Raw genomic sequence first — 144,179 nt, forward strand, 5'->3', positions numbered from 1 at the left:
GCAGATAAGATAATGATCTATCATTATCACTTAAAGAGAGTCCATATTCAAATAAGGATTTGAATTAGGAAACTCCTAATGGGATTAGGAGTTGATTTCTTTAAGTCTATAAAAGGAGGAGGGGGCAAACCATTCGAAACATCTCAAAACCCCAGACATCAGATCTTAGATCACACAGAGAGAAGACAACAACATTGTGACTACGCTATCTTCTCCCTATGTTCTCCTCCAGTTGCCGCCAATTGCCAGTTCGATCTCCATTCTTGTAGGAGCTATCAAGAATAGTTCTTGATATCAGTCTTTGGAGAAAGGCTGATCTGAAGTCGTGCTCACAGCCTCCATTGAATTCTTGCTGAAGGGTTTGGTTCTTGGAAAGAACACTGTTGATTCTGCTCCACCCTACACTGTCATCTTGAGTGGGAGCAGTCTTTGGAGATTTCTTTGGGCGTGAACACCTTCATTGGGAGTTACTGCTACTCTGTATCAGGTATATCCCTCTCCTATCCTTTGGTTTCAGATATGCTCCGGTTCTTGGTTCAAGATTGATTCTTGAAAATGAAGATTTTCTAAAGTAGGGAATGTGATTCCCAGATGAGAGAGAGAGAAATTTTTTTTAAAATTTGCCCAACCTACCTGCAGGGTTCGGCCATCCATATAATGAATCTCTCATCCCTTCACCAAGTACATCAAGCCCATCCAATCAGTGGAAGTTGTATCAAAGGCTAAAGAAGACAAGGCTTTTGAACCGTCCTAACTCATCAAGCCGATTCAAATCATGGAGGTTGAGTCATTAGAAATCGAGTTGAACCAAATAGGAAGTGAGTCCTAACTCACCTCCAAACAGTAATCATCAACAAACAATCTATGAGGATAAGTTAACCCAAGCCCTAGAAGACAACAATCAAGTCAATCCTCAAGGCCCAACAAAGGAGCATCAAGCCCTACCAAGTCATCACGTCAGCACCTTATAGCTAGACCTGTTCATGGGCCGGGTGGCCCGACAGGCCTGCCCCGCCCGGCCCGACCCCCGGACGGGCTTGAACATGCTTATAGGCCCGCGGGCATAAATTCGGGCCAAAAAGCCCGACCCGCAATAAATTCAAGCCGGGCTCGAGTTTTGTCAAAATAGCCCGGCCCGACCTAATATTAAACTTAAGATTAGTTATGTTATTATATCGATTTGAATAAAATTTTTTATTTAAGAATGTAAAATTGTGTTTTAAAATATAAAAGAAAGGGAAAAATACCATCTTGTAGGTCCATTGTTCATTTAAATAGAAAAAAAATATTATCTGAATTTTTAATTCTAATTTGAATAGGGAAAATTGTTTTTTTTTTTTTTCAATTAGGTTGGGCTTCGGGCTCGAGCTCGGGCTCGGGCTCGGGCTCGGGCTCGGGCCTAGTATATTTTCATTAGTGGCAAGTGAAAGCTCGGCCCAAGCCCAACCCAGCCCGGCCCATGAACAGGTCTACTTATAGCAAAAGAGTCAACTATTTGATCCCACCAAGTACATTAGGCCTATCCAGTCTACGAAGGTGTTATCAATAGCCAAGGAAGATGAGGCTTTCGATCCGACAAAACTCATCAAGCCGATCCAAAGGTTAGGAGAAGAACCCCCCAAATTGGTAATGCACATTATCACTGTGATGCAACAGAAAACTGAAGAAGATCAACCGTTAGATCCAACTCAATTCATCAAGCCCATAAAGCAGATAAGCATCAACAAACCATATCAAAAAGAAGAACATAATGTGCAATCCGTCCAAATAGACTTAAAATAAGGTTTTATTGCTTCAATTCCAGTGATTACCACAAACCGGAGGCACGAAAATCTTAGTACAGGTCTAGACCAGGGGCAAAGTTCTACCCTAGAATCTCAGCAGGCCACCTATGAATTTGGTATAGGAGATCAACATGGTACGAAACAAGACATAGACATATGGCATGGTACATGAAAATTAGAGCAAGTTTCAAATTGGATTTATCAAGAACTCATCATTGAATCAGAAGGTCAACATGGTGCATGGAAAGAAAAGCTAGAATTAAAGCAAGCTGACCTAGAGCCCATCTCAAACACTGAGACAGAAGACTGGCATGACATAGGGCAAGTAAATCAAGAGAGTCAACAGAACAATCTAGAGCCTAGACTCATCATAGAAATAAAAGATTGGTAGGGAAAAAGGCAAGGAAAGAGAAGCCAAAACTAGGTTGACCAAGACCCCACCATTGACAAAGAACCAGAAGGCAGTAAACATCAAGAGTGGGTCAACCATGACTCTAATCCGCCTAACTTGGGGGTAACTGACAACTTGAGTCAAGAGATGCAACATGGAACCCATCATGCAGAATGGGCTAGCCATGACTTGGATCAGTCTGATCTTGAGCCCATTTATGACTCAAATGCAGAAAAAATGACTCTCGATCTCTGACAAAAAATTAAGCAAATCAAGATTCTCCTAGGCTAGACTAATTCAGATCTTGTCATTAACCTGGACATCAAGGTAGAACTCTTGAATCACTATTTATTTGAGTTTCACTATTTATTTAATAATTATATTTATATTTGAATTAAGAAATTGAATTATTTAGTAATAATACTATTATTAAGAAATAATAATAATAATAATAATAATAATAATAATAATAATAATAATAATATTATTATTATTATTATTATTATTATTATTAAGTAATTAATTTGTTATAATTAATGTTTTAGTTAATTAATGAAATAATAATTGCATTTATAATTAATTTATTTTATCAATATTGTATAATTGAAATTTTTATAATTTGACTTTGACTAAATCAAATAAATATTGGATAATAATAATATTATTAATTATAATTACTGATAATAATTAGTAGTAAATAATTATTAGTAATATATTAATAATACTTTATTAAATATAAAACCAATAATAATAATAGTAGCAATAATAATTATAATATTATTAATATTAAGTAATAATAATAGTATTATTATTATTATTATTAAGTAATAATATATTTTTATTACGTACATACTTAATAATATTTTAATAATTATTAACAGAGAACAATAATATTAATAATATAACATTACTGATATAATTATCATTAAATAATTATTCATTATTATAAATATTAAATAATAATTATTATTTAATTATCAATTAATTATTATTAATTAATATGGATATTAAATAATTATTATTAACATCGCTATTAATTATCAACATTTAATTAAATCAGGTTTGGTTTAAAAACAAACTTAATTAATGTCACTTATTATTAACATCATTATTAATTATGAGTAATTAAATATAAGTACTTGTTATTAATTATTAGCATTTAATCAAACCGGATTTGGTTTAAAAACAAACAGATATAATTAACATCTTTATTAAGTATCAGTAATTAATTATATATACACAACTAAACTGGATTTGGTGTAAAACCGAACCGATTTAATAAGTTATGATAAAAACAGTAAATCCGCAAATATTGGGCAGACCCGACCCGAAACAATATCTGTCACCTTTACCCGACGTGAATACGCGCATGCTGTGATCACAGCCAAAACATGACCAGTGGCAACTTCATAAGCAACAATGTATGAGCCTCTCGGTCACCGGCGGCCAAAGGTAAATGATCGCCTGTAGTCGGTGAACTCATCAGATATTAATGAAGAGCCGGTGGTCGCCTGTATTAAAAAAAAAGGTACATCCCCTGTTTGGCTGAAAGTCGACCACCGACGGTTTCATAAATATCACCATATGAGCCTCCCAGTCACCGGCGGCCGGTGATGTCATTAGATATTAATGAAGAGCCGGTGGTCGCTTGTTTTTTTAAAGAAACATCCCCTGGCTGAAACTCGACCACGGGCGGCTTCATCTACATGGAAGGTATGACGATCCCGGCCACCGGCAGCCACACATAAATGATCGCAAGTGGCCGGCGGAGAGTGCAGTAGATCCCTAATAAATTTTTATAATACCATTAATGCCCTTCGAATAAAAGAGTATAAGGTTTTGCCCATTGACACAATCTTCTCTGCAACCAGCGGCGGTTTCTCTCCTTTAGCGAACATTGAGGTAAGATTTCATTCATGGCGGAGTGTTCTCCTTCTATTCACTGCGATTTATACTCTTTTCCTTCATCTCCTCACTGTGATTTATCGTCTCCTTCATCTTCTCACTGAACCAATGGCGGGTGTCATTCCAGCGACGGCGATCTATTACCGGCGGTTGAAATCGCAATAGGTTGGTGTTTTAGATGGACTGCTATTGGTGTTTTTTGACTCCCAGATGTTTTGTTTGAGAACCAGTATATGTTTTCCCCTGTTTCATAGTTAAAATCAATTTCTTGTCTCCTTCATCTTCTCACTGAACCAGCGGTGGGAGTCATTCTAGCAGCGGCGATCTATTACCAGCGGTCGAAATCGCAGCAAGTTGGTGTTTTAGATCAACTGCTATTTTCGTTTTTTGACTCTCAGATGTTTTGTTTGAGAATCAGTAAATAGTTAAAGTCTGATTTCTTTCCCTAAAAAATAGTCAAAGGGACTAATAGCATGTCTTACTCTGATTTCCATCCATTCAATCAAGCACGCGATTGAACCTGTGAAGTGGTTGGGAAATCAATACAGGACGTATCAGAAGACATCGAAGAATGTTCCTAAGACGCCTCGGGTTTGGTTGGGCACTCGCGTAGTTCATCTTCGCAGAGTTCAAATTACCCCTTGTAAGGTTTACTTCTATGGTCCAGAACCCACTCTTTCCAATCTTGTTTTACACCATTATCCTTAAGAGATTGATAACTTTATCCGTGCTTCATTCGTTGATGAAGAGTTCGATAAAATCTCTCCAACGGACTTGTATTTGTCACGTAAATCTTCTACAAGTGATGATGACAGATACATGGGAATTTATAGAAGGATACTTTCTGTTTTGAAAAATGATGTAGTAATCGGTGACAAGAAGTTGAGTTTCTTGCCTTCTCATCAAGTCAGCTGGGAGAAAATTCTGTGTGGATGTTTGCTTCAACGAATGAGCTTTGTGCAGATAGCATCAGAGAATGGATGGGCGATTTTCGTAGCATAAGAAATGTGGTAAATTTTGCAGCAAGGCTGGGTCAGTCTTTCGGTTCATCCATTGGAACATTGATTGTGAATAGCGATGAAATTGAAGTTATTCCTGATGTGGGGATTGAAGGAGAGGATGGAACCAAATACGTTTTCTTTGACGGAATTGGCAAGATTTCTGTTGAGTTTGCACGCATAGTGGCAGCTAACTGTAATCTCAAGGATTACTCCTTCTGCCTTCCAAATTCGGTATGCAGGTTATAAGGGTGTTGTAGCCTTGGACCCAACATCTACAAGGAAGCTATCTTTGAGGCCAAGCATGGCCAAGTAATGCTGGGTTTCATCAAGGCAACCCAGCATGGCCAAGGTTCCACTTCACAGGTTCAATGGTAGGTATTCTTAGTTCGGTTATCTCTTATTCTGTTATAGATTGCATATTGCCATATTCTGCATTTTTTAGGAAAAGTTCCACTTCTCATGTCTGAAGACTAACAACCCCACTTCCCACATATTCTGCATTTTTTTAAGAAATTGCCACGTGTCCAGCTTGAAATCATTACTTTAATATATATATATGCAATTCACGGATGTGATGCAACTAATGAAAAACCCATTAAAAGAGAATAAAGATTTTTACAAGAAAATCTGAACGGTAATCATGTATTCAACTACAAAAAATGAACAAAAGAAATTCTAACAATATGCAAAGTCTTTGGTTGACTAAGGGGGACCAATCCTAATAGGCTACTTAAAGCAAAAAAACTCAAAAAAAAGAACAATGATTATAAGAAAGAAATGGAAAAGAAGATTGAGTAATTAAAATTAGATAAGAATAATGATTATAATAAACAAAAAAAAAGAAAAATAGCATTAAGAAATTATCAAGCTTACAATTAGAAGAGCATCCTGCCTTTTTGTTGGTCACAAGCGAAGGCCTCATCCGAGTCACTGATTAGACAAATTTAATAATTCAATCTCAGCTTAGAGGAGACTTGGAGAGAAGGGGAATCACTTTAACTAAACCATCCTCAACGCTTTCACCTTTAATCATTAAAAATTCCCCATGCAAATAATTTCATGGGGTTTGAATTCTCTGCATTTTTAACGGTCCAAAGTTGAATTAGGAAGATAGGAACTCTTGGGATGTGTTCCCAACGATGAGGTAAGCAGTTGGACCTTTGGTTAGTTGCAGTCCTATGTGAACATTAAGCTCCGGTACATAACACTTGAACTGGGCTAAAAGAGTTTCAAGCATAGGATTCTTGTAAGGGATGTTGGGATTATGGGGGGTGATTTGGATGTGAAGGGGGTGTTGTGTGTAGGTGTAGAGTTCTCTCCATGTTAGAATGTGTATCTTTGTGTGTGAGAGAATTGATATTTATACAGTTTTGGGAGGATTTTGTTTGGGTTATGGTTGAGCTGGATTGGAATTCCATGTGGCGACTTTCGCGGTCAGTCTCTCACCAGCCACATCAGCACCACACACAACAGATAATCATTACCAAGGAGTGTCCTGTACAGACCGAGAACTTAACTCTGCTGGGGAAGACAAGTTATCCTAAAGACCTCGGTGGAGGACCTCATCCTCACAACCTCGGAAGCTTCATTTGACTAAAACACAGACGTCCAATTATAAATAGGTAATCTCCACTCAAGGTAAAGGACTTTGGGACTTAATATTCTTTCACCCACCTCTTTTGACCGGACCAATACTGTTCTCACTTGCTTGGCCCGACCATCTGCCTTTCTATTAAACCAACTAGAGCATCGGAGTACCTACCCAGGGAACAACTCCTCGAGCCTCTAACTTTCCCTCTTGGTTGCAGATCCCAATGCGTGGCTTCGTCCTTCCACCTCGGCCTCATCCAATTGGTAAGATTATTTAATTGCTTCCTTGGTTTGAGGCACCTCGGAGCGGACAACATCAGATTCACACCATATGTGGGAAACACAAAAAAAGCCATTTCCAAAACCTCTTTCCGTGCACTCAAGACAACCATGACTAAACACACATCTAAGCACTCTGAAACCCACTCCCCATCTCAAGGTTCAAGCTCTCACCGTAGCTCTCCAACTTGAGAGCCCCAATAATAGACCACGGTCGATCAAATGCAATTCCAAGTGATACAATAGAAGGTCAACCACATTCTTGCAATGAAGGAGATGATGGGACAGCCAACTCAAGCCCCTCAGACCATTCACCCTACCACGTAGGCGCTTACTATGGCTAATCCTTGCACTGAGGACCCCAAAAAGCGCCACCCAAACAAGTAGATGGTCCGATCCAACCATGAAAGTCAGCAATCATCTAGAAGACCAGACTCTCTAGTCGGGTCCCGTACACATGATATGTTAGACAGTTGTATGCCCTTAACTCCAATCAGAATGATGTACATTATAAATTTATTGTAAATGAATAAAGTACATATTTGATTCAAGTTCCTGTGGTGTGTTTCTGTGTAATACCCTTAAACTGGACACTAATGAAACTAAAGCTAGTTTAGAATGTTCACGGCTGTTGGATAAGTCTGGGAGATTAATCCTGCCAAGGCTGACACTGATGTGCTGCCAAATGTTGCGGTGGCCTGTCTCAACCGCCGGGGTGAGACCCAAGGCACATGCAGTGAAAGATTAATTGAATCTTTGAACCAGACCAGATTTCCAGTATTGCCTTGGACCTTGAAGATTGATGGGCAAAACTGAAAAGTTACACCTGACCCCTAGACTCGATTATGATACTGCACTACGTGTCAGATTGGGCTGTCTTTGATGTGCCAATTAGTGAGATCCTTAGTGGGGGTCAAAACCTGGGTATGTTCGGACAATCTGAGAATTCATCTTAGTGGGTGATCATAGTGATAGGATCAGCCCCTTTGTCAGACAAAAGTAATGATCGGGGATCCACTCTCTCTGATGGAAACCAATACTGTCGATAGTCGATTTCAATCATTGATATTTGTTTTGCAAAATATATTTTATGCGATATAAAAGTATATAAATTATGGTTTCCAAACGTTTACAAAAGGTTTTATTTCTCGGGATCCATGCGAGTAGAGGGTGCAACACTGTTCCTTGCAGCCGAGGAAGAGGTCCACTCTTGTCGGGCAGTGATTGATCATTATGGGATGAGAGGTTAAGTGTAAGACCATTAAGGGTAATACCTGATGGGCTAATCGTGCATCTGCCCACAGTCCCTGGGTGTTACAAAGTGGCATGGCCCAGGGACCACTTAGGGTAAGTGTTGGGCCCATAGAGCCCATGTGATGGGTTTCAGGGGGTGCACTGTCCATAACAGTGTATTCGGCCAAGCCTTGTAACAAAGTCTGGGCTGAACCCATGTGGCTGATGTGTAGATCAATGTTTGGGTCCCGCGCCATACAAGGAAGCCCAACTGGGCAGCAGTTTGGAAGGCTAAGTGAACACATAACCTTATTGGGCCTAAAGCCCATTTCAAACTGGGCTGATTTGATCAGTTAAATAAGGGGCAAATTTCGGGATTGGATTAGCAAATAGGATTGGGTCTTAACCCTATCCACTCAGACAGTCCAGATCTAAATGTGATTCAGATCTAGAAACCTCTTAAAGAGATTAGGAGAAGGCTAATCTAATCTACAGATAAGATAAGGGTTTACCCTTATCACTTAAAGGGAATTCTGATCCAAATATGATTTGGATCAGCAACTCCTAATGGGATTAGGAGCTGATCCTTTTAACGTTATAAAAGGAGGAGGGGCGGCATCCTTTATACACATAAGTTCACCACTTGTCTTCTAAGCTGAAATCACAGAAGAGAAAATTCAGCACATCTGCGAAAATTCTCTCTTGCCGCCTCCTTCCTGCTGTCAGCTCACCTGCCAGTTCGATCTCTAGTTCAGTAGAAGAAATCAAGATTGGATCTTGATATCAGTTCCTTGTGAAGGGACTAATAGAAAGTTGTGCTCACGTGTCATCCTGTTAATTCTTGCGAAGGATTAGGTTCTTGGGAAGAACACTGTTGATTCTGCTCCATCCGGCACTGTGCCATCTTTAGTGGGAGCAGTCTTTGAATCCTTCCTTGGGCATGAACACCTTCGTTGGGAGATATTATTTCTCTGTATCATGTATAACCCTCTCCTACTGCTTTTGTTTAGATCTGGTTCGGTTTATGGTTCAAAATTGATCATTGAAAAATATGATTTTTCTAAAATAGGGAATAAAATTCCCAATAGGATGAAGAGAAATTTTTGAAATTCACCCATTCTATTTCACAAGATTCGGGCATCCATACGATGGATATTTCATCCCTTCATGATGGCATCGGAGCTAGGTTCAAGTCTTGAACCGAATTGGATCAAATCTGAACCTACACAAATGGGGAGAAGGCGTTCTACCCGATTTGCGCAGATATAAAGTTTTTCTGGAAAATTTGTTTTCAATTGATGGGCGATTAATCTAAAATTAAATTTTATAAGTCTGATTATTATTTAGAACTATTCTTTATAATTTTCTTGATTTTTGGGCTGTTCGTACTCATGGAGATCGAAATCTTGATGGGCACAGGAAACCTGCAATTTTGTATATTCTTGATTATTTTATTACATTTGGTCTGTAAAATAATTTTATTTTTATTTTTTAGACTGAATGTATAGGCATTCGATCTGATGTAATTATAATAGAAATTAGGTTTTCTATTTTTTATTTTTGAACCAAAGCGGTGCAAATAAGGAGATTTCGCAGATGGGAGAATCGCTATCTGCGATTGCAGTTTATGAAATTGCAAACTGTTATCTAACCTTTGTTTTGCATGATGGATTGTGCGAGCAGCCCTATCTGACTGATTCTTGAATTTTTTTTATTAGTATTTAATTTTAGATTAATTTCTTGAATTAAATCTTTAATTAAAAATCAAACCCTAGACCCATTCGAACCAAATTGGTCCAAACTGGTTAAACCGAATCTAGGGTTCGATCAAGGCTGAACGTCAACCGTAATTCTCCCTTTAATGGGCCTAAGGATTGATAATTAATTTAATATTTAATTCGGCCCAACCTGTAAAAGCCCAGTTTTAATTTGTTAAAACTGTTAAAAGCCTACTTCGCAGATAAAGCTATATGGACCAAATTGATCAACCCTAATTTTGGCCCATATACCTAGATAATATTAATGGTTAAGATTATGGACATTAAAATGGGCTTTACACATATTAATTGATTGGATCAATTCTTCCCTACATGTGATGTATGGATGTGTGATGTGCTTCATTCATGGGCCATAAGTGCTTGGCCCATGCTGATTCGATAGTGGCTCTTGCGCACACCATGGCTGAATGCACATCATTGCCATGGTGTCCCTACTGGTCATTGGATGACCTCCCTCAGTGGTGGGTCCCACACCTCCTGAAGATGATACGTGCAGAACCCTAGCCGATTTTGGCCGACCGAAATCTGATTTTATGAAAGTCAGTGGGAGCCACTTTGGTTTGACCTAAATCAAACTAGGGCGTAATCATTCGTTCCCTCCAACAAATATGAGTGGATGTGATAGGGAGGTTTATATAATGAACTCTCTAAAGGCCTTCCATCATTAGCATAAGGATGGGTCATTCAGTAATGAAGAAACACACAAAAAATGGGCTATCCATTTGCCGTTGGACTTGTCCGAGTGTTTCATAAGATGATAGGGGCGTCATAGATCGATGTGGGAGGGGCTTCACCAGAAAATGGGAACTCTCTCACTGTACTTTGGTGTTCACGAATATGATGGGTAAACAGTCACTGGATAGAAAGATTTACTAGAACACGGCTCTGAACCTTGTCTAACAGAGGCCAAAGGGAAAACTCATATGATGAGCGGATACGATCCTTCACAAAAAGGTGGGGGGGGTTTGCAGCTGAAACAGTTGGCTCCCTGCACCCTATGTGGTTTCTCACATTTCTAGAGACAAGTCACTGTCTCCATCACTGAGATGGGAGGAAAATCTCAGAGATGAACAAATGGGAATGTGACATAAATTAAAAACCATATCAATGTAATGACTCTGAATCAAATTAGGTTGTGGACTAATTTTTGTTGTTTACCAGAAAATGGCAAACGAAAAATTTGCCAAGCTTCTTGACGACAATAAGCTTAAGGGCCGAAACTATGCCGCTTGGTACTGTAACCTCATGTTGGTCTTAACATCTGAAAAATTGGATAAGGTAGTTAAAAATCCTACCCCGGAGCATCCAAGCGACATTGCCCTAAGTGAAGCTGCCTAATGAATGAAGGTGTTCATTCTAGAATTTGGAATTCAGCACATCACCCCTTCCACTATTGTGTGACAACACTGGATCTACGGGAGATTGATGTTTAAAGGTAGCATCATCGGAGAATGTAGTAGACCCATTAACTAAGCCACTGACACAGAAAGTGTTTGAGAAACACGTGGAAAGTATGGGATTCCGGCTTGTACCCGATTAGACCTGTGTAAGTGAGAGTTGTTAGATAGTTATGCCCTTAGCTCCAATCTGATTGATGTATCTTTTAACATTTACTATAAATGAATAAAGTACATAATTGATTCATGTCATTGTGGTGTGTTTCTATGTAATACCCTTAAACTAGACACTTATGAGACTCGTGTTAGTTTATAATATTTACAGTCGTTGGATAAATCTAGGGAGATTTATCCTACCAAGGCTGACACTGATGTGCCGCCAAATTGGTTGGGGTGGCTTGTCTCAGCTACCAAGGTGAGACCAGAAGCACATGAAGTGTGGGTTTCTTGAAACCTTGAATCGAACCAAAATTCCAGTATTGCCCTAGACCTTGGAGATAGAGGGGCAAAACTGTAATGTTACACCTGACCCCTATACTCGATTATGGTACTGCACTAGGTGTCAGATTGGACTGTCTTTGATATGCCAATCAATGAGATCCTTTGAGGGGGTGAAAACCAAAGTATGTTGGGACGGTCTGAGAATTCTTCTGAGTGGGTGATCATAGTGATAGAATCAAACCCTTTGTCGGACAAAAGTAATAATCGGGGATGCACTTTTTCTTATGAAAACCAAGACTGTCGGCAGTCGATTTCAATCAATGAAATTTGTTTTGCAAAATATATTTATATACGGATATATATATATATATATATATATATATATTACGGTTTCAAAATGTTTACAAAATGTTTTAATTCCCGGGATCCATGTGAGCAGAGAGTGCAACACTGTTCCTTGCAGCCGTGGAAGAGGTATTCTCTTGTCGAGCAATGTTTGATCATTATGGGCTAAGAGGTTAAGTGTAAGATCATTGAGATTAATACTCGATGGGCTAATCTTGCATTTGCCCACAGTCTTTGGGTTTTCATAAAGTGGTTGGACCCAAGGACCATTTAGTGTAATTGTTGGGCCCATTAAGAGCCCATGGTGACGGACTCAGGGGTTCATTATCTCCTACAGTGAATTCAGCCAAGCCTTGTAACAAAGGCTGGGCTAAACCCATGTGGCTGATGTGTAGAACAATGTGGGTCCCACACCATACAAATAGACCCAACTAGGCAACAGTTTACGAGGTTAAATGAGCACATAAGCTTAATGGGCCTAAATCCCAATTCGAATTGGGCTTAAGTTAGTTAATTAAAAGGAGGCAAGATAAGATTTATAATCTGATTAGGATTAGCTGAAAGATAAGAAAAGTCTTATCCATTCAAGAGTCTAGATCCAAATATTAGATTTGGATTAAGAAACTCTCTCCTAATTAGATTAGGAGGCTGATCCTAAGAAGGCTATAAATAAAGGGGAGAACTCCTCAGTTTCACAACATAGCAACCTGCATAAATCCTCCTATTCTTGCCATCCCTACCTAGTTCAACCTCCTCTTGAAAAATTGATCAAGGAAGGATCATGGTTCTTGCTGAAGGATCATGGATCACAAGAAGGCTATAAATAATATGAAATCATGCTCACAAGCCCCTATTCGATTCTTGCTGAAGGATCATGGTTCTTGCTTAAGAGTCATCCTGCTGATTCTGTTTCATTACACACTGTGTCATATTCGGTAAAAGCGGGTTTTGGTCTTCTGCTTGGGCGTGAAAACCTTCATTGGGAGTTACTGCTACTTCATATCAGGTATATCCCTCTCCTTCTTTTTTGGTTTTAGATCTGGTCTGATTTTGGATTCAATAACGATCCTTGAAAACGCAGTTTTCTAAAATAGGGAATGCGATTCTCAGATGGGAGAGAGATAAATTTTTGAAATTTCGCCCAACCTTCTTGCAAGGTTTGGCCATCCATATGATGGATCTCTCATCCCTTCAGTGGTATCAGAGCCATGTTTTGATATTTGAACCAAAATTGAGCCAAATTTGATTTGCGCAAATCGATAGAAACTGTTCTACCCGATTTGCGTTGTTAGCGATTTTTTGTAGGAAATCGGTTCCTAATTTTGGGCAAATGATCTAAAAATAATTCTTTATTATTCTATTATATATTTAGAATTGTTCTATTTATATTTCTTGAATTTTGGGCTGTTTGTATGGAGGAGATCGAAATCTTTTCTACAATGCAAGAAATCTGTGCATCTGCATTTTTTTTCCTAATCATTCTTGGCCTGTAATTAATTATTTTTTTAGACAGAATGCATAGGAATTCAAATCTAATGTAATGTTAATAGAAAATTTTGGTTATCTATTTTATTTTATTTGAAGACAAATCTTAAAGCGCGAAAGAGAAAATTTCATAGATTCGGGTTCAGCGATCTACGATTTGCAGTTTTGGAAACTACAAACTGCGAACTGATATTTGTTTTGCATGGTAGCGGCTTTACGAACAATCCTCTTGCTGATTCTTGATTGTTATGTATTAGTTTCTTTATTTTCAAATCATGTTTCTTGAATTGAATCTTGAATTAAACATCAAACCCAAGACCTATTCAAACCAGATTGGACCAAACTGGTTGGACCGAATCTGTGGTACGATGGGGTTGTTCTCAGCCCTAAAACTGCAATATGGACAAGGAGTTGATGGTTAATTGCAAGATGCAATTCGGCCCACATCTGAAAAACCCAATTTTGGATTGTTAAAATTGCTTTAGCCCAGTTCAGCATATGAGCCGAACTGCTCTTTGTAGTGCAGCCCATATACCTAGATAATATCATGGGCTTTAAATGGGCTGAAAAGGTTTTACATTTAATTATGGATTTTACAGTTATTTAATTGATTGAATCAATTATGGATTTCATGCATATGATATATGTAATGTGATGTGCTGCGTACATGGGCCATAAGTGCTTGGCCCATGTTAATTCGATAGTGGCTCTTTCGAACACCATGGCTGAATGCACATCATTGCCATGGTGCCGTTAATATAAATGGATAATCTCCCTTCTCAGTGGGCCTACTTCAGTTCCTCCCCAAGAGGAACACCCTGGAACCCTACCCGTTTTGAGCCCACTTTGAATTTGGCTTTATAAAAGTCAGTGGGAGGCACTTTGGTTTGACCTAAATCAAATTTATGGGGTTTTCATTCCCTCCATTAAATATAAGTGCATGAAATAGGGAATTTCATATGATAGACTCTCTAAAGGCCTTCCATCATTAGTATGAAGGTTGGTTGTATTAGTGGGTGGAGATGCACCATAAAATTGGGCTATCCATCTGTTAATGCAATTGACTGGATTGCTTCATGAGATTATAGAGGCATCATAGACCGATGTGGGAGGAGCCTATCCTAAAATGGAATACTCTCTCATGATACCTTGGCGTTCACGAACATGATGGGTGAGCACTTACTATACAGAAAGGTTTAACTTAAAATGACTATGGACCTTGTCTAACAAAGGCCAAAGTGAAAGCTCATAAGATGAGTGGATGAGATCCTTCACAAAAGGTGGTAGCGTTTTGTAGCTAAAAGAATTGGCTCAATGCACCCCATGTGATTTCCTATATTTCCAGAGACACAACTTTCTCCGTCATTGAGATCGGAGGGAAACTCAGAGATGCCCAAAATGGAAATATAACATAGATTAAAAGCCTTTTCTATGTTATGACATGAATCAATTAGATAGTGGACTAATAAATCTACTTTGCCTTTACCAGAAATTGCAAATGGAAACTCCACCAAGTTGTTGGATGATAACAAACTCAAGGGCCCTAATTATGCTGACTGGTTCCGAAACCTTATCCTAGTTCTGATGTCCGAGAAATTGGATAAAATTGCTAAAAAACCTGCTCTGAATCATCCAGGTGATAGGACTTCTGAGGCCCGAAGAAGAGAGTGTCAAGAATGGGAAGAGAAAAATTCTCTGGCCCGGGGTTATATTATAGCCTCTTTAGACAATCAGATACAACGACAATTTGATAAGATCGAAGTGTCCAATGATATATTAGATAGTCTGAAAACTATGTATGAAGAGCAAAACCGTTCTACTCGACAAAAGGTCTTAAATTTGTTTATAACCATATAAATGACCGAGAATCAAAATGTTCATGATCATTGTCTAAAGATGATGGGTTATATCAATGAACTAGAGGATCTCGGGTTAGGGCTACATCATGACACCAAAATTGATGTTGTCATCAATTCTTTGCCTCCATCCTTCAATCAGTTTATCATAAATTACAACATGAATAAGCTAAACATTTGCCTTCAAGAACTCAACAATATAATGTAGAAGGATGAAAAACTAATTAAGGATAAGTCAATAGCCATGCTTGTTGAAAGTGGCAAATCGGGCAAGAAAAAGTGGAAGGCTAAAAGGAAGGCTCAGGAGAAGGGTAGCAAAACTAAAAAGCAGAAGAAATATAAGGCATCAAATTCCAATGCCTATCACTTCTGCAAGCAGACCGGCCACTGGAAGAGAAATTGTCCTCAATACCTGGAGACTAAGAAACAAGGTACATCCGATTCTTTCATCATAGAGACCAATCTGTTGGTCACTTCTGCTTCTTGGTGTTCTGACTCTGAGGCTTCAACTCATGCATTTAACTCACAAAGGGGTTCAAGATAAGCAGAAAACTGAGTAATGGAGAAGTGGCACTTTACTTGGAGACTTCTATAACTGTTGCAGCTATAGCCATAGGAACTGTATAACTAATTTTCAAAAAAATGAACAATTGTATTGAAATATTGTATTTTCATACCTAATTTAAGAATAATTTGATTTCTGTCTCAAAATTTTGCATGGATGCTTATTCTATTTGGAATAATGTGATTACTATTAAATGGAATAATAAACTTGTAGCATATGAGAAACTTAAGAATGGTCTCTATCTTCTCCATCCCTCTAGAAACCAACAATACTGAAACTATGTTGGAAATAATCCCTAAAAAAAAGAATTCGTGATACAGTTAATCTAATGAGAATGAAAATTATCATATCTTTATCCCTTAATATTCATTCTTTTATACTTATTTAGTGCCTAATTGAATTCACTATTCTTATATTTCAATTTAGGCACGAAAAGAGACGTTAAGTGAAAAACAAGGCTAATCGAGTAATTTTGCATAGTTTTGGTGCTGTGTATTAATTTGGGCATAACTTTTTCATCCGTACTCCGATTAAGATGATTCAAGATGAATTGGAAAGCAAGGCAAAATTCTACAACTTTCATGTTTTGAGTTTTAATAAATTCGGAATGCATCAAGGTCAAAATCGGGCCCGACGTCTCTACAAATTCATAGAGAAGCCCAATTCGCAGAGAGCCCCAGATTGCAACAAAGCCCAATTCACAGAGAAGCCCCAGTTCACTGGAGAAAACCAACCCAATTCAGCATGCAATAGTAGGGTCCATTCATCATTCCTAATAGATTTCAGCTAAGACTCTTAGTTAAGAGTTTCTATTTAGAGATAATGATAAAATTAGATCTAAATTATGAAATAGGACTTTCTATTTTTTTGAGAAAAAGAACTCCTAAGAGGAGCTGAAAACTACTCCCTCCTAAGGTTATATAAATGGGGGCCTGACTAGCACCCAAGGATCATCAAATCTTGGAAACAAGAATTCAGCAAAAAAGGAGAAAATAAGTGGAATACGCCCTCCCCATCTGGAAGCTGCGATTTCCCCATGAAGTGTGTGTAACTTTTATTTTCTGGTTGAAGGTTAGGGAAACTTGATTCTATAAACATTGTGAAATCTAATTGATTTTCATTTTAGTTCATTGTTTATGAGTATTCATATGTTTTCTGCGATTTCCTGTGAGAATTATTTTTATTGATTAAGCAAGATGGATCCCTTGCTTATTCAATGAGAATAATCTATGGCCGATTGAACCTCCAATTTAGTATATGTTGGTAGGTTTAATCATGGTGATAACTAACATAAATTGATTATGGACAAGTTTTCATTTATGTAAACATAACATATGATTTGGTTTAAACGGTCCAAGCTTGTGAGACCGCTGACCAAAATTGGGTCTCTCCCCACTTAATGCTATTAGTACATTAAATCCTAAGAGATTGTTTAGGACTGTCTATTAATAAGAGAAGTAATCAAAGAGCTTGTTTTGGTTTCCGAGAAATACGAGTAGAGCCTGGCTGTTTAGAGCTAGTTAATGGCTATAACCAATTTATTCATATACATATTAATTTATCCTTGCATCGATGATCAATGATAAGAATCAAGGCTGAACTTATCCCTTCAACCAAAAACTATCTCCCATCGATTTAATCATTGCTTTATTTTATTTTCCTTGCTTTTATAACAATTCCTCTATTTTCTTTTCTCTTGGAAATAAATCCATCCAATCCCTGTGGAGACGACTTTGCTCATCACTGTCTACAAAAATGTTTAATTTGATCAGGACATTTATCTTTGGTTGGATTCGACACCCACCATAGTCCCACGTGCCTGTGGCATTACCGACTCGGCCACATTAACATAGATTATATCACAAGGTTAGTAATTGATGGATCTTTGAATTTTCTAACCGTAGAAGATCTTCTAACCTGTGAACATTGCCTTCAGGGTAAGATGACGAAGCGACCATTTAACGGTAAGACTGAAAGATCTACAAGCACCCACTTGACCTAATACATACTGATGTATTTGGTTCCCTAAATGTTAGGGCACGTAATTAACACGTTTATTTTGTAACATTTACCAATGATTATTCTTGATATGGTTACGTGTATCTAATAAGACATAAGCCCGAATCCTTTGAAAAGTCCAATGAGTTCAGACAAGAGGTCGAGAAACAATTATGGAGAGAAATTAAAGCCCTTTGATTAGATCGAGGTGGTGAGTATCTCTCTAACGAATTCAGGGACTACTTAAAAGACAATGGGATTGTATCACAATTAACCCCTCCCGCTACATCACAGTTAAACGGTGTGTCAAAGAGGAGGAACCGAACCCTATTGGATATGGTCCGATCACTTCTCATCCACTCAGAATTACCTACATCCTTTTGGGGATACGCATTGGAGACTACAATTTACATGCTGAACTGAGTTCCAACCAAATCCGTTCCAAAGACTTTGTATGAGCTTTGGACTAGTAAAAACCAAGTGTGAGATAATTGAAGATTTGGGGTTGTCTAACACATGTTAAAAGAACTAGTACTACCAAATTGGAATCTAAGACCAGTCGTTGCCTATTTGTATGTTACCCCAAAGGCTTTGTAGGTTACCTATTGTATGATCCAAAAGAACAAAATGTGTTTTGCAGTCGAAATGCCTGTTTCTTAGAAGAAGATTGCATCCTAGAGAATCTTCAACAAAATTTGTTCTTGATGAGGAGAGCACAAGAAGTGACAGATGTCCCACAAGCTCTAGATACTCAACCTACAGGTCTACTCAAGTATCTAGGCCTTCAGTTCGTTACAGTTGCAACCAAGAAAGTTACTTGGTGGAAGCCACGATAAGTAAAGAGGATCCCACGACTTATCTGAAAGCTATGTTGGACATAGATTCACTGAAGTTAATAGATGCCATGAAAGCCAAGATGGACTCCATGGAGACCAACAAGGTTAAACTCTTGTGGACCCACCCTCTAGGGTGAAAGCAATTGTTTGCAAGTGGATTTACAAGAGAAAGAAGGGCCCAGATGGTAACATTGAGACCTATAAAGCTCGTCTTGTGGCGAAAGGGTACACTCAGAAAGAGGGTTTCGGTATTCTCCTTGGGTGTGAATACCTTCATTAGGAGTTACTGCTATTTCGCATCTCTTCTTTTAGTGAAATCAATTGTTTGTAAGTGGATTTACAAATGAAAGAAGGACCCAGATGGTAACATTGAGACCTAAAAAGCTTGTTTTGTGGCAAAAGGGTACACTCAAAAAGAGGGTTTCGGTATTCTCCTTGGGTGTGAACACCTTCATTAGGAGTTACTGCTATTTTGTATCATGTATATCTCTCTCCTCTTCTTTTGGTTTCAGATCTGTTCTGGCTTTGGATTCAAGAACGATCATTGAAAATGCAATTTTCAAAAATAGGGAATGCGATTCTCAGATGGGACGGGAGATAGATAAATTTTTGATATTTCGCCCAACCTTCCTGCAGGGTTTGGCCATCCATATGATGGATCTCTCATCCCTTCAAGAACATCTGTCGCTTTTTCATCCCTCATATCCTCATTACTGACAATGACTCCTAGTTCATCAGCTGGAAGTTTGAGGTCTTTTGTGCATTTCTCAAAATAGATCACTAGACCACAACCATTCACTGACCACTAAGCAACGGACAGACCGAGGTGGCCAACCGAACTCTATTCTGTGGCTTGAATACTAGGCTTGATAGGGCCAAGGGCAGATGAGTCGAGGAACTGCCAAGCATCCTTTGGGCCTACAAAACCACACCACGGATAGCCATCAAAGAGACTTCTTTCAACCTAGCATGTGGAGTCGAGGCAATGATCCCCATGGAAATCGGTTCTTCTACTATCCAGGCTGAGCTCTATAATGGCAAGACGAACAATGAAGATCCCTGTGTAGAGCTCGACCTAGTGGAGGACTCCCGCGGCCAAGCACACCTCAGGATGGCAGCGTAGCAAAACAAGATGGCCAAGTACTATGGTTCTAAAGTTCGAAGGAGGGAGTTCAAGACAGAGGACGTCATCCTCTATAAAGTCATAGTACTCGCACCAGGAGAATGGAACACGAATAGCCCAGTCATAGTACTCGCACCAAGTGTACTCTGCACACTTAGCCAACAAATCGTTAGAGCAAAGCCAACCAAGGAACACGACTAGCCCAGTCAGAGCACAAGGCTCCCCCGAGACCATGCACTACCGAGCTCCCCAAAGATATTGAGAGCTTAGAAGCACCTCGGCCAATGCAATATCTAGGTCACAAAACTCACGACCTCGGCCAACACAAGACCAAGGTTCATAATCAATTGTTTCCAAAGAATAACAATAAAAAAAGAGAGACGTTGAAATTAATGCTCCACAAAAATCTAAGTCTTTCATTAATTAAAACGTTATTTCTATGAATCAAAGCTCAACATATCGAGTTGCATACATTATAAAAAAGAGAGAGAGAAGTGGGGCAGTTCAGTTGTCATATGGGGGCTCCTTGGCTCGATCCTAGACATCGGCAATGGCGTCTTCCACGTCGGCCTAGGGGGGTCAAATGAGTCTAGCCCCAGAACAACCTCGGCCACCTCCAGGAAGAAGTGCACGACCCTTATGGACAATGTTGTCTTTCTCCTTGATACCCGCTTCAACTCACCCAGCTCAGACTTTAGCTCAAGAGCCTCTTCCTTCAGTTGCTTGTACTCGACCACCCACAACTCATAGAGGTGTCGTTGTACACGAAGATGGTCAACAAGACCGATGATCGAGCAAACAAATTACACAACACCAAGTCATTAGTACGGGGAAACAAAGGCAATAAAACGACAACAAAAGAAGTAAAATTCATTGCAACGGCATGCTGCATGGTTGCTGATGGTGCGCAATCCGGCCGGTCCTAGCTGTCAACGACCTTGCCTTTGAACGGAGCTATAGAGAACCTAAAACAGAGAAGATGAGGAAACTCAGGGGGGAACCTGGTGTGATTGCTCCGAAGCTCAAGTTAGAATTCTCTCAAAGGCAAGATAAAACCAGATGGCACAAAGTTCACATACCTTGTTGTTGGGGGTAGGGGGCCTTTTATAACCACTTCACGCACTCACTCCGAGGCTTCTGTCAGGTCAGGTATGATTACTTCTGTGCTTCTGCAAGTTCGAGTGTCATCCCTTCTGTTGGGACAAAACCGCCCCTGCTCCTTGTCGGAGCCGTCTTTGTTACTGGAGATGGCGGTGGCAGGTGGCCATTTGAAATGCGGCTGTCAAGCGTCAGATCCCAAGTCAGTCAGGTGCGCCGCCCGTTGATACGAACTTCATCGGTGTCAGGCATGGTACGGTTGTTCAGTTCGGCATCCTGAAGGCGAAGTGCTGGAGTGGTGAACGAGGTGAAGTCTTGAGTTCGAATAGAGGTGTGTCCCGAACTGCCATGGGGTAGGCCAGTTTGGGTTATTGCCCTTTGTGTTTGGTTCAGGGCCTAAGGGAGACTTCAGGCTCCTTGTAAGGAGTTCGGACTGCTGGTAGGGAGTTCAGACTGCTGGTTCCTCCCTTTGGTGCTCGCACCTTGGGTGCACTGTTGTGCCGAGCTGTTGCCCGTGCCATGTGTTGCGTTATTACGAGGTCGGGCCAAATCTTCCTTCATCAGTTGCGATTTCCAAGAAGCCACTAGTATAATTGTCAACCTCCTACCTAATGTTGGAGAGCATCAGACACCGGGCAAGTTGTTCGGACACCCCTTTTCACTCAAGGGTGTCCTGCAGTCGAATAGACCACCGCGACACATATGCTTCGGTTGAACTCTCCGCATGGCATGTTCCGACGGCGAAGTACGATTAAACTAAGTCGCGACCTACTCAGTTCCATGGCACTCGCCATGTCTGTTCCTGCACAAGTCATTATACAGTTAGTACTAAGTAAAGAGTTCAAAAATGAAGGTAAGGAAGACCACATAACCTATCGATTGGGTTGGTAGTGATCAGTCGTGCCGCTCATCATCCTGGCACGGATCAACATCGAGAATGACATGTATTCTTGCACGCCAACCCTCTCTACTCTCATTATCGTTGTTAACTGCTCCCTAGAAAGCTCAGCCTTAGTTACTGCTTTCACCTTGGTCCTCGAAACAATTAGCTTGGCAAGGAAGGGCCAATCCCGCGAGAAGCACACGAAAAAGATGAAGGGATGAGAGATCCATCATATGGATGGCCGAACCCTGCAGGAAGGTTGGGCGAAATTTCAAAATTTTCTCTCTCCCATGTGGTAATCACTTTCCCTATTTTAGAAAATTGCATTTTTAAGGATCAATCTTGAAACCAAATCGAACCAGATCTAAAACCAAAAAGGAGTAGAGGGATATACCTGATACGGAGTAATAGTAACTTCCAATGAAGGTGTTCACGTCCAAAGAGTTTCCTGATCCAAACCATATATTTGGATCTGTACTCTCTTTAAGAGATAAGGATAATCCCTTATCTTATCTTCAGATAAACATCGGCCTTCCTAATCTAATTAAGAGTTTCCTAATCCAAATTTTTATATGGATCTGCACTTTTTGAGTGAATAAGGATAATCCCTTATCCTATCTGCAAATCCAAATCCTAGAACTGCCCCTCATTTAATTAATCTTATTAAGCCAGTTCAAATTGGGCTTTAGGCTCATTAAGTCTATGCGTTCACTAACCCCATTAATCTGCAGCCCAGTTGGCTATCCTTGTATGGTGTGGGACCCAAACATTGATCTACACATCAGCCACATGGGTTCATCCTAGCCTCTGTTACAAGGCCTGGCCGAATTCACTGTAGGAGACAGTAAACACCTGAGTCAATCACCAAGGGCTCTTAATGGGCCCAACATTTACACTAAATGGTCCTTGGGTCAAGCCACCTTATAAAAACCCAAGGACTGTGGGCAGATGCAAGATTAGCCCATCAAGCATTACTCTCAATGGTTTTGCACTTAACCTCTCAGCCCATAATTATCAAATACTGCCCGACAAGAGAGGACCTCTCCCTCAGCTGCAAGTAGACCTGTTCATGGGTCGGGCCGGGCAGGGCTCTAACTCTTTATTAACAAAAAACTGTTAGGCCCGAGCCCGGCCCTGATAAAAAGCCCGAAGCCTTAGCCTAAGCCCAAAGTCCGACCTAATAAAAGAAATTCAAAAATTTCCCTATTCAAATGGACATTTTTATTTTAATTTATATGCTTTCCCCCCTATTTAAATGAACAATGAGCCTACAAGTGAATCAATGACCTTCTCAAATCAAAAAAATTATTCAAATAGACATCACATAGGGTTTTTACTTATGTTTAACTATAGGTCGGGCCGGGCCGGGCTCGGGCCGCGCTATTTTGGCAAAGCCCGAGCCCGGCTTGAATTTATGCGAGCTGGGCTTTTTGGCCCGAAGTTAAGCTCGCGGGCCAAAAAGCCTGTTCAAGCCCGTCCGGGGGTCGGGCCGCGCATGGGCTGGCCCGTCGGGCCACTCAGCCCATGAACAGGTCTAGCTGCAAGGTACAATTCTGCACTCTCTACTCACATGGATCCTGGGAATTAAAACCTTTTGCAAATATTTTGAAACCATAATATATATATATATATATATATATATATATATATATATATATATATATATATATATATATATATATATAATTTTGCAAAACAAATTTCAATGGTTGAAATCGATTGCTGGCAATTTTGGTTTCCACTAGAGAGAGTGCATCCCCAATCATTCACTTTGTCTGACAAAGGGGTTGATCCTGTCACTATGATCACCCACTTAAATGAATTCTTGAACTGCCCCAACATACCCTGGTTTGACCCTTTCTGAGGATCTCACTGATTGGCATATCAAACACAGCCTAATCCGACACCTAGTGTAGTATCATAATCGAGTCTATGGATCAGGTGTAATATTCCAGTTTTGCCCATCTATCTTAAAGGTCCAGGACAATACTAGAATTTTTGTCTGGTTCAGAGTTTCAAGAAAACCCACACTGCATGTACCTCAGGTCTCACACTAGCAGTTGAGACAAGCCACCCCAACCAATTTGGCGGCACATCAGTGTCCGCCTTGGCAGGATAAATCTCCCCAGATCTATCCAATGACTGTGAAGATTCTGAACTAACACGAGTCTTATATGTGTCTAGTTTAAGGGTATTACATAGAAACACACCATAATAACAAGAATCAAATATGTAATTTATTCATTTACATTAAATGTCATAGTGTACATCATTCTGATTGGAGCTAAGGGCATACATTGTATAACAAAAGAATCTCTCCTTCTAGTGCTTCACCGAGGCGGGAGCCCCGATAAGCACTTTGTTATGCTGCCAAGTAGAGAAATAGTAATAACCCCGCTGGTGCTTCTTCCAGTGCAATAAATAAGTGAACATCGGCAAGGTAACGTCTATGTCGTAGACCGATCAATAAAAATGAAGGCCGACGAAGTACCTAAAAGAGTTGGGCATTAGTTGAACCGACTGGACGCGGTACTGCCTCAGCACCACAGTGATAGCCTTGCTCAAAGGAAATCGCAACCCGACTATTAGGTTGTGCTTATAGGCGTAGAGCTCACCAAGTTGAGCCGAGGTAGCACGCTCACTAGCGATCAGGCACCTCAGTTCGTACTCTATAGGAATACAATACAGGGCCTTGATTCGAGCCAAGTCCCCCGGAGTCAAATAGCAAGGAGTGGTTGCAAAGCAGTTGTTGAGCTGTGCAGGGGTGTTGGGCCCCTCGCATGACATAATCTCTACTTTGGCATCATCAACCTCAATCCCCCAGATCATAGCCTTCTCCATCGCTATAACCTTACCACCGAGCCCGTCGACCTCGACACCATGGCCAACGGTCTCATGGACCATGAGCGTGACAACCTCGACATGAGACCCCAACTCGGACTCACTACTCGACAAACTAGATGAAGAGGAGGAATTGTTAGAACAAGATGACAAAGAAGATGAAGACATCCTATCAGGAAGAATGAAGGGATTACACCGCAGAATTATCAAAGCACTAGCCAAGGACTATTTATCGCCGAACTCCAGAGAGTAGATTCTTTGCAAATGACAAAGTGAAATGGCTCTTCAGCCCCTTTTATAAGGCCAACCAATGGCCCAGATCAAGTTAAATCGATGGCGTCGATTCAACGCCGCACTCCACACATGTGTGACCTCGGTAAGGCGAAACGATGCATCTTTCGACCTGCCTTGGAAATGTTATAAGCATTAAACCAGCCGGTCCAACCAATGGATCAACCATGCTCTGAACCCCTCAACCCAAGGAGAAATTTTTAAATTTCTCATTCGAGAATTGCAAAGCTCTTCAACGCCTAACTGAGGCCGAGCACTACAGTCATTGACTTCAAAACTGGGGGAGTGTTGTTTGGGTTATGGTCGAGCTAGATCAAAATTCCATGTGGTGGCCTCTGTGGACATCGTCTATCTCTAGCCATGTCAGTGCCACACACAACAAATAATCATAACCAATAAGGAGTGTCCTACACAGATCGGGAACTTAACTCCGTTAGGGAAGAGTTATCCCAAAGACCTCGGTGGAGGATCTCATCCTGACAACCACGGAAGCCTCATTTGACTAAAACACGAACATCTAGCTATAAATAGGTAATTTCTGCTCAAGGTAAAGGACTTTGGGACTTAGTATTCTTGCATCCACCTCTTTTGCTCAGACTAGCACTATTCTCACTTTCTCACCCGACCATCTACCTTTCCATTCAACTATTTTGAGTGTTGGAGTGTGATGGAGCGCAATCCGGCCGGTCTTAGCTGTCAATGATTTCGCCTCTGACTGGAGTGAAGAAGATGAGGGAACTCCGGGGGGACCCGGCGAGATAGCTCCGAAGCTCAAGTTAGTATTCTCTCAAAGGCAAAGTAAAGACCAGATGGCGCAAAGTTCACATACCTTGTTGTTGGGGGTAGGGGGACTTTTATAGCCACTTCGTGCACTCACTCCGAAGCCCCTGTCAGGTCGTGTATGATTACCTTTGCTTCTGCCAGTCCAGGTGTCGTGTATGATTACCACTGCTCTTTGTTGGAGCCGTCTCTATAATTGGAGATGGCGGTGTCAGGAGGCGGTGGCAGGTGGCCGTTTGGAGTGCGGCCATCAAGCGTCAGATCCCAAGTCAGTCAGGTGCGCCACCCCTGGGTACGAACTTCCTCAGTGTCAGACATGGTGCGGTTTGTTCAGTTTTGGCATCTTGGAGGCGATGTGCTGGAGTGGTGAGCGAGGTGAAGTTTTGAGTTCGAAGGTATGTCCTGTATTGCTATAGGGCAGGCCAGTTCGGCGAGGTGTGTCTCGAACTGATATAAGGTAGGCCAATTCGGTGAGGTGTGTTCTGAACTGCTACAAGGCAAGCTAGTTTGGTGAGGTGTGTCCCGAACTGCTACATGCAGGTCAGTTCAGGTTACTGTCTGGCTTGGGGCCGAAGGGAGAGTTTGGGATCCTAGTAGGGAGTTCGGACTACTGGTAGGGGAGTTCGATCCGCTGGTTTATCCCCTTGGAGCTCGCACCTTAGGCGTGCTTTTGTGCCGAGTTGTTGCCTTTGCCACGTGTTGTGTAACTATGAGGTCGGGCCAAATCTTCCTTCATCAATTGCCTCCCACTCCTTGCGCCAAGGGTCTTGCCCTGGCGCGGGGAGTTTGCGAGGTGGTAGGTGGATATGTCCCGTTCTTCGAATCTTGACCATGCGAGGTGTTTTGCCAGGGTTCTTCGGTTTTCTGGAGTGTCCGAAAAGACGGGAGACATGCCTAAATGCTTATAAATGTTGACAAACGTGGCAGTGTGTGTCTATTTTAAATTTTGAAAAATCGCGCCGTTGGGGACGTGACAGCAGGTCTTTTAATTTTGAAAAAAGTGCGCCACTGCCACTTTGAAGAGACGTGCGCTGGCAGTTTTCAGTTGTAAAAAGACGTGTGCGGCGGGCGCGTTGTCAATTTCAGAAAGACATGTGTCGGCGCATCGCCGGTTTCAAAAGGACGTGCGCTAATGTTTCGTCCGTTTCGGAGAGACGTGCGCCAATCACATCTTGGTCTCAGGGGATGTGCGGTCAGCGCGAATGCGGGCCGTCAGGTTGGCTTTGATCTGCACTGTTGGTTCTTGGTAACTGTAGTTATAAATAGTAGGGGACCCCAGTCGATTTGTCACTTCTGCGGTTTGCTTTTTGAGCTCGCATCCAACTTTTAAGCTCGCGTCTAGGCCTTTTAGTTCGCATCTACGCTTGTCATTTCGCCTTTCAAAGTTTTTTGGCTTGTACCAGTTTCTGGAGCCTTCAAAACTTTCTTCCAGTGAGTACTTTCCTGAATCTACCTTTTCTCCTCGATGTCTAGCATTGATAGCTCAGACGATTTTTCAAGTAGGACTGATGTAGGTTCTATGAACCGAGTCGTATCCCTCGATTGCGTTAGTGATCCTGAGGTGGAACTTGAGGATGACCTCGAACCCGTAGGCCGAGTTGCTTCGGGTAGTTTGGCGTCTACCTCTCATCGAGATCGGATGCTAGACAGGTTTGGTCCTTCGACCATGACGCCCGAGGGGCTCCAATATCTACTTATCTCTTACAATCTGCCTAGGGGGTACACCTATTTCATTCCTTCAGGTAGCTTTCCTTGGGAACATGGTCCTGATGAGATCGTGATTTTTCGAGAGCAGCTCGCTGCGGGGCTGCGACTGCCTTTCCACCCTCTTCTTGTCGAGGTCATAAACCACTTCGGCATTACCGTTGGCCAGCTTCATCCGAACTCTATTCGGAACCTAGTGGGGACAGTCTCCCTTTTTTGCGAACATAACTTCCCTTTAGACTTGGAGATATTCTCCTCTATTTTAATGCTCAAGAAACAAGTGGGTTCTCTTCCCGGGGGAAGACATGCATATTACCTGTCTCCTTGCCCGGGTTTTAAGCTTCTACACGAACTTCCCAACAAGGTCCCGGTGTGGAAGCGGGATTACTTCGGGGTGCAAAGTGCACAAGGGTGGCCTTTTCAGACCGGATGGGGGGAGGTTGCTCCTGATTCTGGTGTCACTCTCGATAAAGAGACGGTGAAGTGCCTCCGGCAATGGGCACGACAAGGGTTAAAGTGCCACCAGTACTTAACGGAGGCCAAGCTTACTGCGGCCAGTCTAAGTTCGGGTAGGTTTCTTGCTCAAAGGATTCTTGTTCGCTTTGTTCCTTCGTTTTCTTTGATGCCGAACTCTTTTCTGCAAGTGTGATGGACTCGGAGAGGACTCGTAGGGGGTGCCTGTTCCAAGGCATGAAGAGGAGGAAGCGGGTCACCAAGCGAACTCATACCGAGCTGCCCCAGGATGAGGAGCCTCAAGTTCCAGGTCACACGCCGGAGGATCTTCCCAGGGAGCCCGAGGTGGCTCCGATGCATGAAGCGGCAGGAGCCCCTTATGCCGAGACCACTCACATGGGTGCTCCCGCCTACTCGAGTGCTCCTACTTACTCTGGGTCCGCTCATACGCGGGCTGGGCCCTCGGGTTCAGAAACTCAAGGGGAGTTCAGGAGCGTGTTGTCGTCGAACTACGCTATTCAGAAGAGTAGGGAGGCTACTTTTCCCGAGGAGATCGCGGCATGGAATGATCTTCCCTTGAATCAGTCGCCTGCCGTGCCGTAACTCATGCTATGGTGGTAAGTCAAATTTTGTCTGCCTTCATTTTCTATCCTTCTTGCTGTTGTCACTCACTTGTTTCTTTTGGTAGGTGAGCTCTTCTATTCACGCCTTAGCGGCCCAGGTGGAGAGGAGCTCGTGACGGGCGTGAGCTGTTGAGGCTGCCGCTCATGCTGCCAAAGAGGCTTTTCGTGCCGCCAAGGCGATTACCCGTGCTGCTGAGGCGGCCACTCATGCTGCCGAAGAGGCTGCTCGCGTTGCTATGGCCAGGCAGGCGATGTCTCAGCAGGATGCCGAGGCCATGGGGGTAGTCATGAAGCATATGGCGGACATGAGGTTGGACCTGTAGCATTAGGTCGAATATCTTTAGGAGGACATCAGGGAGAAAACACAAATCTTTTCCCAAGGTATTGAAGATGCCAAGAAGAAGGCCGTTGAGGACTACATTGCCTCACCACGTTTTGACGACCTGATGGTGGATTCTTACAGAAGGGGATTCAAACTGAGCCGGTGGATGATCCAGAATATGTATCCCGACCTCAATGTTACTGCCATATCCACTTTGCATATAACTCAGTAGATGGCCAATGCTGCTGATGGTGATCCGGATTCTGAGGGCGAGGCAGGGCCTTCAGGTGTCGTTGAAGTGCCTTCTGATGCGGAAGAAGTAGCTCCGGGCTTGTAAATTTTTTTTTGTACTCTTCCTTTTTTTGCGATGAAATAGACAATCTTTTTGGTTAAGTGTTGCTCTTTTTTTCGAACTAAAAATTTGTCGAACCGATAATATGCCCGATCTGTTCCTTGCCCGAGTTATTGCACTCGCGTGACCTGTTTCGATGTTTTAATACTTAGTCTCTGTTTCGTTTTAGTCTTTTGACTGATATTTTTCCGAACTGCTAATATGCCCGACCATGCCGAGGTTCCTCTTGTTAGCTCAGCATCCTGGCCCTTAGGCTCTTGTAGAGATTTCATCCTCTTGGCGGTCTATAGGTAGTATCGCCTTAAGTTAACGATGTTCCACGCTCGGGGTACTTGTTTGCCTTCTAAGGTTTCGAGCTCGTATGCCCCCCCGAGCGCTCTCTTTACACTATAGGGCCCTTCCCAATTTCATCCAAGTTTGCCCACGCCGATTCAGGTACCATAATCTTACGGAGAACCAGGTCACCGACTCAAAAGCTTCGTTTCTTTACTCTGGCGTTGTAGTACCGAGCTACCTGTTGCTGATAGGCCATTGTCCAGATATGCGCGAGGTCTCTTACCTCGTCCAGTAGGTCAAGGTTGGTACGTAACTCGTCTACGTTCATCTGATCGTCATATGTTTCTAGTCGTAGTGTAGGCACTTTGATTTTCACTGGGATTACTGCTTCATCGTTGGCCAGTAGTATCCTTGTCGAAGTGCTTTTTGGGCGAATGCTCTGCCCCCTAGGTGTCTGCCGCACAAACTTCATGAGTGTCATGGAGTACAAGCTTGGCTTTGGCAGGTCGTAGGCAATGCAAGTAGGGGAGCGTGTAGGACCGTTGGTACAACCGTTCATCAATTATGACGTATTTGGCTACCTGGTGCTGCACCCTCTTGACCACATTGCTGTCTGTAGGGAGGGTTCCATCTAGCAAGAAGCTCACGAGTGGGTCAATCCAGCTCGGCTCTGCTTCGAGGATGGGAGCGACCTCCTCTGCCCCACCGAGAATACTAGGCCGAGGTCAGTGTTCTCTGACCTCGGGAATCAAGCTCGGCTCTGCTTCGAGGATGGGAGCGACCTCCTCTGCCCCACTGAGAATACTAGGTCGAGGTCAGTGTTCTCTGACCTCGGGATTTGCCTGATGAAGTGTGACTGGAAGTTGAGCAGGGCCTCTTTTACTTTCGCTAAGTATGTGATCATGGAGAGCTCGCGTGCTTCGTACTCGCCCGTAACCTGGTTGACCACGAGCTGGGAACCGCTGCAGATGACTATGTGCTTTGCTCTTACCTTTTGCGCTAGGTTCAGCCCAGCTATCAGTGCTTCGTATTCTGCCTCGTTTTTAGATGCTGCGAACTCAAAATGTAGTGCGTATTCCAATTTTGTGCCACCCGGGCTGCATAAGACTATTCCAGCCCCGTTGCCTTGCTGGTTCGAGGAGCCATCTACGTGAAGGATCCAGGGCTCCTCGTCCCAGTTCGCGCTTGGCTTGACCAAGAGAGATGCCACACTGGCTGCTACTTCATGGGGTTCAGACTCTATTGGCTTGGGAGCTCCGGGTTCGCCTGAACTGGGGACCTCGGGCTCAACCTGTTGAGGGGCTTCAAGGCTAAAAGTGCACTCGGCGATAAAATCTGCTAAGGCTTAAGCCTTAATTGCGGTCCATGGTTTGTACTGGAGATCGTACTCGCTGAGTTCAATGGCCCACTTCGTCAGTCGACCGGAGACCTCGGGCTTGGGCAGGACTTGTCTCAGGGGTTTGTTAGTTAAGACGACGACGGTGTGAGCTTGGAAGTACGGGCCGAGTTTTCGAGCTGAAATCACCAATGCGTACGCTATTTTTTCTATCTACAGGTATTTCATCTCTGCTCCCTGTAGAATTTTACTAACGTAATAGATGGGCCGTTGGACCCGATCTACTTCTGTTATTAGTACCGAACTGGCCACCTTGTCGCTCGCCGGGAGGTACGGTTCTAAGACCTCGCCCTCCTCGGGTCTAGCTAAGGTTGGCACAGTGGCGAGGTAGGTTTTTAGCTCATCGAACGCGAGCTGGCAATCTCGGGTCCATTCGAACCCTTTGCCTTTAATTGCCTTAAGGAAAGACAGGCAGTGGTCTTCCGATTTGGACATGAAGCGACTTAGAGCAGCTATGCGATCATTTAGCCTTTGAACCTCTTTTACTTTCCGGGGTGGTCTCATATCAAGGATGGCCTTTATTTTGTCCGGGTTGGCCTCAATACCACGCCGGTTGACAATGTACCCTAGGAACTTACCCGAGGTGACATCGAAGACACACTTGTTTGGGTTCAGTCTCATTCTATATTGACGCAGAATTTGGAAGACGGAATTTAAGTCTTTTATTAATTCCTGTGACAATTGTGTTTTGACGACCATGTCATCTACATAACATTCTATTTTCGTGCCAATTAAGGGTCGAAAAAGCTTATTTACAAGTCTTTGGAAGGTCGCCCCAACATTCTTTAGTCCGAAGGGCATGACCTTGTAACAGTACAGGCCGAACTCAGTTATGAAACTGGTTTTTTCCTCGTCGGACTGGTCCATCTTGATTAGTTGTAGCCTGAGTAGGCGTCCAGGAAGCGTAGCAGCTCATGTCCCGAGGTCGCGTCCACTAGGCGGTCAAGTCGGGGCAGGGGGAAGCAATCTTTTGGGCAAGCTCTGTTCAGGTCGGTGTAGTCGATGCACATGCGTCACTTGCCGTTGGCTTTTTTCACCAGCACTGGGTTGGCTACCCAGCTCGGGTAATGAACTTCCCTTATTAAGTCCGCTGTGAGGAGCTTTTCGACTTCTTCGTCAACTGCCCTCCAACGCTCCGGTGCTAAGTTGCGTTTCTTCTATCTAATGGGTCTGACTACAGGGTCAGTGTTAAGTTTGTGAGTTATAAGGCTAGGGTCAATACCAGGCATATCCGCCGCGGACCATGCAAAAATATCTAAATTTTGAAGTAAGAAACTCACCAGTTCGGTTCGTAGAGGCTCCTTAACGGAAGTACCGATCTGTAGCATTCGTGCTGGATCTGTAGCCGAAGTCGGGACTGCGACTATTTCCTCAGTGGGCAAAGCTCGTTCCTCGCCCTGCTCCGTAGGCTGCTCCAGTTCGAGGTCGTCGGCTGCCTTGGTTTTTTCCTTTAAAGCGACAACATAGCATTTGCGGGACTCAAGTTGGTCGCCCTGCGCTACCCCCACACCAAAGTCCGTGGGGAACTTCATTGCCAGATAATAGGTGGAGACAACTGCACGCAGAATATGCGTAATTGTCCGCCCTATTATGGCGTTGTATGGGGAGGGGGTCGCGACCATTAGGAAATTGTGGTTGAGTCTTACCGCGCATGGCCACGTGCTGACTTCCACAGGTACTATTATCTTCCCAGGGGCCTGACTTCCTCTCCACTGAAGCCCACTAGAGGAGTGTGCGTGGGCTTCAACTCGCTTTTCTGCAACTGTAATTGGTCGAACGTCGATTTGAAGAGGATGTCTGTCGAATTGCCTGAGTCCACAAGTACACACCGGACTTCGAAGTCGCTGATCTTTAGTTTTATGACGAGCGCGTTGTCATGGGGATAGTGAATACCTCGCGCGTCGTCTTCTGTGAAAAAGATCGGTTCTTCCGTCTTCTGCCTCTTTGGAGGGTTCTGCTCCTCTCGGGCTGCCTCGCGAACTAATGTCCGTGCTACTGCCGTAGTGCAACCTGCTATCACCGAACCACCCACTATTACGTGGATGGTTCCCCAAACTGACCTCTCTTCTGGGAGAGGTCACTGCAAGGCTTTGACCGGTCTGCTGCTCGACTCGGGGGCATCCTTTCCGTGTTCCCCTTGTCGACTTGCTTTATTATTATTGTCATTATGTACAAAATTTCTCAAGCACCCACGACGGATGAGTCCTTCTATCTCGTCCAAGAGATTATTACATTATTTGGTACTATGACCGTGATCTTTATGAAAACTACAGTATAGATTTTTGTTTCTTTCGTTTGGATTACTCTTTAGGCGAGGTGGCCACTTTATGCAGGAGGCATCCTTGATCGTCATCAGGATCTCGGTCCATCTTGTGTTCAATAGTGTGTAATTCGTCCGAACTGCTAAGGGAGCTCGGGACGGCTGGCTTGGCTTCGCCTCTCAGGCCTGGCTTCTTCTGTCGCCTGGGTTGGAGGGCTCGCCTTCTCTTTTTCTTTTTTCAACCCCGCCTTCGATTCTTTGGTTGATCTCTTCCTCGGTTCTCATGAACTTGTTTGCAAGCTTGAGGAATTCGGCCACGGCTGCTGACTGGCTGGCCACCATGTGCCATTTGAATTCTTTGTGCGTTACCCCTCTTTTGGCCGCTACGAGTTGTACCGCGGGGTCTAACCGTGGGATCTGCAAGCATGCTTCATTGAATCGCTTGATGTAGCTCCGGATGGGTTCTCGTTCTCTTTGGATTATCCCGAAGATACTTTCATTGGTTCTAGGGCACCGCTTGCTGGTAACAATGTGTGCGGTGAAGATCTGCACGAACTGGGCCCAACTTCTTATTGACCCGGAAGCTAGGTTCTAGTACCAAGTGCGGACCACCCCCTGAAGGTGGTGGTGAAGTCCATGCACATGCATGACTTGCTGGCCTTAGCGAGATGCATTTGTGACTGGAATGCGTTGACATGGTAGTTGGGGTCAAAGGACCCATCATACTTGTCCAGAGATGGAAGTTTGGAGTCTCTGGGCAAGGGGACTGCCATAAGTTCTGATGAGTGGTTTGAAGTTGTAGTGAAGAAGATTCTAAATGGATGGTCTAGATTGAATTTAGTTTCGGCTGTCAAAATGAAGGGGTTAACGGTGTTACAATTTGATGATTTTAGGATCAAAATGACCCTGATCGAACAATCGACATTGGTTTTGGCTTTGGGTCTTAGGACGGGGAGTATACAATATTGAATTTGGGTGATTTTGGTATCATTGGACTTGGAATTTTTGGGCTCTATGCACCAATGGTATTGGATCCTAGAGGTCCCAACTTTTATAAAATTCCAAAAATGCCTCATGTTTGATTGAGAGGTTAGCTGAAGAATGTTTGAAGTTTGAAGTGTTGTAGAAATACTAAATGGCACAAAAATGAGGTATTTACACTCCTTTTCTTTGAGGAGTGGTGCACATTGCTGGTAGGACGTGAATTGTTGGATTGTGGCCTAATGGGTGATGTGGCTCCTCATTGCGATGCAGTGAAGATGGATCTTCCTTAAGCTACTTTCATTCCTGCAACCTTATTGAGAGATCTTACACCATATTCATTAAAGTATCAAATTGCTCATCAGTTACCCCTTTTGGTTGTGATGTGGACGTTGGGAGGGGTGGTTGCCTCCAGGGGGAAGAGGCATAATGAGATCTGCATGGAGGGATTTTGGGTTGTTTATGGTTCGACATTCTCATGAAAGAGAGGGAAATTGATTTGGTGCACACATTGGACCTCGTATGCTCTCTCCGGCAGTCAAGTCAAATGAATCGGAGATGAGATGAGGTGAGCAAGTATGAGGTTGTGTGAGGTGAAAAGTGTGATTGATGCCTTGGCTAAAAGAATAAATGCATACCTATTTATAGGGGAATACTTTCTAGTTGGTTTGCAACATGAGTCTGAGATCTCTGTACCATGGTTTTAAAAATCAGATTGGATCGGACAGTCGGACCGGAAAAACTGGTGACTGGTTCTATTTTACTCCAAAACCATTAATTTGCCCTAAAACATTGATTTGGTCAGCAAACCATTGACTCAGACGTTCAAACCGTTTAGAGATTTTGGCTGCTTTTATATATTTTTTTAATTTTTTATTTTTTGTCAGACCAAGAACCGGACCATTAACCGGTTCATTGTCCAGTTTGATTTTAAAATCTTGCTCTAAACACTTGTTTTACTGTGGCATAGCGCCAATAGGTGGTTCATTGATCATTGCCCTTTGTTTTCTATGGTTCAACTCTGTCACCGAGTTGTTGTACTTAAAAGTGCTAACGTGGTCAGATACGAGGAGATTGTTAAGTTTGAGGTAGACGAGGTGGTTCTTGAGGTGACGTGTTAAGTGTATGCATGTCAAGAACCGACGACTCGTGTATTGTCAGGATAGGCGCTTAGTTAGCACCAATGTCTTTTTTTACCTTATCCTTATAGTCCCATCTCCTATGTTATTTTTTTAATAAAAAAACATTTAATAAGGATGATTGACCATTTAGGAGTTGTTTGGTTATAAACTTTTGTTAATGATTCCCAAGGTGATTTTGAGTAGGGATGCAAATGAGTCAGACCGGATTTGAATTAAGATATATATGAATCTGATTCGATACTCTTCATGTTAGATTCGATTTGATCCCAAGATTCAATTAAATATAATAGGATTAGATTTGAATTCGAATCCATTGCGTAAGTTAGATTTTTGGACCTAATCCAATTCAATTTGTTTTTTAAATTAATAAATTAAAAAAATATTAATTTAAACAAAATAAAAAACAAAAAAATACATGTATTTTTAAATTATTTTCATAATATATATATGTTTTATATAAAAAAATAATATAACAAATTTATAAAATATAATATAAAAATGGGGGAATCTGAATTATCTGATCGAATCCTATTATCCGATCCAAAGAATTGAACAAGGTGATTCACATTCGATCAAACAGGACTGGATCTCGAATCGGATCATCATCTGATCCATTTGCACTCCTAACTCGGGATTACGGGCCACTTTCCATTCCATCTACCTCTTCTAATCCTGTCAGACCCGATTGTCCCGACCAACAGCTCCGACAGTTCTGGGTCTATCATATGAAACCAATTAAAACCGAGTGGGACTTAACACACCATGTCTCCGACATGACCCGACCCAATGACAACTATATGGATCTCGGGCTTCGGGTACCGATGACAGCCCTACTTCTTCCTTTTTTTTTTTTTTGCTCCCTCTCTACCATGCGCAAAAGAGAGCGAACGACTAAAAGAAAGGGAAAGGTAGAGGGAGAGGTGGAGGATCAGCAAAGAGTGCAAAACAAAGCTTGAGCGAGAGGCTCACGATATGCAATTGGGGAGAAGGAAAAAAAATCTGAGTAAGTTTATTCTTAAGCATTGTTCTCTTGGATTTATGGGCGCGAACAAGTTGGATTAAAACTTTAGGTTTTAGTTCTATTTCCTCTCGGGTTGTGGTTGCAATTGGAGTCAAGGAGAATTGGATATTGGTCTCTTGCTTTTGGTAATTCCTTCCCTACTTAACTCCTACTTTTGTTGTTTATTTAGGGTTTAACAGGAAACTTAGTATGCTTATGTTGGTATTTACTTAGATTTTTCGATAGTTAAAAGTGTATAGCGAAGATCATGAACGATTTTTGGTTTAGGTTTAGCTTTTTTGGTTGTATTTGTTTTGGTGGTGGTTGTTTTGGCTGTTGTGCGCTTGAAATCAAGGTGTCAACCACTATTCACTGATTGCATTCTATTCTGGTATCAGATTTTGGTTGTATTTGTTTTTGGTGGTTCCATCTGTTCTGGGTTTCAATTAGTTAAACCTGTTGGCTTACAAGACCTGACCAAGGTGTCAACGGTGATTCATTCATGATGCATGGTAATGCCTACCATCCTTCGAAATATATTTTCAAATTTGATGTGCTGTCATGCTTGCAGAAAACCTTTTAATGTAAAAATATTTATTATTAAAGTGCTATTTTATTTTTTTTGATCAATTAAAGTGCTATTTTATTACATTAAATGAAACAGCATAACCACTTAATTAAGTTCTTTAATTATTATGGGTATAAAACAACCCCAAAAAACTTATAATCTTCTTTTTAATATAAGATATATATGAAAACTCAAATATAATTTTGATAAAAAACTCAAATCTAATTTATATTTTTCATACTTTTAAGTTAAAAATTATAAAAATTAATGTTTATTATATTAAATCATTACAAGATACCCATGGAGAGGCACGGGCTGTTACCTCTCCTATCAAAGTATTACATCAAGCTAAAACAGAAATAAAAATTATAGTGCAGCCCAAAATAAATGTTCCCTTGAGGCTCCTTTCTTAGCCAACCCATCCACTAAGGTATTTGCTGTCCTTCCCACCCAAAGAGAGGTAATAGTCATGCTTCTTGTGAACCAATTAACTCTCCTCAATAAGTCTCTCTATCGCCATATAGCTGAGCCTGGACCTGTCAACCATCCCCCAACAACTTTGGAGTTTCCTTCAATTACCATGTTCTGAACTCCTAATTGGTTTGCAATCTGAATACCTTGTACAACCGCTAATATCTCAGTTCTATTAGAGTCTCCTATTCCCGTGGAGACTGAAAACTAGTCAAAGATGTTACTGTCCTTATCTCTTAGCACCCCTCCTATCCCCAATGGGCCTGGATTTCCTTGGCTGCTACCATCAAAATTCAGCTTTACCTAACCTTCAGACAGAGGCACCCACACTGTAGATATTTTGTGCTTCCTCGTATGACTATTGGCCACAACTATCCAGTTTCTCCAAATTTCATCAAAAGAAATGGTGTGAAAGGAGTCTAGAGTTTTCAACAAATGAATGGCCCTAGTCAAAATATATTCCTCTACAGCCTGAATGCTTCTTTCCTTTTCTTTGAATAACCTTGCATTTCTTTCTTCCCAAATTGTCCACAAGGCAACTGCTCTAATACATCTCCACATAGTTCTACCTTTTTTTGTGGGCCACACAAAAAAGGAAGGATCAAATAGTTGACTTACATCTGTTGTCAGATTCCGCCTGCACCCAAACAAAGCAAAAATCCAACTCCAATTAGCAATAGAAAAAGAACAAGATAATAGTAAGTGGAAACAATCCTCACCACTAGCCCTGCAAAGTACACACTAGTTAGGGGACAAACACATGAAAGGCCTTTTCTTCTGCAAGCAGTCCAAGGTATTTATCTTTCTATAAAACACCTCTCAGCAGAAAATAATAATTATAGGTGGAACAGGTCTATACCATATCTCCTTAGTCGAAAAACCCAACTGTACCGGGGAAGAGCAAAGAACCTTAGAAAAGGAAGCACATAGTAACCTTTTGGATGAGGGGACCACAATCTCACATCCAATCTAAGAGGGTCCAAAAAAACACTGCCAAGAAGAGACAATAGGTCTGAAACACTAATAAGTTCATCATCCCTCAAGGCCTCAAGCCCCTACGAAAACCAAAGTCCCAACTTAAGGAGGGTGAGATAGGTGTTGGAAGAAAATGACGGATAGCTTTTTCCTTGTAGAGGGAAAGGGAATAGAGAGAAGGAAATTGATCCTTAAGGGCAAAGCTACCCACCCAAACGTCTTCTCAAAATAAAATAGAGTTAATAGAGTTGACATCATACATGACAAAATTGAGAAATTGAGGGAGGATACTCTGGATTGCTTTCCAAGGAGTTGCCAACGTAGCTCGATGCGATACACCAGCATCCCATCCATTTTCCAACCTACCATGTATACTAGCTGTCGTTTCATGTCACATCCTCTCCCTTTCTATGGGCCACCTCTACAACCATTTTCCTAAGAGAGCTTTATTCTTGAGAACTCTTCCTAATCCCAATCCACCCTCCTCTTTACTCCTACAAACTATTTCCTAGTTAATTAAATGATCTTTCTTTTCCTTCCCTAGCTCCCAAAGAAAAATTCTCATTAATCTCTCCAATTTCTTAGCCTCCCTAATAGGAATCCTAAAGATAGAGAAATAATAGACCGGTAGGTCTGCTAGGGTTGCTCTCAATAAGGTCACTCTACCCCTTAGTGAGGTATGGTTCTTTTCCAGGAAGCTAATCTTTTTTCAAACTTTTCCGAAACTGGGGTCCAAAAACTACTCTCCTTTGGATTGGCTCCTAGAGGGAGACCTAGGTACTGCAAGGGCCAAGAAGAATTGAGACAACCTAAACAATCTGCCACAGACTCAAGATCCCTCTCATTCATATTAACATCCACCACACAACTCTTGTCCATGTTTATCTTCAAATTGGAGACATTCTCAAAGTGCTATAACAGAGCTTTGAAATTCCTCACATTTCGCCTATCACCCCCTTCATAGAAAATTATGATTTCATCGACAAACTATAGGTGGGTCACTCGGACATTGTTCCTTCCTACCCTCCAACCTCTCACTCCCTCTTCCCTATCTGTCTTATAAATTAATCTATTGAAGACATCTACAACTAAGGTGAATAGAAAAGGGGAGAGGGGGTCACCTTGTTTAAGGCCTCTACATGCTGGGAAAAAAATCCTTGACCACCCCATTAATCAAAATTAAGTAATGGCAGGAACTAATACAATCCTTTACCCAATTGCACCATCTATCTCTAAACCCACAACATGCAAGGACCTCTAGTAAAAAGCTCCAATCCACAAGATCATAGGCCTTTTCTAAATCCAGCTTACAAACAAAATCTTGGTTGCCCGACTTTCTCATGTCCTTCACACACTCATTTGCTATTAGGATCTGATCCATTATTTACCTTCCCTGCACGAAAGCACTTTGTACTTGACTAATGATGGAGGGCAACACTATTCAAATCCTCAAAGATAGCACTTTAGCTAGGATTTTATAGATGCTTGTCACCAAGCTTATTGGCCTAATATCCCTTGGATCCTTTGCATCCATCTTCTTTGGGATTAGGTTTAAGAAGGTAGCATTAACTCCAGGGCTTACCTTATTATTGTTTGCAAATTCATGAAACTCCTCAACAAGGTCTTCTTTAACCACATCCCAACAGTCCTGATAGAAAGTCATGGTGCAGCCATTTGGACCAGGTGCTTTGGATCTATCCATTGAAAACACTGTCTGTCTGATCTCTTCACTAAAATCTATTTCTAACCAATTTACTTGTTCTTCAGACAGCATGGTCTAATCCATTCCTTCCAATCTTGGCCTATTATTCAACGGTTTTTACTAATACACTTTTTGTAAACAGCATTGCTAGTTAAGATATACTCTTATATATTCTGAATATACAGTGCCTTATTGTTCATTGGGTATGTAAGTTTTCGGATAGATAATTTTGAATTCAATACCTAGCATTTTCAAGAAAAGAAAAAAAAAAAACCTCAAATGAAAACCTAGTGCAAAGACTTTCAATACATTACATTGATGTGGGTTCCGTTCTTTTTTTTTTTATTAATAATTGTGGGTTTCATTTTTTTAGATAAATTGAGTTGTTTAACACTTAGATGGTGGGTCCAAACAAAATAGATAGGCATGGTTGACACATAAATAGTACAGGTCAGTGTTTTAAAAGCACAAGTCGCAAGCCAACACACCTTTAACAGCTAAAATTGTGTGTTTAGACCATAAATATTGGTTGTTTCTCACAACCTATGATCTCTCACCCCCCTTATGTAACAATCAAAGTGGTGTTTTTTTCTCATGAAAACTTTGGTATTTCTGATTTCTATGCTTTCAACTTTCTCTTACAAGAGAATTTCTATAACTACAGTTCTGTGGAGTGATTTCGAAAAGTAAAAAGAAGGAACAAAAGAGAAAAATCCGCGAAGCATTTAGGGGCTTGCATCTATTATAAGCACCTTAATGGATGGAGCTAAGTTGGTTGATCATTATACCCTCAAATATTTAATTATTTAATTATTTTATCCACTAAAACACAAAACAATAAAACATACAGTTCAAAAAGTCATTATAAACAGTCTTAAGAATTTTATTATGTCTATATATTTCTGTTCTTTATGAATTATGATCAAGTGCAGACATTTTATTGAGATGTTTATTTTTGTTGTCAGGTTCGAGATGTGGCCTATAACAAGCAAAAGGACAAGTAAGTGAAATACAATCAATGGCGAGTGAAAGGCCTGGACCATCCACTTACCCAGGAAGACCTGCCATCTCACCGTTTACAGCTGCTCCACAGACAACGATGCCCTTTCCATCCTCTGGGCCTGTGGTGGGATCAGAGGGCTCTGGTTATAGAGCTAACACACCTGCTGGATTTAATGGTCCTTCTATGTCTTCTCCACCATCAGCTTATGCCTCACCAAATTTAGGCACTTATCAACGTTTTCCTGGTCCTGCATTAACTCAACTGATATCCAGCGCAAATGGTCCACCTACTGGGCAGCCTGTTTTTCTCCCACCAGTTCTTCCTTCTTCAGGGCAGCATGTTGTAGCTCCACCTGGTTCCTTCCACCCACAACCTCAGATTCCATCAGTGCTTATGGGACAACCACTTCAAAGTTTGAATCTTCAACCACCAAGAGGGAGTTTTCCCAGTTCTCCTTTAGAGTCATCATTTATTGCTCCCAGGCCAGCCTCACAGTCATCTTTACATGGATATCCCACTAGACAAGCTAACCTGGTATCACAAGTTCCACCAGTGCAGTCTCCTCCCTTTCTTGCTCACCAAGGAGGTTATGTATCACCCCCACCCCTGGCAGCTCCTGTGGGTCTTAGTTCAAGGGAACAAATGCAGCATACTGGTGGGGGGCCTCCTGTTGGTGGCATACAAAATTTGGTAGAGGAGTTTCAGTCACTATCAATTGGGTCGGCTCCAGGATCAATTGATCCTGGACTTGATTTCAAAGCATTGCCTAGGCCTTTGGATGGTGATGTGGCGCCAAGTTCCTTAGCCAATATGTATCCCTTAAATTGTCATTTAAGATATTTACGGCTTACAACAAGTGCAATACCAAACTCCCAATCATTGCTCTCGAGATGGCATTTTCCTCTTGGAGTGGTTATTCATCCTCTTGCCAAAGCACCTGATGGGGTCAGTATTGCTGCTGCTCAGTATGGCTAGTTCTATTGGTTTAAAACTTTAGATGTCCTATAAATTGCTGTTATTTTTATATTGATATACTTGTTAACTGTTTCTTTATCTTTGTGCAGGAGGAAGTGCCTATAGTTAATTTTGAACCAACTGGCATTATTCGGTGTAGAAGATGTCGCACTTATGTTAATCCCTATGTTACGTTTACAGATGGAGGAAGAAAATGGCGCTGCAACATCTGTTCTCTGCTTAATGATGGTAATTTTGAACTAATTTTCTATCTTTTAAGTGCAAGAAAGATTTAAAATATCAATGATATTTGGACAAGCGAATGGCATAGAAACATAATACATCCATTTCTGAACAAGGTATACCCTATGTTAGTTTATGGCACAATCATCTGGTTATGAAGCTAAAAATAAAAGAAATCTGCTTTCAAGCTGGCATAAAAATACTGCTATGTAGAAATATGAATGGCACCAATAACTTTACATGGTTTAAAGTTAGCCTTTTTCTGGTAGCGCCTCATGTCCGCTTATGATCTTGCATTCTTGCTATCCTACATTACACATCGTGTAATGCAAAATAAGTTGGTGATTCCAACAAATAGAACTAGTGACCTGAATTTATTTAAGTCATTTTTTAGTCAATAGAGTTTAATAATGCCTCTCCTTTTTATATCAAAGAAGAAATCCTCCTTTTTCTCTCTCTTTTTTTTTTTTGAAAAAGTAAAGAAGAAATCCTCCTGTCGGAATTTTCTAATGCGATCTAGGTAGGCATCTTTAACCCTAGAAGATCAGATGTCAATTTGTTAGGTTCCCTACTTTTTCCAACATAAAAGCTAATCAATTTTGGCTACCATTTTCAGTTCCTGGTGAATATTTTGCACACTTGGATGCGACTGGTAGACGAATTGATATTGATCAACGGCCTGAACTTACAAAGGGTAGTGTGGAATTTGTTGCTCCGACAGAATATATGGTGCGGCCTCCAATGCCGCCACTATATTTTTTTCTCATTGATGTATCAATATCTGCTGTTAGAAGTGGTATGCTTGAGGTAAGCCACTTGAACATGGAAATAATATCTGGATTTGTTTGAAACCTTATTTTTATTGTTATTGCTGACTATGCACTTGTGTAATTTTTGATCAATGTTGTTTTGTTTATGAATGTGTTATTTTGTTAATAAGCAATCTTTGCATTGTTTTGCATGTACTTTATTTGTGTTGGAAGTAATATTGTTATTTATTTATCTTTCTTAGTCCCAAATTTGACCATATTGTTTGGGATTTAGTTGGTCAGAAAAGGGGTATAATTTTCTTCCCATTTTATTTACTTAAGTGGGGTATTATCGTCAATTCTATTTTCTTTGTTAAGTGGGGGCATTATTTCTTTTTGAAAGTGTTGAGATTGCTTGGGCAAGGGTGTTTTTGGTCTTTCCATTGTCCTTTTGTATTTAGGTGCCCAAGTAAGGGCTTTCTTGTAATTTTCTCATCAGGGTATAAATATTAAGTTTGGAGATGTGAACAACAACACACACCTCTCATTTGAAACTCTCTTCTTCTTCTTCTTCTCAACCTCTCTCTCTATAAACCCTAGATTAACAACTTGGTATTTGAGCCAGGTAGAGGCTCTTGTGAAGCCTTTTTTCTACTGATCTTCTTTTGTAGGATGACCTACTAATGCCAGACCGCCACTGGGTGATGTCAGCAGTCCGTACAGGTGATGGTGGCAGTCTATGAATCCTACCTGGTTTGGTTCCCCTTGATTTTAAAAGATTTTTGGTATGGCTTTTGCAACTGTTTGATGCTTTTTTGATATATTATGGAATTGTCAAGAGAAAATTTCCAGAAATTCTAGATCTGATGTTGAGCCTTGTCTAGCATGTTTAATGGAGTAATCTGCTGCAAAACCTAGAGCATTTGGGTTGGTTTACATTTTGGGAATGGCTGGAAGTGGTCCCATACTTTTCTAAGCCCTAAAGAGTTTTTTGGAGATTTCTTCTCCCTCTATTTTGTCACCAACCAAGTGGTGGGACAGATGGGTTCTTTTGGACGAGTGTTGCTTGAGTGTTGCGGGTCCTTTTGGTTGGTGGGAAGGTGTTTTCCTAAAGCATGGAATCATCAAATGAGGTGCAGGTGGGTTCTAGTATGCTCTTGGGTTTTGCAAATATTTCCAGTGGAATGATAACCATGGTCAAACTTGATGGGACTAACTTTTTGGAGTGGTCCCAATCTGCCAAGTTTACGATCACAGGGAGAGGTAAACTGGGGTTCATTACAAGCAAGAAGGTAGAGCCAAAACCTGAGGACCTGAAATTTGCAAACTAGGAGTAGGATAGCTCACATGTAATGTCATGGCTGATTTGTTCAATGCAACCTCTTATTGCCTGTAATCATGCTCCTTCCAATCGTTAAAGATATTTAGGATAGGGTTGTTGCACATACTCCCAGGTTAACAATACTGCTAGAGTTTACCAACTTAGGAGGGAGGCTTGCAGTATGCATCAGGGGGAGAGATCAGTGGCCATATATTTTTCTTCTCTACAGTCTATTTGGGAAGAAATGGATCACTTAAAAGCTCTAATTGGAAGGGCCTTGAAGATGGTGAACAGTATTGGAAGTACATTGAAGAGAATAGAGTTTTTGATTTCTTGGTCGGTTTGAATCCGGAGTTTGACTTCACTAGGCAACATATTCTCAGTGCTGACATTGTCACTCTTGCTTTTGCTTTCTCACTTGTACAAGGGGAGGAAGAGTAGAAGGACCACCATGATGCAACATCTTGTGATCGATCACACTATCTTTATGTCATCTTGACCCAAAGTACTAGCAAGCATCTTGGTACTGAGAAGACTGAGGATAGGCTGGATATGGCGAGATTACTAGTGGTGGTGAAGGAGGTATCAGGTATCCCAAGCAATGTCGATTTGCAATTTGTGGGTGAGGTCTATGAGCTGAGAATATTAGTGGAAGGGGGGGATAATCCATTTCCTAAGTTCGGTGGGAATAGTGCTAACATTGAATCGACAATGGAGCTGGAGAGGAGGAAGAAGAATCGAATGGAATAGGGGAGGGGAGTAGAGGGGGAGACGAACAGTCCCTCGAGAAAAAAGAAGGTGAGGAGGTGGAGAATGTGGAGGGTAAAAGTGGGAATCCACAAGATGAGGGGATAAAAGATGGACACGTGGCGGGTGAAGAGATGTGGAGGAAGGCAAATGAAGGGTTAGAATGGAAAGAGGAGGAAGTTGAAGAGGAAAGGTTAGGAGGGGGAGAAGGGCAGGTGGAGAAGAATGGGTTTGGGTAGTAACCAAGTTCAAGAAAGGCAGCAAGGTTATGACAGTGGAAAGAAGAGAGAGCAGGGATAAGGGAGATGCCAATGATTCCACCCAGATCATAGAGCAAGGAATAAGGAAGGAGGTGTGACCAAAACAAGGAGGCTGCTTGAAGAGTAGTGAAGAAGGGTGGGATAGTAGTTGAGGAGAAAACATTAGAAAGGGTTAGGGAGAAATGAAAAGAAGGGGAAGTGGCGGGGGAAGGTGAGAGAGAGGAAGCAATGACACAATTAAAAAAGGGGAGATAGAATTAAACAAAATGGTGGACTGAGAGGTTGCAGTAGGAAAGGCACTCAGTTTGTTTTTTTGGGGAGGTGAAGGATTCACTAAGATTGCGTCCAACCAATTTGAAAGAAATAAAAGAGAAGAAAGTAAGAAAGAAAAGAGCTGGAACGAAGAAGGGGGTGAGGAGGATTGCTTTGCAGAGGAAGAGTGATGGGTGCTGTGCTGAGGCATTGAGGAGACAGGAGGTGGGGGGGGGGGAAAGAATGAAGCTACTGAGATGGAATGTTAGGGGTTTGAGAGAAGGGGGGGCTTTGGTGAGTGATTTGATTAGAAAGCATAGTCCTGAAGTGGTCCTATTGTAGGAAACAAAGTTAGAAACTTTTGACATAAGAATGGGGAATGAAATCTGGGGTAGGGTAGGGGAAGTGGAGAATGGTTGGAGTTGAATGAAATTGGGTTGGCAAGGGGCATTTAGGAATGTTGGGAAAATGGTTGGGGTTTATTCGGTGTCAGTATACCTGCAAGAGGTTAATGGGGATTGGACTTGGGGCGTGATGAATGTATACGGGCTAAACGAGGAAGGGGAGAGAGTAGAGTTCTAGTAGGAATTGGGAAGGGTAAGACAGAGAATGAGGAGGCTTGAGGAATTTATCAGAGGCCATGAGCTTATCGACCTTCGCTGAATGGTGGGAGGTTCACTTGGTCAAATGGCCAGTGCCTAGCTATTCTTAGAAGGCTGGATAGGTTTCTGCTCTCTGGGGATTGTATTGAACATGTGGGAGATGAGGAGATCTGGTGCAAGAATCCCTAGCTATGTATATGTCAAACCATAAACCAATTCTACTAAGAAAGTTTGTTGAGGTATTGAGCTTGAAGCCATTTTGGTTTGAGAATGTCAGGCTGCTTCAACCAAACTTTTTGGAGTGGGTTGAGGAAAAATGGAGAGCATTACAAGTGGAGGGTTCAGCTGGGTTTAGGGTGGTGATGAAGCTACAGTTGATCAAAGAATAACTTAAGGAGATTTGGAGACGTTTGCAAACAATGAAGGCAGAAAGAAAGAGATTTTGGAGAAGCTTGTTAGACTCGAGAGATTGAAGGAAGAACAAGACTTTTCGAGAGAAGCTAAGGTGGAGAAGGAGGCGCTAGAAAGAGAATTAGAAAGGTTGTTAGTGAAAGAGGAGGTGAGATGGAGGCAAAAGTCAAGGGCAATCTGGTTAAAAGAGGGAGATAAAAATATAGCTTTCTTCCACACAATGCAAGTGGGAGGAGAAGGAATTTGATCACAAGAGTTCAGGTAGGGGAGGAAGTGACTGAGAACTGGGAAGAATTTCAACGGTTAGTGGTGGACTTTTAAAAGAAGCTCTTCTCTCCAAGGCTATTGTGTTGGTTATCTTTGGGAGATGTTGAAACAAAAAAATTGAATGAGATTTCAACTGGATGGTAGGAGAGGGAGGTTGAGGTGGACGAAGTTAAGGAGGCCCTAAAGAGGATTAATGGGGATAAAGCTCTGGGGCCTGATGGGTTTAACTTTAATTTTATAAAACAGTATTGACATTTTTTAGAGGATGATTTTATGCAGGTGATTAAAGAATTTTGTGAAAATAAAGCTTTGGAGAGAAGAACTAATGCAACATTTATCTCACTAGTACAAAAAAAGATTGGGGCTGTGATTATTAATGATTTTAGGCCAATTAGTCTGATAGGTATCCCTTACAAGATATTGGCTAAGGTCTTATCAATGAGATTGAAGAAGGTGCTACATGAGGTGGTGGGTGAAACCCAAATGGCATTTGTGGAATGAAGACAAATTGTGGATGAGGTGATGGTGGCTTGCAAATGCATAGACTCGAGATTAAGAAATGAGAGACCTGGTCTGGTGTGTAAACTAGACACTGGGAAAGCTTATGACCATGTGGAGTGGGGTTTTTTTGGGAGAGGTTCAAAAGGCTGATGGGTTTTGGAGGAATATTTGGGGCTGGATGTTCGGATGTATTTCATCTGTTTCCTTCTCAGTCCTTGAAGTTTTTTCAAGTGTCTAGGGAGCTGATAAAAGGGGACCCAATATCCCCTTTGCCGTTTGTTTTGGTCATGGAGGTGCTTGAATAAGGGGGTTTCAACAGGGCTGGATTGAAGGCTTTTAAGTAGGTCAGAGGGACCATGTATTTATCATTTACAATTTGCTGATGACACTCTTATCTTCCTAGGTGCAGATGTGGATCAGGTGTTAAATCTATGAGCTTTGTTGGCCAAAGTTGAGATGCTAACAGGTTTGAAAGTGAACTTGGAAAAAAGTGTCTTGATTGCAATTGGAGAGATCAACAAGGAAGAGATGGTGCAGTTTGCTGCAGCTTTGGAGTGTTAGATAGGGGAGATACCTTTTTCCTATTTAGGCTTCCCAGTTGGGGCTAAATCTGTATCAGTTAGCACTTGGAGACCCCTTGTAGAGAGGGTGGAGAGGAGGTTCAATCAGTGATTTAAAAGGCGTGTCTGAGGTGTGCCTAGACGCACAGGCGAGGTGCATTTTGGGGTATGCGCCTTGCCTAGGTCCTAGGCGCACCCCTTTCAAAAGGCGCACACCTGGTGCGCCTGATGCGCTTTGCACCTCAGCCCAGGCATGCACCTTTTTAAAATTTTGTGCTTTTTGCTTTTTTTTTTTAGTCTAATGGCTAGGTTGGGGGCTCCGCCCCCGAACCCCCGACCATGCCCCTTGAGGCAAGCCCGAACAAGTCTATGTTAGGGTCTGAAATTCTTATTTCTCACATAAAAAATAATGATTTTATAACTTTCATTGCCTTTTAAGAAGATATTTTATTGCAATGAATGAATGAACAACTCCGCTTTGGTTCGCTTGCTCATTGAAGCTCCGAGAACCCCCTATTTGCTAATGTTGTTCATACATTCATTGCAATAAAATATCTTCTTATAAGGCAATGAAAGTTATAAAATCATTATTTTTTATGTGAGAAATAAGAATTTCAGACCCTAACATAGACTTGTTCGGCTTGCCTCAAGGGGCATGGTACAAAGGTGACTCATAGAATCAAGAATGCAATGTGTTTTACATCACATTAGCTACTTGAAGCAATGCAATTAAGGAAAAAAAGAGATTGTGGGTTTTACATGCTTGAAAATGCTGCATATGTTTGCTTTTATTTTTAAATTTTCATTTGAATACACTTTACATGTTATGTTTATGTATTTTAATTTTAGATAATAGGTTTTTTAAAACATTTATTTTAAAACTTAAGTTTATATTTTTTATTAAGATTATGTTTAATATTTTTTGAAGTTTTTGCATTTTTTTCAAAGTTTTTGGCATTTTTTTTTGAATTCTCATAATTTTTTTTTTGTTTTTAGCTTTTTTTTTCGTAATTTTGCACCTTGCTTAAAAAGGCGTGTGCCTCGCCTTGCACCTTGTGCCTCAGGCGCAAATTGGCCCTTGTGCTTTTAAAACACTGGGTTGGAAAGGTGGAAGGCAAGATACCTCTCACTAGGGGGTAGAATTGCTCTCATCAAAAGTGTGCTATTACCTTTCACTGCTGAAGATCTCAACAGAAGTGGCCAACAAGATAGAGAAATTTCAGAGGGGCTTCTCTGGGAAGGGGCAAAGGGAAAGTGGGAAAAGGTATGCAGGCCGAAAGAGATGGGGGTGGTTTTGGTTTAGAAGAGTAAAAACCTTTAATAAAGCCTTATTGGGTAAATGGCTATGGAGGTTTGGGTTGGAGAGGGAGCCGTTATGGAGAAGAGTGGTGGTAAGGAAGTATGGGGTTGGAACCGAGAGAGGTATCAAACTCCTAGGGGGTGAGTGTATGGAAAGGTATACTGAAATTTAACCAGGACTTCAGGGGCTTGGTTAGGTTTATTGTGGGAGCTAGAGCTAGAGTGAGGTTTTGGGAAGACGATTGGAGTGGGGTTGGGAAGCTGTGTGACTTATGCCCAAGACTGTATAGGTTGGCTGAACAACAGGTGTCAATTGGCCACTGTTATGAAGTTAGAGATGATCAGGTGGTATGGAGTCCCAATTTCAGAAGGCCATTGCTTGATCAAGAGGTGGACTGCATATTACTGCAGGACAAATTAGAGATTTAGAGCAGACCAAAATCTGCATTATCCGAAGATGGTTTGTGTTGGAAGGAGTATAGGAATGGAAAATTCTTGGTGAAATCCTTCTACGTGGCTCTGATCAAAGAAGATATGGCTGCTGATCAAATAAGTGGAGGTTAGGGGAATCTGGTCTCACCAAGAGTCGAAGCATTTGCTTGGCTGGTTGTGTTGGACAGTGTTCTCAAATAGATCATTTGAAGTGCGGAGGTTTCAGCATGGCTAGTTACTGTTGCTTATGCAAGACAGACGAGGAAACTGCTTTTCACTTGTTCTCTTGCAAAGTGGCAAACTTCATTTGGAAGTTATACTATTTCCTTTTTGGGGTTTCTGTATTCCATCCTTTCTCAACAGTCGAGATCTTCTCTTCTTGGCCAAGGTTTAAAGGAAGTAAGAAAGCTAGAATCATCTGGAGCTGCATCCCATTGCAATTTGTATGACATTATGGTGTGAAAGGAATAGAAGGCTCTTTGAGGATAAGGAAAAGGGCATTGAAATGGTAGTGGCTTTGGTTGGAAAGCTTGTCACAAGCTGGTGGAAACATTTTGGATATTTATGAGATTCAAGCTTGTAATGTGAATCTTTTTCATTTAGACTAAGTGTACTGGTATGCCATCTTGACACCCAATCAGATTGTACTCTCTTTTTAATTTTAATAAAGTTTTATCTTTAGTCTTAAAAAAAAAATCGAAAGTCTCACCTACTGTGTTCTAAAATTGGTTTTTCTCCCTCATACATACCCTTAATTAGATTGTACTCTCTTTTTCATTTTGAACCCCTTTCTTTTCCAAGACCCACCATATTATCTCTCTAGGAACTCTATCATATGCCTTTTCTAGATTAATGAACACCATGTGAAAATCTTTCTCCTTTTTGAACATTTCTATCAATTGTCTCAAAAGAAATTTAGCTTCCATGGTTAATCTCCCGGGCATAAAGCCCAATTGGTTCTCTTATACATTTGTTTCAAGTTGTAATCTTTGTTCAATTATTCTCTCTCAAAGTTTCATAGTGTGGTTCATAACTTTAATCTCTTGATAATTGTTACAACTTTGTATATCACTTTTGGTTCTTAAATATAGGCACCATACCATTGTTTCTCCAATCATTAGGCATTTTCTTTTCTTTCTCTATCTTATTAAATAGCTTGGTAAGCCATAACAAGCCTACCTCTTCCATGCCTTTCCATACTTATAGTGGAATTGCATCAATTCCTAATGCCTTTCCCTTCATCTTATTTGGTGCCTCTTTTACTTTAGTAGGCCTAACTCTATGAAAGTACGTATCATTTTTAACACTATTAGTATTGCTAGTTTTTTCTTCATTAGCACCCTCTCCCTGTTGTTCATTTAATAATTTATTCAAAATAGTTTTTCTATCCTTGTTTGATTTCCTCATCTTTTAGCAAGACTCCTTATTCATCTTTAATGCACCTAATATGGTTTAAATTTCTATCTTTCCATTCTCTTAGCTTTGCTAATTTATATATTCCTTTTCTCCATTTTTGATGCCTAATTTATGGTAAAACTCATCATAAACCTTATATTTAACTTCATTCACTTTCTTTTTAACTTTCTTTCTTATGGTTTTATGTATTTTTTCCAATTTTCTACATTTTTAGTTTTTTTCCATTCTTTGTAGTATGCTCGTTTTAATCTAATTATATTTTGAACTTCTTCATTCAACCACCAAGTTTCCTTAGTACCTTGCCACTTGCCTTTATATTCCACTAAGACATCTTTTGCTACTTTTGTTATATTGTTTGCTATTTTAAGCCAAATATCACTAATCTTTTCATCTAAATTCCGATTCCCTTCTATTATCAATTTGTTTCTAGATTGATCTAGCCTTTTCCCTTTCATTTTTCCCACCTAGTTCTTGAACACCTATTTTCTTCCCTATTTCTCTTTCATTTTTCCCATATCTCTTTCATTTCCTAAGTTTTTCCTGAAATAACTTCGCAATCTTTACACATCATTTGTTTTGTTCTCCTTGTAAGAAAAAAATCTATTTGGCTTATGTTTGACTCACTTTTAAATGTTATTAAGTGTTCATTCTTCTGGAAAAAAGGTGTTTGAAATTGCCTTATCATAAGCTACTCAAAATCTAATATTGCACCTCCTGATTCATTCCTCTCCCCAAACCCAAATCCTCCATGCATCATATCATATTCTACAGTTCTTTTCCCTACATGCCCATTTAAGTATCATCCTATACAAATCTTATCTTCATTTGTAATTTCTTGGATTAGTCCTTCTAAGTTTTCCCAAAATTGTGTTTTAATGTTTTCTTTTAGACGTACATGAGGTGCATAAGCACTAATTATGTTAATAATTTCCTCACCTAAAACAAGTCTAGTTAAAATTATTCTATCCCCAAATATTTTGACATTTACAATTTTTTTTTTTAAATCCTTATCTACTATTCTCACTACACCTTTTCTATTATTTACCTCTTAGGTATACCATACTCTGTAGCCATCAATTTCTTTAGCTTTTTTACCGTTTCATTTAGTTTCTTGTAGGCATGCAATATTAACCCTTCTCCTCTTCATAGTTTCTACTAATTTCATATTTTTTCCCCTGTTAATGTTTCTACATTCCAAGTGGTTAAATGAAGTTGTGTTTACCCACTCTTGTCTAGAACGATGCTGGAACCCTTGCCTATTTGACACCACAACCAGGTTTTGCTGTGGCGAGTCACTTATGCGGACCATCCTAGCAAACCCTTGTCTACTTAACAGTTAACCTGCACTCGGGTTAGGGTGTAATGTGTTGTTTTTGGAGAACACCCTTGTATGAGCATGGAAAGACAAATTAGGATCCGTATCATCAGAGTTTGGCAAGACTTTTAGTGTTGGCTGCCAACTTGGCACAACCTCCATTATCTGGGCTTGGAACCAGCAGTGTAAGACAAGATCACATTGGTGGAGTTAATTGGGTTCAGATGAAACACACTACAAAATGAGCCCTGCCTTTGAGACTAGGTGCACCCTTTGAAGATACTGTATTTGGGTCTGTCTCCTATAACTTGCTACCTGTCCCATGCATCGTGAATTGGGACCCACCATTGAATGGGTTTCAAGTAAAATAATGTCTATTCTGAAAATCTGAAAATCAGCCTAATCAGATGAATTTTGATCATCTGATTTGAGCATTATTTGCAAAGCTGTTTTTTTTTTTTTTTTTTTTCTTTCTTTCTTTCTTTCTTTCCTTCTTACTTGAGGAGGGTGGGTCTTGGTGCAACGGTTGGGTTGCTCCATTGCAACCTGGGTGACTAGGGTTGGAAACAACCTATCTGTATGTGCAGGGGTAAGGCTGCGTACATCTGTCTCTCTCCAGACCCTGCATTGGCGGGAGCCTCTTGCACCGGGCTGCCCTTTTTTCTTTCTTTCTTGAAGTAGATCCTTGTCCTTTTTATGGGTCTATAATGGAGCTCTCGTCAAGGTGGTTGTAGAACATTCTGTATAGGTCCCAAATCCTGCTTAGGCTATTTCTGCTCCCTGCCAAAAAAATCGTTGTAATCATGATTTTTGGTTCAGCACCTCATGTACAGTGGTGGTATGTTTTTTCTCTTTCATTCCATGCTTGGTTTTTGTTTGGGCACTTCATGCATCTGTATACTTGTTGTACACAGTCTATTTTTCCCTTTAATGAATTTCACACCGCAAGCATGTTTCTCATTCTAACAAGGCCCTGCAGTTGGCCATGATGCTAGTCCAATGTTGTGCGTGGCCTCCTGAGTCAGAAGGCTAACACTTAACCTATCCATTTAGGCGTGCTTTTAGATAATGTCTCGGCATATTTATTGGTAAATAAACAAGTAATTGTCATGATCTCATTACTGTGCCATTGGGTATTGGAAACAATTTTTGACTTTCAACTTTCATTTTTCAGATTGTGGCAAAAACCATCAAGTCTTCTTTGGATGAACTGCCTGGTTTCCCCAGAACACAGATTGGATTCTTGACTTTTGACAGCACGCTGCATTTTTATAATTTGAAGGCAAGTGATCTTTCTGGAACTGATTACTTTGGATCATTCTTGATCATATACATGCTCAGGTGTATGATTTGGCAGATCATTCAACTACAGAAATGTTTTGGTGGAAGGCGACTCAAATGTAGTGGTGTGATGGTTTAAAAGCAAGGCATTATGAGCTTGGAAATACAGGTTACCACGAGGGAAGTTAGAAATTGGTTACTGAACTAATGACATTGATTTGAGCACTTAGATCTGCCAAAAGCATGACTGATGCACTGGTAGCCAAGTCAGGGGATGAATAGGGAACAACTGTTTTGATGGATAGCCCCTCCGGGACTTAATTATAGCAAAGACAGTGTATCTTGTGGGGATTGGTATCTAGGGCTAGCCTATCAGAAGGGGTGCTTGAAACAATCATTCTTGTACATAATTCTTTTTAACATATTAATTAATTTCTTGATTGTTACCAATAGAAAAAAAGTCTCAGGTGTAGCCCACATTAATCTGTAATTTTGCTTGCTCCAGTCATCTTTGTCACAGCCTCAAATGATGGTGGTGTCAGATTTGGATGATATATTCGTACCATTGCCAGATGATCTCCTTGTCAATTTATCAGAGTCAAGAAACGTGGTGGATGTATTCCTAGATAGCTTGCCATCAATGTTTCAGGAAAATTTAAATGTGGAATCTGCTTTTGGTCCAGCTCTTAAAGCAGCCTTCATGGTTATGGTACATTGCCTTGTGAATGCCTGTTAAATGTTTTCTTTTCAATGTTTTATTTTCTCTCTATGACTAGCATCTATCGTGATGCTAGGACATTATGATCATTTAATGACTTAACATCAGTTTGTACTGCACTTGCACAACAGAGTCAACTTGGAGGAAAATTGTTGATATTCCAGAGTACACTGCCATCTCTTGGTATTGGCCGCTTAAAGTTACGTGGTGACGATCCTCGCGCATATGGAACAGATAAAGAATATGCATTAAGAATACCAGAAGATCCGCTTTATAAGCAAATGGCTGCTGACTTTTCCAAGTTCCAGATAGGAGTGAATGTCTATGTTTTCAGTGACAAGTACACTGATATAGCTTCCCTAGGTGCATATTATATTGATATTGACTATTTAAAGTGCATCTGTATTCATATTTTCAAGATATATATTTTTTTGGCGACAGGAACACTTGCAAAATATACTGGTGGCCAAGTGTACTACTACCCAGGTTTCCAATCAAGCATTCATGGTGAGAAGTTGAAATATGAGCTCACAAGGGACCTTACAAGGGAGACTGCCTGGGAAGCTGTAATGCGCATAAGATGTGGGAAAGGTATTCTGCTGCTATTCTGTTTCTTGTGAGCTTGTGATCCTAGCTCTATTCGTTACTTAGCAGATGAATTTGTAGGTTAGTATCTCAAAAATGCAATGCACATTCTTGTTTCTTGTTTGCCAGGGGTGCGGTTTACTACTTATCATGGACACTTCATGCTAAGGTCCACAGATTTATTGGCACTTCCAGCTGTAGACTGTGATAAAGCCTTTGCAATGCAGTTGTCTTTGGAAGATACATTACTGACAACTCAGACTCTGTATTTCCAAGTTGCTCTTCTGTATCCTTCAATTCTTGAATTGTCTGGCTACCACCATATACAGGGATGCATGTATTAGATATAATGTGTTGCCTTTCCACACAACTAAGGTACTTGTATCATGAAAAAAAAATAGAATGTAATTTCTGGCCATTTATTTGATCTATTATCTGCATCTCACGTTGTAATTAAATGTTATGCATCTAGAATATTCATGAAGGTGGTACTTGGTTTCTTATTTGGTTATCCACTGTTGGAAATATTTTTCTGGCTGTGAATCTAGCTCTATTTATTCCACTGTTATTATTGGGTTTGAATATGGTTAATGATCAAGTCCAAGATGGTACTGTTAGAGATGTGAAAATATGCTATTGACTTTTTATACTAGTGGTTGGAGCTTCCTTAATTTGCAACAGATACACTTCATCTTCTGGTGAAAGGCGTATCAGAGTTCATACAGCAGCGGCACCTGTGGTAACAGATCTTGGAGAGATGTACCGCCAGGCTGATACTGGTGCCATTATTTCCTTGTTTAGTAGGCTTGGTAAGATTAAAATTAGCAATTCTGTTGTTTTTTTTCATTTGTTGATTTGTAACATGTCAAAGAAACTGACATGATTAAAAGGACAATAATAACCCTTTGTTAATTGAGTAAAATACCTATCATGTGCTTTCTCTACCCATTTGCATCATAACTGAAGGGGAAGAGAGTTGCCATTGATGGAGAAGACATTGATTCCATAATAGGGAAGTAGGATGATTTCTTGTCCTAAATGCTTCAAGAGCTTCCAGAATTCAAGGATTTTTTTTTGTAATAAAATAAAATTTATTAAAAGGAAAAAGAAAAATACGAGGAAGGTGACCAGAAAGGACCCAAGTATAACAAAGTTCATCAACAACTCCATCCCAGAAACACAAGTATGGCAAAAAAAAACCAAAAACAATCTTGATTGGATCAACCCCAAATAAACCACCTTTCAATCTAGCAAATACTCTTGAGACCTGAATATTTCTGAGTTTTCTTTGAGTTCTAAGTCGTCTCAGTTCTGAAGGAATCTTCTTGAGATCATTTGGAAATCTAGAATGCTTGTTGATCCTGGTGATATTGGATCATTTTGGCTCATCTAGGTGAAAGTCTATGATATTGGATCATTTTGCTTTGGCTCATCTAGGTGAAAGTCTATGATATTGGATCATTTTGCTTTGGTAACTGAGGCATGGCGATGAGGAAGAGATGAGGATGGAGGAAAGGATGAGGGGGAGAAGAGACATTCGGTTTTAGGAGTTGACATTGGGGAGTTCATAAAAAAAAGAGTTGACATTGGGAAGGTTGGGAAGATGGAGAAAAGGATGAGGATGCTGAACGCTTGTCTGGTAGGAAGATTTGTTGGACTGGATCTGGATGTAGACAAGGTGGAAGTGTGGGTGAGTATTGAATGGGGATGTGACAAGGTTATGGGGGTTTGGAAGTTGGACACAGGACTAAAGTCTTCATGTTCCACTGTGGAGATTGGGCTGAGAAGGTGCTGGAAGCAGAACCAAAGATGGAGAGGGACCTCGACCTCAGACTGGGGTGGTGGTTTCCTGCAGCAGGTGCCTTTAATGAAGGATGAAAGAGTAAGAGAAGGTCTGTTCGGATTGCTGTGGTTGGAATACCATTACATGCTTGGAGTATCTTTACATTTGAAGAGATAGGGAAGTACTGCAGGAGGTTTTTGAAATTTGACGATGATAATAGGAGCTGGGATAGATTGGATATATCTGGACTACTAGTAGAAGTAGAGGATGTTGCAGACATTCTGAATAGAATGAAGTTGCTATTTGCAGTGGAAAGCTACGAATTAAGGATAATTGTGGAAGGAGAAGATTGTACATCTTTGATCTGGGCTTAAAAGAATAGTGGGAAAGGCGAAGTTTCATGTGAGGGGGAGGAAGGTTTTGATAGTAGGGACATAAATCACAGTGCAGACAGTGAGAAGATGAAGAGTCATTCAGAGGAAGATGGAGATGAGGTGGGGGGGGGGAAGGGCAATTGTGATATTTCGGATAAATTGAGTTAGGGGGACTTGATAAGGAAGGACATGTGTAAGGGAGACGGGGAGTATAGAAAACCAAGGGACACATGAAAATGGTGGAGGTAAAGAAACAACATGGGGGCTGAGGGTCCTAATGAGATATTTAGGTCGCATGGGGCCCACAGGCTAAGAAGAGATTTTAACAATTTTCAAAGGAGCCATGTCTCAAGAAGGAAAGGGGGAGGATTTGAGAAAACAGGGTGAAGATTGGGTGTGGGTGATAGGGAGGTTTGGGGAGGCGAGAAGAAGTTGGAGGTTCGGCCAGGGAGAGGTATCTTTTCAGCGGAAGGAAAGTTAAAACATCACAAGGAAGGAGACCTACAAGGAAAGAAAATGCCAAGGAAGGTTGTTGCTACTCAGGGAGGATGCTGCAGCCACTCATAGGTAGTGTTTAGTGGGTTCTACACCACTATTGTCCAGCTCTTCTCTTCTGGCGGAGGGAGTACTGGTGTTCTTGGTAAAAACACAGTCAATAGATGAAGGCATAGAATCAGTGAATGGTGAAGAAGATGTGATGAGCACGAAAAGGCCTGATGATGAAACAGCCTGAGAAAGAGTTAACTGCTCCTAAACACTCTTAGGCTGTCGGCCAAGGTGGTGGTGGAGGAGAGACATTCGGTGGAGCACCATTGGAATGAGTCTAGAGAAGAAGGGGATGTTGGTAGGAAGAGGAAGACCACGGAAGAAGTTGGAAGGGGGAACTAGAAGGTAATAATGTTTAACAGGAGAAGAAAAGTTGGGAGCCTGATGCAGGATCGGAAGGAGAGAAGGGAGGAGAGAAAGAGGTTAGGAAAGGGTGCCCAGCGAAAAAAGAGGGGGGAGAAAGAAGAAACAGTGAAGGGGAAAGAAGGGCCTTGGAAGGGCTCCATAAAGGTAGTTTGGAAATTAATACTTTAGTTTATTATAAAAAAAAATAATACTTTAGTTGAGAAGGAGGTAACAATGGGAAATATCTTTGGATTCAAGGAGGGCTTTCGAACAGTTCAAGAAAGCCGAGGAGGACGAGAAGAATAAGAGAGGAAAGCCTGGTAAAGAACAGAGGCTGGGACGAAGGAGGAGAGGGGGAGGAATTAGGAGGGGATATGTAAGGAGGCGGAGCTCAATTGCGTCAGGGGTCAGGTAGGTGGTTAAGGATGAGGGTGTATGAGTTGGAAACTTGGAATACCAGGGGTTGGAGGGAGAAAGAGGGAGAAAAAAGAATAGTGGTTAGGAATGGAATCAGGCAAGAATCAGAGGCAGCTCTGTTTTAGGAAACACATTTGGATTCCTTCAATATGAATCTGAAGTAGGAGATTTGGGGGAGGGACAGTGGGATTGGCTGGAATTGGATGCTGAGGGTATTTTAGGGGAGTGGCCATATTTTGGGAACCAGGGGTAGGGGTCTACAGGAAGATAGGTGAAAGGCTGGCGGGTTTTTGGTTTCAGTATGTTTGCCGGAAGCGAAAGGAGACCGGTGTTAGGTTTTAACAAATGTCTGGAGTTGTATCTCCTTGTTGTGTGTTGGTTTAAATGGAATGAGAGGAACAGGAGATAGATGGAGGATAAGCCCAAAAGTATCGAATTGCTGGCAGCTTAGTTTGGGCATCTTAACTCGGTTGGATTTTGATGATCCCTGATTTTGAACAAGATGAACAGTTCAGATCTGGGGGAGAACTTTTGGAATGTTCCAGATATTCTGAATTGTAGCTGTGATCAGTTTGCATTTTTGGTTATTAGATGTTTTGTTTTGGTGAGGTGCCCACTTGTCACTTCTTAACCTGTAACCTCTTTTCTTTTTAATAAAATTTCTTTTTCTTACCCTTCAAAAGAAAAAAAAAAAGAGATCATTAGGTATTTTTGATAAGTAAACGAGATTCATTAGATTAAGATATGAACCGAGTTTGGTACAATGTTGGAACACTCCAACCAACCCAGATATACAGCTTTACACTTTTTCCCAAAACGAAGTATGTTTGTTAAGCCCCTGCTCTGCTAATACATCTGCCATCCCATTTGCATTTCTTCTAATCCAGCTAATGTTGGTGTTCAGTTCTCTTTATTGGTTATCTCCCTGAATACATGCCTGTAACTCCAAGATGCTGAAATTGATTGACTTGTCCAAGATATGACCAGTTGTGAGTTCCCTTCCACTTCCAAATCTTTGACAAGGTGTTTTGCTTGCCTTAGTCCTTGTGGAAACGCCAAAGTTTCAGTTCTAACCGAATCACCAAAACCAATTCATCCTGAATAAATGGCCACCACCATATGATTTCTAAAACTCCTACGCCTGCCCTTACCGAGTTTCCTATGGAACTACAATCAAAATTCAGTTTCAACTTCTTTTCAGCCAGGGCTACTTCTGACCAAGATCTTACCATATCGTTCACTGAGAAACAATGAAATAGTTGCAAAGTTTTTACCCAATGTGTAACTCTTATATTTATACCTTCTATAAGCTCCTAAGACCTGTTCTTCTCGTTTGGCAATTCTTTGGTTTCTTTCTTCCCAGAAAGTCCACACTAAAATCACATTCTTCTCAAAAGTCTGATATGCTTATGGTTTTTTGTCTTCTCTGGCTACATCCTTTGCACTTCTAACAGGCCTCAATCTTTCTTGAACATCTTCTTTGATAAGATTATTATTTTCTTCAGATCCTACTCCATTCTTAATCCCAGGCTTCCAATTTCTCTTTCAGTTCCTTTAACATTTTCTTATCAAATTCCTCCTCACCCAAGAAGATCAAACCCAAAGATTTGTTTACCTCTACCTCTGTTTTCACCGGTCTCCAAATCAATTGAACTTTCAATTACATGAATTTCAACGGTAAGAACATCTTCCTCGTTACATTTTCTTCGGCATCTTCATCATCTTCACTTTCAATGTCAACTTTGTCCTGTAGCGGTTTAATTCTGTACTCTCTCTTTCTTGGATAAGTTTTTGAGCAAGATGCCATGCCATTATCTTCTTAATGGTCCATTTGCATCTTAGTTGAAGAAGAGAGCTGCCATGAATGGATAAGAGATTGATCTCATAATAGAGTAGTAGTATGATACTATGATTTCCTGTCTTAAATGCTTAAAGAACTACCAAAATTCAAAGAATGTGACATCCATATGAACAAATCTTGTTCTAGTAGAAACACCAAGGCAACAATACACTTTCTAAGCATATCCCAAAAAGACACACTAAATTCAAGATCAAACTTAGTTCTATGGGAATGAAAAATTTGGACAAAACAAGTCATCCAAGCAGTTGTATGCAATGTTTTGAAAATCATAATCGTATCATAAATCATAGAGAAAATGAATCAAATCGAATCGAATCGAATCGTGAATCGTAAGATTATTTTATTTTTTACAAACTTGTCAAAAAATTAAATATAGACATATTAAAAGGATAAATATATATAAGAAAGTGACTTTACCCTATTCTTAATCTATATCTAACATACATGTACTTAAAATAATAGAAGTTACCACTTATACAATAGAAGCCTAAGATGATTTAATCAAGTTTGACTTGAAAATCAAACAAATCTACATACAATGACCTATATATATATATGGGCTTTTGGGCTACAACTCCTACCATTCAGACACATGGCTTTTTATGGCATTTTCTGAGAAGTTGCTGTTAAAGCCTACAGCCCAGTACCACCATTCAAACAAGTGGCCTTCTCATTTTCTAGAAATCTAGACATGTGGCAATTTTTGAGAAATTCCTGCTAAAACCCACAACCCACTACCAGGCTACAACTCCTTACCATTTAGACACATGGCCTTCTCATTTTTTTGGAAAGCTAGACATGTGGCATTTTCTGAGAAGTTGCTGCCAAAACCCACAACCCACTACCACCATTTTCAATCCATTCCTAAAAAAATGCAGAAAATGCGAAGGTGGTTATCCACAATCACTTCTGCCTATATTCTATCAATTTCACTTAATCATTAACCTTCTACGTATTATAACAAAAGAAAATTATCCATATTCTAATAATTATTGAAATGCTATTTTTTTAAATTTTAATAATTATTTAAAATATTAATAAATATAAATTTAACAGTATTGATTCCATAATGTAAATTTAACATTACTGATTCCCCATACTTAATACGGGGTCATTCACTAGTAGTAAAACTTAAAAAGTAAACTCAATTTCTAGTCTTGAATAATGTCATAAGTCATTTTCTAGTCAGAGCTTTAAAAAAAGTCTCCCATGGCAAAGCTAAACATAACAAAAAAAAAAACAAAGTAGAGATCTAATTCTTAATTGAATTTATTTGAATCATAAAAAGCGTAAGATTTATGAATCAAATCATAGGATTCAAACAAAAATCATAAGATTTTTGCAGAAAAAAGGATTTAGACATAAGATTCGAATCGAAAGCTTTGGGATTCGTGATTCAAACTGTGAATCATATTGTAAATTGTAAGATTTTGACAACATTGGTTGTAAGTGGACTGGAAGAGACATCATCACTAGAATAAAGTAGACTGGAAAGTGTTTTGAAACCAAGGACTTGGGTAGAATACTGTTGCACCATTTTCAAACATTCTCTGTGAATGTTATAGTAAGAACTTGGGTAGAAGTGGCACAGTCTGCTAACGAGAAGGATAGGGTAACTGTGGAATTGAAACCTCCATCAATTGACTTTGTAAAATTGAATTTTGAAGGGAGCACTTTGGGCATTCAAGGGATGGCTGGTATAAGGGGAGTTTTCTGAGACTCATATGGAAAAGTGCTGGATTTGTTTCAGGTCCTATAGGAGGAGGTGAGTCATATGGAAAAGTGATGGCCTTGTTTTGGGCTCTATATGATGGCATTGCTCTCTCTGCTATGACCATCAGGAGACCTTACCAACCAGATGGTTGGCACCTTGCTACAAGGACACTGTGATTGGTAAAGCAATCTGGTTTTTCAGCAATTAGAAGTGGAGGGGGACTTGAAAGTGGTCATTTCTTGGACAAGATGCAATAGTCAAGTTCCTTGGATCTACAAGCATGCTTTTAGAGAAATTGTAAGCCTATCAAGGGAATTAAATGTAGCTTTTAAGTGGCTGAGAAGAACTGCAAATGGGATGGTGGATGCTCTAGCAAAACAAGGGGTTAATGGGCAACAAATGTTTTGGCAAAAGTGTAATTCATTTTGTATTTTGAGATGGCTGATGCCTTCCAATCTATTGTACTCATTTTTATTTTTGTAAACTTCTCTTTGCTGATCGAATAAGGAAAAATCGTTCTATGAAATCAATGAACCAAGTGAGAAACCTCATCTCTGGAGCACATCAAATATATCCATGAAAATGAGAAAAACCATCTACAAATAATAAGAATTATGATATCTACCTGTACAAGCAACATGTTATGGTCTCCACACATCTGTAAGAACAAGATCAAAAGTACTAGAGCATCTTTTATTATTTGAAAAATAAGACTGTCTTCAGTGCTTTGAAATTTGACATCTTTCACATTGGAGACTGGACGGAAACAAAAGATACCAAGAAATGTAGGACAAATGCGAGCCAAGATGAAGAAAAGGCTTAAAGCAATCTGTTCCTTTTCTTCATGGCCACTCCTAATCGTCCTTCTTGAAGTAATTTCCTTAGAGATACAACAACTATAAAAAACTAACTGAATGGTGTAAAGGTTTAGTAATGCTGCTAACACAAAGTAGATTATCACTTATGAACATGTAAAATTGTGGCGAAATTCAAAGCACTAGAAATCCTAACATGACCCTACCTGGAAATAGGTGCAAGTGACCCATTAGCATTAGACACATTATCACTACCTGAGGTCAGACAATAAGAATGAAACAAAGATGAAATGCTGGTCATATGGTCGGATGCACTGGAATCTATAATCTATGGGATGGACTTATGGTATAGCAACATGAGCAGTAACATGTATGATTGTATCCTCGAATTAGCACATGCAGTGGGACTAGTGGAAGTGGATGTAGAAGCAGGGATAGAATTGGTGAAAGCATTCTCCAACTGTAGTAAATATCTGTTGTACCTCTTTGTATATGCTCCGTCTACATCTAATGACTCCATAGAAGAGAAAGGAGGGGGGACAGTAGGACCAGTAGCCACGAAGTCTGACTTTGTAGTAGATGAAGCCACATTGGCACTACTCTTCTTGCCATTAGTCTTTTTGAAACTAGATGCAAAGAATTGTTGGTGAAGCTCCAAGCATGTCTCACATGTATGTTTTGGCTTAATTACATGCACCGTCCTCCTTCACATTAGAACCACTACCCTTACTCTGAGGAGCCTTAACTCTATATATAGCTAGAGCAGAATGTTTAGGAGTAGGTGCTTTCATCATGACTTCTATGCTCCTCACTATGAACTAGAGAGTAGTTTGGGAAAGAGACAAATCACCATGCCTGAGAATATGCTGCCTAGTAATATTGTACTCTTGATTCAAGTTGGCCAGGGATTGAAAATTCATGTTCCTTTCCACCAACTTCCTGTGTGTTTGCATCTTCCTTACATTTCTATTGTGGCTAATCAATTTGTAGAAGAATGGTTTAGATTAATGTCTCATACATTTAGTAATGGGGTTGTTTCTATCATTGTATCTCTCAATACACAGACACACACATACACTAGTAAAGTAGCACTTGTATTACACCAGGTAAATATTTCATTTCGTTTCATTCTTTATTTCATTTTGTTTAAGTTGTCATGACAATGTTTTCATTTGTTGTTTGATCATTAGACGTGATTATGAGAAGCTTTGCACTTCTCTTCCTATAATGTTGAGTTTGATTATGGATCTGTGGGTGGGTGAAACTCCATCCTTTCTACTATTCATTGGAACTGGGGCTTTTGAAGGAATTTGAGAGTTTTAGAGGTGAGATTTGTGTCACAATTGTTATAATTGCTGGATGGGGTTTATATTGATAACAATAAAGTGGATAGCCAATTATGGACTGGTCATCCTTCTGGGGCTTTCACTATTGTTCCTTTTTTAATGTGTTGGTTTCTTCTTCTCAGTCTCCATGCATTTCTCAGTCAGAGAAGTTTGGTGTTGTCCAATCCCCCCTAGGGTGAGTGCTTTTTGTTGGGAGATTTTACCATGGTGCAATTAACACATGCGACTTATTACAGAGAAAGAGATCTGGCTGGTGTCTATCCCCAAATTGGTGTTCTGTGTGAATCACCTTTGATTTAAAAAGGAAATTAGGGAGTGGTGGGAAGAAAGCAGTCAAGGGTTAATTGGGAGGACATGAAGTTCCATTAAAAGCTAAAGGGTTTGAATGGTAAAATAGCAGATTGGAATATTCGACAATTTGGGAGATTAGAGGAGAGAAAGCAAGAGGTGATCAATCAAATCGAGGTTTGGATGCTAAAGAAGCTGAGGGCACTTTTGGGGAAAGTGATAAGGAGAAGAGATGGACCTCATGGAAACAATTGGAGGATATTTTATTGAAAGAAAAAATAAGTGGAGCCAAAATTCTAGACACAAGTGGGTAAAGGAAGGGGGTAGAAAAACAAAATTCTTCCAAGCTCTAGTGAATAGTAGGAGGAAAAATTTCATCTCAAAGCTAGAAGACACCTGAATGAGAGGTTAAGATTAGAAGGATTAGATTGTCCAAGGTTGTTGGCAGACCACAAGGATTGGTTGGAAAGAAGGTTCTATATGGAAGAAATAAAGGAAGTTGTGTTTTCAATGGATAGAGCTAAAGCATCGGGGCCGGATGGGTTTACAATGGCTTTTTATCAAGATTGTTGGGACATTTTAAAAGATATGATGTACTGAGTTTTTTTTGGAAGAGGGATATTAAATCCTGGACTGAATTCCACTTTCAATGCTTTGGTCCCAAAGAGACTGGATGCAAATCAACCAAGACAGTTTAGACCCATCAACTTGGTTAATAGCTTCTATAAAATTGTTGCAAAGGTGCTTCCTCGAGGATTAGATCTGTGCTTTCCTTATATGGTCTACTCAAATCAAGGGATGTTTGTTAAAGATACACAGATTATTAATCAGATCTTAGTTGCTAAGGAGAGTGTTGAGGAGCTTAAAAGAATTGGAAAAATGGGCATAGTCTGTAAGCTTGATCATGAAAAGTCCTATGATTTGGTGGACTAGTCCTTTGTATTAGAAGTGATGAGAAATTATGGATTTGGAGTTAAGTGGTGCAAATGGGTTCAAGGATGTATTAGAACTTGCCACTATTCAGTTTTGGTGAATGGGACTATAGTGGATCACTTTCCAGCTAGTAGAGGAATTAGACAGAGAGACCCTCTTCTCTTTTTCTATTTACCTTGGTTGCTGATGTCTTAGGGAGATTAATATATAGAGCACACTTGAGAGAGTTGGTGAGAGGGTAGAGAGTGGGATGGAATGGAGTGTCTATCATCCTTTTGCAGTTTGCTGATTATATAGTATATATTCTGTGAGGGAGATGATCTCAAATTGGTAAGAAACATGAAATTGGTGGTTCAACTATTTGAGCAAATGCCAAATTTGAAAATCAATTTTAATGTGAGTTGTGTAGTGGGAATTAATATGGATGAAAGGGAGATGTCAGAATGTTCAACTATTTTGGGAAGTGAAGTTTCACATTGGCCTATGAATTTCTTAGGCCTTCCATTGGGAGATAATCTGAGAAATGGAAGCTTTTGGAACCCTGTTGTGGATAGATTTACAAAGAGATTAGCCTCCTGGAAAAAGGAATTATTTATCTTTGGGAGAAAGAATTACTTTGATCAAGTCGACTTTGGCCAATCTGCTTGTCTGTTTTTTATTGGTTTCCAAAATCCTAGTAGGGGTTTCCAGAAGGTTGTAGCATGAATTTAACATGGTCTCGTGGGTGGTATATCTACATTTTTTTTTTTTATGAATGAATAAGATTTTATTAAAGAATTATTTATCAAAAAAAGATTTTATTAAAGAACGATCAAGAGGTTAAGTCATTACAGGCTACCCATGGAGGGGCACAAGCTGCTACCTCTCCTAAAAAACAAGAATGGAGTATTACTTCAGACTAAAACAAAAAGTTACAGAACTGCCCAAAAAAATTGTTCCCTTGAGGCCCCTTGCTTATCTAACCCATCTGCTAAGGTATTTGCTGTTCTGCCCACCCATTGTGAGGTAATAGTCATGTTCCTTGAAAACCAATTAACTTTCCTCAAAAGGTCCCTGTAGCACCATATAACTGAGCCTGGATTTGTCAGCCATCCCACAACAACTTTGGAGTCTCCTTCAATTACCAGGTTATGTTGGTATATCTACCTTAATGCCATAGATTATTTCACATTTGTTGCAAGCTGATATGTAGAGGGGAACTATATAGATATATAGATCATGGTGAAAACATGGTTGCTTAGAAACATACCAGTGAGACCAGTGGGTGGTACTCAGCTGCAAGTGCATGTAATTCTGGGTTTAAGAGTTCTCCCAATTAAGCTTTTCCTTTGTTATGTATGCATCTATATTTGGTCAGTAAAAATAATTAGGATGATGAACTTGTTGTAAAAGTGATTGTAATGCAGGGGTTAAGGTGTCCACTGAGATTGGTCCAACAAAGATATTATAACAATTACTGATAAACACATTTAGCTGTGTGTTTTAATAGACCCATATTACCTTTTGCCAACACTTTGCCTGCTATGATACAACAGATGCAGAACATCAAAATGAAGGTTCCTATCATCTCTGTTAAAACTTGTGAACCCATAAGCTCCATTTAACACGGATAGAGAGGTATGTGCTAGGAACAAAAATAGTCCTTGTACATTTAATCTTGTTTTACAATGCAAATGGAACTTAGAGTGATTTGACATGAGAAGCAATGACCAGTTGTGCTCTCTGTAGTTACATCTCAATTACTACTTATGATAGTATGGGCTCCTTCACTCATCCCATATTAGCTTCTACACTGGCAACTCAATGTTCTACACAATGGCAACCACCAGACTTGTTCTAAATATTAACTTTATTAATAACTTAGAATAAAAAATGAAAACACATTACTTTTGGGCTCAAATATTCACATATAAACATTAGAAATGAAGGTTACTAAATTCTGTGCAAAATTTGCATGTAAATTATACCACAATAAGTAATCGATCAAAGAAAAAAAAACCACAATAAGTAGGACAAAAATTAAACCAACAATTAAACATTGCTCTTATGATGTAAAAGGAAATGGGAACCATAACAAAAGCAGGCAGAAGAACAAAAAAATATCACCACAAATAAATAAAAAATTGAACCAACAATTAAACATAAGTCTTATAAAAGATTAATTTGTAAGAAAGGTGTTCATGGAGCTAGAGGAAAGAGACTGAAATAGAGATGTTGAAATATTATAGTTAAATTGAGCAAGAATGGAGGGAGAACTTCTATTAAATTTGGGGAAGTTGATGTTATAGCTGCTAATACCAAGTAGGCATGATCTTGGTTAAGGAGTTGGTGAGTAGAGAATCCTGAGCATAGAAAGGTAGAGTCTGATTAGGGTGCTGCTGCTGTTGGAATACAAATGATTTCAGTTCTGTCCTATTAATTTTGTGAGGGTTTTGTTGAAATCATAGGGGTTACAATCTTTTGTTGAGAAGTCATTGTTTCCATGTTTCTTCTATCTCTATTGGTGATATTTTATTCACCTATCATTGTACCTTATTATTTTAGTAGTTGTTTTTTTTTTTTCTTTTTCTATAATAAAAAGAAGTAATACTGTGTTATTGCCCCAGTCACCTAAAGTGCTGTGCAAGTCATCCTAGAGTGTACTCTCTGGGGTAGTAACTGTTTATAGGTCAACCTTGTTAATCCCTTCTTCCACCAGGGAATTTTCTGGCTCATTAACTGACATGGAGAAGCTAAAGTGCAATCCTTTTGGAAGCTTCGATAGCTCATCTCGTGTTAAGTTCCTATTTCCTATTGGACCAGAATTGGTCATTAAGATTTCTCCATGTTCAACCATGTCCTTTCTGTATTGTGTTGGGTGCTTCAATTTTAGTGTAAATTCCATAACACCATGTCCAACCATGTCCTTTCTGTATTTGGGTAACATAGTCTCTTGTTATGTTGTTTCCCCCCTTTTGGTAATTATACTACTTGATCTTGAGTTGGTTTCAGCTTCTAATATGAACCAATCAAATCTACAGCAATTGAGAAAACTTTGTCTTATAAGCTGGAAGATGCACCATGTTCAACCATGTCCTTTCTGTATTGTGTTGGGTGCTTCAATTTTAGTGTAAATTCCATAACACCATGTCCAACCATGTCCTTTCTGTATTTGGGTAACATAGTCTCTTGTTATGTTGTTTCCCCCCTTTTGGTAATTATACTACTTGATCTTGAGTTGGTTTCAGCTTCTAATATGAACCAATCAAATCTACAGCAATTGAGAAAACTTTGTCTTATAAGCTGGAAGATGCACGCAACTTTATTCAGCAGAGGATTGTGAAAGCCCTTAGAGAATATCGAAATCTCTATGCTGTGCAGCATCGCTTGGGTGGCAGGATGATATACCCGGAGTCATTGCAATTCTTGCTTTTGTATGGATTAGCACAATACAAATCCGTACCACTCCGTGGGGGATATGCTGATGCTCAGCTTGATGAACGTTGTGCAGCTGGTTACACTATGATGACTCTACCTGTTGCAGCACTATTGAAGCTTCTCTATCCTAGGTTGATTCGGATTGATGAATACCTTCAAAATGTAAGGAAGTAAGACTTGTTTTATTTTCCCTTGCAATTATTTTAAATGCTAAATTCTGTGGACTATAACTATGTTTCTTATTTGCAGGCGTCCATGAAGATTGATGATTTTGGAAAATTTTCAAAATCATTACCATTAGCCATGCAAAGCTTAGATTCCAGGGGTCTATATATTTATGATGATGGGTTTTGCTTCATTTTGTGGTTTGGGAAAATGCTTTCTTCTGATATTGCTGTTAATTTACTTGGAATGGACTTGTCTACTTTTCCTGACCCATCCAAGGTTTGATTTTTGATTTCTGAGTTTTAGTGCTTTAAGATTATTGATTTCATATAAGGTCATTGGTTTACTTATATTGTTTTTAAGTTCTTATTCGTTATCTATGCTGAATGTCGAGAATGAATTTTGTGGTCCCCCAGCATGCTAGTCTTTCCCCTCATTGGATTTGAACAAGAAATAATTGAATTTTTTGATTACTTTTTGAAGGTGTTGATTTGCACATACCCCATGTAAACCAGAACATCTTTAAATTGATTGCTAATAAATTATTCTTTTAAGAAATAAAGCATCACTATTTTTAACCTATATCACTATTAATAGGGGTATCTTTTTGTTTTCACCTAGACTTTGCCCAATTTATGGAAAATAAGGTTTTCCTGCTGCTAATACTTCTGCTAGAACTTTGATTGCTTGGCCAATGGCATCTGCCTAGTCCTAATCTAATTAAATTAAATTTGGATGGCTGCAGTTTGGGAAACCAAGTTCCTTGTCCATCATTTTAGCTTTGTACTCAGGACCTATAGGTCATGAAAGCTCATTAAGGGTTGAACTGCTTGTGGTGGTTCAAGGGCTGTAATTGGTGAGATCTCCCAACATTTTCTCTTTGATGGTGAAAGGGGACTTGAGTAATAATGGGTTGGCTAAAGGAAAATAGTAGAGGTCCATGTTGATGCAAATATCAAAGCAAGGAAAGAATCCATGGAGAAACAAATCAGTTTTTCCATTCCCATACCAATTTTAGAATTGTTGGTTTATGGATATTGATATTGTTTCAGTTTTTTCTTTTCCTAGTCACGTGCCTTGAGAAGATGATATTGAGTTTTCCTGAAATTTACTATTATTTTGAAATTACTGTGGTGACTTTTTAACTTACTTTTTATAGTAAATCTCTGTCTTTGCTTTAAGCTAGTCTTAGTAGGATTAGTAATGAGATATTAAAGTTGTTTTAGGGATTGGAGTTCTTATTGGAGTGTCCCCATCATTACCTTTGGATTTGTCTTAGTTTTAAAACAATTATAAGTTGTTTTGGGTCAATTTCTGATGTGACACCTGTTTTTTTTTTTCTTTTTGATAAATGAGTGAAGTTTTATTAAACCCGCAAATAAGAGTTACATGCAACCCGTGGAAAGGCACGGGATGCAACCTTTCCTTTAAAGCTAATTACAGAATTATAAGTACAAAAGAAATTACACTGAAGCCCAAAATAAAGTATCCCGGGAAACCCCTTGTTTTGCAAGTGAATCAGCCAACGAGTTTGCTGATCTGCCTACCCACTGAACTCTGATTGTCATATTCCTTATTAACCATTTAACCTTTTTGAGAAGATCTCTAAAACCCCAAATCACAGTGTCTGGATCCTTCAGCCAACCCACTATCACCTGAGAATTCTCTTCAATAATTAGATGCTCCATGCCTAGCTGATTTGCAAGCTGGATTCCTTGTACATCAGCCAGTAATTTGGCCCTTAAAGAGTCTCCCACACCTGCTGGACCTGAGTACAAAGATATCACGATCTTTGTTTCTCAGCACTCCTATGCCTGAAGGTCCTGGATTTCCTCGGCTACTTCCATCAAAGTTCAGTTTGATAAACTCCTCCCTTGGTGGCAGCCATTCAACCCCATGTCTGTCCTTCCTGGTAGAAGTATTAGCTACTGCTAACCAGCTTCTCCACAGGTCATCAATAGAGTATGCATCGAAGATCTTTAGAGTTTTCAGCCATTGAATTGCCCTTGTCAAAATACATTCTTTAACTTCCAAGAAGCTCATTTCTTTTTCACAAAAGATTCTGGTGTTCCTTTCTTCCCAAACTGTTCACAACAAAGCTGCTCTTGTGCACTTCCACATAATTCTCCCTCTCTTTGTGTGCCATTAAAAAATAGATGGACTAAGCAACAAACTAGTATTAGATGGCAGGTTCCACCTACACAAACAATGTAAGAATCCAATTCCATAAAGCTGTAGCAAAGGAGCAAGAGATCAGTAAGTGGTGACAGTCCTAATTTTGAGATTTACAAACCTTTCGGGTTAGGGGGTCCAAATTCTTGTGTTAGGTTTGAGGGGATCTAAACAAATAGACAGTGAAGACAATAAATCTGAAACACAAGCACTTTCATCATCACGTAATCCTCTACGGAAACCAAAATCCCAGTTGAGGGCCATAGAAGAATCTGAGTAGGAAATAAAACTGGAAACCAACTCTTCCTTATAAAGGGGAAGAGGGCAAAGAGAGGGAAAAGGGTCTTTAAGAGGTTGGTTTCTCACCCAAATGTCTTCCCAAAAAAGAACATTGTGTCCAGAATTAACATCATACCTGACTAGATTGAGAAAATGTGGTAGAATTCCGTGAGTGGCCTACTAGGGTGTTGCAAGAGTCGCCTGTCGAAATACCCTGGCATCCCAACCTTTCTGCAAACAGCCATGAATACTATTCACCACCTTGTGCCACAACCTCTCTCTCTAACGGCCATCTCCAAAGCCACTTCCTTAGTAAAGCTTCATTCTTAAGAACTAGATTTCCCAATCCTAATCCCTCTTCTTCCTTACTCCTATTGACTATCTCCCACCTAATCAATCGATCCATCTTCTCTTTCCCTGGCTCTCACAAGAAATCCCTCATCACCTTTTCTAGCTTCTTGGCATCCCTTGAGGGTATCTTGAATACAGAAAGAAAATGAACCGGAAGACTATCAAGTGTCGCCCTAATCAAGGTCACTCTACCCCCTTTCTGATGCGGAACCTGTTAGAAGGAGAGAACAGAGAGACAGGAGAGAATTGTGTCTTTCCTCCCATGGCTGTTCATTGGTTGTGAACAATAGTTGATTTTACAGACTTATCTATTGATGACATGATCTGTTTTTGGTCCAATGTTTATAGTCATCCCATCTACACTGAGATAGTTTAGAAACCAGAATTGTGTCCTTCCTCCCATGGTTTGCAATTTTGATATCCATGGACATTTCACCTTGTAGAGATGGAGAAATTTCAGAAATATTTCACTAAGATATTTGGAAAATCTAAAAAATTTGAAAGGAATTCTAGAAACATGGAATTTGTTAATAAACCTTTGAGGAATTATTAGAATGAATATGATTGCACATTTAAGGCTCAAATGACCACGACTATCTTCCCTTCATTAAATATGTCAATTAATTGACATTTTGACTTTTTTCTTTTTTGTTACTATATGTTTGATTAATTTGAAAATACTCTTTTGTAGTTGTATGCATTTTACTTTTTTTTATTGAATTCTAGTGGTGTAATAATTGAATAATATCCAATCACCAATTTCCCATGGGTTTTTAGGAAAATATTTTTTAAAAATTATAATGATGTTAGGAAAATATCAAAAAGTTTTTAATAATATTCTAAAATTTTAATATTGATAAAAAAATTCTAAAATTTTAAACCGTAAATATATAGTCCATCAGAGTAATATAGAATATCACTAATTCATCATGGTTCTTTTAGGAAAATATATTTAAAAATTATAATAATTTAATGAAATATTGAAAAAGTTTTTAATAATATTCCAAGATTTTAAACCTTACATGGTCGAAAAAATAACATTGAGGGTGGCACATTTTTTCTTTTTTTTTGATAAATGAATGAGATTTATTAATCAGTAGAGGAGAATAGTACAATGTCCTAAGGAGAGGCATGCGATGCAACCTCTCTTGGTTAGTTAAGTATAACTTTCACTATATTATAACAACTTACAATGTAGCACAAAAAAGGACCTCCCTGGATAACCCCTGTTAGCCAGAGAATCAACCATAGTATTAGATGACCTATTTACCCATTTTACCTCAAACCTCATGTTCCTAGTTAACCACTTTATTTTTTTGAGGGTGGCACATTGGGCAAAAAGCTTGAAGTTGTTTTCAGTTTTTAAGGTCGAAGACTTTTTTAGGGTTTGGGGACTTATTGTTGCCTCTTCATCTACAAGACGACAATTTTTTTGAGGCATGGTCTCCTCCAACAGATGGCTGGAAGAAGTGAACTTTGACGATGAAAGTCATGTGGGTAAATTCAGGCCCCTTAGGCATGGGGGGGGGCATTAGAGATGAAGATGAAGGGATGAGAGATCCATCATATGGATGGCCGTACCCTGCAGGTAGGTTGGGCAAAATTTCAAAAATTTATCTCCCCCATGTGGGAATCACATTCCTTATTTTAGAAAACTGCATTTATAAGGATCAATCTTGAACCTAAACCAAACCAGATCTGAAACCAAAAGGCAGTGGAGGGATATACCTGATACGAAGTAGTAATGACCTCCAATGAAGGTGTTCACGCCCAGGGAAAGATCCAAAGACTGCTTCTACCTAAGATGACACGGTGCAGGATGAAGCAGAATCGACAGGATGGTTCTTCAGCAAGAACAAAATTCTTTAGCAAGAATCTGATGGAGGGCTAGTGAGCACGACTTCAAATTACCTTTTCTGCCAAAAGGTAATATCAAGAACTCTTCTTGATCGCTCCCACAGATGGAGATCGAACTGGTATGGTGGCAAGAGTAGGAGAGAAGGAGACAGTGCAGTCAAACTGTGTTGTCTCTCTCTGGAAATCAGCAGTCACTTAGATGATTTCTATTGCGTTCTGAGGGTTCGCCCTACTCTCCTATTTATAGCCTTAAAGAGAGGTTCTCTTAATCCCATTAGGAGTTTCCTAATCCAAATCTTGTATTTGGATCTGGACTCTCTTTAAGTGATAAGGATAATCCCTTATCTTATATGCAGATAAAGATCAGCCCTTCTAATCTAATTAGAAGTTTCTTGATCCAAATCTTTATTTGGATTTGGACTCTTTGAGTGGATAGGGATAACCCCTTATCCTATCTGCTGGTCTAAATCCCAGAACCGCCCCCTTTTAATTAATCTCATTAAGCCGGTTCGAATTGGGCTTTAGGCCCATTAAGTCTATCGGCTCACTTATCCTCCAAATTGCTGCCCAGCTGGATATCCTTGTATGGGGTGAGACCCAAACATTGATCTACACATCAACCACATGGGTTCAGCCAAGCCTCTGTTACAAGGCCTGGCCGAATTCACTGTAGAAGACAGTGAACCCTTGAGTCCATCACCATGGGCTCTTAATGGGCCCAACATTTACACTAAATGGTACTTGGGTCAAGCCACCTTATAAAAACCCAAGGACTGTGGGCAGATGCAAGATTAGCCCATCAGGTATTACCCTCAATGGTCTTACACTTAACCTCTCAGCCCATAATGATCAAACACTACCCGAAAAGAGAGGACCTCTCCCTTGGCTGCAAGGTACAGTGCTGCACTCTCTACTCACATGGATGCCGAGAATTAAAACCTTTTGCAAACAATTTGTGAAACCATAATATATAAGTATAACTTTATATTAATATATTTTGCAAAACAAATTTCAAACACTTTTGAAATCCACTGCCCGGCAGTTTAGGTTTCCACCAGAGAGTGCATTCCCCGATCATTCACTTTGTCCGACAAAGGGGCTGATCCTGTCACTATGATCACCCACTCAGGTGAATTCTTGGACTCTCAATATACCCCAGGTTTTGACCAGATCTCACTGATTGGCATATCAAAGACAGCCCAATCCGATACCTAGTGCAGTACCATAATCGAGTTTATGGGTCAGGTGTAACATTCCGGTTTTGCCCATCTATATCCAAAGTCCAGGGCAATATTGAAATTTGGTCCAGTTCAGGGTTTCAAGAAAAACCCACACTGCATGTACCTCAGGTCTCACCCTAGCAGCTAAGACAAGCCACCCCAACCAACTTGGCGGCACATCAGTGTTAGCCTTGGCAGGATAAATCTCCCCAGATCTATCCAACGGCTATGAAGATTCTAAACTAACACGAGTCTCATATGTATCCAGTTTAAGGGTATTACACAGAAACACACCATAATAACATGAATCAAATATGTACTTTATTCATTTACATTAAATGTCATAATGTACATCATTCTGATTGGAGCTAAGGGCATACACTGTCTAACAGAAGATGGAAACATTATTGCTCTTTACTCCGGTCCTATGGAGTAGGGTGATGTGGCAAGGGCCGAGTTTCTCTCTGCAACATATGGGGTTGAGAAGGCTAAAGAGTTGGGTATTAATAGACTGATCATTGAGGGAGACTCAAAAACTGTTATAAAATGGTTGCAGAAAGGGGAAGGGATGACATGGCAGCTGAAGAATGGATTCGAAAGATTTAAATGGTTGTCAAAGGACATGTCAATCCAGGTGGGATGGGTTTGGAGATCTGCCCACAGTTTAGCAGATAGCTTAGACAAGCAAGGGGTTCAAAGAACACATGTTTTGGGCACATTTATAATTCTGTTTTGGGTCATCTTACTATAGCTGGTATCTTTTTCAACTTGTTGTATTCTTAATTTTTCTAATTAATGAAATCATTTCAGAGTTATTGATCAAAAAAATTTTAAACCTTATATAGTGTACCAATGAAATCTGAATTATTGCTTACATATTGGAAAAATATTGGAGATATTTGGAAAAAAAGATTGCTAGAAAACTTCCTATTGCAACCTAGCAAAATGGAAATATTTCGGGGATAGTTTGCCAATATCACAAATATTGTGAACCATGCTTTCACCTCAATGAAAAAGAAATATCAAGTTTGATAGTTGTTTCATTAAAAAGTCAAGGACCATAAGGAATAGAAGTTTTTAGGGATCCAACAAGTGATGTTTTGCTAGTTTTCTAGGGCTCCATTGGTTTTGGAAGATTTCCTTAGAGCAGATGTTGAAAGCCTATTACAACGATTGCAATTTATTATGAGCATGGGTGGGTTTTCAGCATATGGAGATTGAGGGAGACTCCTGGATAGTGATTGTGTGGTTCAGTGCTTAACATATTGAGTCTTGGATTTTTGGGCATCATAAGAGGCTGCATATTTGTAATTTAGGGTGAACTGTAAATCAAATCAGTGTTGAGATACTCTAGTTCTCTAGCAGAAAGCTTAGCTGGAGGAGGGTTGGGGAGAGCAGATTTGCTTTGGGGGTTTTCTGCACCAGAATAATGTCATTATGACAGGCTATGTGGCACCCTTGATATATCTTAAATCAAAATTTATGTTATTGCATGCTTTCCTATGAGAGATTTGGTTCTTGCTCCTTGTTGCATGTGGAGCCAGAGGATTATATCTTTCCATCTTTTTGCATTAATATAGTTGTTTGGTCAGGTTACTGATGGAATAGTTTCAGAATTATTTTTCTTGTAAATATCTTCATGAGCTATTTTGATATTTGTTGACTCATGTCTCTTGATATAAGTGGCTTATTTTGTTGGTCCATGCCTCTTAAATATGTCTTAAAGGATTTTAGCTTTATCTATATATTTGATGTTGTCAGTGAGTAGGGATATCTCTCAGAAATTGTAACTGGATCATCCAATGATAATCATGAACTAATTTAAAATTCACACTTCTTTCGTCTTTATTCCCTTTTGGCTTGTGCTTTGGTTTGTTGACCTTCCTAACCTTTTTGATCTCGCAATTCAGGTTAGTCTTTTTGAGAGAGATAATGAGATGTCAAAGAAGCTAATAGGGATACTGAAGAGATTCAGGGAAAGCAACCCTTACTACTATCAGCTGCCCCAGCTCTTAAGACAAGGGGAACAACCAAGAGAAGCTTTCCTGCTGTTTGCAAACCTTTTGGAGGACCAGAGTTGTGGAACCAGTGGGTATGTCGACTGGATGCTGCAAATACACCGGCAAATTCAACAAAGTGCATAATATGGAGGTATACTGAATTTTAAATTAGTTTATTTCTTTCTTTTCTCCTAAGTAGGCCTTGCTTGATACATAAATTAGTTGAAGAAAATTGTAGAAATGTTTTATATTAGTTGACTTAATTCAGATCTGAAGGCAGAAATGAAAAATTATAAGAGAAAAATAATAAAAAGAGTTGTAATTTTGGGGAGAAAAACTGAATGGGATGTGCACCAATTCTATTCATTATATGAGAGTGGTTACAATGAAGAGTAGGACAAATATGCCCATAGTGGGCGACTGCATAATAAAATAAGAACTAACAAAGCACATTAAGGGCCCAGCTCATATAACAACGACATAATAAAAACAGCAGTAGAAAGTAGAAACAGGGAAAAAAATAAGAGAAAGTAGCAGAAAGTTCTTGGAGAAGGAAGAAGAAGAAAAGATTGGAGAAGGGGTGCCAAAAAGTGTTCTGGCTGTGACTGTCATTAGTATTTTTTTATATTAAAAAATATAAATTTGTGTAAAAGGACAATAATACCCTTACTGAGGTGGCTATAACTAGAACTGCTATAAGTAAAGATAATGGGTTGCAGCCTGTGCCCTCTGATCATTGAGGGAGACTCGAAAAATGTGGTAAAATGGCTGCAGAAAGGGGAGGGGGTGACATGGCATTTGAGGAGTGAATTCAGGAGATTTAAATGGCTACCAAGAAGAGGATCTCCTTGGAGAGCTTTAGGAAGTCAAAGAAGAAGGGAGTAGTTTGCAAATTGGATTTGGAGAAGGCTTATGATTTGGTTGATTGGTCTTTTTTGATGGAGGTGTTGAGGAGTTTTGGTTTTGGAGACAGGTGGTGTAAGTGGATCTGGGGCTGTGTTAAGACTTGTCATTATTCTATCCTGGTGAATGGGACTGTGGTTGTGTGGCGGGAGTGAATGCGTTGGGTTGACAATACAACTCTTTGAGCAGATATCTAACCTCAAAGTAAACTTCGATAAGAGTTGTGTGGTGGGAGTGAATGTGAACTAAAGGGACCTAAGGGAATTTGTAGGTGAGCTAGGTTGTGCAACTTCGGATTGGCCCCTGACATATTTGGGCCTCCCTTTAGGAGATAATCCTAAGAGTGTTAGCTTTTGGGCTCCGGTAGTGGAAAAGTTTGAGAAGAGGCTGGTGGCCTGAAAGAGAAATTATCTTTCTTTAGGTGGGAGAGTCACTCTCATTAGGTCTACCCTAGCTAACCTATCTGCCTATCTACTATCTGTTAGTGTTTAAGATCCCCTCAAAGGTTTCAAATCTTTTGGAAAAATTAATAAGGAACTTTCTCTGGGAGCCTAGAGAGGAGAAGAGAGATCATAGGGTGAGTTGGGAGGTGGTCACTAGGTGTAAAAAACTAGGAGGTCTTGGGATTGGTAATTTCAAGAAAAGGAAAATGGCTCTACTAGGGAAGTGGTTGTGGAGGTTTTCTTTGGAAATGGATAAATTGTGGACTAAGATTGTGGCTAGCATTCATGGGTTGGAAGACAATGGCTAGGATTCTGGAATCTTGGCAAGGGCTTCAGCTGCTTCTCCTTGGAAATCCATTCACAATTTGCTTCCAGTTTTCTCCCCTTGGATCATGTATGGTCTAAACTCTAGTAACCGAATAAAATTCTGGGAACAACTTTGGGTCAGGGATTCTCCTCTAAAGGACCGGTTTCCTTCCTTGTATGCTCTATCAGACTTGAAAAATGAACCCATATCATCTTTCTTGGTCCCTTCAGCCAACCTTGGCCTGCGTAAGGCAATTAGGGATACAAACATGGATAGCTTGGTAACTTTGCTAGCCTCCCTTGAGATTGTCTTCCTAAACCCTGCTAAGGAAGACACCAGATTTTGGAGCCTTTTTAGCTCTGGTACCTTTTCTTGTGCTTCTTTCTTTGAAACCTTAACTCAACCTCCTATCCCCTTTGGGTTGTCCTTTCCAGTTAAGGAAATTTGGAGCAGGCCTATTACTCCTCGGGTTGGTTTTTTTTGTTGGGAAATTTTCCTGGAAAGAATCAACACTTTAGACTTACTTCAGAGAAAGAGACCCAATTATTGTGTACTTCCTAATAGATGTGCTCTTTGTAAAGCTGATGGGGAATTTGAGTACCACCTCATGGTCTCTTGTAAGGCAGCTAAAACTGTTTGGGAGTGGATTTTCTCCTGTTTTGGGTGTTCTTGGTATCCTCTGGAGACTATCCGATGTTTGTTTTCTCCTTTTTTCAGTTGGCCTAGGAAGCGAGGGAAGACTATGTGGAGGTGTATTAGGGCAGCGATATCCTGGTCATTGTGGGAAGAAAGAAACATTTTTTCCGACAAGGAAAGAACATTGGAAGAATTGTTAGATCGAATCCTTTTAAGGGCTGTCCCCTGGCTAATCTATGCAGTTGTTTTCAGATTTTCCTGTGGATGACTTGCTAAGAAACTGGAAAGAGATTGCTTCCATTGCTAGATGTAAGAGGACTCTTTGTCCGTTTTGGTCCCCTCCCCCCTCAGGCTTTATAAAGCTGAATTTTGATGGCAACAATGTAAGGAATCCAGGGTCCTCTGGGATTGGAGGAGTCTTTAGGAATGTGGAAGGGATTGTTACTGCTTTATTCTCTGGCCCTATTAGAGAAGGTGATTCTCTTAGGGCTAAAATCCTTGCAGTGGGTTGAAGTTCGGCCTGCCCTAGAAGTTTGTTTTGTTTGTTAGATGAAAAGTAAAGTAAACAACAAGAAGGAAGAGAGGAAAGAAGAAGGAAGAAAGAGGAAGAAGAAGAGAAAAGGTCTGGTTCAAATTAGGAAAAAAGTTAACCCTAGTTTCGGCCAGACCTGTTATTATATTATTAATATAATTGGAAAAGACATAAGTGCCCTTATTTAAGTAAGAGGCACTCGAACTAACATAATAGTACACATCAGCATTCTCAACAGGTACAAAGACCGAAGTACCCCTTCACTAACACTCCCCTTCAAGCTGGTGAGTATATATCATATATTCCCAGCTTGTTACATATGTAGTCCACTCTCCCCGACTCAAACCTTTTGTAAACAAGTCTGCCCACTGGTTTCTCGTATTAACATATGCAGCCTCTATCACTCCATTCAGCACCTTTTCTCTCACAAAATGACAATCAACTTCGATGTGCTTGGTTCTTTCATGGAACACCGGATTGGAAGAGATATGAACCGTTGCTTGATTGTCTCAATAGAGCTTCATTGGAGTATTGATGTCATATCCTATTTCCTGTAGAAGGTTCCTTAGCCACATTAATTCACAAGCAGTATGTGCCATGGCCCTATAATCTGCTTTTGCACTGCTTCTTGCCACAACTATTTGCTTCTTACTTTTCCACATTACCAGGTTACCCCCCAGAAAGGTGCAATAGTTTGTGGTAGACCGTCTATCAGACATGGAACCTGCCCAATCAGCATTGGTGTATCCTTCCACTTCTAGTTTTCTGCCACATTTGTACAGCAAACCACGACTAGGAGCTCCTTTCAAGTACCTCACAATCCTTAGCACTGCATTCTAATGTGGGACCAAAGGTTTCTGCATGAACTAACTCACCACACTAACCACAAATGAAATATCTGGCCGAGTAATGGTTAGGTAGTTTAGTTTGCCTACAAGTCGTCGGTATCTGCCAGGGTCTTCAAATACTTCACCTATATCACTGCTCAGCCTCGTATTTGTTTCCATAGGTGTCTCAGTCGGTTTAGTAACTTGTTTCTTCTAGTAAATCAAGCACATATTTCCTCTGACACAAATTAATGCCATGCCTAGATCTTGCTACCTCTATGCCCAAAAAGTATTTCAATTTGCCAAGGTCCTTTGTCTGAAAGTGTTCCTGTAGGAATGCCTCTAATCTGTCAATGCCCATTTTATCATTCCTAGTCACAACGATATCATTTACATACACCACGGGTAGTATTTTGCTTGCCGAAGAGTCATGACTCAAGGCAGAGTGATCAACTTGGCACTGTTTCATACCAAACTTCTTGACCACCTCACTGAACCTGCCAAACCATGCTCAAGGGGACTGTTTAAGTCCATATATAGCCTTCTTAAGTCTGCATTACCTTACCATCCTCCCCTTGAGCAACAAACCCTGGTGGTTGCTCCATGTAGACCTCCTCGAGCAAATCACCATGCAAAAAGGCATTTTTGATATCTAGTTGATATAGAGGCCAATCATACATAGCTGCAAGGGAGATGACAACACGAACTGACCCTATCTTAGCAACCGGGGAGAATGTCTCTGTGTAGTCAATGCCATAGGTTTGGGAGTACCCTTTTGCAACCATCCACGCCTTCAGGCGCTCAACACGACCATCTGGCAAGTACTTAACGGTATACACCCACTTACAACCGGTAGCCTGCTTCCCAGGAGGAAGAGCGGTGAGTTCCCAAGTGTGATTATGATGGAGGGCAGAGAGCTCTTCTTCCATAGCATGACACCACTCTGGAGAGGTAAGGGTTTCCTGGACATCCTTAGGAACAACCACTGAGGATGACAAAGAGATGAACTGGCGATGGGAGGCAGAGAGGTGAGTAAGGGAAACAAAATTGGAAATAGGGTGAAGGGTGCAGGTGCGTTTACCTTCTGTGAGGCAATAGGAAGATCAAAGTCGGAGGCTGGTGTCGGATTTGGAGCTGGATCTGTCGACGGTGATGAAGCCGGAGGAGTCGCAGTCGGTACACGTGGGCGATGTGTATACACGTGACGGATACACAAGGTATGCAGTCTTAAGAAGGCTATATATGGACTTAAACAGTCCCCTCGAGCATGGTTTGGTAGGTTCAGTGAGGTGGTCAGGAAGTTTGGTATGAAATAGTGCCAAGTTGATCACTCTGTCTTCAGTCATGACTCTCCGACAGGCAAAATACTACTGGTGGTGTATGTAAGTGATATCGTTGTGACTGGGAATGATAAAATGGGCATTGACAGATTGAAGACATTCCTACAGGAACACTTTCAGACAAAGGACCTTGGCATCAGAAGTGAGAGGATGATAGACATTTAACTCATTACAGATATTTCTCATACTGGCATAGTACTCCTCAAGACTTTGATTTCCCTGTTGCAGATTGAAGTATTCCTGATACAGTTGATATACCCTAGTAGTATTATCTTGACCAGAATACAATTTCTTAGCATGATCCCACACCTCTTTGGTTGTGTCAAGAAACATGAAGTTCACACTAATTCTGGGTTTCATACTGTTCCACAACCATGTGATGATCTATGCATCTTCCTGTTCCCAGTCTTCGTACTCCTGAGAATTAGTGGGGGGTTTCTCCTCTCTTATGTGCTTTACCTTCTTCTTCGCCTTCAGAAAAACCTCTACAAACTTGGCCCAAGGGACATAATTCTCTCCATTCAGTTTAATGGAGGTCATTTGGACATTCAGGTAGTCAGTAGATATCATCACACTAGGTTTACTATCACTGTTATCTGCCATTGCCGAATTCCCTTATCATTGAATCCTGAGCACTACACACTGCACACTGCACACTGCACACAAACATTTCATCGAAATCTGCACACTGATTTCAGCAATAATAAAGGTTGAAAGCCGTACTTGTAACACCACAAACCCTACTCTACAGCTACCAGAAGTTTCACCATTAAGTAAACACTACTTCCCTTCGAATCACACACAAACCAGCATAAACCCTAGCATAAACCCTAGCATACTGCAATCTGAAAACCCATCATACGATCTGTACCACACCTCTCATGTGTTCCATAACAAAAATTATGCATAAAAAAAACTCCTTACCTCATCGCTTGAAGGCCAACCACACGAAGGAATGAAACATCACTGCACCACACACACTATCCCTACATTAATTAGGGGAGGGCTTAGAAACCACAACAACCAATCTCCAACGACACCACTGGAGGTATAGAAACCTCCAAGGGAAGAGGGCAATCACTCATTTTCAACCCTTTTCTCAGTCTCCAACCAACGGTTGAGAAATCCAAGAGAAGCCCTAGTTCGAATGTGCAGAAAGTAGAATTCTAGCAAGTCTGATTTGTTTAATGTGGCTCTGATACCATGTTGAAGTTCAGCCTGCCCTAGAAGTCTGTTTTGTTTGTTATCTGAAAAGTAAAGTAAACAACAAGAAGGAAGAGAGGAAAGAAGAAGGAAGAAAGAGGAAGAAGAAGAGAAAAGGTCTGGTTCGAATTAGGAAAAAAGTTAACCCTAGTTTCGGCTAGACCTGTTATTATATTATTAATATAATTGGAAAAGACATAAGTGCCCTTATTTAAGTAAGAGGCACTTGAACTAACATAATAGTACACATCAACATTCTCAACAGGTACAAAGACCGAAATACCCCTTCATTAACACAGCGCTTGAAGGAATTCGAAGAGCAAAGGAATTAAATATCAGCCGTTTGATCCTGGAAGGTGATTCAAAGGTGGTGGTTAGTTGGTTGAAGACAGAGGACAGTGGTTTGTGGAACTTTAACAATGAAAAAAAAACAGTTCTTATTGGCTGGGTTAGGGACATTGAGATTCGGTATAGCTGGGTGAAGAGGAGTGCCAACTCATTTGCGGATGGGTTGGCCAAGCAAGGAGTGAATAGGGAGTCTGTTTTTTGGGCTAGTTTTTAATCTTTCTTCGTTGCATTCCCTTTGTTTTCTGTTTTTGGGGAGCTAAGTTATTTTATCTCCCCTTTTATATCCATATTCCTCTTTTCTTTTAATTTAATGAAGATGGTGTTATTGATAAAAAAAATGGCTACCAAAGGACATGTCAATCCAAGCGAGATGGGTGAGGAGAACTGCCAATAGTTTGGCAGATAGCTTAGCCAAGCAAGGGTTACAAAGAACACATCTGTTTTTGGGCTCAAATGTAATCTTGGATCGGGTCAGCTTTCTAAAGCTGGTTTTTTCTTTTCACAACTTCTTGTTGTATCCTGATTTTTCGAATAATAATTTTTCTTTTCTGTGTTGCTGATAATCCTGAATTTTTTTTTCTGTGTTGCTGAGAATAATAATAATAAGAATAACAACAACAACAACAACAGCAACAACAACAAGTTCGCCTCGCCTAATCGCCAAGCGGTTTTGTATAGCGGGTTTTTGAGGTTATAGTTTTAACATAGACATTTTTAAACTAAAACATTCATTTTGTGTGTTTATACATTAATTTATTTTTATTATTTTCTTATTTTTTAGGGTTTAATACTTTAATCAACACAAATATTGCTAAATGCTGTATTGAACCCTGAAAGACTTCAAAACCTGAACCAATATGTAAGGAAGAACTTAAATGTTGTTTAATCAACACATTTAATTTCTTTTTCTTTACTAATTTTGTGTGTCTTTATACCAATTTTCTTCTAACCACCTTTTCTTTTTTTCTTTTCCTATAGCAGAAATAGGGGTTCAGCCCCTATATTTTTTAAAATTCTTTTCTTTATTCTTTTTTTTTCTCATGAATATGTTGGAATATGTTGATTTTCTATACTTCAACATGAAGTTTATACTTTTCTTATGAAAATTGTGGATAAATTATTAAAGAAATATGATTATCGGTTGTTCTACTACTATAATGCCAAGTTCCTCCGGTGGGGATTGAAGCCACAATACTTGAGACACCTTGAGCCATGGACTTGTATTTGGCTTCTGCACATGATTTGGGCACTACAGACTCTTTTTCACTTTTCCAAGAAACCATATTATCCCCAACGAAGGTGCAAAAGCCTGAAGTAGACATAATCCAAACATTTTGCCCAATCAGCAATTGTATAGGCCTCTAGTTTAATATGCCCAAGATTTTGGAAATTATGTACCTCGTCCATGATGCTTTTTTTGGTTAAGCAAGAATCCTATCAGTGGCCGCCCACTGTGTTGTTTGAGGAGCATGCATCTATTACCTCACCACACTAGTTGCATTGGAGATATCTTCCTACATCCTTAACTAGCCCACCATTTGATGCATTAGTTCTATGATTCTGATCTGCTGGTTTATGTATAGATTTAGTTCCAAGCTTCTTTATCTTTAGTAACAAATATAACACACACTTCCACTGTGAAAAAAGATCCCATGCTTGAACTATACCACTTCTATGGCGAGAAAATACTAAAGTTCCTACAAGTTCTTGTTTTCTTCAGAATATCTATCTCTTCTAGATCATCACTAATGACCACAATATCATACACATATACTATTAACACTGTCAAGAGTGACTAGGTGGCAAGGGGATGCCTTGGTGACAAGGCACCCTTGGAGGCTCGCCTTGCTTAATCACCAAGCAATTTTGTATATTGTGTTATAAAATACTTTTATATTCATTCTCTTTTGAGATTATTGATAAAAAAATGCTCTTTTGAGATTATAATTATAAAATAGATGTATTAAACTAAAATATTCATTTTGTGTGCTTATATACTAATTTCTTTGTATTATTTTCTTATTTGTTAGGGTTTAATCAACACAGACATTGCTAAATAATGTACTGAACTCTCAAAGACATCAAAACCCGAACCAATAAGGAAGAATTTAAAATTTTGTTTAATCAACACCTTTTCTTTTCGACTTCCTAAACCAAAAATAGGGGTTCAGCCCCTGTATATATATTTTTGAATTTTCTTTTCTTTCTTCTCATGAATATGTTGATTTTCCATACTTTAACATGAAGTCTATATTTTTCTTATAAAAATTGTGGATAATTATTAAAGAAATATGGTTATGGAACCTAGGGAGTGTTCTGATACTGAACTAGAGCTCCCTCGAACCTATCAAATCAAGCTTTGGGTGATTTCTTTAAACCATACAATGATTTCTTTAGCTTGCACACCTTTCTTCCATCAACACCACTAGAAACCTACTGGCAGCCTCATATACACTATGTCCTACAAATCTCCACTGTAAAAGTCATTCTTAACATCAAGCTTGAAGAGAGGCCAGGAATAATTTGCAAGTAGAGAGAGAACCCAAACTGAACTCATCTTTGTCACAAGAGCAAAAGTCCCCAAGTAATCCACTCCATACGTCTATATGTACTCCTCCGCAACCAATCTTGCCTTGTATCTTTCTGTACTACCATTAGCCTTATATTTCTTTGTAAAAACTCACCTGCACTCTAAGTTTGATTTTTAATTAAAGCTTCCATTTCCTCCTACATGGCTGCCTTTCACTCAGTTTTAGGGAGAGCTTCATTAACATTCCTAGGCATAAACACTGAATCAAGGGAAGACAGGAAGGCATGTGTCTGCAAATTAAGAAAGATATGATTTGTGATTTGAACAAATTTAGGAAAGATTAGATTTGAATAAATTTAGGAAAGTCAGATCCTAGGGTTATGGGAAAGATTTAGTCAATCCCTGATTGAGAAAAATTCTAGGGGTTTGTCTCTCCTATCTTTTCTTATTTAAGGTGTATGCTCAATATGTTTTGAATCATCAATAAAGAAAATCTTCTTCTTTTCTCCCTCTGTATTTCGCAACACGGTATCAGAGCCATAGGGTTCGATCATGAATTTTAAGGCCACCATGGTTGGCTCAGGTTCAACATCTTCGGATGCTACCAGTGGTGTGATGTCTTCGGAGGGAGGTATTCAGCCTGTGGCTTTTTCTCTGTCTGAGAATTCCCTTCAAATTACCATTAACAAACTGAATGGAAAAAATTATCTTGAGTGGTCTCAGTCCGTGCGGTTGGTGATTGACGACAAAGGGAAACTCGACTACTTGAATGAAGTGAAACCACTAGCAACTGATGATCCAAAGTACAGGTAGTGGCGTTCTGAAAACTCTATGGTTACCACCTGGTTGATAAACTCTATGGATCCGGTGGTTGGAAAACCATTCATGTTTTTGCCGACGGCTCGTGATGTGTGGGAAGCTGTTAGGGAAACCTATTCAGATTTGGACAATCATTCACAACTGTTTGAACTGAATACTCGAATGTGGAAGATGCAACAAGGTGAACGTGAAGTAACAGCCTATTATAATGAGATGATGGATGTTTGGCAGGAGTTGGATTTATTTGAAGAAGAAGAATGGGGAAGTCCCAGTGACAGTGCTCGGTACAAAAAGAAGATAGAAAGAGGCCGTGTGTTTGTCTTCTTGGCTGGTTTGAACAAAGAACTTGATGAGGTTCGGGGATGGCGGCAAGTGATGTTAAAGAATGTTAGTGAAACAAAAACAAAGAATGAAGGGTCTGCTGTTGTGGCTCGAGGTGCAGACTTAGATGTAGATAAACGAGGAGGAAAGAAGAGGCCTTGGTGTGATCATTGTAGAAAGCCATGGCATACTCGGGAAACTTGCTGGAAGCTGCACGGAAAACCGGCGGGTTGAAAGAAAAAATCAGGCAGTGACAACAAGTCAGGGGGAGATGTCTGTGCACTTCAAGTAAGCAACTCGGATCTAGGGCAGCAGTCATCCCCAGAGTCTCTTCCTTTCACAAAGGAACAAATAGAGCACTTATATAAAATGTTTCAATCTCAATCGTTAAGAAACTCTAACCCATCCTGTTCTCTAGCTCAGTCAGGTAATTTCTTCACTGCAGCCATTGCTTGTACCAAATCTAATGGCTCTTGGATATTAGATTTAGGTGCCATTGATCTTATGACCGACACTTCGCAATTCTTTTCTTTATATACACCCTGTGCAGGGAATCAAAAGGTTAAGATTGCAAATGGTTCCTTTGCTACTATTGCTGGGAAAGGAACTGTACCTATTTCTCCTTCTCTATACCTCAAAGATGTTCTGCATGTTCCTAACCTATCGTACAATCTCTTATCAGTCAACAAACTTACCCTTGATCATAATTGTAGAGTTCATTTTTAGTCTTCTTGTTGTGAATTTCAGGATTTAACCTCGGGGAAGATGATTGGAGGTGCTAAACAGGATGGTGGTCTCTATCTCTTTAATAAAGGATCTACCTTTGGAAGGCAAGACCGACAGACTTGTTTCAGCTCTATCTCTATTTCTAATGACAATGAAGTTTTGTTATGGCATTATCGATTAGGTCATCCTAGCTTTTAATATTTAAAGCATCTATTTCCCAAGTTATTCATGAATAAAAATCATTCAGTTTTCAAGTGTGAATCTTGTGAATTAGCAAAACATCATCGTGCTGTTTTTCAGTCTCAACCATATAAAAAATCAAAACCATTTACCATGATTCACAGTGATGTTTGGGGCTCTTCTAGAGTAACAACTCTTTCTGGAAAACGGTGGTTCATTACTTTTATTGATGATTATACTAGGGTAACTTGGGTTTTCCTTTTAAAAGAGAATTCTGATGCTGAAATTGTGTTCACAAATTTCTAACATGGTTTAAACACAATTTTAGACTCAGATTAAAATTTTTCGAAGTGATAATGGAAAGGAATTTTTTAACAATGTGTTAGGGAAGTTTTTGGCTGAGAAAGGAATTGTACACCAAAGTTCGTGTAATAATATACCTCAACAAAATGGGGTGGCTGAAAGGAAAAACAAACATCTCCTTGAAGTTGTTAGAGCCCTAAGTTTTCAAACTAAGGTTCCTAAGTATCTTTGGGGAGAAGCCGTTTTAACATCCACTTATTTGATTAACAGAATGCCTACACGAATTTTGGATTTTAAAATACTTATACAGGTTTTCATTGACTGTTTTCCAAACTCTCGGCTAGTGACAAATATTCCCTTAAAAATTTTTGGAAGTGTGGCCTTTGCTCATAACCATGATCGTAAACGTTCAAAACTTGATCCAAAAACACAAATGTATTTTTGTAGGCTATCCCACTAATCAGAAAGGGTACAAATGCTTTGATCCAGTTTTGAAAAGAATGTTTGTGACTATGGATGTCACATTGTTTGAAGGAACTTCGTACTACAGCAACTCCCATCTTCAGGGGGAGAGCAATACTAGTGAAGATGGTTTTTTAGATGGTTCTGATTTAATGTTTAAATTTGTCCATAATGATGTTCCTCACAACCAGTCACCAAAAGAAAGCGAGGCATAAAATACAAAATTAGTGGAAACAAATGAATTAAATATTGAAAATGAACAACCTTTGGTGATGCCTTCTCAAAATGAAAAAGCTGAAACAACAAAGATGCGTGCGAAACAGTATAAAGGCCTTGTATATTCAAGGGAATATCTAGCACAGAAAAGGAGAGGCACTATTCCGCAGCATCAACAAGAATCTGATCTAAGGTTGGATCATGAAACTCATGATAATTCTCCAAAAATCCCTGAAAATATTCCTCCACGTAATTCTAATTCTTCCAGTCAGCTTGATCTTCCCATTGCTCTCAAGAAGGGTGTTAGGTCTTGTACAAAACATCATCTGTCAAATTTTGTATCTTACAAAAATATTTCACCTTCATATTGTACTTTTATTTCACAAGTGTCTAGTGTATCCATTCCTAACAGTATCCAGGAGGCTCTAAATGTTCCTGAGTGGAAAGAAGCACTTTTTGAGGATATGAGAGCTTTGGAAAAGAATGCTACTTGGGAGAAAGTGGACCTGCCGAATGGAAAGACAGTTGTCGGTTGTAAATGGGTGTTCACTCTGAAGTACAACTCAAATGGATCCTTGGAGAGATACAAGGCTCGCCTAGTAGCGAAAGGCTTTACTCAGACATATGGAGTAGACTATTCTGAGACCTTTTCTCCAGTGGCAAAGCTAAAGAAGAAGTATATATGGAGCCTCCACCTGGTTTCACTGAGAAGTTTGGAACTAAGGTATGCAAGCTAAAAAAATCTCTATATGGACTTAAACAGTCTCCCAGAGCCTAGTTTGAAAGATTCACAAGGTTCGTCACAAGTCAAGGATATAGTCAAGGACAATCTGATCATACTCTCTTCACAAAAAGATCCACCAAAGACAAGGTTTCGGTTCTGATTGTCTATGTTGGTGACATAATCTTGACTAGAGATGATATTGAAGAGTTGAGCAGACTAAAGCAGAGCCTAGCCAAGGAATTTGAGATTAAAGACTTAGGCCAGCTAAGGTACTTTCTTGGAATGGAAGTGGCAAGATCGAAGAAGGTCATTGTGGTTTCGCAACGAAAATATATTCTAGATCTCTTGAAAGAAACTGGAATGAGTGGATGCAAACCTTTAGACACTCCGATAGAAGTTAATACTAAACTTGGAGAAGTTAAAGATGTGGTTCTAGTAGATATAGGAAGATACCAAAGGCTGGTAGGAAGATTGATTTATTTGTCACATACACGTCCTGATATTGCCTTCGCTGTGAGCATGGTAAGTCAATTTATGCACTCCTCGTACAAAGAACATCTTGAAGCTGCGTATCGAATTCTTAAGTACCTAAAAGGCACACCAGGAAAATGACTCTTCTTTAAGAAAAATGAGAAGAGAGGGGTTGAGGTGTACACAGATGCGGATTGGGCATGCTCGATCACTGATAGAAGGTCAACTTCGGGGTATTGCACATTTCTTTGGGGCAATTTACTTACTTGGAGAAGCAAGAAGCAAAGTGTAGTTGCTAGAAGTAGTGCTGAGGCTGAATTCAAATCAATGGCTCAAGGAGTGTGTGAGGTTCATTGGCTAAAGAGGGTGCTGGCAGATCTCAAGATACCAATGACCTTTCCTATGAAACTGTATTGTGATAACAAGGCAGCTATCAACATTGCTCATAATCCGATTCTACATGACAAGACTAAACATGTTGAGATTGACAAACACTTTATAAAGGAGAAGCTTGAAGAAGGAATAATCTGCACTCCGTTTGTACCAACCACACAACAAGTTGCTGATATTTTAACAAAGGGCTTGTTGAGACAACCATTTGAACTTCAAGTCAGCAAGTTGGGCATGATAGATATCTTTGCACCAACTTGAGGGGGAGTGTCGGCAAATTAAGAAAGACAGGATTTGCGGCAAATTAAGAAAGATATGATTTGAGATTTGAACAAATTTAGGAAAGATTAGATTTGAATAAATTTAGGAAAGTCAGATCCTAGGATTAAGGGAAAGATTTAGTCAATCCTTGATTGAGAAAAATTCTAGGGGTTTGTCTCTCCTATCTTTTCTTATTTAAGGTGTATGCTCAATATGTTTTGAATCATCAATAAAGAAAATCTTCTTCTTTTCTTCCTCTGTATTTCGCAACAACATGATATATAGATAAAGCACTTTATGGGAGATGATGTGAATTACAATGAGTTGTAAAATTGATACACTCTCTCTTCCCGTTGTAGATTGTAGTGGAAGATCACCAATGGTACTAGGGGCAAGAGGTTTGTCACTAGTATTAGGAAAACCTGATATCAGATGGGGCAAGTGGAAGTGATGTGGCAAATAGAAAACTTGGGATCAAATGGGGTAATTGGAAATGATGTGGGTTCTCATGCAAGTGCATGAATGGTGCCTCCAAGATCACTATAATCAGTGTTTTAAAAGCACAAGGGGCATTTTGTGCTTGAGGTGTGAGGCATAAGGCAAGGTGTGCACCTTTTTGAAGCAAGGCAAAAAAAAATTCAAAAAATGCCAAAAAATGAAAACAATTCAAAAAAATAAAATATTAAACATAATGTTAATTAAAAAATAAACTTAAAATAAAAATAAATGTTAAAAACCCATTAACTCAAATTAAGATGCATAAACATAACATGCGGAACATTATTTAAAATGAAAATTTAAAACAAAATCAAGTATAACATCTAAAACATATTCAAGCATGCAATACTCTATACCTTTATTGTTTTCCGAATGCATTACTTCAAATAGATAATGTATTGTTAAACATTATGCATTCCTAATTCTATGAACTGCCTTTGTACCAAGCCCCTCAGGCAAACCCAAACAACCTCTTGCATACCACCTAAAAAATTGTAATGTAGCACGTAGTGGTTGATGCAAGGAAAGAGGTGTAGGTGTAGGTAATGGAGCAGGAACATGAAGTGAAATTGGATGCTCTCACCTCCAAAACAATCCCCTTGAGAAGAAATATGAGGAAAGAAAGGGGTGAATTGGAGGAAGGTAACATCCAAAATGACATACCGATTCTCTGACACTAGATCATAACAACAGTACCCCTTTAGGTTTTGAGCATGCCCAAGGAAAACACATTTTTTGGCTTTGGGATCAAACTTAGTATGGGGACCAAGGTCATGGACAAAATAGGTACATCCAGACACCCACAAAGGAATATGAAAGATCTCCCCTCATGAAAAAGAAGACTATGATGTTTTGACATCAAGAACGCACGATGGCATCCTATTGATCAAGAAAATAGTTGTGGAAGCATCACCCAAAAACGAATAGGATACCAATTCACAGACCATAAATTTCTATGCCGCCTAGTGTTTATTTTTCCTCTTGGCTACACCATTTTGTTGTGGTGTATAGGTACAACTGTTCTAATGAATAACCCCATGCTCCTCCTGTAAATAGGATGCTAGTTTTTTTTTTAATATTCCCTAGCATTATCTGATCTGAAAATGTTAATTTTCACATCAAACTGTGTGAGAATCATCTGATGAAAACATTGAATCAAAGAAGGTAATTCATCATGAGACCACATCAACTAAATCGAAGAATAGCGAAAATAGACATCCACAAATAGAAGAAGATAATGATAGCAACCCATGGAGGGAATAGAATAGGGTCTTCACACATCAATATAAAATTATAAACAATAGCAAAAGGTGAACAACTTATGTTATTACTTGGGAAACAAAAAAAAAAAAATCAAAGAACCAACACCCAATCACCCTCTTTGATCCTAGACCCTGGAAAACACAATGATTAGGAACAAAAGATTATTCAGCAATTCAAGGCTTGGTCATGCTAATAACAGATAAAAGATTAATATGCAACTTTGGAACATGCAAAACAGATGATAAAGTAATGGTATAACCATATAAGACAACATTATAGTGCCTTTTCCTGCTATGGGGGTATGACAACCATCAAGAATGGAGAATCTTTCTTTCCAAGGCTCCAAAGTCTATAATCTAGGGAGGTTGCCCCGTACTTCAAGTGGAAACGGGATTGGAAGTGGCATATATACTTTCTATATGTGCAAGAGAAGTAGAGTATCTTGCCCCAGAAATTTCACCAGCTTTCTGACCTCTTGATGGCACTAGTACTGGTTGTATCCCTCTGACCCAGATTTGTTCCATATTTTTCTTGGTGAAGACATCAGCTAACTGGAACTCAGATGAAATATAGGGCAAGCAGACTTCCCCTGAGGTTACTTACTCATTCCCTGATAAAGTGCCTATCCACCTCAAATATTCTTCATCCTATCATATTGGACAAGATTGTGGGCCAAATTAATAGCAGCCTTGGTTATTACAATATAACATCATCGGTTGTTCTACTATAATGCCAAGTTCCTCCAGTAGGAATTGAAGTCACAATAATTGAGACACCTTGAGCCATGGACTTGTATTTGGCTTCTGCACTCAATCTGGGCACTGCAGACTGTTTTTTACTTTTTCCAAGAAACCATATTATCCCCAACAAAGGTAATCCTGAAGTAGACATCATTCAAACATTTTGCCCAATCAGCAATTGTATAGGCCTCTAGTTTAATATGCCCAAGATTTTGGAAATAATGTACCTCGTCCATGATTCTTTTTTCGAATAAGCAAGAAACCTATTAGTGGCTGTCCAATGTGTCCGAGGAGCATGCATCTGTTGGCTCACCACACTAGCTGCATTGGAGATATCTTCCTACATCCTTAACTATCTCACCATTTGATTCATTTATTCTATGATTATGATCTATTGGTTTTTCTATAGGTTTAGTTCCAAGCTTCTCTATCTTATGTGATAACCAAGCAGCCATCAACATTGCTCACAAGCCTGTTCAACATGACAGAACAAAGCATATTAGGGTGGATAGACATTTCATATTGGAAAGGGAAAATTTAGTTGCCATTTATTACTTTTGAAGAACAATTAGCTGATGTCTTGACCAAGCGAGTTCCAAAAGGGAAGCTACTACATTATGTAAGCAAGCAGAGCATAGTTGACATCTGTGCTCAGCTTGAGGGGGAGTGTAGAAAGACTGGACTGAATGTTCCCTAGTACTCTTTTATTTCTTGTCTTTTATTAGTTATGTTTATGTTAATCGGGCTCGTCCATATATGCTTGTTAACTCTTTTTTATGTTATGTTTAAGAGCTTGCCACCCCATTAAGGGCATCTTTGTAATTCTGTTCATTATGATTGAATTAATAAATAGTAATTAGGAGAAAGAAGAGAGAACTGATTGAATTCCCCTTTCCTTTCTTGTCTCACCATCTTCTTATGTTTTCTGCTATTTCTCTTTTTACATTTATTTTTCTTGGGTTGATTTTCGTATGTATTACTGTTCTGATATATAAATTAATGCTTTTTGTTGCTCCTTGTTCCTTGCTCCTTAGGCACTACAACGTAGGGGTGCAAATTGGGCTAGTCCGAGTTAGCATTTTACACTACTTTGGGCATGGGCCTTCAGGTCGAGCCCATTAAAATTTTAACAAAGCCTAACCCAAGGTTGTGCAGGTTGCACCCTAGTAGAATATCCTTGCACTTTTAAAACATTGTTCCAAGTTTATTTTTCCACTACAAAATAGATGTATGAAACCCTCGTATAATTGGGACAATGCTTAGTTAAGCATTAAAAGTGGTTGCCTAATTTTCATTCAGAATGCTTAGTTAAGCATTAAAAGTGGTTGCCTAATTTTCATTCAGAAGTACCTGGTTGATTTGCTTTAGTCTAGGTCTAACTCAATTTTCCTGCCATCCTATAAATAATTACTTGTAACTTGACCATACTTTGTACATTATGGATGGAAAGGTTACTATAATTGGTATGCAATGCAACAGTTCTATCTTCAAGAGTGGATCAAGATAGAGAGTGAAGGGATGAGAGATCTATCATATGGATGGCCGAACCCTGCAGGAAGGTAGGGCGGAATTTAAAAAATTTCCTCTCTCCCATCTGGGAATCACATTCCCTGTTTTAGAAAAACTGTATTTTTCAAGGATCAATTTTGAACCAAGAACCGAACCAGATCTGGACCAAAACAGTAGGAGAGGGATATACCTGATACGAAGATGCAATATCTCCCAACGAAGGTGTTCACGCCCAAAGAAAGACTCCAAAGACTGCTCCCACTGAAGATGACACAGTGAAGGTGGAGCAGAATCAGTAGGGTCTGTCCAATGAATCGAATTCTTCAGCAAGAATTCGATGGAGGCAGTGAGCACGACTTCTGATCAGCCTTTCTCCAAAGACTGATATCAAGACACCTCTTGATCGCTCCTACAAAGGAAGGAGATCGAACTGGCAGTTTGGCGGCAACTGGAGGAAACACAGGGAGAAGATGGTGCAGTCACATTGTTGCTGTCTTCTCTCTGGGTGCTCTGAGATATGATCTCTGAGAAGCTTGGGATGCTGAGGATGATCTGAATGGCTCGCCCCCTCCTCCTTTTATAGCCTTAAAGAGAGCTCCTAATCTCATTAGGAGTTTCCTAATCCAAATCTGTATTTGGATAAGGAGTTCTCTTTAAGAGATAAGGATAAGCCCTTATCTTATCTGCATATTACATTAGTTCTCTCCTAATCTCATTAGGAGGTTTCCATATCTGAATTCAGATCTGGACTCTCTGAGTGGATAGGGTAAGACCTTATCTTATCTGCTGATTTAATCCTATATCCGCTCCTTTTATTTAACTAGTCAAACTAGGCCAGTTCGAAATGGTTTTAGGCCCAATAAGTCTAAGTGCTCAAACTGCTTCCAACCTGCTGCCTAGTTGGGCTTCTTTGTATGGCGTGGGACCCAAACATTGATCTACACATCAGCCACATGGGTTTGGCCCAACCTCTATTACAAGACCTGGCCGAATTCACTGAAAAGATAGTGAACCCTCTGAAGCCCATCACATAGACTCCTAATGAGCTCAACACTTACACTAAGTGGTCCCTGGGCCAAGCCACCTTATAAAACCCATGGACTGTGGGCAGATGCAAGATTAGCCCATCAGGTATTACCCTCTCAGCCCATAATGATCAAACACTACCTGACAAGAGAGGACATCTCCCTCGGCTGCAAGGAACAGTGCTGCACTCTCTGTTCACATGGATCCCGGGAATTAAAACCTTTTGCAAACAATTTGAAACCATAATATATATATATTTATTTATTTATTTATATTTGTATATAAAATATATTTTGCAAAACAAATTTCAACGATTAAAATCGGTTGCCGACAGTCTTGGTTTCCATCAGAGAGAGTGCATCCCCGATCATTACCTTTGTCCAACAAAGGGGCTGATCCTGCCACTATGATCACCCCCACTCAGATGAATTCTCGGACTATCCCAACATACCCAGGTTTTGACTCCCTCTAAGGATCTCACTGATTGGCATATCAAAGACAGCCCAATCCGGCACATAGTGCAGTATCATAATTGAGTCTAGGGGTCAGGTGTAATATTTCAGTTTTGCCCACTAATCACCAAGGTCCAGGGCAACACTGGAATTCTGGCCCGCTTCAGGGTTTCAAGTAAACCTACATTGCATGTATCTCGGGTCTCACTCTGGCAGCTGAGATAGGCCACCCCAACACTTGGTGACACATCAGTGTCAGCCTTAGCAGGATAATTCTCCTCAGACTTATCCAACGGCTGTGAGCATTCTAAACTAACATGAGTCTCAAAAGTGTCCAGTTTAAGGGTATTACACAGAAATACACCACTATTACATGAATCAAATATGTACTTTATTCATTTACAATAAATGTCATAATGTACATCAATTTGATTGGAGCTAAGGGCATTCACTGTCTAACAGCTCCCACTTGCACTTGGGTCCAATCTGGTATAAGCCGGAGTTCCATACTTTCCATGTGTTTCTCAAACACTTTCTGTGTCAGTGGCTTAGTCATTGGGTCTGCCACATTCTCCGCTGATGCTACCTTTTAACATCAATCACCCATGGATTTAGTGTTGTCACACAACAGTGGAATGGGTGATGTGCGGAATTCCAAATTCCAGAATGAACACTTTCATTCATTAGGCAGCCTCACTTATGGCAATGTGATCGGCTTGGGTTGTGGACTGTTATTCTTGCTAATTAGGACCCCTGTTTGCTGACTTTCAACAAACAACAGACGATCCTACTGTGAAAACGCACCTAGATGTAGACTTTTTATCATCTAGATCCAACTGGAAATCGACATTAGTATACCCTTGGATCTGTAGTGAACTACCATCGAATACCAGACAAATCTCTTTTGTCTTTTGAAGGTATTTAAGTATATTTTTCACAGCGGTCCAATGCTCCTGCCCTGGGTTGGTCTGGAATCTGCTTACCACACTCACTGCCTAAGCAATGTCAGGACGAGTGCACAACATGGCATACATGATGCTCCCTATGGCTGAGGCATAGGGAACGTCCTTCGTGCCGTCAATTTTCTTAGAAGTCTTGAGCGACATTTTCTTGGAGAGAGTGACTCTGTGCCTGAAAGGAACATTTCCCTTCTTGGAGTTCTCCATGCTGTATCTCTTGACTATTTTGTCAATGTAAGTAGATTGGGATAATCCTATTATCCACTTCGATTTATTTCTATAGAGTCGAAGATCTAGTATCTAGGAGGTTTTTCCATGATCTTTCATGGAGAATTGTTGTGAAAGCCATACTTTCACCGTAGTCAACATTCCTACATCATTCCCAATGAGTAGAATGTCGTCTACATGCAGAATCATAAACATAACTTTATCCCCACTGGACTTTCTGTAAACACAGGGCTCATCCGGATTCTGTTCAAAGTCAAACATTTTGACAGTAGAGTCAAACCGGATGTTCCAACTCTTAGAAGCTTGCTTAAGTCCATATATGGATCTATTTATTTTACATACCATGTGTTCCTGACCCGCAACTATGAAACCTTGCGGTTGTTGCATGTAGTCATCTTCAGTAAGATCTCTATTCGGGAACGCAGTTTTGACATCCATTTGCCAAATCTTGTAGTCATGGTATGTTGCTACAGCTAGCAGGATCCTAATGGATTTAAGCATGGCCACGGGCGAAGATTTTAGGATTAATGAGAGGACATTTTCTTGATTGACTAATGAGAAGATTTTAGGATACCCGAGTACTTAATATGCTCCACTAATTGACTAATGAGCAGATTTAGCTGTTTGAACAATTTGATTGTTCAACTTGTCACGGTTGATGGTTCTTTGACCAAGAGAAGGGGTAAAATTGTGTGGAGATGTATTAGGGCTGCATTGATTTGGTTGGTGTGGGAGGAAAGGAATGCCTGTGTTCAATGATAAAAAAAGAAATAATGAAGCAGTTCTGGATTGCATTTTATATAAAGCTTTAATGTGGGCCAAGTCCCTGAAGTTATTTTCTGAATTCTCCTTTGATGATATGCGGAGAAATTTGGAAGTTGTAGTTAGAAGTTCTGCTACAAGGGTTAAACCTGTTGTGGGCTGGAAGTTCTCCTTTGAAGGTCATGTTGTTTTTGTGTTTTCAGGTCCAGTTGGAGTAGGGAACTCAGTTTTTGCATTGTTCCAAGCTGTCTTGCAGGGAGTACGGATTGCTAGAGAGTAAAGATTTAAATTATGATAGACTGTGTTAATTGAAGGGGACTCTAAACTGGTAATAGGGTGGTTGAAGGAACCTGAAACTGTAATTTTGGAAATACAAAGAATATATGAAAAGATTCAAGTAGCTGGTCAGAGATATGACAGTTTCAGTCCAATGGGAAGGCGGCCAGCTAATGGGATAGCTATTTTTTTTTGCAAAACAGGGGGTACATAAGTCTGAACTATTCTGGGCTAAGTTGCAATATCAATTTATATGGATTGGGCTGTATCTCGTGCCTCCGCTGGGTGTACTTTGTAATCATGTGATACTTAATTATGCTCTAATAAAATATTTATCATTTATAAAAAAAAATGTAGGGTTTAATATCCAACTGAACCTCCTCAAGCTCACAAATTGAATGGTCTTTCTGTATCTTTGACAGGTTGAAAGCATTATTCTGTATTGAACATCATTATTTGTTCTTAGAATGAAACATACGTTGAGTAAATGCAGTGTTACCTCTCTGATTTACTTCCTCACCAACATCCACCAGTCACAATGTCTCACGTGTGGACCATTTTGGGCCTAACAAACACATCAATGAAGTGATTATTTTATGTAGTGTTTTCTTCTCTTATTAATCTTTTGTTTTTGCTCTTAAATCGTGTATTTATTCTGTGCAGGTTGTTTCTTAATTGCCTTATGACAGCTGGATCCACAAAATCCATGTGTTATCGCCCTGAATTGTGGGGGAGCAATCTTCTTAATTCCATGCGACCCAAGGAAAGTTTTTAGAGGTGGTATTCGATGGGGACCTGGGGGGTGATACGGGAAATAACTAATCTAAGCTTGTCATTCTCCTGAGCATTGTGAGGAATGAACATTTTGATGGAGAAAGCAATACAGGAGTTTTCAGTGTGCAACATACAATTTGGTCTCTATTTCTCGGAGTAATAATTGGACGAGGACAGACCAATCAATGTAATTTTGTTCTAGTGTCTTAATAAGATAAAAGAAACAAACATCTTATGCATAGTTGTTTTATTTGGTGTTTTCAAGTTTTGTTGGTTATTTGTTAAGAATTTTAAACATTTGCAAGTGAATTCATAAGTGTCGTTTTTTTCCATGTTTTTTTTGGTTTGTCGCCTTTCATTTGGGGTAAATTTTCCATATTCTTGGTTTTATTTTTAGTGCTACAACCATCTTTGAGTTACTTAAGAGAAGAAACCCTATCCAGGCGGTAGCACTAAATTTTTCCATATTCTTCTCTTACCAGAGTTTCTTTTGTGTACGTCTCATCGAAATAGATATCGCTAGAAGTGTTAGACAGTTTTTGTATGCCCTTAGCTTCAATCTGATTTGATGTACTTTTGTTATTTAGTGGAAATAAATAAAGTGCATGTTTGATTCATGTTGTTTGGTTTAATTCTGTGTAAAACCCTAAAACTGGACATTTATAGACTCGTGTTATATTTTAAATGTTCACAGCCGTTGGATAAGTCTGGGGAGATTTATCCTGCCAAGGCTGATACTTGTGTGCCACCAAGTGTTGGGATGGCCTGTCTTAACTACAGTCCCTGGGTTTTTATAAGATGGCTTGGCCCAGGGACCACTTAATGTAAGTGTTAGGCCCATAAGGTCCATATGATGGACTCAAGGGGTTCATTGAGTTTTTCAGTGAATTCGGTTGGGCTTTGTATTAAAGGCTGGGCCGAATCCATGTGGCTGGTGTGTAGATCAATGCTTGGGTCCCACGCCATACAAAGAAGCCCAACTGGGCAGCAGATTGGAAAGTAATTAGACACTGAACAATTAATGGGCCAGAAGCCCATTTCGAGGTGGGCTAATATGATCACCCATCATTGGGGCGAATCTGAGATTAATGTTAGTAAAAGGATTGGGCCTTTTGCCTTATCCACTCTTGGAGACCAAATTCAAATTAGATTTGAATCTGGTAACCTCCTGATAAGATCAGGAGTAAGCTAACTTTATTTGCAGATAGGATTAAGATTATCCTCTATCCAAATATTGATTTGGATTGGGATAATTCCTAATTAGGAGGTTTCTTAATCAAGAGAAAATGAGGAGAAACCCTAACAAACAAAAAAAAAGAGAGAGATACAACAAATTTCGAATTAAGAAAAATCGCAAGAAAGGTTCCTGCGAATTGAGATCAGATCTCATACTCCAGAAAAAGAAAGAAGCAGTTCAACTTTTTCGCTTTTGGAGTTCTCCTCCTGCCGCCGCCATATGTTTTTGCAAGATTTGATCTTTGCAGAAAAAAAAAGTCAAGAAATCTGTTCTTGACATCAGTCTTGCAAGAAAGACTGAAAAAGATTCAGTGTTTAGTACTTCTAGAGGATTCTTGTGAATGATCCAGTGTGTAGGACGCACTCTGTTGGTTCTGTTCCATCCACAGCTGTGTCATCTTCAGCAGGAACGGATTTTGGAGCATTCTTTGGGCGTGAACACCAACTTTGGGAGATAGTGCTTCTCCGGATCAGGTATATTCCTCCCATTTGTCTTTTGGTACAGATCTGGTTTGATTATGGTTTAAGCAGGATCCTTGAATATTGTATTTTAAATTTAGGGAATATGATTCCCAGTTGGGAGAATGTAGGAAATTTTTGAAATTCGCCCACCCATTCCGCAACCTTTATGGCGTCCATTAGATGGATCCTACCATTTTTTCAAGAACGGTCTTCGTTGAAGACCTATCGTGATTCGTTCGTTGAATATTTGTGTCATGGGACCCTACTAGCAGACTGCAATTCAACTTGGAGGGTAGAGCGACAGTTAGCTCGATACGTCATCATTGGCGAGCATATGTACTGTAGGTCTTTTATGCTCCTTTACCTGTGCTGCATGAGTTCTATAGAGGCGAGCCAGGTGCTACACGAGATCCACGATGGTCTCTATGGAGGACAATTGGGGGAAGGGTGCTTGCCCAAAAAGCGCTAAGGCAATGCTACTACTGGCCTACGGTGAAAATAGACACTTGAGCTCGTCTGGAGGTGTGAATTGCTAGAGGAATGCTAGCATAATACACCAGCCTGCTGTCGACTTGAAGTATCTAATTGGTCCATGGCTATTCATTTAGTAGGGGATAGACATCTTCGGTCCCTTCCCACTTGCGACCAGGTAGAGAAGATTCTTGGTTGTGGCGGTTGACCATTTCATAAAGTGGGTAAAAGCTGAGCCACTGGTGTCAATTACAACCTGAAATGTACAAGACTTTTTGTAGAGGAATACTCCCCAAAGTGCTGATATTGGACAACAGGATGCAGTTTGAGGACATCAAGTTCCAGAATTGGTGTATCGAGATGGGGATTCACAAGAATTTTACTTCGGTAGCTTATCCCCAGCAAACGGTGAGGTCGAGGTAATGAACAGGGCAATCCTCTGCAGAATTAAATCTCGGCTTTCCTGAGCTAAGGGTTTGTGAGTAGATGAGATGCCCAACGTTCTTTGGGCTTACCGAATTACAATCAAAATGGCAATTGGAGAAATCCTCTTTAATTTAATATATGGAACAGAGGAGGTCATACCTGCCGAGATCGAGGTGCCCACCTTACGATTTGAGGCGTACGACAAGGATGCCAATGATGACGAGCCGCAGACCAATCTCGACTAGGTGGAAGAAGTCTGAGACCTAGCCTATATCTGGACCATGACCTACCAAAAACGAGTAGCTCGGTACTATAATGCTCGAGTCAAGAGATGCCATTTTCAAGTTGGCGACCTAGTACTTCGGAAAGTTATGGTACCTGAGCCTGGTGTAGGTAAGCTAGGACCGAACTGGGGAGGTCCCTACAAAGTACTAAGTGTAATCAGTAAAGGAACATATGAGCTCAAGACATTGGAGGGTATGCAGACACCTCATGCTTGGAGCATGGATAATTTGAGGAGGTACTACATCTGAGCTCGGGAGTTTAGCGTCCACAACTTCAAAAATTTCACTAAGTGTAGAAAGAGATCACTTGCCTTGGCGACCTGGTTGAGCTGACTTGCATTATGGAACACATTAGCTAAATTACATCTCAAAGGGGACATCAAGTCGCTCTTAGCCTAAAGGCCCCCTATGCCGACCTAGCAATGATGTTGGCAGTTCAATATGCCTAGTCGCTTTGGCACATAGGCATTTCGAGTTATATCCCGTACTATGCCTAGTTGCTTTGACACCTAGGCACCTCGGGTTAGTTTATTTTCATGAAGTTTCAGGTGTAAAGAAGAAAAAACACGAGGTGTGCAAAAAAGGAAATTTCATTGAATATAAGTGAGAGATTACATCATCATAAAAGAAAAAAAAAAGAACAGAAGAAGAAAGTTTTCTCAAATCGAGCTTGGAGGCTCGACACATTAGATATGTACCAGGGGGGGTCCAAGAAAAGAGGCAAAGGATTCCGACACCTTGGGGCTCCTCGTCTCCATCACTAGCTATGTTGGTAGCATCCACCTTGGCAACATCCTCATCGGTTCCGACCTCATCTCTCTAACCAACCCCATCTTCCTTGTCCTTGGAACTCGACTCCAGATTGACTTAATCTATCATCTTGTTGGTACAGGCTGAGGACTTGATGGGTGTAAGGTCGAGCTCAAGGTACACCAACCTCATTAGCATTCGACAGAGTTTGAAGCTTTGATGGAAAGCATAGGTGCCGAACTCCTCCCTCTTCTACAAGTAGCCTGGCGAGACTTGGAACTCCTCAACTGCTCAGACTTTTGAAGCTTGGACCTCATCGAGGAATTAGGCCTCACATTCAATGAGGTGAGCATCCTTCTCCTACATCTCCTTCTTGGGCTTCTCAACATGAAGCTCTAGCTTGCCAACCTAATTATGCTTAGACCGGCCTGTTCAACTCTAGGCTGGTACTCATCTATTGTCGCTTTGGCAATTTTAGCCCTCACCAAATGCTGCTCGGGTTGTTTGATAAGGGAGTGGGTCATGGTGTTCGCCTACAAAGGAAGGCAGAAGCTAAGTATAAAAACATAGTTTGGGAATAGAACAATGAGGAAGTTGGAAGCTTACCATTACGAGGAAGCGCATAACTTTGCCACTGAGCTCGCTAGACCGCATTTTAGAAAGGTCAGAAACCTCCTCAGGGAAGATGGCCTCCTTACTCTTGATTAAGGTGGTCCTGAAGTCCATGATGGTCTGCCTCTCCTCAAGAGCGTCCTTAGATGTTGGGGCCCTAGGTTACCAAGGGTGCGCTCGAACATTTGGGCCACCTCGATCTCCAGTGAGGGCCTCGGCAGCAATTGATGCAGCGAGCTTAGGAGATGATGCCCAAGGAGCATCCTTGTGGGACACCTTTCTCTTCTTCCTCTTCCTCATGCTTTGAAGAAACCCCGAAGTCAGAATGCTCGACATGTCTCCTACACAAGAAGCCCAAGAGTTAATCAAGTTAAAATGAAGTAAATAAAGCAAACACTTGAACTTGTAATGACGACCTACCCGGAGGACTCAGCCTGGCCTGGATTAGCTTCTCCTCAGCCAAGAAGTCGCTTAGCATCAGTTGCTTCCTCCTCGACGTCTTTCACTCCTTCTCTCCAGTGTGTTGGGAAGGGCCACCCACCAGACAACGTGAGGAAGAAGTACTTAGTCTTCTAGGCAAGGACTTTAGAGGAAAAGCCATGAAGAAGCTTGTACCTGGGCCAGCAAGACTAGTAATAACTAACCTTGACTGGGGTGCTAGCAGGGTTTTGCTTTATTTGGCAGAGGCTTGCATAAGTTTTAATGTCTAAGGGAAAGTCGATACGGAACCAAAGAGAAATTGTACCGACCAAGGTATAGATGGAGTTCAGATGCAACTGATTGAGGCTGATGTTATAGTAATTCAGGACCTTGGGAATAAAAGGGTGGAGTGAAAACCGGAGACCTACCTTCAGAGCCTCCTCAAAGATGGTGACCTCATTCTCTTCATGCTCCCAAGGGAAAGCTCTAATAGGAAAGGAGTAATCGAGGTGGTCAAGTAACCTATACTGAGCCGCAAGGCCGTGGATCTCTTCGGCAGACAGTTCAGTAGGATTGAAGTGGTCTGGCACTCTACCCTAGGCGGTCGATGGGAAGATGAAGCCCCTTTATGGGAACCTCGTCAGTCTTGGACTGAGGACCCCTCCTCGGCCTGACCGAACTGTACTCCCTCCTCACCAGACTCACCACTCGGCATAATTGAAAAGAACAAGGAATGAAAGCAAAGGCAGACGACTCACCTAAGGTAAGAAACGACTAATCTCACTGACCTGATAGAAGACACTGATGACAATGTGCTCTACGACCTCAAAATGCACCAGAGGCCAAAAAGGGATGAAGGAAATGGGTCCCCAAGGGTCCTATTTAAAGCCGCCTTAGCAAAGCACGGATGGTCTAGATCAAATAGATCCAACGACTCCTAGGGTTGTGCTTGTTCGTATTTCGAGGCAAAAATAGTTGAGTGCATTTTTGACATCTGTAGAGCTTAACGTTCACGTGACATCTGTGCGTGCCCGAGACGTGACCTCGCCCCTAAGGTCGAGCTCGTGAGTTGATCAGGTCTGAACCATTGGTTGAACCACAACTGAATTGAAGACTAGGCCAAATCCATTCATCTCGTTAATACTCCTGCCCCGAGTTGACTATGTCAGGTTCGGGATTGGGGGGCAATTGGTGAGGGATAATTTGGCTTGTCTAATGATGAGATGACACGTGGAGCAACAGAATAACGTGGTGACACTTCAGCGACTTCAAACACCTCATCAATCCAGTCACCTCGGGACACCTGGGGTCATCTAGTTAGACCAAGGTCTGAGTAGCTCAACTACATCCACCGACCTGCTGAGGTGCCACATAGCCTCCTAGAAGCAAGCTAGTTGTCTTCGATCTCCTTGAGAACACGACATACGTCAACAGATTTTATCTTCTCGCTGCCCGAATTGGACAAACCTGGATAAGCCTTATCAGCTTACTCAAGTTCATCTTCGAGTGTGAAACCAACTCCAAACTAGACGGGTCAATGATCTCGGACATATATCGTGAGGCCCACAACAACTTGCTTATATAAATGCCTCACCTCCAACTTCACAAGGTATGCGCAATTTAGCTCTCACATTCTCTTACTTTCAAACTATCAGCTCTCTCAAGATCTCCATCGCTAACTTAAGCATCAGAGTGCCCACACCGGGTAAAGCACTCCAAACACTCTGACTAACTTGTTTTGTAGCTCAACCCGATCACATCATTGGTCTGATGCCCGAACTATCCTCTAGCAGGGAACAACCAAATCGCACATATCAATAGGCAAGGTGAGAGAACTCAATTCTCCCCATATCCAAGGCCAAACTTTGTGTTCTCACTTGGGATCTTTGGTTCATGTTTTGATGATGTTTCTCAATTAATGGTAAAGGTCCTATTTGAGTACAATTGTAGTCCTCTTTTGTGAATTCGTGATACCATTAAAAATGGTAAGACTCTGTAAGATGAATTCACCCACGTTATGATCAATTGCATTAATTCCACATAAAGGAAATGGTGCTGCTCATACGAATCCAGATCTGCAGTGGTCTCAAAGTAGTGGACTCTGCTGTACACCAATAACTAAATACCACTTGTTCTTTACACAGGTGGCCGGAGTGAAATCTAGGAGGATGGTGTTCATAAGGAGATCAAGACTGCCGAGTCCTTCCTCCCCAATATTTGTACGTGCTTGGCACACAATCTTGTATATATGTTCAGTCTCATTGGAGATACATAAGAAGACTATCGAATTTGTTCGTAGTATGAAAAGACGTCGAATCTGTTATTGGTATGAAAAGCTTGGAGGACAAACTGACGATACATCAGAAGTATCGCATGGCTTTTAACACCATTTAAGTTTCTCAAAGCAGTGGCTGACTAGGCCCTGTTTCGGTAGACTTCTATAAAGTATTTTCGTACTTTTGAAAGTATAAATGTACGATATAGTGTTTGTATTGTGTATTTTGTGTTTTTGTTTTTATACTTTTTAAAAATATAAAAACCCTCAAAAGCATGAAATCGACTTTTATATTCAGTACTTTCATTTTCATGCGAATGAAAACATGACCACCCTCCAATACAACTCTCAGCTTTACCGGTCTCAGCTACCAAACCACCAGAAACCGTCACCAGAAGCATAGACAAACATGCTTTTACCAAACAGGAAATTGTTCTTTTGTTCCTGAATGCATACTTTATAAATTTTTTTTACCCAAACGGTTTTCAAAACAAAAACATGAAAGTAAAAACATTTTTTTGTACTTTATACTTTGATACTGTTAAAAGTACAAAAGTAGAAGTCTACCCAAATAGCGCCTTATACTTTCAGATTACATCTATGGCTGAAATCAGACCAGGGGTAAAAGAGAACAAGGAACTGCATATAAGCTCTCAAAAGTCTTGTGATAAAACATGTAGATTAGGGTTTGGGGAAGAAAGAAAGGTTAAGAAAGAGAGAGGGAGGAACGTGAAGTTTGATAAATAATGAAAGAAATATTTTCTATATTCTGTTAATTGTCACACATAGGAAGAACACCACATGTGTAAAGAATGAGGGCATTTAGTTATTGGATCTACAGCAGAGTTCACTGCTTTAAGACTGCAAGTCTGCAACGGATCCAGACTTTGCTCATACCTTTTCCTAACAAGTATGTCGAACTATGTTCTATCTCAAAAAGGAAAAGTGGTGCATTAACTTGATTATTGTTGAATGGAATTTTCCTTTCCTTAGCTTTCAATAATTAATAAAATAAAAATAGTTTCTTGGTAAATTATTCAACCCTGCTAGTGATGACAAACAGAGCAGGTTCAGGGAGTGTTTTATAAATTCTAGATCCTACCAGCCTCCCTAAACCTTTCGACTCTCATCCGCTCCAAAATCCATAGCAGGTTGGATTTTGAGAATCCAATCATTTTCTGCATATAAAAACGTAATACCCTCCTTGACTCTACCCTCCCTGCATTCAAGGGTAGGGTGGGTTGGATTTAGAACCTGCTTCTAATTTCCTATTATTTTAATTTTGTTATTATATATAAGCAATAATTATGTAAACAACATGAGCAAACAACAAAATTTCCAATTATTTGATTAAGACATGTAAAAAACACATAAACTATCAATTATTCTTCACATGAAATTCAAAATATCATTAAATTCAAATCCTAATACATAAAATTCATATGCTTTCCAATAATATACGTGTCTGGAGGGTTGGGTTTAGCCTAATATCATACCCTACCAATACTCATACAGGTTCTAGAATCCCAAAATCCATTCCCGCCACAAAATCTATCCTTCAAGAAAAAAAACAAAAACAAAAAGTGAGGTTGTTCCAAGCAAATTTATACAAACTACCAGGTCCTACAAGTCAGGGCATATCCAAATTTTGGTTGGATGAATTTGAGTTTTTTGCTTTTGAAGGAGTTCTGCTTGTATCTTTCTCTTATCTCCTTAGTTGATTCCTTACAATGGTTAATTCCTATTATATCTTGGATCTTTCTCTACTCCAATTGTCTCCTGCATTGTTCATTCATTTTCTCCTCAACCTCATTGTGAGTTTTCTGCAATTACTTATTTATACAGTACTAAAAATATTTATGTACTCAAGATGGCTTATTTCTCAATAGAAAATTAGAAACTCTGCCATAGAAAGATTTTACCAAAGTAAACAAGGATGATTCTGGATATAAAGTTAAACTCAATAGAAATTAGAACAACCTTTCATTGCATTCCACATATACATGATTGATGAGTGGGGCTAAAGCACACAAGGAAAAAAGAAAGAATGGTAAAATCTATACAAGTAAACAAATCTTAATCAGAGACTATAGCATTGAATAGTCAAAGCCACTGAAATCAAAATCTGAGATTTTACATTAATTTGCTTTAGAGTAACCATCCTTGAAGTATCATGACAGATTTTCAGAGTTCAACAATCCAGATTTTGTTGTATGATAGTAAATGATCTCTGGAACATGTTGAACACTGGGACGATCCATGCTATTGTCATCATACAAACTTTCTATAATTTTCTTATGTACATCCATCAGGGTTAATATTTTCAGGTTGATAAGGTGTTCAATACCTTGGGGAAGCCTCTCCAGCTTCTTCAGAATCCGTAGATCCAGCTCCTGGATGCTGGGCATTGCTCCTTTCTCTATCTTTATAAGACGCAGTTGCGATAAATTCCATAAGCGTAGTGTCTTCAACTTGAGGAACCCTCCAGCATGAAAGAACAGCCTGTGCCCATCAAATGCATTAGCAAGTGTGAGACACCCCAAATTGGGTAAGGTATGGATGTAAGGGAGGACATCTTCTCTTAGTTGTGACCAGTGAAGATACAAGCTTGTAAGGTTATCCATGGAACGAAACCAGTGTGGCACATTATTCAGTTTTCCAACCAGAATGAGCACTCGGAGAAGGGGAGGAGTCGTCCATAGGGAATCCAGTTCAAGCGATTCATCCTCGTATTCTGCCATTAAAAACAAGTAGTAAAGAAGTTGCAGACTCTGTAGTGAGGAGCAGAGATCTCTTCCATAATCCTCAGCCAACTTTGTTAGCCCAATCCTTGTAAGCTGCGTCATGTTCCCAAGTTGCTTGATCATGTCACCTTCTGCTTCAACGCATTCCAGGACTCGCAGCTCTTTCAGCTTCCATATGTCTGATGGAACTCGCATGCCATCTACATATCGAAAAGCTGCCCAGCTGCGCGTGCGACGATAAGTAATCAAATGGCGCAAGCTCTGTGACTGTACTAACTCATTTGGAAGCTCTGTCACCTTGGTATCTCTAATATCCAGAGTTTGTAGGTTCTGAAGTCTTCCCAATGATCTGGGTATCTCTGCAACCATAGTTTCCTTCAAGCTCAAGTATCTCAAGTTAAATAAATCAACGACTGCATCTGGTATTCTCTCGATTGGGATTCCCTGCAGATCAAGAACCCTTAATAGTCTAAACCCAAATTGCAAACCACTCAGACGAGATGCAGAGGACCTCTTAGGAGGAAACAGAAAGAAAGAGCGAAGATTGGACATGGCAGTTGTGGTGCATGATTCAATTTGCCTATCAATCTTGTGCAAGGACAAGCGACGAGCACTACCCACTTCCCTTGCTTCTATTCCATCATAGATGACACAGAAATTCTCCCTTTCTGCTATGGAATGGAGCACATTGCGCAGAATATCATGCAACCTACATTCCTTCACCATGCCAAATGAATTCCTGGAAGCAACTTGAAGCAAGTTCCTGGAAATGAGCTCTGTAAGGTAAGCTTCTGCTACCTCCTCCATAGCCTTTCCTCCTGTTTCTTTTACAAACCCCTCTGCTATCCACAGCCTGATAATCCTCTTCCTTCGAATTAAATAATCCTCCGGAAAAAGACAGCAATACAACAAACAGAGCTTCAGGTCATAGGGTAAGCTACTGAAGCAGTAAAACAGTATACTGTCAATTCCAAGCAAACCATTGTTGTTAATCCCCCAACCCAAGCTGTCATGGACTTTCAGCCATTCTGGTTCTGTGGAACCCTTGAAGGACATGAGGCCAGCCATAGATGTGATTGCAAGTGGTAGGCCTCCACACTTTCCCACAAGTACTGGGGCCACGGGCTCAAGATGTTGGGGACAAAATCTGTGGGGATGGCATGAGAATGCAATTTTACAGAAGAGAGCCCATGAATCCTTGTCATCTAGAGGCTGAAGAGGAAGAACATGACTTCTAACTCCATATGAGGACGAAGCTATGTCCATTTTCCGAGTTGTTATCACGATTCTACTTCCATGTTTTCTACTTGGTAAAGCATCAAATATTTCCTTCCAAAGATTTAGAGTCCAAACATCATCTAGGACAATGAAGTACCTTTTCTGCTCCAGAAAGTCGACCAGAAAGTCCACTAGCCGTCTGTAATCCATTGAGCTCAAGTCTGCAGGAAACAGTTCCTTCTTTCCCTTAAAAAGATCTTTTACTATTCTCCTGAGTATATCATCGATCACATAAATCTTGGAGACAGTCACCCAAGCGATGCAGTCAAAATGTCTTCTGGCTGTTGGGCTGCTGAAAACCTTGGCGACCAAAGTAGTCTTCCCCAAACCCCCCATTCCAACTACCACAATCACTTTACGATCTAGTTCTCTGTCCTTAAGCCATGACAGTATCAGATTTTTGTTTTTCTCAATTCCCACCACATCGTCATCTTTCACAGAGCGAGATGAGTCTCCATGGTGCTGCAGCTTCACGTGGGTATCATAAAGGCATGTCCCTTCTATGCTTCTGATACAGTAGCGCTCGCTTCTCTCTGAAATCTCACTCATTTTGGTGACCACTGCATGTAATTTTGCTGCAGTCTGACGCTTTGCTATGATAATTTTGGAGAGATCCATGGGTTTAAAGACTAGACGCTTGAATCTTCCACCATTAGATTGGCTGTGCATGCAATACATGAATTCGTCAATTATGTCTTCCACTTCATGAACTGCTTCCCTGACCTGAGCTACCCAACTTTTCACTCCTTCCTCAAGCCCACTCCTTTGATCTGCATCCCGTGCTAAGGTTCTCAGAGTCTCTAATTCAAACTTGATTGCGTTGAACGCATCCTGGACTCCTGATAACAAGGCAGCCTCTTTATGGATGATTGAAGTTACCTTATTAATCAAGAACTCCACTGAAATCTCCGCCATGTTTAATTTTCTCAGTACTCAGATCGCTCTTTGGATAAGCTTCCCTTCACTTGTTTTGGGCTAGGCACACCATTATTAATTCCTTCACATCGATCTCGATCTTTTATATTACAGAAATTTCATGGAAAAGTTCCATGACATGACACCATAAGAAAGAACCAAGGAAGGATTCCATCTGCTTAGAGGAGGGTTCCTCAACCACCAAGAAAAGCAGCACCACCTAATTTCTAGATTATTATGAGAAAACGACATTAAAATTGATCTTTCAGAACCAGTCCACAATGAGGCCTTCCTCACTGTAGGGTCAAGCATGCCTCAAATCTCTTTCAGTGTCTAATAAAAAACTATTCAGTTGCAGTCATTTGGTGAGATTGGATTTCTAGTTTAATTGCTTGAACATGACCCACGCAATAATCTTCTATATGGATCTTAGCTAGCTGCGGAGGAGGACCTCTAAGGACAGCTTCCTTGAAGTTGCAAAACCTCCAATTTCTAATTAAATATAAGAAATGTTCAAAAAGGTTGACTGCACATAACATTATTATTTTACTACCAACATCAATAATTGGATTATTTAATATCGTTTAGTCATTAATCTTTTGTTCTTGCATTGAAATGTTTGAAACAAATTAAAGGATGGGCACAACCACTTGATAGGAAATTACCTGGAGGATGGAGTAGAAATCAAAATGACCAGATCACTCTGAACCATCTAATATTTAATTAATAGGGAAATTCCAGATTAGTACTCTGTAATTTGAGTCTAGTGCCACATAACGCTATAATTTAATATCCAAACTTTCAAAAAGTGCCAATCTAGTATTTGCCATTAATCAGCTATTAAGTGCCATTTGAAAAGACATAAATACCCTTCAAGTGTCATCTAATTCCTTTTTATCAATCATTTAAATGTTAATAAAAAATGAACGGTCCCAAATCATTGTCTCTTCTGATACATAACCCCAGAATGCCCACTGAGACAACCCCAACTTTCTTGAATAGAAGAGGTAAGGATTTGAGACTCTTCATTTTTTGTCAATGTTTGGATGGTTGATAAAGAGAATTAGATGACAATTGAAGGGCATTTGTATCTTTTCAAATGACACTTAACGGCTGATTAATGGACTGATTAATGGCAAATACTAGATTGTGGAGTTTTAAAGTTCGGAAACCAAAATGACACTAAACCCAAAGTATAGGATACTAATATGAAATTTTCCGTTTACAAAATCTGACCATCTAAATAATAAAATTTAAAATAAATGGTACAGGTCATTAGATTATTCCATACTTGGAATCCATCAATTAGTTCCAATGTTATTAATGATTTGTAAAATGATGATCAACTCATGGCGCAGGCCAGTTAAAGAAATAGGGATGGGCTATCCCCGTTTTGTGCCCCACGAAGCCTAAAAAATGATACATAGGAGACTCGTCTCCTAGTCCACGTGTTTCAAGACTATTTTGCCGATGAAGATAATAAAGATAGCGACTTGACACCTAATACTAAATTTTGAATGTAGTATACTCATAAAAAACTATAAAACTGAACCCAACCGGTCCATTTAATTTTGGTTCGAATATTTTGAAAAACCAAGATACTAGTTCAGTTTCGATTATTTAATACGAAATCAAAACAAAAAACTCAAAAACCTCCAATATGCAAAACCCAAAAAGAAAGGCATAGTTTTGGAAAAACTTATCCCCCATCTTTCTAAGCCAATCAGGCAGAGACCGGCCACCAAAAGAACCCCTTACCCTATGCAATCCTCACACCCTTCCTTCCAATCCTTAGGAATCAGACCTCTTTTTTCTTCTTCTTAGTTTTTCATGTCTTCTTTAACCTTTTATTTATGCCAACCTCAAATAAGTCTCCCCTCAATCTAGTAAATACCTATGAAACTATTCTGAACTCTCTCATTGGCCAAAACATACATACTCTGGATTCCCATGATCTAAGCCTACCTGTGTCCATCAAACACTGCCATTAGACCCTATACACCCTAAAATGATTATCCACCAAATTCCAACTTAACATTCCATTGCCAATCCATTCATCTAACAAAGGTTCTATTTCAAAGCTTTTTATTGACTGAACCATTCCCCTCCAGATCTACCTAATCTAAGTATAGTTTGGTCAGTCTAATTTCATCAATTGATCCAAAATACCCAAAACCCTATCTATTAATTTTTTACCCAAAAATACACTGGTTTACCCCTTCAACTAAAGTGGTTTTGTTTCTGCCAATCCTATTGGCCTGTGCACATGCGACCACCCTATACCCTCAAGCCCATCTCTACCATTCCCTCATTGGTCCAAAAAAATCCTGGCCATTTGACTTGAATTTCGGTTTGACCCTTTTTCTCCCCCAAAATTACAAAATACCCCTCAAAACCCACTTAAATTATTAAAGAACTTAAGATGTCCTAATATAAAAAAGGGTTAAACTTCTTTATTCAAGCTAATCTACTGTTTGACACTGTTCATCATTTACTTCGGTGAGAACAGAGCATCCGAAAAGTGTAACAACTAACCTGGCTTCTTCCCCAATTTCTTGTCGAACTCCCATTATTTGGCAATATCCCCATCCTCCTCTTCTCCCTCTTATTCCAACTAGGGGTGTCAACGGTATTTGAAAATCCGATTTTGAATTCGAGATTCATCATAATTGAATTGAATTCGGATAATTCAAATATTTAATCAGTCGGATTCGGATATGACCTGATTTGATTCCATAAATATCCAAATTCGATCGATTATTTAATTCTTATATATAATATATAAAATTTTTAAATGTTTTATATAATATATATAATAATTAAATTATATAAATAATTTATATATTTATATACTTTATATAAATAATATATTTATTAATTATCTAAAATAATTAATTAGTTAAATTCGAATAGAATCGAATATTCAAATATTAGCTTTCAATATTCATCGGATATTGAATCGAATTTTTTAATCAGATTCAAATTTGGATATTGTCTGATCTTATTCGAATTCGATCCATTTACACCCCTAATTCCAACCACACCATCATCTTTTCATCTCTTGTTCATTGCCGAACTAAACCAATTCGGCAGATTCATCACTCACCCATCCAAACTAGAAAATCTTCCCTCCTCCTTAGCAATCACCCTTCTCTTCTTGTCCTCCTTCCTTTTTTTCTTTTATTTATTTTTTTCTTCTCCTCACCTCATCGTAACATTATAGTCATGAATACACACCTAGGACTGTTAATTTGATTGGATTTGGTCCAATCCAATCCAACATAGGTAATCTAGTCCAAATCTATGCAAACCAAATCCAATCTAGTCTAATTGAAATGCAAATGGATCAAATTGGACCCAATCCAGTCCAAAGTGAATTAAACTTCAAAAATTACATAAAAACCCATAGAATATATAAAATTGAAAAAATATATTATTAAAAATTTTAATAAATATAAAAAATTGTAGAAATAAAGCCTTATATATCCATCATCCAAACCTTATTCGATTAACTAGACATTATCACCATGATTAGAGACCCAAAAACCCTGTACGTAGAGTTTCATGACCTAATTCATTCATTTGATGTTAAATAAGCAATATTCCATTTCAAGCATTCTCATTGATTGATAAGCCATAAGCTAAAACTTTGATATGAATTAAATCTTTCAATCTACACATCTGATCAATAATCTATTTCTTTTGTCATATTTAGCATGTTTAAATATTCCTACATTCTAAATTTCATTGCAAAATTTCCTTATTTGATTTACTATGAAGCTAAGATTCTATTTCAGCAAAGCTCATAGATTAGAGACTATCAACTGTAAATCTCCATGTAGGGGTAATCATTCTTGGCAAGGCCCAGAAACCTGACCTAGCCCAATTCAAAAATTTTCGGGGTTAGGCCTAGATTTTTGTATATAGCCCAGCTTGGGCATGAGTCAGGCCAGTATCAAGCCCGAAATATTTAGGGTTGAGATTGGGCCTAATACTTCAAGCCCGATCCGCAAATATAAAAGTTTTAACTTTCATTTTAATATATAAATAAATATTTATGAATTGAAATGTGTCAATGCATGTCTCAACACTTGAGTAAACTCAAGTAAGGGAATTGTCTTCCTAACCAAGGCCTTATATAGGTGAAGGAAAATCCTTCATTCTCATTTCTTAAGCAATATGGAGCTTAGGAAAACACTCAATGGTTGCACTAGCTATTTAGTGTTATTCCAAGTCCCACATTGCTCAAGAATGGGAATGAAGGCCTTGCCTTCATCTATAAAAGCTAAATCAAGTTTAACAATTAAATGAGGCTCATGTCTTATTTTTTGTACCATAGGCCTAAATCCCAACCAAGGCCAATTTAACTTTTGTTTGTGCTATCTTTTTGTATGTATTATATTTATAAATTATTTAATTAAAAAAAATAAATTAATTAAGTTTAATTATTTGATGTCATGGACCCATCTCGTTAGGACCGGAAAGCCAATAAACCTAGCTTGGGCCCATGTAGGGCCAATCTTGGGCTTGCAAACTAGGCCCGAGATGCGGATCGGGCCAGGCTTGAGCCTAGCTTAAAGCCTTTGTCATTAGTGCTAAGCCCGACCCGACCCATGATCACCCCTATCTCAATTATCCAAACCTTACCAATCACACCTCACCACCCTGATTAGAGACACAAAAAACTCTCATACCTCAAGTTTCATGACCTAATTCTACTATTTGATCGTTAAACAGTTTTAACCCTTCTAATTAAATGATGAACCATAAACTAAAACTTTGATCTGAAACAAATATCTTAATCCACATATCGGATCAATTATCCATCCCTTCCATCAGATTCAAGACATTTAAAATACCTACCCACCCAATTTCACCCAAAATTCTTTCGTTTAACCCATCATCAAGAAAATATTTTATTTTAGCAAACCTCATTAATTAGAACTTATCATTTGTAAATCTCTATCATCCAAGTCTTATTGGACAAATTGGACTTCACCACTATGATCAGAGACTCAAAAAACCCTAGTTTGTCAATCTTTACAATTTAATTCACATGTTTAACTGTTAAACTAGAAAGATTCTATTTCAACACACTAGATTAAATAACCCCTTCATCACTTAGGAATCAAGACCTATTTTTTCTTCTTCTTAGTTTTACTTATCTTCTTTAACCTTTTATTTATACCAACCTCAACTAAGTCTCCCCTCAATCTAGTAAATGCCTAGGAAGAAAACCCAATGACTGTGGGCAGATGTAAGATTAGTCCATCAGGTATTACCCTCAATGGTCTTACACTTAAACTGTCAGTCCTTAATGATCAAACACTGCCCAATAAGAGAGGATCTCTCCCTCGGCTACAAGGTACAGTGCTGCACTCTCTACTCATATGGATCTCGGGAATTAAAACCTTTTGTAAGCAATTTATGTAACCATAATATATTTGCAAAACAAATTTCAAACACTTTTGAAATCCACTACCGGCAATTTAGGTTTCCACCAGAGAGAGTGCAGTCTCCTATCATTCACTTTGTCCGACAAAGGGGTTGATGCTGTCACTATGATCACTCTCTCAGGTGAATTCTTGGAATGTCGTAACATACCCAACTTTTGACCCCCTCTAAGGATCTCACTGATTGACATATCAAAGATATTCCAATCCGATACCTAGTGTAGTACCATAATCAAGATTATGGGTTAGGTGTAATATTCCAGTTTTGCCCATCTATCTTCATGGTCTAGGGCAATATTGGAATTTGGTCTGATTCAAGGTTTCAAGAAAAACCCACACTGCATGTACCTCAAGTCTCACCCTAGCAGCTAAGACAAGCCACACCAACCAACTTGGTAGCACATCAATGTCAACCTTGGCAGGATAAATCTCCCTAAATCTATCCAACGACTGTGAAGATTTTAAATTAACACGAGTCTCATAAGTGTCCAGTTTAAGGGTATTACACATAAACACACTATAATAACATGAATCTCCCATAGATCCAGTGTTTCTCAAACACTTTTTATGTCAGTGGCTTAATCAATGGGTCTGCCACATTCTCCGCTGATGCTACATTTTAACATCAATCTCCCATAGATCCAGTGTTGTCAAACAACAGTGGAATGGGTGATGTGCTGAATTCCAAATTCTAGAATGAACACTTTCATTCACTAGGCGACCTCACTTACGACAATGTGCTCGGCTTGGGTTGTGGAATTTGCCATTCTTACTACACATGACCCCATTGTGAAGATGCAACCAGATTAGACATTCTATCATTTGAGTCTGATTGGAAGTCGGTATCAGCATACCCGAAAATTTGTAGTGAACTACCATTGAATACCAGACAAAACTCCTTTTTTCCCTTCGAAGGTATTTTGGTATGTATTTCATAGTTGTCCAGTGCTCCTGCCTTAGGTTAGATTAGTATCTACTTACCACACTCACTACCTGAGCAATGTTTGTACGAATTCATAGCATGGCATACATGATGCTCCCTACGGCTGAGGCATATGGAATCTCTTTCATGCCCTCAATCTCTTCGGGAGACTTAGGAGACATACCCTTGGAGAGAGTGACTCCATGCCTGAAATGAACATTTCCTTTTTTTGAGTTCTTCATACTGTATCTTTTGACAATTTTGTTAATGTAAGTAGACTGGGCCTAGATTTTTGTATATACCCATCTCGGACCTCGGCCTAGGCCTGCATCAAGCTCGAAAAATTCAAGATAGGGGTTGGGCTTAATACTTCAAGCCCAACCCACAAATATAAAAGTTTTAACTTTCATTTTACTATATAAATAAATATTTATGAATTAAAATGTGTCAACACATGTCTCAACACTTAAGTGTCAACTCAAGTATGGGAATTGTCTTCCTAAGCAAGGCCTTATATAGGTGAAGGCACAACCTTCATTCTCATTTCTTAAGCAATATGGAACTTGGGAAAACACTTAATGGTTGCAGTAACTATTTAGTATTGTTCGAAGTCCTACATTGCTCAAGATGGGAATGAAGGCCTTGCCTTCATCTATAAAAGGATGGGTAACCTGATGTAAATCAAGTTTAACAATTAAATGAGGCTCATGTCTTATTTTTTATGTCATAGGCCTAAAGCCCAGCCAAGGCCAATTTAACTTTGGTTTGTGTTATCTTTTTGTAAGCATTATATTTATATTATTTAATAAAAAAAATATAAATTTAATTATTTGATGTCGTGGGCCCATACTCGTTAGCCCTAGAAAGCCCATAAACCCGACTCAGGCCCATGTAGGGCTAGACTTGGGCTTGCAAATTAGGCTTGAGATGTGGACCAGGCCAGACCCAAGCCTAACTTAAAGCCCTTACCATTGGTGCTAAGCCCAACCTGGCCATGATCACCCCTATCTCAATCATCCAAATCTCATTTAACCAGTCACACCTCCCCACCCTGATCAGAGACACAAAAAAACTCCTGTACCTCAAGTTTTATGACTTAATTCCTCAATTTGACCTTTAAACTATTATAACCCTTCTCATTAAATGATGAAACATAAAGTAAAACCTTGATCTAAAACAAATCTCTTAATCCACATATTGGATCAATTATCCATCCCTTACATCATATTCAGGATATTTAAAATGCCTATCCACTAAGTTTCATTCCAAAATTCTCTCGTTTAATTCATTATTAAGCAAAGATTTTATTTTAGCAACCTTCACCTCATTGATTAGAACTTATCATTTGTAAATCTCCATCATCCAAGCCTTATAGGACAAATTGGACCTCACCACCATGATTAGAGACCCAAAAAACCTTAGTATGTCAATTTTTACAACCTAATTCACACGTTTAATTGTTAAACTAAAAAGATTCTATTTTGACACACTAGATTAAATAACCCCTTCATCTGTCCCAACCTAAGATCTATCTCAAGAGAGTGGGGACTGATGTTAGCCCTTCACTTAAATCCTACTAGCCTATTACACCAATTAGGACAATAAAAATAGACTAAAAGAACCCAAAGACCCCAAAGTGTCATTTTTTGAACAAAGAAATCGACTTAGCCATTATGGCCATTTTAAATTTACAACTTTGCCACTAAGATGCCAGATTTGAACCTGACATAAACATGTTAAAAATTAACCCCATTAGGCATGAAAAACCCTTGGAATAATCATTAAAATCTTAATTTGATTGATTAAAGCCTCACATGATCCTCTAAAAAAGCATGATAGATTGAGATTTTTTAGTTTTCATGTATGTGCAAGCTTTTCTAAAACCTTAGACACGTAGTTGACAAGTTTCATACCTGCCCTAGCCTTCCCTCTCTATAAAAAGGGCAAAAATCAAGCTTTAAGGGCAATTTTTGGGAGAATAAATAAAAGAGAGAAACCTCCATTTGAATCCCTAATCATTTTCAACAATATCTTGAGAAAAACTCCAAATTTGGGGTTGAAGCTCACCAAAACTGCCCCATTTCCCTGTGTATTCACATTCTAACCTTCAAGAAAAGCAAAACCCCTCTCAATATCCACTCTCTTGCATCAAGGAACAATTAGAAGTCATTCTCTTAGTTTGAAACCTCAAAAAAATTTATTCCCAGGCTCTAGAACAACTTCTTTCAAGCTCAATCATGGCTAAATCAAAGAGGTAAGTTTCTTAATATGTTTTGTTAGTTTTTTTTTTAGTTAATTCTCATGTAATTGACTTTTTATCACATATTTTGGTAGTTCAAATTTGGGTTCATTGAGGTTCTAAATCTATGAAAGTTTCTCTTCAAGCTTCTTGTAATTTCAAAATTAGAGGGAGGGAGGTGAGGATATTTGAAGGGTTTTTTTTTGCAAGATTTTAAAGTTTCATTTTTTTTTTGTTTAAATTAAAACTTGTTGAGAACATAAATAACTCCCATATTGAGTTGTCGTTACAGCTTGGAAAGAGGGGTGCCTAACATGCACCTTCCCTCGCCCAATCCAATTGAATTTAAAACCTTTCGGTTGAGTGTATTTTCCCATAGAAAAATGGGGTCACTATCTAAAAAATAAAATCACTTTTCAAAACTAAAATAAGAACCCATTTCCTCTAAAAAATGGTGATGGTTCCTTATTTTGAATTCCCCATAAGCTTTTCAGAGCTCAAAGGAGTCACTATAAATTGAAATAATTTTTATAAATTCCCGAGGTCCCATCACCTCTTGTGTTGCTTTTTGACAAATAAATGTGACTCACTTGTCTTTAAATCTCTTTTATTTCTCTCTCTCTCTCTCTCTCTCTCTCTCTTTGAATAACAATTTTCTTGCATAAATTAAATATTTGTATAAATTAATTGTAAAGTTTGCAGCCTCAAGCATCTAATTAAAAATGTTGTATTTACCTCGCAAATCCGTTTTAAGTTATAATGTATACTATTATGGTAGATTACATGCCTCGTCTCCTTATTTGTTTAAGTTTTCTTAGCTTGTTTCATTGAATATGCTCAATCAGGATGACGATAGACCTTACATAGTTATGGTTCACAAATAAATAACTTTTTTCTGGTCTATATACTCGATACTTCACTATCACTAATAAAAGACATTCTCACTAATTTTGCTACAGCATCTGAATAGTGCCTAGATTTTTCAAAATCTACACTTTATTTCTCAATAAACACACTAACGAGATTCTAAAAAATCATAGCAAAAATTCTGAAGATCCCAATCCAAGCAAAGTATGATACTTATTTGGGATCCCCCATAATAAATGGTAGAGTTTCAAAGAGCACATTATTGAATCTTAAGGAAAGGGTTAATAACAAACTAGCAAGCTGGAAAAAAAAAACACTTTATCCTTGGCAGGTAGAATGGCCCTTCTGAATGCTTCAACGAATACAATGCCGCAATTTCTCATGAGTTCTTTCAAGCTTCTCCAAAATATCATTGACAAAATTGATAAAAGCCAAAGGAACTTCTTATGGTCAAATTCTAGTGAAAAAAAAAACAATTCATTTAATTGGTTCGAACAAGGTGTGTACCCCAAAATGTTGGGGTGGTTTGGGGCTAAAAAACCTCCATTGGGTTAATGAAGCCAACTTAGCAAAGTTGGGTTGGAAAATACTAGTTAACAGTGATAACCTTTGGGTTAAAGTTATTAAAACAATGTACCTTCAGAAGGAGGACTTTTGGAATGTGAAGGAAAAGAGAAGTATCTCATGGGCTTGGGGAGGTATCCTTAAGGGAGAGATCTCCTTAAAAAAAGGGTTAGGTTGGGAAGTAAACAATGGCAAATCTATCAAGTTTTGGAAAGATAAATGGGTTGGCAGTACCTCTTTGGACCAAATTATTCCTCCTGATAGGATTGAAAATAATAATCTCCTTCTTAGCGAGGTTATTGATCAGAATAGGAGTGTATGGATTGAAAATAAAATTTGTAGCTTGGTTCCTTTGTATATATGGGGGAAAATAAAATCTACCTTTATCCCCTCAAATAATAAAAGAAGATAAATTAGTGTGGAGACTTAATTGTGATGGAAAATTCTCAATTAAGTCTGCTTATAAATTAAAATGTAACTTGCCTATTCATGAAGAGTTGAACCCAAAGTGGAATTCGACTGTTTGGAAGGTTAGTTGTCCACCAAAGTTGAAAACTTTTATCTATCTCCTACTTAATAAAAGACTCCCAACAAAATTGCTTTTGCAAAATAGAGGTTTAAGTGTGGATGGAAAATGTAGTTTTTGTGGAGATAACAAGGATGTGGAGCATATTTTTAAAAATTGTACAGTTGTTAAACAAATTTGGGATGCAATAAATCCCATTTTGGAGGGTCCTTTAGGATTTAATCTTTCATTGGAAGATTGGTGGATTAAAATTAGTAAGAAAAATTCAAATGGAAGAAACATGAAAGAGAAAAGTGTGCATTCTTATTATGGTACATCTGGAAAAATAGAAACAAAAAATCCTTTAATAATGCGTTAACCCCTATTCAAGTGGTGATTGAAAGAGCTCTGTCGGCCTTTTTGGAATACTATGAAACCAATTTGATGTGTGGCATTGTGACACTAGCAAGTGCACTAGCCGTTCAAGTAATAAAGTAGTGAGTGAAGTATCGTTCCCACGAGGATTTAGGAAACAATTACCAATACTAAATTGAGCACTTCTTATCTGATCAACAAATAAATCAAAACTCTAATGAAAGCTAAGAAATCCTAAATTAAAATCTATCTAAATCATTGGCCCAATTGCCTTCAAATCAGGTTAGAAGAGTAAGCAGTAAATGTCAATCTCAGAATTCAGCAATCTATCAATTTGGATCATTCGAATAAATCATGATTGAGCCTTGGTTTGGTGAAATCCCAAGGTCATGAACAACCTCTCTCAAGCGCATGTTCATCCTATGCATGAGTGACGGTTCTTCTATCTCTAGCAAGAATCTAATCCCCATGCATGCATTTCTTCAAACACTTCTAAGGCATCAATTCAAATCTGAATTGATCACCAACTGAATTGTGCAAGTTATCTCTAACCTTGCACTCAATTCAGTTCTTGAATAGTAGATCTGAATTCCTAGAGTCTCTCTCAAGCACTCTAGGAATTCCAAGCTGTAGATTAATTCGCCCAATATGAAAATTGCAGATCTGAATTCTCTTTCAAGCAATTCAGATCTTGCAATCTCAGATCTGAGAATTCATATCTGAGTTTTGAAGGTTAGTTGGCCGAATTACTCTACAATCACACCCTTATTCAAGAAACTTCAAGTACAATACATGACCATTTGAATGAATCAAAAAGAAATAGATTGCTGAACTGAAATTTTATAAGCTGAAATACATCAAGGAAGAATGGAAACAAGGAGAAAAAAAGAAAGAACATATAACTAAGAAACTGAATTCAAATCAAAAGAGAATGAAACTACAAATGATTTATTACAGAAGATCTTTGAATCACAAACTCTCAATTCGAACTCACCTTCTTTTCTAGCTTGCTTGTCTTGAATTTCCTTCAGCCCTTCTTCTTCTTCTTCCTTGCGCCTAGCCTTCTTCTCTTCTCTTCTCTTCTCTCAAGGTGGCCGAACCTCTAAGAGTGGGAGAGCCTTCCTCTCAAGCAATTGAACACTTTCTCCCCTCCTAGAGGCCTCCTTATATAGTTTTTCAAAGGGGCTCTTGCCCCTTCTTGAAGCCTCTAGAATGGGGTGTATTACACCCCTCATGAACCTTTTAGAGTGCTCCCTCCTTCTCTTCAAGAAACATCTAGGAGTTGCCGCCCCTAGCTCCCTTTGGGCTGTTATTTGGGCTACAACTTAGCTTGCTTTTGAGCTCAAGTGGGCTACACTCTAGGCTGTTATTTGGGCTAAAAATGGGCTGGGCCGAAATTTCCTTCTTGCTAGGCTTCTTCCCTTGGATTTTCCAAAGAGTTTCACTTGCTCTTTTTGGGCCGAAAGAAATTCTCTTGCTCTCATGGCTGGGCCGGGCTGAACTTGATAAATTTTGGGTTTTCTTTTCTTGCTTTTGCCTTCTTTTTGTTGATTTGGCTCCCCCTGAAATCTTTCTTCCAATCAAGCTAAAATAGGGCAAAATTTAATTAAACCATCATAAAATTTCATGCAAAAACCTCATAAAATAAAGATAAATTGTAGGTTCATCACAATTTGAAGACTAATGGGGTGGATTCCCATAAGTCGTGCAAATATGTTACGTGGCAAACTCCAAAAATTGGTACTATCAAAATTAACTTCGATGTGTCCCGGCTAAACAATGGGTTGTGCTCAGTCGCAGCCATAGTGAGGAACTTCATGGTTGAGGTGGTAGATTACAAGGCTTACAACTTAGGTTCTACGACAATCAATTTGGCGGAAGCTTGGGCCACGTGGGAGGCCCACAACTTGGCAATGAATTTCCCAAACCATTCCATCACCATTGAAGGCAACTTCTTGATCGTGATTTCTTGTTTGAAAGGACTCATCGACTCCCTTGGAACCTTTGAGACATCATTGAAGAGTGTTTGGATTTGAAGAATCGGGCAAACAGAGACTTAGTTTACCATCATGTCTATCGGGAAGCTAATCAAGCGGTAGACTAGCTCGCCAATCAATCCTTTCCATCCCTGTAGGGTACAGTAAGTCTCAATCTTACTCATCTTCCTTGGAATCTAACTTGTGTTTGTAAGTCTGATTTATGGGGATGTGATAACCCTCGTCTTATGTAGCCCCTCTTGGTTTCTATCAAAAAAAAAAAAATACAATCACCCCACAAACAAAGGAGTTCAGCTTCCATCAAAGCAAAACTCATTAGAACAGTCTTTACAGCCTTACGTTAAGAATATCTCCATACTTATATACTTTATTTCATGGAGAAATATTTCCAATACAAGGTTACAAATAGCGTAGGAACAATGTGTGCATAGACTTGCCCTGAGCTCCAAACAAAGAGGCTGAAATATTAAATAATGATAATTTTTTCAATTGCATGTGTCTATCTAACCTACCAAGATGATTAAATGGGGCCCAATTTCATGCCTTCAACAAATTTGCAACGAAATTCTAATCAGAGCCAGGGCATGGCGGGGACCTGAATCCCCATTACCAACCCCAACCCCGATCGGATATTCCTACTAATCCCTATCCCCATCCCCACCCCACCAAATCAATCCCCATCTCCACCCCTATCGGGTTGGGGAAGTCGGGTCCCCGCCAGGGATGGGGAAAATCGCCATCCCTGATGTGGTACCTAACGGCATTTACTGAAGGTTAGATGTTATAAACAATAAAAAACAATTATACAACATAATCATTCTATACACTTTATTCTTTTAATTTTTATTGCTCAACACTTTATTAGTGATTTGGCACTATCACTTTTTTTTTATGTTAGTTGCTATTAGCAATTAATCACAGATGATTTTTTTGTAAAGTTTTGTTTTTTTTCTTCATTTTTGTAAGGATGACAGTTAAGTTTTGTTGAAATCTCAAATTGTCCTCATTTGATTTAAATATGGATGGAATGGATCAAAATGCCCATTTTAATTTACTTGGTTTTTAACAAATTAATCATGTTCACTAAACTGTGTCTGGTTTGAAAGAAAAAAGGTAACGAAACTTTACCGCAAATATCCCTACCTTTTTCTTCCTTTCCCTTTCTTTTCTTTCAAACCAAAAACAGTCTAAAGATTTCCTTCTTTCCGATTCAAAAGAGAATGAGTGTCGAACATGGCCATGAGATAGGGGTGATCATGGACCATGTCAGGGCAGGCCTTGGGTCGGGCTTTGCATGTGTTATAGCCTAGGCTTGGACCCCATACAACTTGGGTTACAGGCTAAAATATTATAAATAATATGTATTATAGTTGTTATATTATAATATTTTTATATAAAATATAAACAAGGAAGCTTCTATTTTTTTGTCTTCTTTCCAATTTTTTATTTTTTTATTCCATGTCATATTTTAAAGGGCAAATTTCTTAAACTATCCCTACTATTTAGCTAATTGACTAATTGTACTCTTACTGTTTAACTATTGTCTTGCACCACCCCTATTGTTTATGACAATTGACTAACTCTACCCCTGCCATTAATATTTGTTAATGTTCTGTCAAAATCCATACACACGTGACACCACATGATGTATAAATTTTCTTTAAAACCCAACTTGTCCATTAATTGACTAAATCATCCCTACTATTTAGCTAATTGATTAACTATACTCTTATTGTTTAACTATTGTCCCTCTCTCTTCTTCTTCACCGTTCCTCTCCTCGGCGGCAGATACAGTGAACCACTCCCCGATGGCCATAGGTGGTTTGTTCAATCATTGTTTAGGTCTCAGGTAAGGGGTTTTTTCTACTTTCTCCCCACCCTTAGACACCCTTTGCATTCGCCGGAAAGTAAATTAATTGTCCCCAAACCCTATATCCTTGCAGGTTTTTTGTTTCCCACACTAGTAGCTCCAGGGGGCATAAACTATGGCCAGATCGCTCACAATCTCCCATCTTTAGAAAATGTTCTTCCATTGTTCCAATCGATCAGCATTAATAAAGTGAAACTTTACGTTTCTTGAAAGATTGACCATCGGATTTTTTTGGCATCAAGTCCTTTCTAGAGGAGGTGAAGGATTGGCAGTTGTCTGCAACTATGCTCTACAATTTTCAAAGACTGGAAGCTTCAAAGCAAGTAGGAAGGAACGGAGGAGAGAGAGAGAGAGAGAGAGAGAGAGAGAGAGAATGGGAGTTGTGCCCGTATAGATTTGAAGCAGGTACAGAAGTTGTGCCCGTTGTTGCCGCACTACGAGCTGCTGCGTGATTGAGGTGAGAGGGGGAGAGAGAGCCGCTGGAATCCCTGAAGAAATGTCAATAACCGTTGTGGTGGTTCATAAAATGGCTGCGGTGTTGCAGAGGGAGAATAGGAGCTTTTGGATCTTTACGGAGTTGGATTTTTGGAGTTAGAATTGTCGTTTGGATTCGAATTGGTGAAGGTTTTCTTTGATTTTTTTCTTCTTTGATTTTTTTTCAAATGCCATTTTGTTATGATAATTCGAACGACTGTTTGTCTTTGAGAAGTACATTAGAAAGCACGACGATTGTAGATGCAAATCTTCATAGCTGCCGATGGTTAATAACGACTAAGTAACTATTACTATTAACATTTACAGATATATTGGAGTCAAACGACTATTGGCCTGAAGTGGGATTGCTGCCAGAATCTCGCTCAGCAAGATCTCTAACAAAGAGGGATTGCTGATTTTTATCTAACGAAGTGGGCGGCCACCGGCGATGCCATGACGAAGATTTACGAACATGGGATCCCCTCCTTTCAAAGAGAGAAGACTGGCTTGATGGATTCAATGAAGTCCATTCTAGGATGTTGCTCAGAAGTTGCAGCGGCCACCATCACTTACGACGATGATGGTGCTTGGTCTCTGTGCATTAAAAAAAGGGATATAAATGTAAATTTAGCTTTAGTATTAAGATTGAATTAAAGGGTAAAATGGACATTTCAACCTTTCCGTCCATATTTAACGACGCTCATAAGACTTAGTCAATTGTCGGAAACAGTAAGGGTAGTGTTAGACAATTTTCATAAGGGTACACATAGTCAATTCGCTAAACCACAAGGGTAGTTTAAGAAATTTAACCTTTTTTAAATTACCATTGAGGTGCAACTTTTGTAAAGAAATCACCCAAAATTAGAGAAAGAGAGAGTCATTAACTCACCATTAACACTCTCTTCTCTTTTTCATTATCTCTTTCAATTATCTGTCCTCCTTAATCATGCCATTAATACTCTCTTCTTCAATAACTCACGCCATTAATTCTCTCTCCTCTCAATTACTCTAAAATTCATTAGTTCTCTCTCTCTCTCTCTATATATATATATACACATTTCCATTTAATTATAATTTTATATCCATTAGGGATATTTATATTTATTTTAATTACTAACAAAAAATTAAATTCAATCAAAATTCAATTGAAAACATAATTAAATTAATTTAACTACTATTTCATTATTATATGCTAAATAATCAACTTCCATTGCAAAAGATAGTTAACTTTTAAATTAATTAATCATGTAAGCTGCATTTCAAAATAAATATTATTTACTCCTCTTGAGAATAAAACTTTTAATATTTGAAATGGAAAATTACATTTAATTATAATTATAACCACGTTTCACATTTATATCTCACTAATGTTTTGGCCATCCATGTTTATTAACTTTTTACCCCATAATCAATGTTTATTAGCCTTCGGCCCTAAGAAAAATTGTGGCTCAATCTGCCCCTTGTATTTTAACAATTGGGATCTGCTCCTTACAAAAAACGCCTCACACTGACTTCACAGGCACATCTCACCATGCATTGGGAACATCTCCCATGAATATATATATGTGTGTGTGTGTGTGTATTAAAAAAATGAGTATGTCATTTTTGAAACAACCAATGAGATGCACTTTCCCAATAAACTAAGCAATCTCTTCTCCTAAAATTTCCCCTAAACTACCTCCCCCATTATCCCCCACTTTCTCCAAAATTATCTCTAATTCCTATTTCTCCTCTCCCCTACTTTTTATCTATATCTATGATCTATCTAAAGAAAGTTTGGATTAAAAAATTTAATAATTATTTAAATAGTCAAACAAAATTATGTAATAACTTTAAAATATTTATTGAAAACAAAAAAATAATTTGATATTTTTACAAAATATATCACAAAATTAGGTACTAACAATTTAAATTGTGTTTTTCCAAATTATCAATTTAAATTTTTTTCAAATATTTAATAATATGTAATAGATTTAAATAAATAAAATTCAAATAACAAAAATATTTTAAATATTTTATAGATTATTTAATTATTTAAATAACTAGATCTTAAATAGTTAAAATAACGAAATTATGTAATCAATTTAAAAAATTCTAAAAAGTAGAAAAATAAGTATGACATAATATTGAAATTAATAATAATTTAATTTTATACATAATATTGTAAGTGAATAATTTCACTTATTTCGAGTAATAATTCAAGAAAATAACTTTCAAAAAATTAATATTTATTAATAATAATTTAAACTCTTAATATCTATTTATTATATAATTATATATACTAAAACTAATATATATTGTATTTTAGTAATTATTTATTGTTTTTTGTGTTAAATGTATTTTCAATGATTCCGTATAAATTTATTTTGTTTCGTTATTTAACCAAAAGCTTTCAATAATTATTGGAGATTAAATTACTATTATTGAAAATTTTAAATTTAATTTATTGTATTTATTTTATTTTTGTTATAACTTATTGGTTAATATTTATTAGAGATTAAACTATTATTTGAGACCATACTATTTATTGGCTAAGTTAATATATTTTTAGTACTTATTGTATTTTGTAATTATTGTATTTTTTCATTATCAAAATATTTTCAATAATTGTGTAATTTCGTTATAAATTTTCAATAATTATTGGAGATTAAACTAATATTATTTATCAGAGATGAGACTATTATTTTTAATTTTTTTTTTAAAATTATGAGTGTTCATGAGTTGGTTCGGTTCGGTCGTAGGCTATTTGGCCAACTAAATTGGCCTTGTTAGGTTGAGGAGTTGGTCAACTAAAAACGACAACCTTTTCTGAAAACTGACCCACTCAAATTGTATTGGCTTGGATTGATGTTTTAGTTTGATCAATCAGTTCCAAAGATTTAACTTAAAAAAATAAATTTAATTTTAAAACAATTGTGCAATTATTAAAGAGTAAATTTAAAAATTAGATTTATGAAATAAAATGTAATAGAGTAAGAAATATGGGAAAATTTCCACTTTTCCATATTAAAATTATATTTAAAATATAAAATATTAATATATATCCATGGTTAGGTCGTTCGATTTTGGTTGGTTTACAAATGGCCAAAGTGAAACTGATCCAACCTGGTTGAATTGGGAAAATTTTGAACCAAAGCCGACTTAAAATACTAGAAAACCAACCAACTCGGGTTGAGTTGATTGGGTTGGTCGGTTTCATCAATTTGATGAATAAACCTAATTGAAATTAATTAATTATTGTTATTTTGTATTATAAAAAGTTTATTAAAAGTAGTATATAAAATATGAATAATTATTAATTATTTAAAAAGTTGAAAATATAAAACAATTATATACTCTTATGTGTTCCTATTAGGGTCATTTACTAGAACATACCTTATAGTTTTACACATTTACTTAAACCTACCTTATAATTTTCATTTTACTAAAATGTCCCATATATTTTACAACTTACTCAATCAACCTTTCATTAAGGAGTGCTCGTTTTGTCATTAGGCACCTTATTTTTTATTCCAGAAGTACCCTTAATACTTTTTTGTACATAAAACAAAATTGACCAAATATAGTCAATAGAGTGGTTGCCCGTATTTATTTTAAGGGCAAAAATTGTATTTTTATTTTCTTTTGATTAAATTTATTTAAATGAACATTAGGGTCAACACTGTCATTTTTCACTATCATCTAATGGAAGATTGATTAAATCCATTGCAAATTAGAAGTGGTGTTTTAGTAAAATGCTAACTATAGAATAGATTTTATTAAATCGATGAAACTATAAGGGATATTTTAGTAAATGACCCTTTCTATTACTTAGCTTTTGCTTAATAAATCCCGTGCATCGCACAAGTCCCCGCTAGTAATTATGTATAAATATGGGTGATGTTTCTAATGCATGGTGAAGTGTGCCTGTGAGGTTGGTGTGAGGCACACTGTGAGGAGCAGATCCGGACATCTGGTCTTGTATTTTAATAAACACAATGCTTGGTAAACGCCAATCATTAGGGTGTTTGGATAGTTTGAAGGATGCTTATGTCCTTCATGGGAGACGGGACCTACTCCTCACAAATGGGCGCCTCACAGGTGTTTGGATAATTAATTACTGATAATAATTTCTTATAATAATTACAGCTAATACTTAATTACGGATATTAAATAATTTCTGATAATATTTCTGATTATTAATTTGGAATGGTAATTAATAACGATTTTCATAATGGTAATTAATAATTCAAAATTAATCATTTTATATTTATATTAACTCATATTAATTATTTTGAAAATAAATATTTAATGTTAATTATTTATATTAGAATTATTATCAGAAATTATAATTCATATATTTATATGAAATAATTAATTATATTGTTATTATCAGTAATTATAACTAATATTTATTTTACTTAATTTAATTATATATTTATATTATTATTATCAATAACTATAATTAATTATTACTAATAATAATGATTCTCTTTTGACTTTTCATACACTAGCCCTTTTCTCTCTTGTTTCCTCTTGATGTTCAGCGCCGTTCTGGATTAAGACAAGCTCCTTTTAAACAACTTGGCTTATCTAACCTCCTCACTGCCCTCACCAACTTGAGCATCTGAAGAGCATCAGGTTGCTAATCTCTGATTGAACAGGACAATTAGCACCATAACTCGTCCACCATAATACACCTAGCTCAGCTTGTCCAGTTGAACAGGACAATTTTCTGCTGTCCATCCACCTCAGCACGGATAGCATCAGGTGCTAATCTTTGATTGACACCAAATTTCTGGTGATATTTAGAGCAGAGGATGAGGATGAATCTGAATGGTTTTGATTTTCCATGAAGCCATTAATTAGGCTACATCAGAAGTAGGAAACTAACTCACCCCAAGTAGGGCATTTTTGCTTTTATATTCAAATATGTAAACCATGAGAATAAAATTGAGAGAAGGGCATTTTTGGCATTTTGAATAAAAGCCAATTACAAGTCAATTTTATTTTTCTTATATATCAACTACCATCTTTCGTGTATTCCCCTCTTACTCTAGAGTGTGGGCCCGAGTAGACTCGAGCACGGACTGGCCGAGTCAACTATGAACCATTCTAGCATTTATATATGCTTTTACGTTATAAGTAATTAAGTATGATGACCTCCCTCCCTACTCCCCTACTCCCCGCTACTCCCTCTCGGTATTCTCCTTCCTTCCACTACATTTCTGTATCTGATGGATCGCGGAGGGATGACAAGAGAAAACCCTTGGAAGAAGAGAGTGATAGAATCAGTCTCTGAAATAATCGTCGCGCCGTTGTTGGCGGTAGTCTTCGATGTCGTAACTGACATAGTTGGCGCCGTTGTCAACGGTGCTTTGTTGAAGGAGAGAGTGGTAGCAAGGCCAGTTATTCCAACTATTGGCAGTCTTGATGCTTGGGACAGAGATCGTTTCTGGATTGATGTGTTGAGGACCAGCGAATCTTATCAGAAGAATGTCCAAGAATGCATCGAAGCAGTGCGTCGAGTGGAAAAAAAAGCCAAAGTGGTATATGAAATTAACAATAATGGCGACCTGGAATCGGGTCGGATGTATTACAGATGGGACGAGAACACGCTGAAGAAGTTGGCCGAACAGGGTTGTTTCATGCTAGTTACGGCGTTGTCCTACTTGAAGGTTTTGGAAGCATGGCCTCTGCATCATGGTCACGGGGCCGCCATTAATGGTGGATCATCCCATCAGCGGACCAACGACGAGCAGATCAGAAAACAGTACGTCTTGTCCATGTTTCACCTCAACAACCAGTTCCCCATTGTAATCCTCAAGCAGCTGATGAAAACTGATTTCTTCAGGAAGGAATTGAATCTGAATCTCAAGTCAGTAAAAACTAAGCGGCCAACTGAGCTATTGGGGATGGTCTTGTTTGACGTGCTAGTGCAGAAAAACAGCTGGGTTTCAAAACTACAACCGCCCACCCTCCTCTACGCTCTTTACGTAATGGTAATCGGAAAAGTTCCCCCCCGTGACTACGGCAATGATAATGAAGAATGGTGGCCGATGGCGAGCGCGACGGACCTCATGAACAAGGAAATTACATTCAGATCTAACGAAGGAAAGGGAATAAGAGGAATAAGATTCTCGGCCTGGATGAAATACTACGTCTGTCTCTATCTCCCATCTTTCTCATGGGATCATAACACAATGAATTTATTCAAGATTTTGATCGCTTACGAAGAGAAGCTCTACGGAGACAGACGCTACAGTGAAGTGCTGGCATACCTCAAGTTTATGTCGGAGCTTATTCGCACTCCGGCCGATGCCAGAACCCTGGCGTTAAGTGGAATTGTTGTTGCAGAAGCCGGAGTAATGGATAACGAATTGCCAGATGCATTAAGTAAATTAATCGAAGGCAGAGAGGTACACAAGCACAATCTCCACGGTGTTCAGAACCAGATTCGCAGTTACGTGAAGCCAAGCAAGTGGAAAAACATTATGATTCTCGTTCTCATTCAACTGTGTCTGTCTTTGGTGCAAACGATTATAAATATTCTTAGCTACCAGAAGCACTGAGTGGAATTAGTGGTGTCTCGATCGCTGTTTCTTCACTCTGTGAAGTTGACTCCTGGTAGGTGTGTGCATGCATTTCTATGAGCGAGATCGAAGTGTATCAATAAATCTCTTTAAGGATTCGATCGGCGTAATCAACAGTTCCAGGATCTTCTGCAACTAGTTTAGTTTCTCTTCATCCGTCAAGAAAGAAATTAAAAAAAAAAAAGAAAGGAAACTTGTTAATTTGCTTCTGTGTTTGGTTGATTGTATATGAATTTGGGTTTTGTCTACGATGACCTCAAAAAAATAGTGTAAATTAAATGTGGTACCATGAACTAGGCCTACTACTGGATAATGTTGAAATTAATTAAGCATCAAATAATTAATATATTTTTTCAAGTGTGCCATCCAACTACCATCCTCCTAACATATTTGACATTAGACACTGGGCCATACACCATTGTTTTTTTTTTGGTGAAAGGCCATAAACCAATACACAATATGTACCGAACTCTCTCTATTAATTAGACCATTGATTCAGTGTTTCTAGACATTTGATTGAGTTTGGGCTTCGAGTTTTGATCAAGATTGAAGTCTTTTGAGCCTAAAAAAAGGGAGTCTTTGAAACTTCCCCAATAAGATTAGGTCTGTAAATTGACTCCAACACCTGATAGGGCATTCCACCTAATTATTCCACATTCAAATTATCAAGGAATGGTTGATTTTTTCTCACTTTCTTTACTTTTTCTGAAGGTCATGAAAGATAGAATTTGGATTTTAGGACCTGTATCCGTTTAATACTCATCAGATTGGATGCCGATTAAGATGGTTAAATTTTATTTTATTAATATAAATTTACCATATAAATTAAATTTTAATAAATTTAATATTTCATACACAATAACTCTCTCATAACTATAATGATTTGATCCCTTGAGATCTAGATGTATTTTTATTTCGTATGTCATTTAGTATAGTTTTTGAGCTCTAACATTACTAATCCTACTAACTGCACTAAGGCCATGTTTGGGAGTGCTTATGTGAAAAATAAATGCTTATTGTATAAGTGCTTAAAAATAAGTGCTTAGTCCATTTAGCACTTATTTGCAATTGGCACCCAACTTTTTTAAGTGCTTACTTTAAAAAATAAGAACTTATTTCATATTGTAAATTTTGGTAATCTTTTTCTTCAATAAGCATTTGTGACTATTTTGTCCTTCATTTTCTTTTAAATTTTCAAAATATACCCCTTGTGAAAGTACTTTTGTTAAATTACTTTTACAAAAACACTTTTATTAAAATACTTTTATAAAAGTAATTTTATAAAAAGTACTTTTACACGAAAATACTTGCGAAAGTACTTTTTATAAAAGTACTTTTATGACCACTTTTATGAAAGCACTTTAGTAAAAAACTCTTATGAAAGAACATTTCTAAAAGTACTTTTATGGAAGTACTTTTATGAAAGTACTTTTAGGAAAGCACTTTTACAAAAGAACTTAAAAGTATTTTTACGAATACACTTTTACTAAAGTATTTTTATGAAAGCACTTTATAAAGTCACTTTTGTAAAAGTACTTTTATGAAAGCACTTTAATAAAAGCACATTTATGAAAGTACACTTATAAAATCACTTTTATAAAATTCAACTAGGGATAATTTTGGAAGAAATTATTTTTGTTCTTAATGATGTGGTCCCTTATTTTTAAAATAAGCACTTATTGAAGGGTTGAGAGATCCATCACATGGACACCCAAAGATTGCGGAATAAGGGGCGAATTTCAAAAATTTTTCTCTCCCTTCAACTGGGAATCACATTCCCTATTTAGAAAATCACATTTTCAAGGATAAATCTTGAACCTTAAACTGAACCAGATATGAACCAAAAGGAATGGGAGAGAATGATACCTGATACGGAGAAGCAATATCTCCCAACGAAGGTGTTCACGCCCAAGGAAGGATCCAAAGACTGCTCCCACTGAAGATGGCGCAGTGCAGGATGGAGCAGAATCAGCAGTGTTCTTCCCCAAGAACTCTGTCCTTCTCAAGAAACAGCAGGATGGAACGTGAGCACAGCTTTCTTTTCAATCCTTTCTCAAAGAATTGATGTCAAGATCCAATCTTGACTTCTCCCACAGCTGGAGATCGAACTGGGAAACAGGGCGGTAAGAGCAGGGAGGCGGCAAGAGAGTATTCGCAGGGTGCAGAATTCTCTCTTCTTGATTTCAGCACTAAAGAGGATCTGATGTATTTCTTGTTCTCTCTCAAGGCTGCCGCCCCTTCCTTCCTTTTGTTAACTTGAAAAGATCAGCTCCTAATCCCATTAGGAGGTGCTTATCCAAATCATATTTTGGATCAGCCTTCTCTTCTAGTGATAAGGATAAACCCTTATCTTATCTACAGATTAGATTAGCTTTATCCTAATCTTATTAGGAGGTTTCTAGATCTGAATCACATTCAAATATGGACTCTCTGAGTGGATAGGATGAAGACCCTATCCTAACTGCTAATCCATCTCAGAATTTGCCCCTTTAATTAACTAAATTAATAGCCTAGTTCGAAATGGGCTTTAGGCCCATTAAGCTTATGTGCTCACTTAACCTTTCTAACTGTTGCCCAGTTGGGCTTCCTTGTATGGCGTGGGACCCAAGCATTGATCTACACATCAACCACATGGGTTCGGCCCAGCCTTTGTTACAAGGCCTGGTCGAATACACTGTTAAGACAGTGCACCCCCTGAAACCCATCGAATGGGCTCTATGGGCCCAACACTTACCCAAAGTGGTCCCTGGGCCCAGCCACCTTGTAACACCCAGGGATTGTGGGCAGATGCAAGATTAGCCCATCAGGTATTATCCTCAATGGTCTTACACTTAACCTCTCAGCCCATAATGATCATACACTGCCCGACAAGAGAGAACCTCTCCCTCGGCTGCAAGGAACAGTGTTGCACTCTCCACTTATATGGATCCCAGGAATTAAAACCCTTTTGCAAACATTTTATAAACCATAATATATATACTTTTATATCTCATATAAAATATACTTTGCAAAACAAATCTCAACGGTTGAAATCGGCTGCCGGCAGTCTTGGTTTCCAATAGTGAGAGTGCATCCCCGATCATTACCTTTGTCCGACAAAGTGGCTGATCCTGTCACTATGATCACCCACTCAGATGAATTCTTGGATTGTCCCAACATACCCAGGTTTTGACCCCCGCTAAGGATCTCACTGATTGGTACATCAAAGACAGCCCGATCCGACACCTAGTGCAGTATCATAATCGAGTCTAGGGGTCGGGTGTAACTTTCCAGTTTTGCCCATCAATCTCTAAGGTCCAGGGCAATACTGGAAATCTGGTCCAGTTCAAAGATTCAATTAATCCCACACTGTATGTGCCTAGGGTCTCACCCCGGTAGCTGAGACACGCCACCCCAACCGACTTGGTGGCACCACAGTGTCAGCCTTGTCAGGATAGGTCTCCCCAGACCGACCCACTGGCTGTGAACATTCTAAACTAACACGAGTCTCAATAAGTGTCCAGTTTAAGGGTATTACACAGAAACATACCAAGGGAACATGAATCAAATATGTACTTTTATTAATTTACAATAAACTCATAAAGTACATCAATTTTGATTGAAGCTAAGGGCATACAAAACTGTCTAACACTTATTTCTTGTTTATTTCCCAAACATCAATAAGTTCTTAATGATGTGGTCCTAGGCCAAATAAACACTTATTTTTAAGCACTCCTAAACATGACCAAACTCTAAATAAATAGATTACATTTGTTGTTACCGTTGTTTGTATTTATTGTTCATTTATTATTCAACAATATTTACATTTTTGTAATTAGAAATGTCCTTGAATTCTAGTAGCAGTTGATCACTACTTGAATCTCAAGTTGATTATAGTTAGATAGTTGGTCCTCTTGTCAACTATCATATTGTATTAGGTTCATTTCTCTACTACTGTTTATGGTTGGTCCTCTCTCTCTAGTAGACCTGGCAAAAAGTTGACCCAACCCATGAACTTGATCCAACCCAACCCCAAAAAACAAGGTTAGGGTTTCATATCTAGCTACCTGAAGTTGAGAATAACCAAACCCAACCCAACTCAAAAAAAATTGGTTGGGTTGGATCATCGATCAACCTGTTGACCCAAGTGCCAAGTCTAATTGGGACTATTTATGTATTGTTAGAAGTTTCACTTTCTAATCTTTACAACTTAGTCTTTACCCTTATATTGTTAACTCTTTGAATTGTTGAAAGTTCAAGTTTTTTTATTTTATGTTTGGAATTTTTTAAGGTTAACTCCTTTAATTTCAACATTTTTTGTGTAATTTTTCTTTATTTTTTAAAATTTCAGTTATTTTTAGGGATGACCCAAATTGACTCTTGTGTTAACCCTAGCCCAAACATTTAGGGTTAGGGTCTAGTGTTAGAGAGTCTTGTATGCCCTTAGCTTCAATCGAATTTGATGTACTTTTGTTATTTAGTGGAAATAAATTAAAGTGCATGTTTGATTCATATTGTTTGGTATAATTCTGTGTAAGACCCTAAAACTGGACACTTATAGAAACTTGTGTTAGTTTTAAATGTTCACAGCCATTGGATAAGTCTGGGGAGATTTATCCTGCCAAGGCTGATAATGATGTGCCACCAAGTGTTGGGATGGCTTGTTTCGGCCATCAGGGTAAGAACCAAGGCACATGTAGTATGGGATTGCTTGAACCCTTGAACCGGACCGAATTTCCAGTATTGCCCTAGACCTTGGAGACAGATGGGCAAAACTGAAAAGTTACACCTGACCCCTAGACTCGATTATGACACATCATTACGTGTCGGATCGGGCTGTCTTTGATGTGTCAATTAGTGAGATCCTTAGAGGGGGTCAAAACTTGGACATGTTGGGGCAGTCTGAGAATTCATCTGAGTGAGTGGTCATAGTGACAGGATCAGCCCCTTTGTCAGACAATGGTAATGATCGGGAATGCAGTCTCTCTGATGGAAACCAAACTACCGGCAGTTAATTTCAATCATTGGAATTTTGTTTTGCAAAATTAATATATGTATATGTATATGTATGGTTTCAAAAGATTTGCAAAAGGTTTTAATTCCCGGGATCCATGTGAGTGGAGAGTGCGGCATTGTTCCTTGCAGCCGAGAGAGAGGTTTTCTCTTGTCGGGTAATGCTTGATCATTAAGGGCTGAGAGGTTAAGTGTAAGACCATTTAGGATAATACCTGATGGGCTAATCTTGCACCTGCCCACAGTCCCTGGGTTTTTATAAGATGGCTTGGCCTAGGGACCACTTAATGTAAGTGTTGGGCCCATAGGGTCCATGTGATGGGCTCAAGGGGGTCACTGAGTCTTTCAGTGAATTCGGCTGGGCCTTGTAATAAAGGCTAGGCCGAACCCATGTGGTTGGTGTGTAGATCAATGCTTGGACCTCACGCCATACAAAGAAGCTCAACTGGGCAGTAGATTAGAAACTAGTTAAACACTAAACACTTAATGGGCCAAAAGCCCATTTCAAACTAGGCTGATATGATCACCTGTTCATGGGGCAAATCTGAGATTAATGTTAGTAAAAGGATTGGGTTTTCAACCTTATCCAGTCTAAGAGATCAAATTTAAATTAGATTTGAATTTGGTAACCTCCTGATAAGATCAGGAGTTAACTAACTTAATCTGCAGATAGGATTAAGATTATCCCCTATCCAACTACTGATTTGGATTGGGATAACTCCCAAAAATATTGTGAGGTTTCTTAATCAAGAAGAAAGAGGAGAAGACCCTAATAGAAATATCAGATTTTGAACTAGGGTTTTTGTGAGCAAGAGACACCTCCTGCGAATTGAGATTTTGATCTCTCACATACTCCAGAGAGAAGAGACAGTTCTACCCTCTTTGTCGCTGGATTTCTCCTCCTCCAGTAGCCGCCATTCCCTGTTGGAAAATTGGATCTTTGCAGCAACAGGAAGTCAAGAAATTAGTTTTTGACAATAGTCTTGCAAAAAAGATTAAAAAGATTCGGTGTTCAAGGTTTCCATTGGATTCTTGCAAAGAATCCAGTATGTAGGACGCACCCTGCTGGTTCTGTTCCATCCATAGCTGTGTCATCTTCAGGAGGAGCGGATCTTGGTTTCTTCTTTGGGCATGAACACCAACTTTGGGAGATATTGTTTCTCCGGATCAGGTATAATCTTTCCTGCTTCCTTTTGGGTCAGATCTGGTTTGAGTATGGTTCAAGTAGAATCCTTGAATAATGTATTCTAAATTTAGGGAATATGATTCCCAGTTGGAAGAAGGTAGGGAATTTTTTTTGAAATTCGCCCACCCATTATGTACCCTTCTTGGCATCCATTAGATGGATCCTACCATTCTTTCAGTGGTATCAGAGCCACAGGTTCAAATCTTGAACCAAAAGAAAATCAGATCTGACCCTGCGTAGATGGACAGAAGATGTTCTACCAAGATCTGCGCATATTGCTTTCTTTTTTTCAAGAAATGGTTTTTTGTTAAGGGCGATTGATCTGAAATTAATTTTGTTAAATCCAAAATTTATTTAGAATTGTTCTTTATTTATTTTTGATTTAATTGACTGTTCGAACCAGGAGATCACAGTGCAATTTTGGCGCAGATGGTCTGCGCACCCTTTTTCATTTATTTTATTCAATTCGGTCTGTAAATAATTTTTTTTTATTTTTCTAGACTGAATGTATAGGATTTGATCAATAATGTAATTAATTAATAGAAATAGGATTTCTGTTTTTATTTATTTTCTTAATTAAATAAGAAGGAAGAAGATGGCGACGCTGGATATTTGGAGATGGAGAAATCGCCTCCTGCGATTTATAGTTTATGAAACTGTAACATTTGTGATTAACATCTGTTTTGTAGGTGGTATGAATAGTCCATATTTGATTTGTGATTGTCTAAAATCTAAATTATTAATTTCAGATCTCTCGTGAATTAATTATTGAATTGAAAATCAGTTTTGGACCATTTCGGACTAGAATGGACCAAAACTGTTTGGACCGAATATGAGATTCGAAAGGGGCTATTTTTCAGTCCATTTTTCTCACACTTGTTATCCCAAATCTGATGTTCAATTACAGGGATTAATTCAGCCCACCTGTAAAGCCCAGTTTTAAAGGGTTAAAACTGCAAAAGCCTATTATTGTGAGAAAAACTGTATGGGCCAAACTGCTAATTGCAATTCAGTCCATAGAACTAGTAGACATTAATTGTTAATGCTTTAAGTTTTTTTAATGGGTTGTTTAATGGGCTTTACAACAGTTAATTGATTGGATCAATTCCTCCTTTACATGTGATGCTTAGATGTTTGATGTGTTGCGACCATGGGCCATAAGTACTTGGCCCATGTTGACTTGTTAGTGGCTCTTGCGCACACCATGGCTGAATGCACATCATTGTCATGGTGTCCCTTAAAGTCATTGGATGACCCCCTCTCTACTTGGTGGGCCACACAACCCTGAAAAGAGATGCGTACGGAACCCCTAGTTGATTGAGGCCCACCAGAAATCTGACTTTATGAAAGTTAGTAGGAGCCACTTTGGTTTGACCTAAATTAGAACTAGGGCGTAATTTTGTTCCCTCCAACAAATATGAATGCGTGTGATAGGGAGATCCATATGATGGACTCTCTGAAGGCCTTCCGTCATTAGCACAATGATGGGTCCATCAGTAATGAGGAAACGCACCATAAAATTGGGCTATCCATTTGTTGTTGATCTGTTAGAGTGTTTCATTAGATGATAGGGGCGTCATAGACCGATGTGGGAGGGGCTTCACCAGAGAATGGGAACTCTCTCACGGTACCTTGTGTAACCTGAATATGATGGGCGTGCACTCACTGGACAGAACGGTTTACTTGAAAATGGCTTTGAACCTTGTCTGACAGAGGCCAAAGGGAAACTCATCTGATGAGTGGATATGATCCGTCACAGAAAGGTGGTGGGGTTATGCAGCTGAAACAGTTGGCTTCATGCACCCTATGTGATTTCCCACATTTCAGAGACATTTCGTCGTCTCCGTCACTGAGAAAGGAGGGAAAATCTCAGAGATGAATAAATAGAAATGGAACATAGATTAAAATCCATATCTATGTAGGTAACATGAATCAAACTAAGGTTGTGGACTAACGTCTTTGCCGTTTTATTAGAAAATGGCAAACGGTCAATTTGCAAAGCTTCTAGATGATAACAAGCTTAAGGGCCCGACTGGTACAGAAATCTTATGCTGGTCCTAACTTCGGAAAAGTTAGATAAAGTGGTAAAAATCCTGCCCCGGAACGTCTGGGTGATAGGGCTTCTGAGGCCCGTAGGAGGGACTACCAAGATTGGGAGAATAAGAACTCCCTAGCCCGCTGCTTTGTCATTGCTTCATTAGACAACTCAATACAGAGGCAGTTTGATCAGATCGAACTAGCCAAGGACATATTGGACAGTCTAAGAACAATGTATGAAGAGCAGAACCGTTCTAATCGACAGAAGGTCCTGAAATTGTTCATGGCCGTGCAGATGTCCAAAGGGCAGAAAGTTCATGACCATTGTCTTCGGATGATGGGATACATCAACGAACTCGAAGCTCTTGGATCCGGGCTAGATCTTGGCACGCAAGTGGATGCATCCTGAATTCTTTGCCCTCTTCCTTCAATGCGTTCACAATGAACTACAATATGAATAAGCTGAATATCAACGTCCAGGAACTCAGCAATATGTTGCAGAGGGCCGAGGATCTTTTAAAGAAGGATGAGCCTGTGGTTATGTTTGCTGAAGCTAACGAATCGGGCAAGAAAAAGAGAAAGGCAAAGAAGCCCTAGAAGAAAGCTGCCAAACCCAAGAAGCAGAAGAAGAACAAGGCATCTAATGTCTGTCACTTTTGCAAACAGATCGACCACTGGAAGAGGAACTGTCCTGCCTACCTGGAATCTAAGAAAGGTAACATCGAAACTTGTGTCATAGAAACTAATATGTTAATTACTTCTGTGTCCTGGTGTGTTGACTCCGGTGCTTCAACTCATGTGTGTAACTCACTGCATGGGTTCAAAGTTAGTAGAAGATTGAGTGATGGCGAAGTGACACTATTTTTGGGAACGACTGTAAGTGTTGTAGCTGCGGCAATAGGAACCGTAGAATTAGTTTTTAGAGGAGTCCTTGTACTTAAAGATTGTCTTTATGTACAGAATTTGAGAAGAAATTTAATTTCTGTTTCTAAACTATGTGCTGATGGATATATTGTTTATTTTAGTAATATAATTACTGTTAAACGGAATAACAAATTCATTGCATGCGGGGAACTGGAGAATGGTCTCTATGTTCTACATCCTTCTCTAGAAACTAACCTAACCAAAACTACGACGGTCAAAAATCCCAAGAAAAGGAATCGTGATACAGTTAATCCCATGTGCCTCTGGCATTACCGACTTGACCATATCGGTGTTGACCGAATCACAAGACCGGTAAAGGATGGTCCTTTGGATTTTTTAACTATAGAAAATCTTCTCACTTGTGAGCCTTTCCTTCAAGGTAAGATGACTAAGCGGCCATTTGATGGTAAGCCTGAAAGATCTGGAGGCACACTTGACCTAATACATACTGATGTATGTGGTCCCTTGAGTATTAGGACATGGAATCAACACATATATTTCATCACCTTTACAGATGATTTTTCATGATATGGTTACGTGTACCTAATGAGACACAAGTCTGAATCATTTGAAAAATTCAAAGAGTTCAAACAAGAAGTCGAGAAACAGTTAGGGAGAGAAGTTAAGGCCCTTCGATCGGATCGAGGTGGCGAATATCTCTCTGACGAATTCAAGGACTACTTAAAGGACAATGGGATAGTGTCACAACTAGCTCCTCCTACTACACCTCAACTCAACGGTGTTTCAGAGAGGAGGAATGGGACCTTGTTGGACATGGTCCGATCACTTCTCGTACGCTCAGAATTACCCACATCCTTTTGGGGATATGCATTAGAGACTGCTATCTACGTGCTGAATCCGGTTCCAACCAAATCAGTTCCGAAAACCTGAAGGAAGCCAAGTGTCAGACGCTTAAAGATTTGGGGTTGTCCTACACACGTTAAAAGAACAAGTGCGGACAAGTTGGAATCCAAAACCAGTCGCTGCCTGTTTATAGGCTACCCAAAGGATTCAGTGGGTTATCTATCCTCTGACCCAAGTAAGCAGAAAGTGTTCTGTAGTCAAATCACCCAATTCTTAGAATCCGAATACATCGTGGACACTCACCGTCAGGAAATAGTTCTTGATGAGGAGAGCTCAGGAGCAGTGGGAGATGTCCCACAAGTTCCAGGTAGTGACCAACCTAGAAGGTCCACTTGGGTATCCAGACCACTAGTCCGATATGGTTATGACCAGGATAGCTACCTGGTGGAAGCCTTGACTAGTGAAGAGGATCCCGTGACTTACACGGAAGCTATATTAGACATAGATTCCCAGAAGTGGGTGGAGGCCATGAGAGCTGAGATGGACTCGATGGAGACCATTGGAGTCTAGACTCTAGTAGATCCGCCCTCTGGGGTAAAAGCAATTGGTTGCAAATGGATCTACAAGAGGAAGAAGGGCCCCGATGGCAGGATTGAGACCTACAAAGATCGCTTGGTAGCAAAAGGGTATAGTCAAAAAGAAGGCATCGATTATGAGGAAACTTTTTTACCCGTGGCCATGCTTAAATCCATTAGGATTCTGCTAGCTGTAGCAACATACCATAACTACGAGATTTGGCAATGGATGTCAAAACCACATTCCTGAATGGAGATCTTAGTGAAGATATCTACATGAGCAGCCGCAAGGCTTCATTGCTGCTGGTCAGGAACACATGGTATGTAAACTCAATAGATCCATATATGGACTTAAGCAGGCTTCTAGGAGTTGTAACATCCGTTTTGATTCTGCCATCAAAATGTTTGACTTTGATTAGAATCCAGATGAGCCTTGTGTTTACAGGAAGTCCAGTGGGGATAAGATTACCTTTTTGGTATTGTACGTGGACGATATCCTACTCATTGGGAATGATGTAGGCATGTTGACTTCAGTCAAGGTATGGCTGTCACAGTAGTTCTCCATGAAAGATCTTGGAGAAGCTTCATATATGCTGG

At 39.3% G+C, this 144,179-nt stretch overlaps 2 protein-coding genes across 8 annotated transcripts; one reads left to right on the plus strand and one right to left on the minus strand.

The window, feature by feature from the left end:
• The first annotated feature begins 36,243 nt into the window (after positions 1-36,243).
• On the plus strand, positions 36,244-106,512 carry LOC148860654 (protein transport protein SEC24 A-like). 7 transcript variants are annotated; one of them, XR_016112940.1, is made up of 16 exons: positions 36,274-36,555; positions 36,808-36,921; positions 41,091-42,073; positions 42,193-42,331; positions 42,942-43,132; positions 53,632-53,739; positions 54,244-54,447; positions 54,588-54,819; positions 54,898-55,047; positions 55,171-55,327; positions 55,723-55,850; positions 68,720-69,042; positions 69,130-69,324; positions 76,835-77,075; positions 87,881-87,963; positions 99,243-99,685. XR_016112940.1 is itself a non-coding variant. In XM_088984723.1 (15 exons), exons 3-14 carry the CDS (start codon positions 41,144-41,146, stop codon positions 77,066-77,068), a joined length of 2,991 nt encoding a protein of 996 aa, XP_088840849.1. In that variant the 5' UTR covers positions 36,274-36,555; positions 36,808-36,921; positions 41,091-41,143; the 3' UTR covers positions 77,069-77,075; positions 99,243-99,685. The 7 variants fall into 7 exon arrangements, 5 of the variants coding, with proteins under 5 accessions (XP_088840851.1, XP_088840848.1, XP_088840852.1 ...); XR_016112939.1 differs by lacking the exon at positions 36,808-36,921 and having other exon boundaries at positions 36,261-36,555; XM_088984723.1 differs by lacking the exon at positions 87,881-87,963.
• Positions 106,513-108,238: 1,726 nt separating this feature from the next.
• LOC148860655 (disease resistance protein RPM1-like) lies at positions 108,239-111,483 on the minus strand. Its single transcript, XM_088984727.1, has one exon. The coding sequence runs from the start codon at positions 111,224-111,226 to the stop codon at positions 108,461-108,463; it is 2,766 nt and encodes a 921-aa protein (XP_088840853.1). The 5' UTR covers positions 111,227-111,483; the 3' UTR covers positions 108,239-108,460.
• Positions 111,484-144,179: the final 32,696 nt, after the last annotated feature.

The sequence above is a fragment of the Nelumbo lutea genome, chromosome 4, assembly GCF_056320005.1.
Source record: "Nelumbo lutea isolate HS-2025 chromosome 4, American lotus-T2T, whole genome shotgun sequence".
In the NCBI taxonomy this organism is placed as follows: Eukaryota; Viridiplantae; Streptophyta; class Magnoliopsida; order Proteales; family Nelumbonaceae; genus Nelumbo; species Nelumbo lutea.

Excerpts from the sequence above, each read along its gene's own strand:
- LOC148860655 (XM_088984727.1), bottom strand. The coding sequence starts at position 111,226 with ATGGCGGAGATTTCAGTGGAGTTCTTGATTAATAAGGTAACTTCAATC.
- LOC148860654 (XM_088984725.1), top strand. The coding sequence starts at position 41,144 with ATGGCGAGTGAAAGGCCTGGACCATCCACTTACCCAGGAAGACCTGCC. Across the intron at positions 43,133-53,631 it reads TTAGAAGTGGTATGCTTGAG|ATTGTGGCAAAAACCATCAA; the intron begins GTAAGCCACTTG and ends TTCATTTTTCAG. Across the intron at positions 54,820-54,897 it reads CACTGATATAGCTTCCCTAG|GAACACTTGCAAAATATACT; the intron begins GTGCATATTATA and ends TTTTGGCGACAG.